Source organism: Vombatus ursinus, unplaced genomic scaffold (genome assembly GCF_900497805.2).
Source record: "Vombatus ursinus unplaced genomic scaffold, bare-nosed wombat genome assembly UNPS02014818.1, whole genome shotgun sequence".
NCBI lineage: Eukaryota > Metazoa > Chordata > Mammalia > Diprotodontia > Vombatidae > Vombatus > Vombatus ursinus.
This window is the reverse complement of record NW_020954596.1, coordinates 61,111,238-61,247,103: the sequence shown is the minus strand read 5'-3', so window position 1 is coordinate 61,247,103 and position 135,866 is coordinate 61,111,238. Positions and strand designations below refer to the sequence as shown.

At 36.0% G+C, this 135,866-nt stretch overlaps 2 protein-coding genes across 4 annotated transcripts; both read right to left on the bottom strand.

The window, feature by feature from the left end:
* Positions 1-19,764: 19,764 nt before the first annotated feature.
* EXOC1 (exocyst complex component 1) lies at positions 19,765-82,124 on the bottom strand. 3 transcript variants are annotated; one of them, XM_027836432.1, is made up of 19 exons: positions 82,014-82,123; positions 76,924-77,057; positions 76,410-76,540; positions 72,782-72,941; positions 67,674-67,861; positions 62,229-62,456; positions 61,916-62,048; positions 61,265-61,374; positions 53,005-53,154; positions 47,608-47,713; positions 43,497-43,541; positions 42,161-42,324; positions 40,470-40,577; positions 38,975-39,051; positions 37,934-38,162; positions 33,090-33,273; positions 24,734-24,933; positions 24,205-24,399; positions 19,765-20,505 (listed from the first exon to the last, which is right to left on the bottom strand). In XM_027836432.1, the coding sequence occupies exons 2-19, from the start codon at positions 77,045-77,047 to the stop codon at positions 20,353-20,355; spliced, it is 2,685 nt and encodes an 894-aa protein (XP_027692233.1). In that variant the 5' UTR covers positions 77,048-77,057; positions 82,014-82,123; the 3' UTR covers positions 19,765-20,352. The 3 variants fall into 3 exon arrangements, with proteins under 3 accessions (XP_027692233.1, XP_027692235.1, XP_027692234.1); XM_027836434.1 differs by lacking the exon at positions 40,470-40,577 and having other exon boundaries at positions 82,014-82,124; XM_027836433.1 differs by lacking the exon at positions 43,497-43,541.
* A 15,034-nt stretch (positions 82,125-97,158) lies between these two features.
* EXOC1L (exocyst complex component 1 like) lies at positions 97,159-115,727 on the bottom strand. Its single transcript, XM_027836185.1, has 3 exons — positions 115,607-115,727; positions 102,532-102,662; positions 97,159-97,425 (listed from the first exon to the last, which is right to left on the bottom strand). Exons 1-3 carry the CDS (start codon positions 115,725-115,727, stop codon positions 97,159-97,161), a joined length of 519 nt encoding a protein of 172 aa, XP_027691986.1.
* Between the last annotated feature and the right edge of the window lie 20,139 nt (positions 115,728-135,866).

The following is a 135,866-nucleotide window of genomic DNA, read 5'->3' as shown; positions in this document are numbered from 1 at the left end:
GAAGGCTTCACACAGATGAGTTTTGAGTGAATTTTGGAAGCTAACAGTTCTTCAAAACACTTCACCCACATTTTTCTCAATGTATTTATCTTAGAATAGTTGTTGGGATTTCAAGCCAGTGAGCTATTGAGTTTAGGCATTGTCTTATTTTCCATCTCTGTCATTTATTTTATTACAATCATAATGCTTCTTTGTTTTTTGTTATTTAACCATTTCAAGTGTATATGTATTCTTTCTCTGACAAGTTTATAGGTACCATAAGGGAAAAGAACAAATGTAGCAATCAATCAATTAGCAAATACTAATTAAACATTTACTATGTGCTGGGTACTGTGCTAGGCAATGTGATATAAGTACAGAGAATAAATTATACTGCATAAGGTGCTAGTTTTGAAGTCAGGAAGGCCTGGATTCAAATTCTGCCTCCAACACTTTCTAAATGTATGACCATGGGCAAGTCACTTAATTTCTCTGAGCCTCAGTGCCCTCATCCATAAAATGGGGATACCTGGTATTACAAGGCTCAAAAGAGAATCAATCTATCTATTGATCGATCTGTCTATCTATCTATTTATCTACTGCTTTGCAAACCTAAAGCCAGTATTTTATTTCTTTTCTATCACCTACAACACACTGCAAACCATGTATTGTCATAGTAATATGCCATGGAAAGATCAATGGGCTAGAGATAGAAGATTGACTCGGTCTTGACTGCCACTCAATAGCTATATGGTGTGGAGTGATAATAAGTGCCCTGTCTAATTCACAGCATTGTTGGGAGCATTTAACTAGGTATGTGAGAGTATCCAGTAAGCTAAAAAACACCAAACAAGCCTAGATAACTGTTAGGACATTGAATACATACATTTGGGGTTAATCAACCTTTCTGTACCACTCCCCTCTTTTACATAAAGCCAGGCTTTCTCAAGTCTATGGGTGGTTAATCAGTTGGTTAAAACAGGCTACTAAAGAAGCCAGATCCCTGGGCTTGGTCTCTAAATGGATTAGGTTTATTGTGTTCCATGGCCATAGGCATCATTACAGCCAGCCATCCAGCAAACAAGTGTCCTTGCCTGCCTAGCGTAGAGTTAGAATATCGAAACTGTGTCACCACTGGTGAAAACCAATTCAAAAACTTACCGCCTCTCATATTAGGTCAGTAGAATTATCTTGGTCTATGAAAGTTAGCCTATTATTAATAAGAACTCCTATCACAACGATTCACATTTATACGACACTTTTAAGATTTACAAAGTACTTTGTTTCACAAAAACCCACTCCTAGCTCTACGTCCTGACTCTGGACTTTTCTACCACCACACTAGCAGACTTCTCATCCTGCAGTGCCTCCAACCTGGGGCCTTCTCTGATTGGTGGGTTGGACTTGGACTGCCGTTTTTTGAAATCCTCAGGCTATGATCATTTTACTCTCTACTCCACTCAACTTCACTGGACTTTTCCAGCTCTGTCTCCAGCAGCCATTTCCTACCCTTTCCCCTACTTTCCAGCTCCATTTTATGTGTTGTCTTCACTCATTACAATATAAGTTCCCTAAGGGTAGAGGTGTCTTTTTTGCTTGTGTTTGTATCCCCTGGGCTTAGCACAGTGCCTGGAACATAGTAAGAACTTAATAAATTATATATATATATATACATATATATATATATACACACACACATATATATATATACATATACACACACACATACATATTTATATGTGTGTGTGTGTACATGTGTATATTCATCTACCTATCCTATAAGATAAGCAGTATAACTATTATTCCCATTTTACAGATGACAGACTGAAGCTCAGAGAGGTAAAACAACTTGCCTATTGTCACATAGCCAGGAAGAATTGGAATTAAATTAGTACTAAACCAGTATTTATGTCACTTTTCAATGACTATCTTATATGTGTAACAGAAATGCCAATACTGATGCTGACTAACTGAGGTCCTTTGGTCCTTATACTTTAGTGGCAGAGACTCAATCTCCCTATTGCCACAGGTGTGTGGCTTGGCTGGCAACCTGTCTTTTACTGGCAGACATGGATAATGGTTATAGCAGTTCCAGTCTGTCTGGAGCCATACTGACTTAGCCACTAAGAAGCTCAAACTGTATAAGTGATTAAATGTTATAAGAGGCTGTTCTTATAACATCTGGCCAGGGACATTGGAAAATTATAGGCAAAATAAAAATCATTAAAGCAAAAATAAAAAAAAAAACCTTTTACAATGTTAATAGATTTTAAAGTTGTAGGAATTCGTTTTGTTTGCCAAAGTCAAAACTGGGAAATTTCTCTTCATAATACCTCAAAGGCTTAAATATTTTGTTTGTCTTTATACAGAATTAATTTTTTTAAAGTTCTATTAATGCCTTTTATTTTTACACTATAGTCATTTCATGATATGCACACCACAGAAATCTTCCTTATAACAAACAAAAGCAGCTAAGTAAAACTAACCAATAAACCAACTATGTGAGAGGATACGTAGTATTCCACACTCATTGTTTCTCACCTGCCAATTGAGATGAGATAAGTATGTTTCATCTTCTGTTCTTCAGGACCCAAACTGGTCATTGTAGTTAATCTGAAGTCAGCTATCTTTTCAGACTATTTTCATTTATATTACTGTAATCATTGTTTATGTTGTTCTTTTGCTTGTCCTCTGTATCAGTTCATAAAAATCTTCCCATGTTATTCCTAATTCCTCATATTAGTTCAGTTGCCTTTTTGCCTTTTAAAATTAATACTATTGTAGTCATTGTATATATTCTCTTGGCTCTGTTTGGAGGCACTTAGCCTCCAAACAGATCTTATAGAAGGTACAAACAAAAATTTTTGGTTTATGTATTTCATCCTTCACTCAAAATAATAAAATCATAGGAAAATCAAGAGGTTATTTGGTGCATCCTCCTACCTCAAAGTGGGCAGAGGATAGGAGATAGGTTTAGTTTTGGCCATGTGAGTTCATCTCATCAGTGGGGTTACTCAAAAGTACTACTGGGGCAGATCACAACTCACCCACATCTTATCTTATGCAATTCAGATTGATCTTGTCAAGTTCTTGGTAGAATGTTGGCTTATCATATTGTCATCTCAGACTTTACATTGATTACTAGACTACGACATCTAAAAGCAGAGAAGATGTCTTAGCCTTGTATTTACACCAGGGCTCGACACAGAGTAGGTGGTTGTTGAATAAATGGGTGATCTTAATTACTATCATATAAAGTAATTAATAATTAAATACCTACGTGTGTGGTGGCATGCTGCCTAACCTATGCTTTAGAATTCATGTTTGATAGAATTTGAGAGGACAATTTAGTTCCAAAACCTTCCTTTTACACTGACATTGGGTATCCTGTATACACAAATGATGTTGCCCTGACTGAGAATACAGGGCTATTTCCTGGATGAGCCTTCAAGTCAACCATGACCCTAGAAAATCTCATGGAGTCCTGCTCTTGTCCATTGCTCCTTTTTTTTTTCCTCTTCAGGTATTCAGGCATTATCACTGTGACTGCAGTCTTCATAAGGCTAAGCTAAAGCCAAATTGCCACAGTTTAAAGCAGACATTAATAAGCACACCCAGAGGAGAAAAGTCAGAATGGTAGAGGGTCTGGAAATCATGTCATTTAAAAATCTAAGCCAATAGAATAGAAGCTTCTTGAGGACAGGGAATATTTTATTTTTGTTTTTATATACTCTGCACCTAAGCACATTGTCAAGAACATAATGGGATTGAATTGGTCAAAGGAACCTGAGATGCTGTCCTGAGTAGAGGAAGCTTACATGGGACATGATAGCTGTCTTTAAGTATATGAAGAGTGGTTATGTGGAAGTAAATTAGGTTTGTTTTTTGTGACCCCAGAAGGCAAATTTAAGAGAAGTGGGTAGATGTTACAGGCAGATTTAGACTCAAGGACAGATTTGACAAAAATCAGTATTGTCCACCAGTTGAATAGGTTGTCTCATGAAATAATGAGTTACTGATACTAAAGGTGGGGAAACAAAGGCTAGACAACCATTTGTGCATTAACAAAAAAATCAGTGCTGACAGATAAAAGCCTTTCACTAATTGTGACTCTTTTAGTGAAATTTCTTACAAGGCAATGCTGGGTTTTTTGTTTTGTTTTTTTAAATGAAATGCCCTACATATAACATAGGATCATAACCTTTTGAGGTTTTTAAATTTTTTTTAATTAATTTATTTTGATTTATCAACAATCACTTCCATATGCTTTTGAGTTTAAAATTTTTCTTCCCTTTCCACACCGCCACCCTCCCCAAGACAGCACACAATTTGATATAGGCTATACACATACATTCCTATTAAACATATTTTCACATTAGTGTTGTTGTAAGTAAGAATTAGAACCAATAGGAGAAACCACCAGAAACAGGAAACAAAACACAACAGAAGAAAAAAATAGCAAATAGTATGCTTCGATTTGCATTCAAACTCCATAATTCTTTCTTTGGATGTGGATAGCATTTTCCATCACAAGGCGTTTTGGAGATATCTTAGATCCTTGCATTGCTGGGAAGGGTCAGATTTATCAATATTAACCATCTCACAATGTGGCTATTGTGTTCTCCTGGTTCTGCTCACTTCACTCAGCATCAGACCATACAAGTCTTTCCAGGTTTTTCTGAAGTCGGCTTATTCATCATTTCTTATAGCACAATAGTATTCCATTACATTCATATACCACAACTTGTTCAGCCATTCCCTAATTGATGGGCATCCTCTCAATTTCCCATTCTTTGCCACCACAAAAAGAGCTGCTATAAATATTTTTGTACATGTGGGTCCTTTTCCCATTTGTATGATCTCTCTGGGATATAGCCCTAGAAGTGCTATTGCTGGGTCAAAGGGTATGCACATTTTTATAGCCCTTTGGACATACTTCCAAATTGTTCTCCAAAATGGTTGGATCATTTCACAACTGCACCAGCAATGCATTAGTGTTCCAGTTTTTCCACATCTTCTCCAACATCTATCATTTCTTGTTTTGTCATCTTGGCCAATCTGATAGGTGTGATGTGGTACCTAGAGTTGTTTTGATTTATATTTCTCTAATCAATAGTGATTTAGAGCATTTTTTCATATAATTATAGATGGCTTTAATTTCTTCATCTGAAAACTGCCTGTTCATATCCTTTGACCATTTATCAATTGGGGAATGACTTGTATTCTTGTAAATTTGACTTAATTCTCCATATGTTTTAGAAATGAGGCCCTTATCAGAGAGACTGGTTGTAAAAATTCTTTCCCAATTTTCTACTTTCCTTCTAATCTTGGTTGCATTGGCTTTGTTTGTGCAAAAGATCATAACCTTTTTGAATGGCTGCCAAGAGAGGGTGTTCCATACTTGTGTCGAATCATGAATGAGCTAATGATAAAATTAAAGATTAATATAAAGAGTTAACTTTCATAGGTTATTTAATTTAATTTATTATTCAATATATAAAATCTTTCTACACCATCTCTGATAGGTGGTCATCCAGCTTTTGCTTTAATCCTTTTCTTCCCAGAAGCCCAATGTAGTATTGGAGAACTGTTAAGTTCTTTTTCATATGTTAAAACATATACTCTATCTTATTGTGTTAAAAACAAGCAATCATTTAGTCTTGGGAACCAATGTGTAAATAAGAGCACTACTTCTCACTTGATAAGTTTCAGCAAACCCTCAATTTGGTATTAAAAAGTGCTTCATGAAGATTAGGGTGATCAATTCCATAAAAAGGTCACTTTAAAAACAGGAGAATCTGTATAGATATAGCTCTTTAATTTGTCAATATGTTTTTTTTTTTGTTTTGTTTTTGTTTTTGTTTTTGTTTTTTTACCAATCCAACAAGTTACTGTTACAAAAACTAAGAGTGACAAAATTGGTCACGAGGAAGTTACTGTATCTAGGCTATAAGACATAAATCTATCTTTGTTCAAGCAGTTATGACTGTCATATCTCAAGAGGGATATAATAGAACTTGAAAATGTCCAGAAAAGCACACCTAATGTAATTGTAGGGTAGAGGTAGTGCCTTTTAGAAACTGATGGAAATGTTTGGGGCTTTTAGTCTGGCAATACAAAGGTTGAAAAAGCTTCTGATGAAAGTCTATTAGATCATGCACATTACAAATAAGGCAGTCAAGTTGTAGCCTCATAATGATGGTGGAGAGTGAAGAAGGCCCCACCATATTGGCTGGATTCCCTATAGTGAACTTCTGGGATGATACAGAGAAGAGTCATATAGGAAGAATGGGCAGGCATGGATGGGAAGTAATATTCGACATGGGACTTAATTCCTAAATCAATGAGCTCACAGTTCCACTTGAGTATTAATTTGCTTAATTATCCACTTGAGTATTAATTTGAACACTAATGTGCTTAACTACTTTTTGATTTGGCTTGGTAGCTTTGGATATAGTTAGAATGAAATGAAGAATAGGAAGTCTATTTGTAAATTTTCTCATTAGTTCTTTAAGAGAAAAATTCCATTGATGTCTTTTGTTTTTATACCATAGACATCTCCTGATAGGTCAAAATTAATCCTATCCTGTAACACTGAAAAACGTGAAGCAAAATTTACCAACAAAACCATTGCATTGGACAACATATGCCATATTTCACACTTATAATCAGTCTCTCATATATTTACATACAAGAGAAAGATTTGTTTTATTATTGGTTCTCTGGAGCCAAGATTGTTTCTTACAATTTATCTGAATTCAGCTGCCTTTTAGAGTTGTTTTCATTTATATTGTACTTGTATATTTTGTTCTAATGGTCTAGCTTATGTGACTTTGTACTAGCTTATACAAGTCTTTCCATCTTTTTCCAAAATTTTCATATTAATAATTTCTTACTGATCAGTATTTTATTACACTTCCATGCCACAATTTGTTCAGCTCTTCCCCAATTGATTTGTACCTACTTTATTTTCAGTTTTTTGCTACCACAAAAAAGCACTGCGAAATGAATTTTTAGTACACATGGAGCCCTTCTCTCTTTGACTGCCTTAGGGCATACTTTTTATTCTTTCTTCTGTGCTCAAATTGTCTTATACTACAAAATAGAAAGCAAAGTAGCTTGGGATGATGACAAGACATTTCATCAAGGCAGTCACAGTTTTATATCCATGTCTGGTATCATGGCAGTAATTGTCCAAAGCTTTCAGCATTTTTGATGAATTGTATAGTATGACAAATATGGCCTTCTGCTGACTGATGAAGTCTAATAAAAATGGGATCCACTGAGGAATGAATGGTTCAATCAATCATCCTTTAAAAAGGCAGTAACTTTTTTTTTTTTTTAACACTAAACAGGACATTATTCTGGCAGTATGATTGAAATAGAAGAGACACATACTAGTCTAACAAACAGATCACTGGCATAGGAATCAGCACATCTGAAATCTGGCCTGGTCTCCAGGTGAAGGAAGTAATATGTTTGCCCAGATCTTTAGAGTTGGAGCAGATTCTAAACTCATACCAGCCAAAGGCACTTGAGATAAAGGTCATAGCCTGTTTCTGCCCCAGAGGAAGGATACACTGTGTGTGCACACAGAAATAAGGGTATATACTGCAAGCGGACAAGTGTGTGACTCAGTAAAAAGCATGTGATAACTGAGATTTCTGTCTCCTCACTTTTTACCAGCTCTCACAGAAGAGAAGGCCACTGCTTCCTATGTAAAGAATGTTTTGTGTGTGTTGAGGGGGAGGGTGGTCAGTTAGGTGGCACAGTAGATAGAGAGGAACTGAGTTCAAGTCTGGCCTCAGACACTCACTAGCTATATGACCCTGGGCAAGTCACTTAACCCTAATTGCCTCAAAAAGAATATTGGGTTCAACTCCTAGCTCTGTCACTGAAAGTATGAACTTGAAAATGACCTTGTAAGGCTAGATTAAATTCTGCTTGAGAATGATCACAATAATACCAAGGATTATGAGAATGGTTTTTAAAAACCAGATTAGACCACTTCTAAATCTCAAGGAATAGAAATATAAGTCTACACTACTTAAAAATAAATACAGAGATTTTTGTTCATATGCAAGTCATTAATGGGACATACAGAAAAGATGCAAGGCTATATGGGCCAATGTGCTCTGCCAGCTTCCCGGCCCGCACTTCAATTCTCAGCATTTTATCTGGTCCCTGAGAGGCAAATCAGCACATGGCCTATGAGGTTCTAGGTAATCCTAGCCCAGCACTAAGGCTAGGCCTAAGCAGGAGTAGTGTCACCGAATAGCCCTAATTTATTCTCAGGAAGGCAAACAGAGCAGAACTTTCTTAAAATGCACTGACGTCCCAGGCACCTTTTGAATACCTCCCTAAGAAGAAGCTATATAAGGACTTAAAGATGTGGTTGGATGTGAGGGATTATTAGGGTTCCTTTGGTATGTGTGAGTGGGGGTGGTGTTGGTGGTGGACAGGGCTGCAGTCACAGATCCATCATTCTAGCTGGTTCTTTCTACTTATTCCCCTCCTCCTGTGGGGGAAGGGGATATAGGCTGTCTAAAGTGCATTATTCATTTATGCTTGCTTGAGGCTTAAAAATACAGTGTGACTTGTAACTGACATTGATTAAACAATGAATTTCTTAGTCTACTCTTGCCTTCTGAGGTAATTGTGGCTAACTTATTTAACTCATCTCTGATTCTGTGTATCTAGTGTTTATGACATGAGAATGGTCGAAGGCTTTATGAAATAACATTAATGAATATCTATTAAAGGCTTTAGAGATCAGCTCACATGCCATCTTCAACACAAGCCCATCCTGATTCTTCCACCCACCTTAGTGCTACTAGTCTTCTCCCCTCACCCACACAAAATTACCTTTTAGATATTTGATATTTACTTATATATGAATCTGTCTCCCTTGATGGAATGTAGGCTCCTTGAGAGCAAGGTCTGTTTCACTTTTGTTTTTGTATCCCCCAAACCTAGCAGTGTCAGGCGTGTAATAGGTGTAGATTGATGTAGTGATTAATGTCTACACACAGAGGAACTGGGTGTGGCCTGAAAGTGAAAATGTGAAGGGGCAGCAAGGAAGGAAGCTCTATCCCATCACTGCCTTAGCCTCAAGATTTTGTTGTTCCAGGGGCTCTGGTTTCATTTTGATGACTAGGATTTTTTGCCTTTGTCAGGAAAGAGCACATGCCTTTTTTTTTTTCTTTTGATGAGCACTCAGGGTTAAACGACTTGACAAGGGTCACACAGCTTGTAAGTGTGTCAAGTGTCTGAGGTCGGAACTCAGGTCCTCCTGACTCCAAGGCCAGAACTCTATCCACTGTACCACCTAGCTGCCCCAAACACATGACTTTCCGAGATTTCCAGGGCCATTGCCACTACAGGGGATGAACAAATAGTGAATGTATAAGGAATGGAGCATCATGAATCCAAGGAATAGGCAATATAGTGGGTAGAGTGCTAGACTTAGAATAAGTGAGATCTCGCACATAACAAGTGCCTAATAAATTTTTATTGAATAGAATTGAATCTGAATTTTAATCCTGTCTTAATCGCTTCCTGCCTATGTGACTGGGGAATTCTCTTTGATATCGTTAGTGTTCAGATCTATACAACAGGAGTAAAAATACCTCCTTCCCACGGTTGTTGTGAGGATAAAATGAGACAATACATGTGTATGTATTAATGGATGGATGTATGTATATATTATACTACTTTACCAATTTCAAAGAGCTGTGTAAGTATTAGCTATTATTATTGCTATCATTACCCATTCTAAAGGACTAGCTCACGTCCCGCCTCCTGTCTGTGTGAAGTCTTCTGTGTCTGCTCCAGCCCGCAGTCATCTCTCTCCCTTCTCTAAACTCCCCTGGAGTTTATTGCTTTGCCTCTCAGTTTGCACTCATTTGCTTACTTTTACAGCGCCTGTTGTGTAGAGGAAAGAGTAATAATCAGATGATAGGCTGCTACTGGCTTCTAGAATGGGAAAGTACTTCAGAGGCCGTCTAATCCACCCTCTTTGTTTTACACTTGAGGAAACTAGGGAGGTTAAATGACTTGCCATATTCTCCAAATCAGCCAGATCATTCCAAGAACATTTATAGACGGATCAGAGTGAAAATAGAGTATTTCAAGAAGAAAGTGGAAGGTGATAAGTACTGAACATTTGACCTAAAAATGAAATTGATTCTATTTTAATAGACAGAAAGTGACTAGTTACCAAGGAGGAAATCATTTAAGAATCAACTGTTAAGAATCAGCCATCTGAGAAAAGTCAGACCAGCATCTGTCTAGAGCACAGGTCAAAAATCAACATTCATTTGAAGATAAAGACTAGAAGATACTGCTTGTAATTACAGCAGCTTCAACTCAACCCATTTAAAATAAGCTACTGACTCTGAAAAATGGGAAATGATTTGAAGTAAAGATTTTGACTCTGATTATCATCCTTTCTGATGGAAGCCCAACCAAAGAAAAAGTCACCGTAGAGCATAAAAGAATGGACAAGTTGCCTCAGCCGTCAGACAGTCCAAGCACAGAGACATGGCAGCAAAGGACAAAACTGATTTATGGCACGTATTTATTTCTAAAATACTGCGGAGGAAGGTGACAGATTATAAGCAAAATTCCTTCATAAAATGTGTTTTTTCTTATTCTCCTTCTCCTCCTTGTTTTTCTGGAAGGGGAAAGAAGCCTTCAGAAGAACTGACTTTAAAGCAGAACAATTTGTAAAGAGTAAACACAGAGCCAAAAAAACTGTGGAAGTTTCAGGCCATTTAGTGCAAAATCTTACCCACCTTAATAGGCTCCAAAGCCATCATTATATTTTTAGCATAGTGAAAAAATGAAAGAGAGGTGGTATGGTGGAATAGATAGAGACTCTATCAACTCTAAAGTCAAGAAGTCTTGGGTTCAAGTCTTGCCTCTGATATAAATGGGGTATGATCCTGGGCCTGTCACTCAACCTCCCAGTGATCAAGGCAACTGACTCTACGTTACAGAGAACAGGGGCCTGTATGTCCTGTGATGGAAAGGAGTTTCCTCACAGGGAGCTCTCTATGTCAGTGAAACTGTAGCTTAGTCCCTCCAGTTATTTGGAGGGATATATTATATATGATATATATTGGAGGGATGTATTATATATGATACATGGGAGGGATATGTTATATATGATGTAATTATATATGAGCAGCAATAATTGGTCACATATAAAATTGCAGTATATTTAGTTGATGGAATATTATTGTACCATAAGAAATAAGAAATATGAAGAATTAAGAGAAACATGAGACTTGTATGAACTGATGCAGATGAAGTGAGCTAGACCAAGAGAACACTACTCACTTGTATACAGTAATGTAAAGAAAAATGCCACAAAACATCAACATTCAGATCAATGCAAGGAATGATCTTGATGCCATAGAACTAATGACAAAACATATTTCTCTTTTGGTAGAGAGGTGGAAGAGTATGGGTGCTGAATAAGGTACATACAGTTTTAGACATGATCAATTTGTCTGTTTGTTTTGCCTTACTGTGTTTCTCTTGTGATAAAGGTTTCTATGGGGGGGGCGGGGAGGGAGTGGTTATTGGGAAATGAAGAGCATAAATAATTTTTTAAAAACTGATGTTCATAATAATGACTTTGAGTCATCATGAAAAAAATCAATTATGTTCAGCAGGCTTTGTTAAGAAGACAAAGAATTGGGGCAGCTAGGTGGCGCAGTGGATAGAGCACCGGCCCTGGATTCAGGAGGACCTGAGTTCAAATTTGACCTCACACACAGAACACTTACTAGCTGTGTGACCCTGGGCAAGTCACTTAACCCCATTGCCTAGCCAAACAAACAAAAAAAAAAAACAACAAAAAAATACCATTCAAAAAAAAAAACAAAAAAAAGAAGACAAAGAATTCATTGCAGAAGTGGCAGTGATTATGAGTATGGAATGTTGTGTACACTGTCAAATGCGTTGTTTTGTCACACTGCTTTTTTTCCTCTTCTTTTTTTACTTCTCTTACAAATCTTTGTTACAAAGAACATTCACTGGATAGGGGAGGGAAAGGAATATATTTGGAAATGGAGGTGTTGTACAAAGAAAAGGCATCAATAAAAAGCAAATAAATGGGAGGAAGAGAAAGAAAAGTATGTAATAGATTTTAGAAAGATTTTCATCCAAAGTGATAAAGTTTTTCCAGTTTAGGTTTTTGAAGGGTATACCCTCACCTGTTTAGAAAACTGTCATCAAGAAGAATGCAGGGTTCCAGAAAGCTAAGGGTTTACTGTACGTTGTTTTTATCAATATGTCTGGTAAACATGATTTTACTTCTCAAAGGAAGTGTAGAGTACCTATTGGTTTTGAATTAAATGAGCTAAGCAATTAGCTAGAAAACTGCATCCCACTGGTACTTTCAGGCTGTGTAGAGATCAGAAGGCATGATCCTTATTTGGGAAGGAAGGATGAGCCAGAAAGGATTTAAAGTTGTCTTGGCAATGCAAGGTTATGTATATTATTTGTCAAACTTGAGAACTTGAGAGCCTTCCTGGTCCTTGCTCTGGTTCCAGCTTTGTGACTTTGGGCAAGGTTTGCATTTGGAAAACAAGTTTACCCTAAAGTTCACTTTTTCTCATCTTCCCATCTGCAAAACGGAGAAAATAAATCATTGTCCCTTGCTGGTCCCCAAAATCATGATAATATAAAATATTAGATGCATACAACAAATATAAAGGCTCTATAGCTCTTTGGAAGGGAAATTCTGTGTTTCCAAGGCTTTATTAATAATAAATATATTAAAAATTTAAACAGTATTGTATCCCTATATGCACTTGAAGAAACTTAAAGTGTTTTATAATAACATAATGTGTATTGTATTTGTTACACTAACAAAACAAAAAAAAGCTCTTCAGTCCTTGAATAATTTTTTGGATTTGATATTCTGATTAGTTTAATGTTCTTTCCCTGGCCCTCCTCTCCTGCAAGCTTCCTCCCCCGCTCAATGTCCATTATTTGCCAATTTATAACCAACAAACATTGATTATAGTCCATCTACTTGGTGGTCAACAGTGAGTAGTCAATATTGTAGGACTTAAGAGACAGTTCTAAACAGATTTCTAAGCAATGAGGTTATATAACATTTAATACAAAACCAGCACACATTCCGAAGAAAGTTTGTAGGCTTTCATACTTTAAAAAAAAAGAATCGAATCAACTTTTGATGTTAAAGTATTTCAGAAGGATTAACTTGCTATGCCTCTTACTTGGTATTTATTCGTATCCAGTAGAATATGAGCTCCTTGAGGGTAGGGGACTACTTCATCTGTATTTCTATCCACCCCCCCTCCCCGCCAGGTGGACTCACTGCGGGGCCGGGATCAAGAAGGTTACTCTTCAAGGCTACTACCAGACTCCTGTTGCTCCTACGAGCACTCTGCTGTGGATTCCAGTTGCTGATCCTCTGTTGGTTCTTTTGATCTTTCAAAACTCACAAAGACAATTACTTGTTCCATCTCTTTCTGATACTCATCCACCTAAGATCAGGATAAGAATAAACCCAACCAAAACAGAAGAAGAGCAGCATCATGCATTCTGGCTTCATGGTAAGTGAGTGAGAGAGGGACAAGATCCCTCCATCATCTTGATGTCTAGAACACTTCTTCCTCTTCACTTAAAAGCCTTCAGAGATGAGATAGTTCTTCGGTACTTTTTGTATATCCACTGGCAGCCAGCTAGAAGGCTTTTTGTTATTCCATAGTAAGCTGAGAGGAAACATTCAGAACACCTTCACCTACTTTAAATCAGGGAAGGAAAGGACCAGGACTTCTATATCAAACATTTCTAGAAGCAGACTTACTAAGCCTCCAAGTGGGTTGATACCAGGCAGAACATACTGTGCGTGCTCTAAGAATTGATCCTTCCTTGGCCAGTCCTCCCTCCATCCCCTGCAATTATATTGTTATTTCTAGGAAAGGCCCTCCTTGGTGGTGATGAATGATTTTTAACGTGTTACTATATTGTACTTGCGGATATTTTGCTTAGTATTTTTTACCTGTATTCATTAATGTAACCACTGAAGTTCTAGTCTGATGCCTCATCATGACATTACAAAATGGCCCTGGAATCTCAAAGGGAAATGCATTACAAAGGGAAAAAGACCCTGGATATCAACAGAAGCACCATTGAGTGATGTCAGTTTTCATGAAAGAATCTAAGAAGAGTGAGAATGTCCTAGTGTCGGGACCTATAGGATCATAGACTTAGAATAAAGACGGGTCATCAAGTTTAGTTCCTTCATTGCAAAGAGAAGAAATCTGTGGGCTAGAGAGGTTAAGTCACTTGCTCCGGGTCACACAAATAAAGTATCTGAGGCAGGGTTTGAACAAAGGTCTTCTGATTTCAAGACCTGCCCTCTGTCTGCCACATCATTTTACCCCTTTTTTAAAAGGTTGTGAAGTAGGACTATAAAGCCAGGGAACCAATCCTAAAACTTTCCCCAACATAGAGGGTAGACACGTAATCATGTAAAGGGAGAACAAAAAAGTATAAGTTTTTTAAAAGTGATAAACTTAAGCAGAGACTAGGGAGGGTCCAATTCTTAGAGCATGTAGCACAGAAAATATCAGTTATTTTGTTGCTAGTAGATATTTATTAATTAACAAGCATTTATTATGCACTTTCTATGTGCCATTTGCTGTGCACCAGTATTCATTGAGAATATCTAGTGGCTAGGGATAAGAGAATGAAACAATCCCTATTTGGAGGGAGCTTATATTTTCATGCATAATAAAAACAGATGCCATATTCTATCCTGGTTATATCTGAGTGTTGTGTTCAATTCTAGGCATCATATTTTAGGAAGAACACTGACAAATTAGAGTTCATCTAGAGGACAGTGGCTGTGACTGACACAAAACTAGGAACTATACCATAAGTCCATTCTTTTGATTTCCCAGGTTGGGCTTGAAGCCCCAAACTTAGTTACAGAAGTCTTTGTTGCTGTTCTCTGATTGTGAGCCTGTGTCTCTGAGCCCACTTGTGAGGCATGATGCCCATCCCCATAAGATCAGTTGAAGAAACTGGGGGATAATTAGCCTGGAAAAGAGGAAACTTTATGATACCAGATATGATGTGACTAAAAATGAGACTATCATTCTAGATACAGTGCTTCTATTAATGTTGGTTTTTTTTTTTTCATTGCAGTATTGCACTGTTTGGTTGTGTTGAGCCTCGGTACACATATTAAAGCCCCTAGTACTCCCACCCCTTTTTTTGTGGTTTGGTCGCACAAAATTATGATTTCATTGATGTAGAGAATTCCCAAGCAAAGGAACTCCCTTTACCAATGGCAGATCAGCAAGTGCTTTGCAACTTTTATTTTTAAAAGGGTTTAAAAGGGTGTGCGGGACAGCGATGACCCTTACCCAAATTAATTCAGAGGCTTCTCCAGGTAGAAAGTAGAAAGGATTTTATTTTGATCTCGAGAAAGGGTGACTCACACCGAAAGGCAGTTGGATGCAAGACCGCAGGTGGTATCAGCCAAACAAACATTTTTATAGGTTCTGACCGCAACTCCTCCCTAGCCCCTACCTTTTATCCCATTGGCTGGACTTCAGAGGGCACAATCTAAACACGAAAAAACTACCCTAGCAACAGCAGAGGAAATTACAGAATTGTTACATAGGTTTCACCTGCCTCCCACTCCTTCAAGTATCCTCTTAGTACATCCTGTTTTTGTTCATTTCAGATCCTGGAATAATTTGTGGTGGTGATTATTTTTGCAACAATTTGAACATATCCATTCAAGCTATTTACAAGTTTCCTGACCTGGGCACACATATACACATATATTATTATTAGGGGTCTTTACCTTATTTTACTTATTTAAGTTTAAATTTTATGAGGGGTCTTCACCAATCTCACTCAAGGGTTGTCTGGGTTTCTAAGAAGTCGATTGACTTTCCCAGGATCACACAAGTCAGATATGCATCAGAAGTGGGACTTGGACCCAGGTAGGCCCTGATTCTGAAGCTAGTTCTCTATTTACTACACTATTCTGCCTCTCTCCTTGCTTTCTTCACATGAACTAATGTCTAGCAACATTTCTCACATCCTGTGTCTGCATATTTGATCTTTGGATCCCTATTGAATTTTATATTATTAACATTTGGCCATTTGTTTGTTTTTTATTTTATCAAGGTTTTTTTGGGGGTGGGGGGAGAAATCCTAATTTTGTTGTTCAATCAATATATTAGCTCTTCCTCCTAATTTTGTGCTGTCTGCAAATTTCATAAGCGTTATTTATATCTTTATCCATTAATAAAAATGTTTCAAAGAACAAGGCTAAATGCATAGCTTTAAAGACACTCTACTAGAGACCCTTTCTCTAGGTTAACATGGATCTATTAATTACCATTCTTTGGGTAAGATTATTTAACTAGTTTTGAATAAACCACATTATACTATCATCTTGTTTCTCCATGTTGTCTACAAGGATATCAAGACAGATATTGTCAAATGCCATGATGAAAGTCACTAGAAATATCTTCATTTTAAGTCCATTTTAAGAAACAAACTCCCTTATGTTGAGCTGAAATCTACTGCCAAATAACATTTGCCAACTGCCTTTTTTTTTCCCCCTCCCCTCTGGAGTTATGGAGAACAATTCTAAACCCTCTTCCCAATGACAATCCACTGAGTATCATAAAAAGAGACCACGGCCCCACAAAAGTCTTCTCTTCTGTTCTTCCACATTTTAAGCTGACATAGTCACTTTCTACCAAGGTTCCCATTGTTTCTAGTTTGTTCTTGTTGGCCCGAGTGGTAGCTGCCTCTGTTGCTTCTTTTAGTTTTGAAGGGATGGAACAGTTAACAGAGCAAGAGTCATACTGTAATCACTTACTTATGGTATAGTTCCTACTCTCATGTCAATCATGACCCCTGTCCTATAGATGAACTCTTAATTTGTCAGTATCCTTCCTAAAATACTGTGCCTGGAATTCAGCACAATACTCAGGTCATAGTATAACCAGGATGTATTATGCACGAGAACATAAGCTCCCTGCAAACAGGGATTGTTTCATTCTCTTATCCCTAGCCATTGGATACTCTGTGACTACTGGTGCACAGCAGATGATGCATAGAAAGTGCATAAGAAGTGCTTGCTAATTAACAGATATCTACTAGCAACTAAATAACTGGTACTTTTTGTGCTACATGTGCTAAGAACTAGACCCTTCTCTGCATAAATTTGTTACCTTTAAAAAACTTTTTCGTTCTCTCTTTACATGACAATGTTTCTACACCCTATGTTGGGGAAAGTTTGAGGGTTGATTCCCTGGCTTTACAGTTCTACTTCACATTCTTTTAAGAAAGGGCAAAATGAGGCGGCAAACAGAGGGCAGGTCTTGAAATCAGAAACTCTGCTTTGATTAGAATATGACTTCTAGGGGCAGCTAGGTGGCACAGTGAATAGAGCACTGGTCCTGGAATCAGGAGAACCTGAGTTCAAATGCGGCCTCAGACACTTGATACTTACTAGCTGTGTGACCCTGGGCAAGTCATTTAACCCCAATTGCCTAGCCAAAACAAACAAACAAACAAAAAAATACGAATATGACTTCTGGCAGTTGGCAATTAGTGTAAGTTATCTGTCATTACTGTATCTTGTCTGTGTGTTGGTATTATGAACTGTATCAAGGAAACAAAAAACCATTCCCCAGCTGTAATCATATATCACAATATCACTTGTTTCTTTTCTCATTTATCCTTAGCCAACTGTGCTGTCATTTATTCATTCTGAGTTTGTTGACTTCCATAAATATATCTTAACATACAATGCTAATCTACCATCCCTGTTACCTGATCATTTTCTTTTGAAGCGGAATGAGAGGGTAGATAAAATACAGACCGGCACAATTCACCAACACTCAACAAATATGAGCAATAGCAATGCTGGCATTCTTTCTTCAACTATAGGTGGATATGGAGGGGGTGGGGTAGAAGCAGAGGTGAGTCAGAACCAGCTCCAACTGGCTGTCAAGAGTCAATTGTTATATTTTTAGCATAAGCATTTATACCTTGGAAATCAATAAGCATCTGGGCATGATTTATTGTTTTATTTATTGTCTCTGTTTAAGAAAGTGGCAGAAAAATTGATAAAGATACTGCTTAAACTTAAGTGTGTCTTGCATATGTTTCTTTTATTTTTTGAAAAGCTGGTTGTTAAATATTTACTGGAGCATCACTGGGGGCAGCAGGGAAGAAATAGCTTTTCTGCTTGTGGCTAGAAGGATACTTAACAAATTACATTTCTATCAAAGCTGTGTTTTGTGGTTTTTTTGCTATTCCACCAGCTGCCTAGTAGACATTTAATCAGATGACTCATGGATATTTTAAACTTAATACATCCACAACACAACTCGTTTTTTACCCCTCCAAACCTTCTAACTTCCCTATTTCTGCTGTCTAATCACCTAAGCTTGCAATGTTGGAATCATTGAGGGTCTTTTCATTCCCCCTTCCCCATCTAATAAGTGGTGAAGTTTTGTGGATTCTACCTTAACAGTACAGGACACCTTCTAGGGCAGTGAGGCTGGGAGACTCACCAAGCAGCACACAGAATGGCTACCAGAAAAAGTCCGTCCATGATGATTCCTGTGACTTGTGTTTGTTTTGTTGTGTAAATGTCCTGTTCTAGTTAAGGAGAATGGGAGGATAGATACCTGTATTCATATGCTAGGCATCAACATAGGAAATGAGTCAGACTGATTCACATCTTCTTTTTGTAGCATTAGCCCTGGAGTTCCCTGAAGACGACCTTGCCTATACTGGGCTTCCTGGACTTCCATGAAATCCCTAAACTTCTAAGTTACCCTAAACAGTGGCTACTATTTTGAACAAGTGAATAATGTCATTATGAAAAGCCCTGTGTTTAAGGGCTTATCCAAAAAAGCCATCCCCTTCTCTCATACTCACATAGCTTCGGCCTTTGTTCAGTCCCCACCCCTGCTTCTTGTCTGAACCTTTGCAATGGTTTCCTTACAGTGATGCCAGCATCCAGTCTCTACTCTTTCCAATCCCTGCTTCACCTAGCCAGACTGATATCCCTAAAGCCAGGTCTGATCATGTCATTCATTCCCTCACTTAAAATGCTCAGTTGGCTGCCAAATCCTTCATGGATAAGACACAAGCTTCTTTGTCTGGGATTTAAAGCCCTTCAAGATCTGGCTCTAGCTTATATTTCTAGGCCGATGGCATATTACTCTCCTTCACAGACTCTACGTTCCAGCCTGACTAGATGAGCCTACTTGTTCTTCTTCCCTGAACATGACCTTGCCTCTCCCTTCTCCATTCGATTTCTGCCTAAGGTTGTGTCCTGTGCTTGAAGTGCACACCTTTTTCACTTCAAGGCATGTATTTTTAAAAAGTTTAGTTGCTAAATTTTTAAAAAGTAATGCAATGGTAATTTCTTTACACTGGTGAACAAAAAAATGTCACTTTTGGGTCTTCGATAATAAAATAAAATAAAATAAAATCCCCTGGATTGATACCCTAATGAAGTCTGCTGCATAGTCTGTGGCTCCCATGTGTGAAATGCACCCCCTTCTCAGCTTGGTCTCATGAAATCCTCAGGTGCCACCTCCTGCATGAAACCTTTCCTGAGCTCTTCAGTAGAACATAAGGTTCTTGACGGCAGGGTTGGTTTGTTGGTTTGTTTGGTTTTTTTGCAGGTGCTTAATAATTTCTAATTGAACTACAAATGAAATAAATACCATCAAAATAAGTACAAAGTTAACTTAAAAAAAATCTCTTTACTTCACTGTCAGTGACACAGTTAATATCACACAGTTGCATAATCCTCAAAACATAAGCTTACAAATATTCAAACGAATGACCTTATCTCTCCTCCCAACACACACACACACACACACACAAACACACAACTGCAAAATAAAACAGTTCTGTACAGTATTTTAAAGGTTACATGATTCTCTCAAGAAAGAGAATGAGTTAAAGTTGGAGTGTCCACTGTATTTCCAATGCACTTCACATACTCCAGATTACAATACTCGCTAGCAAGAAAGGGATCCACAAATGTAAATCTCCTGCACAATGATAGAAAAAAAGTGCAATTTAAATGAACGGAAAATTTTATGTTAAATTAGTACATAGCCTAGTAAGTGAACAATGATGCTGCTACTTAGGGTCTGTAATGTTGCATTTAATATCTGTAGTTGGTTACTATACAGTTGCCTAACATTTAGCAATATTTAATAATACATAAAGTTACAAATTCAGGTTTTTGAAGCATGTAGTTTGATATATCTGGATACTGCCTGGCATTTTTAAAACACACTGTCAGGTTTTTTTCAGTTGAGTCTAATGTGACTGTGCAATGCTAGAACAATAGTCCAGGATGTCCTGAATAGTGAATTCCATTGTAACACCAGATCCAGGATAGCATCGTGCTATCAAACCCTCAAAGTGTTTATATTGGCGTATAAATTCATCTTGCATGGAGTGCCACACCACCTATTATAAAAGATGGAAAGAAAACATCATATTGTGACAATAATGAAGTGAAAATATTGCATGGCCAAGTATAATTACATATGGGCAAAATTCATTCTAATTCTATTAATTTGTCTTTACTGTAGTTTCCTCATCTGTAAAACGAGGATAATAATAAAACCTACCTCTCAGGGTTGTTGTGAGGATCAAATGAGATAATAATTATAAAGTGCTTAACACAGTGTCTGACACAAAGCCAGACAGTAAGCGCTATATAAATGTTAGCTATTACTTTTATCTATCAGCAGTAATTTATTAAGCATCTAGTAAGTGCTAGGTCCTGGGGATATACAATTCATTTTATACTAACTATGTAGCTCTAATTATTAGAAAAATTTAACTCTAAAAATTTTTTAAAATAAGGCCTCTTTCAAAGTGCTGCCAAATGTCTGGCCACAAGACTCAAGATTTTACTAGATAAGGTGGTTTTATAAGCCTATCTCACATACAGTTACTACAACCAATACTGTTTTACAAATAACATCAACACACTACAATTCCTGTTGCCACAGTGCCCTTGGAGATCATTTTCCACTTCCGACTGATGTGTAACAATATCAAATGCCATATGTGTAGGCATTCAGGGAAGGTTCCCAGATTTCCTGGGAACCTTCCCATCAAAAAAGGGTCTCAGCTGAACAGCAGATCCAATTTGTCCATAAGTCTATTGAGAGACTCAGTGTAAGCTAGTATACTTAGAATGTCTTTTCAGGCTGCTCCCATTCATTCAAAATAGCACTGTTGTATGTTAAAGTGAATAACTTGTGTATTTGGGTTTAGGTTATTCTCAGATAACTTTTACTGCTAATGTTTTTATTCTTATAAATTTTAAACAATGTTTTATTGATGTCTTTTGCTTTTTTACATCACAATCATTTCTTGATATATTCTCTTCCATTAAATCCCCCCCCCCCCCTTTTTTTAAGCAAAGAAAAATAGTTAAATAAAACCAAATGAGAAAACATCCAAACCTGATCTTCTTAAATCATGGCATTTCATGATTTACAGTTGTATAGCACCACTGGGAGAATATTGATGTTAAAAAGGTTTGGGGTTTTTTTTTGGGGGGGGGGGGTGAAAGGGGAGTGTAACAGTGAGTAATCTGGGGTCCATGAAAACACATAATTTCCCAAATGCAATATGGCCAGAAATCTTTCTTCTACTAAACTGAGGTCCCAGATCATGGTATACCTGCAGTACCTAACATATACTGAGCTCAATGGGATGCTCATTCAGTTGAATATTATAGCCTAATCAATATGCCTATTTTATCTACTTTGTTTTCCCAGTGTGTATGATCAGGCAGATCTTTTTAGATTACTGAACATTTCACTCAGATGGCTTTGTATTAATTGCATCAATTTGTGTTTTATGATGCATTTGTGAACAGGAGAATTTTGAAAACTTCATCATTGATGGGGGAACCTTCTATTTGCACTATGTACAGAAAATCCAAATTTTTATAACCTGAGTGAACATACTAAATGAGCATGTTTCCCTGTTTTATACTTTAATGCTGATATTAAGTGGACTGATGAACAAAGTTAGCACTCTTGTTGTATATCACTGAAATAATTCTAACTTGAGAGATACCTTTTTTCAAGAAAGATTATCCATAGTATTTTTATCTACTGAGCCTACCCACAGCTCCACCAACATACCCCAACCAGCGCACCTGTTTTCCCTCTTTTGTCATCTTTGCCAGTCTAATAGGTATGAGGTAGGTGAAACCTAAAAATTGCTTTAAATTTGCATTTCTCTAATCATTAGTCATTTATAGCATTTTTTCATATAATTATTGTCAGCTTAGATTTCTTCTTTTGAAAACTATTCATATACTTTGACCATTTGTCTATTGGGAAATGTTTCTCAATTATATATACTGAATCAGTTCCTTATATCCTTTATCAGAGAAATTTGTTGCAAAGATTTTTTCTAGTTACCTGTCTTACAATCTTTTCTACATTATACTTGTTTGTGCAAAAAATTTTTAGATTTTATTTAATCAAAAACGTTTACTTTATCTTGTATGATCTTCTCTATCACTTGTTTTGTTATGAAGTTTTAATCTATAGATCTGAAAGGAAATTTCTTCTTTGATTCTCTAATCTGGCTACATATCTAGGTCATGAATCCATTTGGAGTTTATCTTGGTGTACAGTGAGGGTGCTGGTCTAAATCTAATTTCTGCCAGACTGCTGTCCAGAATTCCCACATTTGCTCCTTTCTATCTATATAAAGTTGGGGTTTTTTTTGTGTTTTTGCTTGTTGGTAAGGCAATCAGGGTTAAGTGACTTGCCCAGGGTCACACAGCTAGTAAGTGTCAAGTGTCTGAGGTCGGATTTGAACTCAGGTCCTCCTGACTCCAAGGCTGGAGCTCTATCCATATATAAAGTTTTTATGAAACTAATCTGCCTAGGCATCAAGGACATCCTCATGAGGCTATCAGAGAATAGACAGGCAAGCAATATTTCATAGAACAAGTTTTTAACTACCACAAAGTTGACTGAAAGGAGTTTAGACTGTGTTTTCTTGTTGACCATTATTTTTTGTCTCTCTTATGTATATACACACACAATACAGAATGCCCACATTGATGCACCATTCAGTCAGTAGTTATTGATGCTTTTTCAGTTGCTTTTTAGTACTAAATTGTGAGTATATGCATACAGACATGTATGGGTACAGACACAGATGTGTGTCTATATATACATACACATCTCTCTCTCTCTCTCATACACACATACCACTCTTTAGATTGTCTCTCCAACTACCTATCATAATCTGAACAAATGGGCATTCTCATCCATTCTGCAGAAGTCTTTAGGGTGATATTTTACTTTACCAATTCAAACACTTTTTTGACAGTTAACAAAAGGTGATGCAAATCCTCTACATCTTCCAGTCAATTTTGTGAAAGGTAAAGATGAGTTATTCTGTGGAATATGGTTTGTCTGCCTGTTCCCTTCTAATACCCTCACTGAGGACGTCCTTGACATATATGTAGATTAGCTGCACAAACATTTTAAATAGATAGTAAAATAGATATATAGATTGGCAGTTACTGATGCTCTCTCGGTTGCCGTGTTTCAGTAACAAGAAGTTACGATACTTTTCATGCCTTTGGTATCTTCTTTTTTTATATATTTATATTATATTTCTAAAACAAAATCAACAAAGTAACTCCGTAACAGTTTTATATCAAATATATTATAGAGCAATTATTATTGTCAAGGTGTAAAAGCAATATACTCCCACTACATCATCACTTAAACAAATGATTAAAAATTTAGAAACAAAATCTTTAAACATTTCAAATAAAAAGTGTTATATACCATACTCATGGTATAGAAGTTAAATAATTCAAATATAATAGTGCTTGTGCCTCAACAGACAGTAATGTGAATCCTTTAGGCATATTATTTTCTTAAGATTACTGCACAAACACTGATTCAGAAATGTCTGACATTAATTCACCCCTCCACTAACTTGGTCTGCAAATCCGGGAGCATTAAGTGTTAGTTAATTAATTAATTAAGCATTAAGATCATTCCTGATCTTTTCCTTCTGTAAGTTGTCTGAGTACGAGGAGGTTTTGAGAGGAAAAAAGACTTTTGTAAGAGTTTGGAATTATTTAGTCAAAGGAACAAAAATCCATACCTGAAGCAAATTCTCTTCTTCACAAAGGTGCTTATCAACTTTCTTGTAGAGATTATCTAGTCCTTTCTTCACTTCTTTTCCAGGATACTCTTTGATAACTTTACGAAGTTCTTGTTTATTAAATGCAAGTTGGTAACTTACTTCTTCTTCTCTTATACCTTGTGCTACTCGAGCTTCAACACCCTCAAAGAAATGCTATAATGAAATTCAATCAGAAAATTAACGATCAGGACTGACATGATCTGGTTTTCTTGTACCATGTATAAAATTTCAACAACTGACAAAAATCTTAATGATTTGTAATATTTCCTGCTGCAAAAGCTTTTCAAGATGAAAAAAATATTGTGACTTTCTAAGCACTGCTGCTAGTTGATTTAAAAACTCAATAATTAATTAAACTGGGCTGTGGATGAAGATAGAAGGATATTTTTATACCTCAAAACATGCATAAGATTTAAAAACTTGTTTATGCATTACACATACATAATATTTATATTCTGGACCTAAAAAACACTAAAAAAGTACTTACATTTAATTTTTCAAGAGGTTGTCCTAAAGAATAGATAACATAAGACTGAAGATGATCTGTGTACTTCTGCTTGGCTTCTTTTTTTTCAGCTTCTAGACATGAGATTTTCAAACGAGAAAGAGTTGCAAAAATATGGTGGAAGTTCTCCATCATCACCACATCCCTGGGAGTCTTCTGGCTTTCATTTGCTACTTTTTCCACTAAAATAAGAATAAGAAGAGTTAAAAAAAAATCAAAGGATCAGAATTCACAAAGAGCTTTTGGATGGTAAAAAGACATCCAAAAAAAAAAAACCCACCCAAAAGTGGAACTCTTTTGAATTCTATCCACAGAGTCTATCAGCAATGCCAACTTTTGATTACTTAGAAATGGTGCCTTTTTCTTTTTCTGCTGCCTATTGGCACTTGTAAAAGAGGAGGATGAAACTCAAATTGGTCATTTGGGCAACTTACCACCTTCAGTAAAAGATGTAAAGAAGATCAGGTTGAAGCTAAAGACTAAGTACAGTGAGATTTAAGCATTTTTTTCCTGGTATAAGCATGCATAATGTGAAAAGGGGCTATTTTTAAGCTGACTCATGCTTAGGAAGAGATTTAACAATCACAATCTGCCCTCACCTACTTTTTCAAGATGCTCTTCTATCATTTCCATATATTTTATCTGGAGATTTATTTCAAATTTTAAAAATTGTATTAACATATTTTGTATCATCTATATTTCCTATTGTGTTGAGCTCCTGTCTCTTCCCTTCACAGAAAGTAATCTTTTATAACAAAGAAAAAGCAGGAAAAAAAAAACCAATTAGTTCAGTAGAACTAAATCAAATATCCAAAAAGTCTGAGACAACATGTATGTTCCACACCCACAGCCCCCATTTCAGCAAAGAAGCAAGGAGAATGCCTTCTTGTATCTTTTGGGTCAAGTGATATTTTAGTCACTTTTCAAAGGTCCAAAATGTTTTCTATAATGGTTAGATCAATTCACAGCTCCACCAACAGTGCTTGAGGATACCTGCCTTTCTACAACTTTGATTATTCCCATTTTTTATCATTTTTGCCAATTCTGGGGGAGTGAGGAGAAAATTCAGTTTTTATTTCTATTTCTCTTAGTGATTTGGAGCATTCTTTTATATGGTTTCTAAAAGTTTAATTCTTAAATTCAAGAAATGTTTGCTATAGGAGAATGGCTTTTGGTTCTGTGTGTGTGTGTGTATCTATATATATATATGTATATTTTTGTGTATGTGTTTGGTTCTGTGTGAATGTGTATATATGTGTATATATATATAAAAACACACACACCAGATATTTCTTTTAAAAAATAACTTTGAGAAATTAAAGTATGTGTATATATATATATATACATGTGTGTGTGTGTATATATGTGTATGTATGTGTGTATATATATATGTGTGTGTGTGTATATATATATGTGTGTATATATATATCTCCTAAAATTAGAAACTAAGGGAGTGTCTTCATTTTGAAAAAAAGCTAAACAAACTGTGGTATTGTAAGTATAATTGAATACTATTACTACATAAATGATAACAAAATAGATTGTTTTAGAGGAAATTGGAAGACCTCTATGAACTAATGTAGAGTAGGGTGAGCAGAACTAGAACAGTTTATGTAATGATAACACTATAGAAAAACACAACTTTGAAAGACTTTAGAACTCTAATCAATATAATGATAAACTAGGAGTCCAAAAAAATAAAAGATGAAAAATACCATTCACCTCTTGCATGAGAAGTGATGAACTTAAAATGCAGAAAGAGACATACATTTTTGGCTCTGTCCAGAGTGGGAATTTGTTTTGCTGGATTATGCATGTAAAAATTGGGACCTTTCTTCTTTTTAAAATTGGTTCAGATTTTGGGGGAGAGGGAGAGGGGAATGGGAAGGGCAGATTAAAAAAAAACTTTAAAAATTTTTTTTCAAAAGGATGAGAATGAAAAGAAGTTCAGAAATAAGCAGATTAGCAAGACAATTTTAAAAGTAACATGGTGAATTATATAACCTTTAAAAAAAAGCAAGCTGTATGTAATGGAGATTTGCAGTTTTAATTTTTTTTTTCCTGTTCTGCTGCATATGGAAATTTCCCCCTCCTCCTTTTAATATTTAACTGCAGAATAAAAAAAACTAAAAACCTAAAAGTAAAAAAGTAACTTTTATTTTATGTTTTTAAAAAATTAACAAGCATTTTTCTTCCCCCCCACCTTTCCTGTCCTCCTAACTGAAATGGTCTTCTATATTTAAATCTGTCTGGATACCAGACCCTTATGAGAGATATTTGCTATAAAGTTTTTTTCTCCAGTCAGTTACTTCCCTTTTTATCCTAGAGGTATTAACTTTTGTGATCACACAAAAGCTTTCCAATTCCATGTAACCAAAATCATTTACCTTATCTTCTGTAATTGCGTCTTACTCTGGTTTGGTTGAAAATTCAATTCCTAAGCCATAACTCTGAAAGATTCCTGATCTCATTCTTGTCTAATACACACACACAGGATTTATTAAATACCATTCCTTGCTATTCAAGTTACATAACTTAATATTATATTTTTTGAGTTTATTGTGGTATGTGTTATAAGATGATAGTCTAATTGGTAGAAGAGGGCTTTCCAGTTTTCCTAGAAATTCTCATAAAATAGGGAGTTCTTATTTTCAGGTTTATCAAACACTGGGTTATAGATCTCTATTATTCCTGATTTTTCTTTATCTAGTCTTTTTGATATACTTTTCTACTTTTAAATCAGTACCCAATGATTTGTTTCACATTAATACCATTTACACCCTCTCCATAGAACCAGCAACCTTGGGTTTCTCAGCTCAGCATTTGATATTGTACCCATGGGCCCTTACTTAGGCTGCTTCTGGAATCTATTTTCTTCATTTCTATCTTGGAAAAGACTTAGCTTCTTCAAGGTTCAACTCAGTTATGATCTCCTATTGAAATCCTTCTAGCTCTTGGTATTCTCTCTCCCTCCTCAAATTACACCATATGTATCTGTCTCTCTAAATTTTAACCCAACTGTGCGATGTACTTCCTGAAGATTTTTTGTTTTGTCTTTGTATCCAGTGCTTGGCATATAGTAGTTGCTTAAAAAAATGCTAATTGAATGAACAGTGGTCAAACCATATACTCATTGATTAAATTAAACACATCATTAAGTACCGACTATGTGCTGGTCTCCCTTGAGGGCCACTGAAACATTTCAAATACCTAATGGAAAGTTTTGAACTGGATGTCCTACAGGCATCACAAACTCAATTTGCTAAAAAAAAAACAAACCAAAAAAAAAAAACAAGCTCATTATCCTTCCTCTCAAACCCATTCTTCATCTGAATTTCCCTATTTCTGATGAGGGTACCACCATCTTTCCAGTCATGTAGGCTTGTACTCTTAGCTGTCATCTTTGACCCTTCACTTTCTCTCAACTCATTCCGTTATCAGTTGCCAAATCTTATCATTTCTTCTTCCAAAATATTTCTCTCATCAGTCCTATGCACTCCCCTCACACAGCCACCACCATAATTTAGACCCTCACTGCCTCACCCCCTAAATGGTATTGTCTCCAATCCATCCTTCATACAGCTGTCAACTGGATTTTCCTAATGCTCAAGGGTGAAGATGTCATTCTTTTATTCAACAAACAATAATGGCTCCTTAGTAACTTCAAGATCAAATATAAACTCCTCTGTTTGGCAAATGCCTCATTTGGCAGAAATCTCTTCAAATGCTGGCTTCAATTTACCTTTCCAGGCTTAGTTACATGTTATTTCCCTCTGTGCACAGCACAGTCAAACCAAAATGGCTGCCTTCTTACTCTTCATACACAAAATTCCATTGCTTGCACTGACTGTCCCCTATGTCATGGGATAAACTCCTTCTGTACTTCAGTCTCTAGTTTTCTACAAGGCTTAGCTCAAACCCTTTTGACATAAGGCATTTTCTGATGCCTCCTAGTGCCTCCTTCCCCCACACCCTCATTACCCTGTACTGACTTTGTAGACATAGATGTGCATGTTGTTCCCACCCCTGCAGAGCTAGACTATAAGATCACTGAAGGCAGGCATTGTTTTCACTTTTTGTATAGCTAGCACTTAGCAAGGTGCCAGCACCTAACAGTTTCTTTAATAAATGCCTGCTAATTGATTGTGAGGTCTCATGTAGGAGGTAGCATCTTATTTACGCCTTGAAGGAAGCTAGAAATTCTATAGGGATTAGGAAAAGAGAAGTATATTCCACACACTGGTGATAATCTTGTACAAAGGCACAGAAGTGGAAAATGGAATGTTGCATATGGGGACAGCAATTTGGAAAGATAGCTTGGAATTGTGAAGGACTTTAAATATTAAACAGAAATATGTGTTTTATTCTAGAGATAAGTAGAAGTCATTGGAGTTTCCTGAGCAGGGAAATGACACAGTCAGACCTGTAATTAGGAAGATCAATTTAGCAACTGTGTAGAGGGTGAGCTGAAAAGAGCCTGTTGTGACAGTACAGGTAAGAGGTAATGAGGGCTCAAATTACTGTGATGGCTGTGTGAGTGAATAGAAGGGGATGGATTTGAGGACAGACAATATTGACAAGATCTGGTCACTGATTGGATTCGTGGAGTGAAGGAAGGAAAGAGTCAAGAATGACTTTAAAGATTGGCAACTTGGGTGACTAAGGATGATGGTACCCTAAACACAAATAAGGAAGCTTGGAAGAAGGGAAAGTTTTGGAGGAAAGAAAATATATTCTGTTTTAGCTATACTAAGTCTAAGACATTGAAATGCCCACTAGGAATTGGTCATGTGGGGCTGGAGCCAGAGTGTGCTAGACGTGATTCATAATGGCTTATGATACCCAACTATAAAATTTTAAGTGTGAGCATGTATGTCTCTGAAATTGGCAAATACTAAAAATCAGGCTTGGTTTGTTGTTTCCTTGAGTGTTTATACTCAAGAAAGTGATAGAGAAAATGTTAATGATGTAGATTAACTTAAAAGCGTGCTGTATACACCTTTTTTTCTCCCTGGAAATGCGGTTGTTAGACATTTACTAGCCTGCCCTGGGCTGAAGCTCAGGAGACAGAATAGAAGTAGATATATAGATCTGGGAATCATCTGCATAGATAAAATAATTAAAACTACAGGGGGTTATGAAGTCAGTTTAGCATGGAAGAGAATATAGAAAGAAGGGGGCCCAGGACAGAGCCTTGGGACAGACTCACAGTTAGAGAACATTATATGGATGATGATCCAGCAAAGGAGCCTGAGAAGGTGATAAGACAGGTAAGAAGAGAACCAAAGGGAACAATGTAATGAAAACTCAGAGAGGACAGAGTTTTTAAGAAGAGGGTATGAGAAAATGAGGACTAAGGTCCTTGGATTTGGCAATGAAAAGATTGATATATATTAGAGTAACCTATTTTAACTCTTAACTTCCCCTTATTTTCTCAAAATCCCCCCACAACACTGCTCCTTTTTATGGTATGTTTTGTAACTAACCAACGAACAATTATTGTAGTAAAATTTTTCTTTTTAAGGCTTAGAGGTCTCATTAACTTATTTTAGGGAGAAATGAAGAAAATGTCATCTTCACTACAACAAATATGGGATTGCTTCCTCATTACAGCTGCTGTTGGTTATACCTTACAGAATCTATAAACTCTAGAACACTAATAATGTTAAGCAAAACTCTCTATCTCATGTCTACTATTTTGATGAATTACCTAAAATTCTTCTAAAGTCATTCCCTAGGGTCTGCAAAAACCTTAATTTTGAATACTGATTGAAAAATTATTCATAGTAAGTTTTTTGTATTAAAATCCTATTATTTGAGAGGCAAACAAAAATTACCACCACTACTTGTACATACATTTTGGAGAAAGAATAAAAGTGACATAGGTTCTTTCCCAGCACCTAGATTTTAAGTTACTCATCTCTTAGCCTAACTTGAAAAAGGCACTGTCTCAAATGTTAAGTGAATAACAACTTCTTCCCTCAGTCATTCTTATAGAAATCACCACTCTCTTTCCCTCCAGGCCTTCATTCTAAAGAAATCTTAATATATACCAGTACCAAAACTGCCTCAGCCCTTGACTTTACATCTTAATTTTTTAAAATTCTATAAGTTACTATATACTCAAAGCACTGGGGAATAAAGGTGAGGCCTGGTCAATGTTAGTGACATATTTTTCAGTGGCCTCACTACTTTCAGCTTTGCTCTTTTCCTTTCCTGAAACTGCCTTAATTCTTTCCATGTACAATCTCTATTTAAATCAATACTCACTCCTTTATGATACCAATTAACCTAGAAAAAATAGCAGCTCTGACAGCATCTTTCTCTTAAAGTAGTGTTGTTTTCTATAGTTAATGCATTTTATAGGCATAGTATTTCAAATTACATTTGTACTTCAGGGAATTTGCTAAGTGCCTAAATTTAAAAATTTGTTCTTTTTTTTAAGATGCTGAACTCAGAGGCAGGGAAAGGAATAAACATTTTCTATTCAAGACAGAATAATAACTTGGGGAAAAAAAGAGGTATAACTAGTAAATTTTGTTACCTGGAGGCAAGAACCAGAGAATGTGATTAATGGTTTCTTCAAAATAATTTTTTAGGACAAATTCACTTGTGTAGGAAGACCATCTCATGACACAAGTTCCTTTCAGGGTAGAGATTCTGGGACACTACCCCGTGGGATACTATTATCACATGAGGAAGGTGCTATGGTGGGCTGAGAGCAAGGCTTGGGCTGGCTATTTTAAAGAGGCTGAATGGGGTAGGGCAAGAAATACTGATAATTTCCTATTCTGACTGATTATTCTCCCTAACTTGGGGCTAAGCTCAATTGTTTCTACCTGTTGAAGGAAAAAAGTGCTGTTAGTGCTCTCTAAATTTTGGTATATGGTGGACATCAGTTCATTTGCTCCATCCTAGTAAACTGTGCTATGAAATTTACTATTATACTGTTCTTCGTGTTCGTTAAAAAAAAAAAATCAGGATTGCTTGGTGGGAAGGAATCAGTAGTTTATAAACATTCACACAAAAACTTCACCTTCAGATTCTCTTACGTAGTCCTTATCATTTATCTCTTCAAATACTCTTGATAAAATGTTACCTAAATGCGCCATCATCACATAGATCTTATCTTTATCAAGTTAATAGGGCCTTTTCTTCAAAGAAAATGCTTCACATAAAAGGGAAATACTGCCAAATGACTATGGTCTTGTGGAAAGGCAGATAAGAAATAAAATACAGGAACAAGCATTGGAAGTAGCAGTTCAGTCAGTCTGATGATACAAGAACTCAAATTTCTTTGTTTTTATTGTTCTATACTAGAATCTGTTTTCCTCTGTTCCTTAAAATTCCTGGTAGGCAAAGTGTTCTATTTTCTTACCCTTTAAATTTTCTAAGGCAATAAAAAAAGAAATACAAAACTCTCAACTAAAAACTAGTAACCCACTGTATGAAAATTTAACTTAAGCCTCCAGCTACAGAGTAGAAGTGAGAAGATATTAGGGATTGACCTAAGATGGTTGTATCAAACTCCACTAAACTGTACATAAGGATTGATGTAGGCCACATACTTAAAACCACATATTAACATTATCTGTGTTCTATTGTATTTTTATTTATTTTGTTAAATATTTCCCAGTTACATTTTAATCTGGTTCAGTCCCACTTCAGAGTGTGGCTAGTTTCCATAGGCCTCCTGTTTGAAAACTTTGATGGAAAACTCCGACAAGTAAGTCCCCTTTCCATTACCTGAGCTCCCTTAATCAACCACAGTTCAGTTGTTTGCAGAAGCCTTCAGGTAGCAAGAACAGCCCAGGGAAATCTCCAGTAGAGCAAGACCCTCTTCTGTGTCTGCAGATTACACTAACACATGTGGAGGCCACACGTTACTCTCTAGGTCCTCATATGGCCTGCTGACTGAATCCAAACTTCACAAATAAATCCTCTTAATAAAAAGATTTGTTCTGTAAAACTTGGACTCAGTCAAAAGGCCATACCCAAGGACCTAGAAGGCCACATGTGGCCTCGAGGCCGTAGGTTCCCCACCACTGTGACTAACCCATTCTGCCTACAGTACTAAAAGTGGTTACTCAATAAATATTTGTTGAATCCTGAACAAATGAATATAGTTATTAAAAATGCTTCTAGATAACTGCATAGAATATACATATGTATACATATACATACACTGTTACTGCTTTTAGAATTTGGGAACATTTTCATTTCAGTATCACTGAAAAAACCAGGATTCAAAACATAAACCAAAAGTTATCTTCAAATTATGACAAAAGTAGACAAAAAGATGGCAAAAAAGACTGAAAAAATTCCTACTAAAACTTACCATTTACAAAGACTCCTCTTATGAGTTTTATGTAAGCTTTATCTAGATCTCCACGACGCTCTGCATTTTTGAAGATTGATTCAGCAAGTCCTGCAAATTCTTCAAATTCAGCAACAAATGGAAGAATCCCCACTTTGCTCTTCTTTGAGATCTTTACTTCTTCCATCTGTCTTATTTGGTTACTCTAAAGACAGGCAGAAAGTAAGGCAAAGGAATACACTAATAATATCAAACACGACTGACAATCAACTATTCTGAGTATAAGCAGAGATGGTAAAACATCTTTGATTCTTAAGTGGATGTGAATAATCACAATAAAAATAATGAAAGAGTTCATTCATAATGTCCTCTAAAATAACCTTCTTTTAAAAGTGAATTAACAAACTTCATCTTAGTAAAAAAAAAAGTATAAACAGACTATCAATGAAACATTTCTATTATTTGTAAATAATTATCTGGTGCAAAGTTGTGGATAAAAGATACTTAATCTCTTGTGCTTGGGGCTGATAAATGACATGTTCTTAGCTTTTCTTCAAGTACTTTGAATTAACAGGTCTAAAGTGATTTCCGAGAAGGAAAGCTTTCCCAGGTGGCCTTGACGTTACATGATTCTAGCCCATTTCTGGCCTACCAGTTTCTAGTGAGAGGAGAGGAAGAGAGAATCTTCATAACACATTTGAGGAATAATTTTACCTGTTTTGTATCCATTACTTATTCCTAAACTAGTATTCAAATCAAAGCACTCAGACATTCTGGTGACAAGATGCCAAGGGAATGTAACACTTATTTTATATAGATAAAACAGAAACATTCCCAGCAGTACAGACAGGCATCACAGATTTTTAGAGTTGGTTGGCAAAGACTTTAGGTATAGTTCTTTTAGCAGCATGGTGAGCTGGTAACACACATTTCTGAATGGGAATCATTTGCTGGCTGTGTGACCACAGGAAAATCATAACCTTTCTCAGCCCCAGTTTCCTCATTTGTAAAATAAGGAAAAGAAAACTGGGCCTTTAAGATGGCCTTTAATATTCCTGTTTAGTCGTCACACTTTATAATTCCACAAATTACTGCATTTTTAATTTTACAGATGAGTTTGTTCAAAATAACAAAAAACCATATTTATATGATAGTATTTGTGTGTCTACTTTGTAAATGCATACATAGTAATCACTTTGAAAAACATTGCTGGAATACAGTTTTCAATTTTTAAAGTAAAAATTTTATGCACATAAGTAGTTTTTATATATCACATACTATACAAAAACTATGCACATACTATTTGAATTAGAGATCACTAAAAAAAAAAATGTATCTGGGGACCTGGGTAGTGGAGTACTAGTGAAAAAGGCACTGTAAGAATTGTTCAGTGTTCATATTATCTCTGGTATAATATTCCCTTCTTATATGTACACATAATCAAGATTTGACATATTATCTGAAATCAAAATTTCTTGAAACCAATTAGGTAGATTCTCTTTGGAGATTTTAGATATAAAGACTGTAGGTTAGAGTCTGAAAATATTCTAACATTAATAGAATTCTATATAACCAATACAAGTCTAAATCTTGGTTATTTTTCCTCTGGTTAATGAAAAGAATAGTGTTTAATAAAAAACAAACCCATCTGTGATAATGAATGTATTTGTCACAAAATCTCTTAGCACCTCCACAAACAAATAGTTCTCATATATCTGTTCTTGACTTAGGGATTAAAGGATATCTCTTCTTTCAATTTTAACATTGGGAACAAAACCCCAACTCTACATACCTGTTTCACACCCTTCCTCCATGCCAAGTCATTCAAATCACAATTTTTACTCATTTCAAGAGTAAAATTTACTTAACACTCTGTGTGTGTGTAATCTTACTAGCTGATATTTTTTAGGCAACTGGGGTTAAGTGACTTGCCCAGGGTCACACAGTAGTGTCAAGTGTTTGGTCTGAAGCCAGATTTGAACTCAGGTCCTCCTGACTTCAGGGCCAGTGCTCTATCCACTGCACCACCTAGCTGCCCCACTAGCTGATATTTTTTATCACACTTTTATGATTTACAAAATGCTTTCTACACAATCTGTGAAGTAGGAAGTAAAAATATTAATGTATTTATAGATTCCTCACACTATAGGATACAGAATCCGGTTTGGCATAACTTAATCCACAGGTCTAGCTTTTCATTTTTGTTCCACCTTACCAAATTAGCTAAGCTATAGTCACTAACCTTGATCCTTAGGGATATTAGGAATTTTTTGGCTAGGCTCTAAGTGCAATTCCTGAATTTGATTCCTAACTGTTCTCTCTGATAATTCTATTCCTTGTCTACCCCCAGATTCTACAACAGTAGCCTCATGAATCTTGTGCCCTAGGCCTCAAAACTTGGGTCCAGTTCTATTAGATTTCTTGCATTAGACCTAATTTTGCCCCTGCCCCTTTTTCACCTTTTTTTTTTGTTAAGTTGGTTTAAACCTCTATCCTGGAATTGTATTTCTTCCTAGCCATTTCAGTTTTCTGAGTCTCTAAGTTAAATATGAATTTACAGTTACAAAGTAGCAGCACCACAAACTCCCTGGAGCAAGGAGTGCTTCTATTTCATCTAGGTATTCTGAGTACAGTAATTTACACCTAGCAGGGACTCAATGTTTTCAAACTGAGTTTAAGATCACTCATCTCAGGCAAACAGGGGTATGCTTAGAACACAAATATAACTGGAGAGGTTATTTACTACTGCATCCTCTTTGAATTACTTTCATTTGTGTTAGCAATAATGTTAAAGAAAAGTTTTCCATAAGTGATATAACACACAGTAATCTTCTACTCTGCAATATTAATACTCCTTTCTAAACAAAATGAAATGCCACTTTCACTATTCCTCAGAAGCTGAAAGACAACAGGAATTTACTTTTGTTTTTTTAGGGCAGGAGAGGGGATTGGAAGAAAAAGTAAGGGACACTTTAGAGTTAGGGAGCACATAAAGGAAGGAAACCAGTCACTTCTTGGAGTCTTATTCCATGTTTTAAAAGGATGCAAGAAAGAGCAACAGTCAGACAGTGTAAGTTATGGAGACAATTATCTTTTTGCTAGGGGGGGCAGGCAGGGCAGGAGAATATTTCTCAAGTGCAGATCCGGTGAATTCAGATAATCAACAAGGAGAGGCATTATGTTTTAGTGGAAAAAGCACTAGTTTTGGAGAAAGCCTAGGTTCAAATCTTGGCTTTTTTGCTCAATGACTACTAGCATTACCTTGGGCAAGTCCCTCAACCTCCAGGAATCTGTTTCCTCATCTGGAAAATGAGGGACTGCAACTACATATGACCTTCTAACTCTAAATCCCATGACACTATAAAAATATTTTGTGTTAATGTAATTAAAAAGGCAGCTAGGTGATATAGTAGTAGATAGAGCACCGAGTCTGGAGTCAGAAAGACTTAAGTTCAAATCCAGCCTCGGATACTTCCTAGCTATGTGACTCTAGGCAAGTCACTTCACCTGTTTGCCTCAGTTTCCTCACCTGTAAAATGGAAATACTAATAGCACCTACCTCCAAGGATGGTTGTGAGAATCTAATGAGATAGTTTTTGTAAAGCATGTAGCACAGTACCTGGCACACAGTAGGTGCCATATAAATGTCTATTCCCTTCCTTTTCCTATAAGGTTGGAAGGAAGTCCTGAATTGACAACATAGATCCATTAGAGTAATATAAGAGAAATAAGTGCAGGGAATGAATATTAATAGGGATCTTCTTGGAAGAGAGGTATGCAATCTAAAGTTCTATTTTGTTGGTAAATGCAACTAACAAGCCATCACATTTTGGAAGCTCATTAAGCAGTGGAATTTTATAAACCAACTCCTTATATATGAAACGATTATCTTGTTTATGAATCTAGGCCTTTTGTTACTTTTGCTTCTCTCACTGCCCATTTGCCTTCTGGCTTTCCACACATTGTTACTGCTTCTGAACAGGCAAAATAAAAGAAGATGAGTTTTTAAAGAGTTAACTTTACTACTTCTTCATAGCATCTAGTAAAATCACTTGATGGTGCCTAGGCTAAAACTGAAGTTGTTAGTTTAAATGAAGTTTACAAAAAAACAGGCATAAATTTCAATCAATTTCATGTTTGTCTAGGCTTCTATTACTAAGGTCAATCAAGATGCTAAATATTTAAGTAACTGAACTTATTCACTTTTAGAAAAATTCATATTACTGAAATCTAAACAAATACAAATACTGATTGTGCAAAAAAAATTTTTTTGGGGGAAAAATATATCTAAAGACCAGGAAAAAAAAGCAATTTCCACAACAACCTTAACATTGACCTGTTGTGTTTTCACTTAAGTATTTTAAAACAATAAATAGCACCCTTGTAGAGATATATGGAGTTCTTCAAGGCATAGGTCAACAGTGTAAGCTTTGGTAGGTCTTATTAATTTGGAAAGTTTTGAGTATAGGACAAGTGAAGGATTATTAACTGAGGACCATCCTAGCCAAGTTCAGAGAAGCCTATCACTACAAAGTTGATTCCCTATATATATATTTTTAAAAATACCCATTAGAACTAGCTTAACAAACTGATGTATGAAATAACTAAAATTGTAATTCCAACCTATGTGTTAATTCTTAAATTTGATAGCTGCTACCACTATGAACCCTTCCTATTCTATATTTTGGAATTTAAATTAGAGGATGGTAAAAGGAAATTGGTCATCCAGTTTCACTGTATATCCCTACCAACAATTTCAAGGCTTTGGAGAAATGAAAAGTAGTTCCTCTTCTTAAAAAGGTTGGCAGTATCTGAATTCATTTGGTCATTTATAATTACCTAAATTTAAGTAATAAAAAACTCACAATGCATTTGTCAAAGTTCCTTTTTACAGTCACCAAAACATTTCCCAAGGTGGTACTTAGAAAAGAAGCAGGATCCACATTTTGTGCAGTCCATACATGATGACTCATTTTGACCAGCATGTAGAGGGAGTTAAAGCTATCAATTTTGTCTCCTAATGCAATTAGATTGTTCAGTTCTGGCTCGATGCAGCGAAATATTTTAATCATCATTTGGCGGATCATATCTTTCCTGTTCAAAGAACACATAAAGCACAGAAAATTTGGTACAAATTTCATATTAATTCCTCCCTAACTCTACTAAATTGTTGTCACATGAAACAGTGAAAATTACTTGAAAAGATAACTTAATCCCCAAATTTGAATAACAAGGTATCTTATTTTCCACTTCATAAATATTTTATTGATTAAGAAAGAATTTAATACCATTTATACACTCAGGCTCTGATAGTTGCTACACAAATATGACTGTGTCAAGAAACCGAATGTCTTTCAAAGGCTATTATTTCACTGATGGTGTGGCAAATCATGTCACAGTCAGTGACATCTTTGTGTTCATGAAACAAAAAGCTTAAAGCTTTATAGGATGTCCAAATTCCATGAAATATTTAAATTTAAATAAAATACAAATTTCAAAATTTAAATCAAATTCATTGTATTTAAAAATGTAAAAACGATTTGTAGCTCACCAGCATACAAAAACAGGCTTGGGCTGGATATGGTCTCCAGTCATCGTTTGCTAACTCCTGCACACAAATGAATTCGCAGTTTCAGTCCCTATCCCCTGTTCCAAGTTAAGAATTCAAGGGACCCAGAAGCTGATGCTACACCATGCACAGAAACTTTCAATTCAACAAGTAATAATCATAATAAGTATTTGAGACCACCATCCTAACTGTAAACCCAAATGTAAACAATGATACCTGATGACTTTGAGCACAATGTTAATTGTGATTTCTTTTCACTACAGGAAAAAATAAAATCTTTTACTTTATGGAAAACTACAATTTTGTTCTCTAAAATAAAAAAAAAAATTGCACATACTCAGATGATATAGACTGTAGTACACCAGAGTTATGCTGCCGTGGTAACATTCCTCCATCCAAATCTTCTGTTTCAGCCTAAAAAATTTAGTTATTTTTCTATTACCATTAGACAATGAAGATGATGTCCATTTAATCTAATTTATATACCAAATAACCTGCTCATTTATGTATCAAATATATCAAGTAACGCGCTCATCTTTAACATGTCTTTAAAACATTAGCGCCTAAAAGAGAATACATTACAAAACAGTAAGTCTTAAAAAAGTATTAGTTATTAATTAGCTGCACATTTATAATTTATGTTTTATGTTTCAACTTGCTGCCTAGCACTTAAGATTTAAATTTTAACTAAGAATCATTTAAGAAAAAAAACCATAATTTACAACAATCAGAAACCTGGACAATGTTAAATAATAACTTTAGTTTTTTGGGTTGGGTTTTTTGTTTTGTTTTGTTTTACTGTCCTGCCACAGCATTAACATCAGATTTTAATGCCATTTAAAACTCCAAAAGAGAATTACTACTAAACATATTTACTTCAAAAAAGTTTGTATTATCACAGAAAGATATCAGCATATAGGAAAAAGAATACCAAACCTGATTCCAGGAGACCTGGATCCAAGTCTCCTCACCAGCTGTGTTATTTTAGACAAGTCACTGACCTCTCTGTTTCAATTTCCTCATCTGCAAAATGGGGTTAAAATATTTATATTGTCTAGTTTGCCACTTATTGTGATGATCAATTGAGGTAAAATTATTTTCTAACCCTTTAAAAGCTATAATGTATCATTATTATTAATTTTTTTCATTTAAGTAACAGTAGTAGAAAGACTTTTGCTAAAAGAGACACCCATTTATGAGAGAGATCCTAAGCTGCTGGGTGCCAAAGGTACTAGGGAATTTATATTTCTGGTAACTCAAAGATTGGAAGCTCAGTGCTTGTTTCACCATGATTCTTCGGGGTCTATTTTTATTTCCTCCTGTCCTCACAACAATCAATATGCTAGGTGAGTAGGGTTGTTATGATCATCCACATTTTACAGATGAGAAAACTGAGATGGTTAAATGACTTAGCGAGGGTCAGAGTCCGTTAGCAACACAGCCAGAACTAGGATTTAGATCACCTGATTTTTCATTCTGTCCCAGCAATGAACCCTGTGCCATCCGTTAATACATCTTGACAGTCATAATTTTTATTTCAAGGATAGATGAATTTAAATAGCTATTTTATAAAAATGTTCTGTAAAGAAAAGTGAAAGCATTTTTCTTGCTAATATGAAAAATTTGGGGTGTGACACATTTCAGAAAAATTTATTCTGGTCTTCCGATTTCTATTTATTTCATTTTTATCATCTTGTAAAACCACATACATTGGACAAAATTATACATATCGTCTGAAATCTGGTTCTGCTTTTCTTTTGCAGTTATACATAAATTCTGATAAAATATTTAACAACATTACATAACATAACCAAACTAAATATGAGCCATACCATAGTTCCAGGAATGTTTTGATGTTGCTGCAGTTTGAAAAATTTACTTATGAAATCCTGCTCTGCGAGACATAGGGGTTCTAATTCACTTAGAACCTGTTCAAAGATCTAAAGAAAACCAAAATAATCAGTAAAATCATGGTGCCAACATAACGATATTTTTCCTTTTAGTTTGCTTCTTTCTAAAGGGGGAAAATGTTTTCTCCATCTCTTCAAATGAATCCCAAGACAAAGCTCTTCTTACAGCGAGTAACAACAAAAAAACTGGGAATTTTCAAAACTTATAACAGGGCTGAAGATTATAGGTGAAGGCCCACCCAATAAAACTGCTACTTATTTCAAATCTAGAAGGAAGGGGAAGAAGATAAATTAGAACTTTTCGCTGATGTTTATGAGTATAAGATATATTATGGTATTTATCATGGCAGTCATTCCTTTTCATATCAGGCAACTAATTGGTAAAGTGGACAGTACACCGGACTTAGAGCCAGACCCAAGTTCAAATCTAGCCTCAGATAAATATTAGCTGTGTGACCCTAGAGAAGTCACTTAGACCTCTCTTACTCTCAGTTTCCTCATCTGTAAAATAGGGATAATAACAGCACCTACCTCCCAGGATTGTTGTAAGGATCAAATGAGATACGTGTAAAGCACTTTTACAAACCTGAAAGTGCTTCAAAACTGCTAGCTATTAAGAACCTGTGATTGCATTGGTGTAGGATCTCTTTCCACCAATATATATTACCTTTAGTCTCCGGTAAGAGTTACCTGAAGCTCAGAAGTTAAATGACTTGTTCATGGCCCATAGCTATTGTATTAAAGGTATTCCAAATTCAGAATTTTATTCATGGGGTTACTCACTTTTTACTCATTGTCACCCACTCCTTTATTTATCAAAATCTTGACAGGATTTAATTAGCTATCTAAACTGAATACACTGTTATGCTTTGTGGTTTCTTAACCGGACTGAGACATGAGATGCCAGAGCGATCCTACATTAAATGCTGATAAAATTTTGACTGAATAGGCAGCTTTCAGTTTGTCACTCAAATGGTGACCCATATTTTGGGTATCTTTAAAAGAAATACTTATCTTTAAGAATATAAAAAAGAAACAAATTTTTAAGTAGTGAATCAGTCAGTAAGATTACATATTCTTGAATGTAATGTTAGCTAAAAAAAACAAGGAAAGTTATTTTTTAGATTACAATATGAAAATACTCTATGTATGTATATATACACGTACTACATGTATATAATAGATATTTTGGTCTGGACCTGTAATTTCATTGGTGAGGAAACCCCCTCTACCAGTTCAGATCAACAATTCTGCAAATGAGAGTCTGTTACAGAGAACTGACTACTGAGAGGTGAAGTTCTTTGTCCAAGATCACAAAGCTAGGGAGTAGATTCCAAAGATGGGACTCGATCTCAGGTCCTCCTGAATTTGAAACCAGCTCCCAATCTGCTATACCAGGCTGCCTCTCTCCTGCCCTCCTTCTCTACCTCTTCTCTCTTCCTTTCCCACTCTCTCTCAATACACACATACACACACACACACACATATGTACCCCCCATATGCTTACTTTTTTAAATATATGTACCCATGAAAAATAATATTTCAAGGTAAACTTATACCATGGGGCAAAATTTCATGTCAAATTTTTTTTAAAAATCAATTATTTATTTTACCTTATCAAACTTGGTTCTGTCAGCTACATCAAGATCAGAGGCAGACATGTTTCCCATATCCAACAAAGAGGATGACTGAGATCTACGACTTCCAGAACTCTGAACGCTGAGTTTATTTAGGCTAGATGTAGATCCAGTCAATTTCCCAGAACTTCCATGAAGACCTATGAAATAATGAAACTATGAAAGAGAATGGCCTAGATGGGGAAAAAAAGTGCAGCATAAACCAAGGTTACTACTCTGAGGTCCTGGTTCTACAAAGGCTACATGCCATGCCTAGCAATGCATGGTCTCTTTCCTTTTTATGAGCAAGGGCCAAGGTAAAATTTGTTTTGTTTTTGTTGTCTTTTAAAACCCCCACTTCTAACCCTTATTCCCAATCATTTCAGAAACTGAGGAGGGTTCTACTTCAAATAGAAGAATCTGGTGTTACATTGTGTAGTGGTACACCAGGCTGGCTCTGTACAAGGTACCTCAAAGCTTTAAAAATACAAAACTAAGAGTGAACAGACCTTATTGGTCTACTTAATGTGGTGTTAGCTGACACAACCTTTATTTACTTTTGGAGAATACAAGCAATCTTACTATCACTCCCTTCTACATTATATTCAGATGCCTTATCCTAAAAATAGAATTCTGCTTTCAACATAAAGGACAATGCTTAAATGAAACTCTTCAAAGGCTGAGAATATACTTATAAACATTTACTTTTATTTATACTATAATACTTATAAATATTATTAACTATAATATGGAAGACTCCAGTTTTTAGATGTTAAGCATACCTATATAAAGATATGCAGCAAACACCCAAGGTGAAAATGGCAACTAGGCAGCCAGAAGATAAGTCCATCTTCTGGTGACAAAAAATCGATTAAACAAGACTATGAAAGAAGAAAGTGGGGGAAAAATAGGCCATGGAAAAACCATTTTTCTATTCTTCTTGGATAGTTTTCATTTAGTTGGTTTAGGTCAGGAGGAAAAATAGTGAAATACAGGAGGAAATTTAATAAAAATCATATCTTGATTATGAAATATTTGGCCCCAACCATGAGACTTAAATTAAGTCCTACTAGGTCAAACCTGAAAACAGAAATGTCAGTTAGTCTTTTCGCATACATCTGACATAATGGTCTATCACCTGACAAATAAGCTTAACCACCTTGTATATTTCTTAGTCTCATCACTGTTCTAATTTTAGATTTCTTTAACATATACCATACAACTTAGAACAATCAATAGCTCTGGTGTTAACTTTTTTTGTGACATATAACTAATTTCTACACATAAACAAACATGCATTGAGAATACCTGCTGATGCACTAATCATACTCACTCTCTGTTTCTTGTTTGACAGCACTTTCTTTTCGAGGCAGTGTAGCTGGGATGGATTAGGTTGCAAGCATCAAAGACAAAGACAAGTTAATAAACTGCATTTCACACAAAACATGCACAAGAGGAAGTTAAGCTCTAGTTTGAAAGACACATGCAAAGAACTATGAGAATCAGATAACTACAGTTGCAAACACAGGTTTAGTTGTCAGCTATTGTTCTAGAAATTATATGTGAGAAAGTTCTACAAATATGATGCATTTTAAAAAATATTTTATTCAAATATAGGTTACAAAATATTTGTTGAAACTTTTAAAAACTTTTATGATGAAATATATATGGATACTTATCCACATATATATTTAACATATAAATATTTAATCAAAGTAGTGGCCTTACATTTAGATATTGGGACAAATATCATTTATGAAGAAATGTTCATTACATCATTTAGTGCAGTGGAAATCTATTATAAAGTAGTTCATTACACCACAGACAGAAACATATCATCTATTTGACAGAAAAGCTCAACTTACAAGGCAAGTGCTCTATGAGACGGAATTCAATATTCATTGTTAATGATGGCTCCTGAAACCTGTTTCCACTGTGCTAAATGGTTTTTTTATTTTGCCAAAAATATAACCACATGAAGAGGGCTTCAAACTGAATCTCTTAGTACCCAGCTTCATGAAATTTAATGAAGGCTTTATAAAATTATCAGGGGAAAAAATTATTTCCAGTCTGCAATTCCTCAGTCCTAAACAGAAGCTGCTCATTGACTATTTGCAAGTAAAGGTATTAAATTGAGTTTCTTTGTATCATTTGGCATTTCTTTTATCTTTCCTTTTTGTTTAATTTCATTTTAATTAGAGATCATCTTGTGAAATATTTTGACCTGGGAAAATAATTTAAAGAGACCAAGTAAGAGAGCAAGGAAAGAACCACAAAATGAAACAGAAAATAAAAACATAACTAATTTGGATCTAAACTAAATAAAACTAAAACCTTATAAAAAATCTGAGGGAAGAGAAAATGTTGGGCTAATGCACACCTAAATTATGCACCTTGTTGTAAGGAGTCAACTACTTGTTTGCAGAGTACTTTCTAGTATACTGGAGTGGTGTTACTGTGCTATATTTGTAGTTCAAGATCAAAGCACAAAATTCCAAGTGGTTCTCTATTCTAGGAGTCAAAGCCAATTACTCAAAGCCAAATACCCAATTACCAATGATTGACCTGACAATCAGAAATCTGAAAAATCTGGGGGCTCACAAAATTTTTTTGTTATCTATAGGTCTTACTAATAAGCTGAATTTGTGTATATCACAAAGAAAGGTTTTAAATTAAATAACTCATCTTTTTCCCCCCTCCCTACCCACCTCCAAAAAATTACAAAAATCTTTGGCTAGTATGAGATATTTTTGATTCTTTTGTCCTTTTGTAGAATTTTTTGAATCTTTTGTCCTTTTGTAGAACTACCTTTTGAAATCAATAGGAGCTCTCAGTATGAGGAAGATATATAAGATTAAAAAAAAATGACCCATTATTAGGAATATTAAAGAGTTCCATAGATTTTATATATATATATGTTTAAAATTTGGTGCCTTATATAATTAAATGAAATAAAAATGATAAATTTACCCTAATTAAGATTTAGAAAGAAAAACAATAAGTAACTGCTTTCACGGTTCTTAATCCTTGCTCCTAAATCAGAGTTATTAAATACAAATTTAATAAAAAAAACCCCAAAGTATCACTTCCGAAAAACAATCCTAAGAATTTCTAAACAGTTACCGTTCAAAGAAGGACAATAGGAAATGGTATATATGAATACCATGTGCAAGAACAACACTTTTGTGCCAGTTATCTTTCATTTATTTTGAATTTAAACTAAGCAGATGATATTTACTTCAAGAATGACTAAAAACAGATTTCCTGGCACAAAAAGCAGAAATTCTGTCTATAAAACTCTTTTGGAATAGACATACAAAATACTATTCTCTTTTCCATCAGTATGTGGCACCCCAAAAATGCCCTAAGCAAGTTTAATTGCATTTGAAACTTAAATAAAATGGCAAATACAGATCACTTAAAATATATAAAAAGCAATAATTATACTTATTATTACCAAATCCAAATTAATTCAGCAATTATTTGCCAAATAATTATTTTGCTTTTAGCTATAGTATACACTTTTATCTTCAAAAGTTCAAGTCCAATTTTAGCTAAAACTTAGTAAATCATTTGGATGTAATTTGAAAATTAGCTTTAAAATGCTACAAAACTAAGGTGGACCAAATTGCTTTTTATAATCCAAATTTTATGTAGAGAATTTTTTTCTTTTAATAACTTATGCCTTCATCACATTAGGTAGAAGAAGGGAAAGATATAATTTAATACTCTTTTTAAATGAAAGACTATGCTCGAAATTACACTATGTTAATTTTCTTTTATCTTTTTAACAAACTCATTTAAGAAAAGTTTAGTAAAGTAAAAATGAGGTCTTTTAAAAAGTTTATCGCCACCTTATTTTAAACTTAACAATTAAAAAATATTACTGTAACCCCTGAATTAAACAGCATTTTTATTCCAAGAAGCTCATAGTGTTTTGCTTTTATTATTTCCTTTACTTTGACATAAATTTTATACTTGGCAACCCAAAAGAAAATAAATTATTATACCATTGGGATTAACCCATAAGGATTGTTTGAAAGATATAAATACTTTGTATTATATCATTTTTATGCATCAAAGAAGAGTTCTTTTCCCCCAAATAAAATTATTCACTAACAAGAGGTGACAAATATACTTGATGACAACAATCAGACAAATAACTGTTCAAATCATAATTTCTTCACTCAGAAAAAAGCATCACAAGTCAACGGTGAAAACATTAACTGGGAAATAAACACATTGCTATTTTGAAACAGTTAACCTTTAGGATGAGTTAGCATTTGTGTTTTCCAAAGCCAATTGTCCCCAAGCTGTCCTGAAGACAACACATTCATACTGTATTCTTATTAGAGCACCATATATTCATATGATAAATGTGCTGGAATAAATTGGATATGCTATAGCAAACAAAATCATGTTTGCACCAGTATATCCAATTCTTAGAAATACATATTTGATTCATTTTTTTCTTTGAATAGCAAATGACAAAACTGCTTTTTTTTTAAAGGTAGGTTTTTCCACTGTAAATAACACTTTCAAATGATGTACTGTAAGATCAAGTCATTTTCAAGTTTTTTTCATTTTTAGAAAAAGGTTCCTAATTATCAAAGCTGCTTAGGGTACAGGCTCCTTTCAACAAACAAATGTTAAACTCATTAATCTAAAGGGGAGCTATGCAGACACACTGAGAACAATCTTGTAGCCATTTAAGGCTAAATCTTGACTTGAATAGGCACATAACTCCTTCCAAGGGGAGCTCCAGGGATGGGTACATGCAAGAGCAGAATGTGGCCTTAGCAGATAAATAACTAACTTCACAACCTGATACTTTTACTAGCTATCTTTTCAAGTAATTTTGCAACCACAGTTCCCATTTAAACATATTTTGAAGTCATAAAAACTAATATGGGGATTTTTACTTTCCCAAAGGAAGGAAAGACATAAGCTGTACTGTTAGAAGAGACACATTGTAGCATTTTAGTTTCTTGAAAGAAAAAAAAATCCCTTTACCAAATTTTAATGCATTCTCAGAATGCCAGGAAAATAGACAGACAGTAGGAATATTCTCCATTTCCCAAATGATAGCAATAGGTTAAGAAACTTGGTAGAAGTGATGCAAAGAAAGGCAGTATGGAATTCATGAATCAATACTGGGACTCCTTGTTTCTCAGTACTTTTTTTCAGGATATCTAATTTCAAATTACATTATTTGTGTATAGCTACATATTCTAGCATTCATAATATCCTTTCTGCACAATCAATACCAATAAGTGACTCTTTTTTTATAGTATAGATGACAATTTAATAATCTACCCTTTCATTCCTACTTACTGTTTGTACCTTTCTTACTTCAGATGCCTTAAAAAAAAATTCAGTAATTATTGTCACAGTTAAAAGTACAAAGTTGAAAAAGTCCATTGAACTCAGACAGCATTGCTTACCAAACTTCTTGCTTTCTTTAGTGGTGCCTGTCATCTTGATCTTTGCAACTTCAAAGAAATCTTTTATTTCTCTTTCATATAGCCTTGATAAATAATCCATGTAATTCTTAAATAAAAAAACAGTAAGCATATTTTAACATAAACAAATTCAACAATACAAATTTTTTAAATTAACAAAAAAAAACTATTAAAATACACTCAAAATTTTGACTTAAAAGTATAATTGTCTGAAGTTTTATTTGATCTATTTCCACAAATTAGTGTTTCCCAAAGTATGCTCCACAGGAGAATTTTTAAGCTAGTGATCTGTCCAGGAGGAATTATCTCTTCTCCCAACACAGAAGTTCTGTCTCAGAGTGGGAGATGCTGTACAAGACTTAGGAGATCCCTACTTACCTGCCACCCGCCCTGGCTTTGCAGAAGGCAGTGTCCATGAGGAAAAGGCAGAGCCGAGAGAAAAGCACCGCCCTCCCCCACTCCTCATCATTCCTACTGTGGTTTACTTTTCCCAAACACAGGTCCTCAGATGAAGTGGTAACTCTGGTTCTGACTGACACACTTGTTCCCTCTTAAAGTCCACTCCCAACAGTGTCTTTTATTGTGCAGCTTTGCATTAAGTGGGTTCTATTCAATCTCCAAGGCCAAATTAGTTTGGGACAAGCTGTTACATGACATAAAATAAATTATTTTAAATGTAATACTAATGAATTATCTCCTAATAGTGGTCATCACTAAATGAGAACTTCAGTTAAATGTCTCTAACATTTTTTCACATAACATGCTTTTATTTTTCACTTACTCAAAGTCACACAAAAATATTTTATACTCTTAGGGCATTCCTTTAACCATGAGTAGGAGGCTACAAATTCTTCCATTAAGGGCTAAACCAATTGCCAAAGATTGTGTTTAACAAATTCATACTGGGAGAAGTGTGGTGGGCAGATTTTTAAAATTATTATTATGGAGATTCTTTGTCAGCCTCAACTTATTTTACATGAAATTATACATTTTTGATTAGGTAAATATAAAGCAAATATTTGCATAAGTTTTGTTGACTGTCATAATTTTAGAGATGTGTTCTTACAGAAAACATTACTCAAAAATGTGATTAAAATTTTAATGCAATTTTAAGAAGGATGATGTCTTTCTCAGTGTACATTTTATATTAATAATCATTATAATTTCTATAGAATTTCTCAGTCCCTACAAGAAATGAGTGAAATAAACAATCTTTCCACATGATCTTTACATATGTTGAAAGTATACCTATACAGTGTTAAATGAAAAATGTAACACTAGTCCCCATTTCATTGGGAAGTCTCATGTACCCATTGGGACTTAATAGCTTTAGTAATCATAGTGGTTATCGTTTCTTCAGGTTTTTAAGACAACTCCCTGACTTTAATAGACAATAAATATGAGCATTTGTCAGATGCTCAAGTGTTACTTTGTATTTTTAAGGGATTTAGACCTACTACCGCCTAGTACTGGGCGTAAATGCTGACTCGCTTTACCAACGTAAGTATTCACCCATTAATTTTTTAAAGTATATTTTGCTCTAGTCCTGAAGACAGCCATTTGTGGCTTACCTGAAAGTGACTGAGACATCAACTTAATTTAAACCAATGTCACCCCTTATTAAATGAATAATAATGGCAGTTCACACTTACATATTAACATTTATAAAGCACTTTCTTCATAATAATACTGTGAGATAAGCATTACAAGTTATTATTAACTCCTCCTCTCTACAGATGAGGAAACTGAGGCACACAAAGATTAAATGACTTGCCTAACATCACACAGCTGGTAAATGTCAAAGCCAAGACTCCAACTTAGATCCACTGACTCAAGGACAACTACTCTTCCCACTAAACCAAATGCTCAAGAACAACATAAACAATGAATCTGACTATTTGACTTCTTAAAAAAAATAACAGTGTAGCAAAAGTTGCATACAAGAATTATAGCTGGGGGAAGCCGTTTTGAGCTAATGTAATTTCATGGTGATCATCAAATTAAAAAGTTTGAAGATGATGGTTATTTTCCAACCAGGCAAAAATGAAACGTCTCAATGTGATGTATAGTCAGAGCCACATAATCTTAATGGGGGTTGTGGACCTGGGAACAAATAGATCCATTCAAATAATAGCAGTGCTTATTATTAATTTCCATAAGTTCTAATTATGAACAATAAACATCAGGTCCTTGCCCAGATGAAGATGTATGTACAACTGTGACAGCAGTCAAATGGGCTCACTAGTCACTATCATATCTTCCGAAGGAACACTAGCTCCTTTATTTTTTCCTGTTACTTGGTAACAATTTAGTAACCAAAATTAGATTACACTCCAAAATATTTAGTTTGTCAAGAATTCAAACCACAAGATGAAATTACATTCCTGGGAAATATGTCAATTTCATTGTAAAGAGTATGAATATTGTCAACAAAAACACACTCTGAGCATGAAATGAGACAAAAGCATCTATAGATTGGCTAAATACTTGCCTCTTCACTTAAAATTACATTCATAAATATTATATTACATATGATGAAAGAACAATAATACTGAAAACATGGTAAGATCTGGGTTCAAAACGAACCTCTGACACTTATTAGCTGTATGACTCTAAGACATAACTACCAGGTCAATGGACAGATAAACTGATATAAGAAGCACTTTCACCTACAGATCTCCCCAAGTGCCCAGCAGAAATATCCGCACAATGCTGCTACTTAATGCTGCTGAATTTAAATAAGCTTCTTCCCAAACTTCCTCATGCATGTGCTCAAAGTCTACAAGAATATTTTCTATATAAACATTGCTTGAAAAGGGACGGTACGACAATTTCCCCCCACACATATTTAAACTGTGAACAACATTAATTCAATGGAAGCTAATATTTTGCATTTAGAAAATGTCACAGCAACTCTTTAGTTGCTCTAAGCCTCATTCAGGATTTTTTTTCTTTTCCATTCATTCCCATTTACTTTTCCTCTTATAAAGTTGTGATTAACAAATACTATTCTTTTGGTTTTGCTTTGTTCCCTTTGCATTATTTCATAAAAGTCTTTTAATATTTCTCACAGTTGTTGATCTTAGTTGCTTTATAGCATTCTATAATAATAGCACCACAATTTATTTAGCCAGTCACCTAATGGACAAATAGGATGCTTCCATCTTTTGCAATTACCAGTAATGTAGCTAAGAAAATCTTTGAACAGATAACATAATCAAAAACAGATCAAAAAAGAAGCTATCAAGGTATATTCTCAACAAAGGTATTAATAGGTCAAATGTATTATAATATCTGTACCTTCTACTGCATACTGTTAGACTACTTTCCCCCAAAAGTCTACTGGTTTGAAATTCCATCAGCAATGAAGTAATGTACCTATTTCTCCACAATCCCACCAGCACTGAATCTCATTGCTTTTATTTCTGTCAGTTCAATATGTGTAGAATGATAGCTGAAGGTTGGCGCTAATCAGCAAAGGTGAGCAGTTTTTCAAATGATAACTTCTTGTTGTTCAGTTGTTTTTTAGTCGTGTCCAACTCTTCGTGATCCCATCTGGGGTTTTCTTGGAAAAGATACTGGAGTCATTTGCTATTTCCTTCTCCAGTTCACTTTACAGATAAGGAAACTGATGCAAACAAGGTTAAATGACTTGCCCAGGGTCATACAGCTAGTAAGTGCCTGAGGCTGAATTTGAACTCAGGTCTTTCAGACTCCAGACTCAGCAATCTTTCCACTAAGCCATTTGGATGCCCATCAAATAATTAATAGTTAAAATTTTCTCTTTTGAAAACAGTATCTTTTGATCATTTTCCCATTGTGTTATCCATGTTTTCTTCCAATCATTGAGTATCTTCTCCTCTTTCAGATATCCTGATGTTATATCTCTTAAAGCTCTCAAAACTGTTATCCCTGGCACAGATTTCCTCTATGTATACTTGACTTGGTCCTCTCATCTTTGTCTTCTTTACTGCCACTTCCGAGCAGAAGGTTGAAAGGAGCCTCATCCTATTATCTTACTTCCTACAACTATTATCCACAGGTGTTCCCACCTGCTTCCCTTGGGAATAGCTGCCCCATACCTGCTTTCTGCAGCCTTATTGCCACAATGTCTTGTTTACCCACCAGCAGTAATCACATACAACAGAGCACCCAATGAAACCCTGCATGTCAGCCTCACCATGCTCCTTCCTAGAGGAAAAGTGTCTATGAATTAAAAAAAAAAATTATCACGTGAAATCTTTTAAAAGGTTGTCAGTATATTCTGGAATTTCAGAATATAAGAAGTAGTCAATAAGAGGCTGTGTGGTGTAGGGAATAGAAGGCTAGCCTCAGAGACAGTTAGTTCAAATTCTACTGCTGACTCTGGGCAAATCACTTAAATGTTCAATGATCCATACAATTCTATAAGACTATAACATGCAGAGCAGGTGATTACACATTAGCTCACTTGGAGTTCCCTACACCAATAAAATCATAGTGGTAGTAAACTAAGTTGTTCCTTCATCCAGAAAAGCCAAACTGTTTTATAAGTATTACTCCCTTTAATGTAGATAAATCCTAATTGTATCGTCTATATCCTACATGTCTAGACCTAATATTGTTCCCAAAATTTGCCTGCTAGAAACCTGCTAAATGTTTTATCAGAATCTCAGGCAAATTAAGGGAACAATATTAGGTCTGGATATATAAAATTGGAAATTATCTATTAAGTGCAGGATTTGATGAGCTCACCAGGGGAAAAAACAAAGATAGAGAAGGTCCAATAAAAGCGAGCAGAGGTGGAGAACCTGCAGTCTCCAGGCCACATGTGGCCCTCGAGGTCCTCAAGAGTGGCCCTTTGACTGAATCCAAACTTCACCGAACAAATCCCCTTAATAAAAGGATTTGTTCTGTAAAACTTGGACTCAGTCAAAAAGCCATACCAGAGGACATAGAAGGGCACATGTGGCCCCAAGGTTCCCCCACTCCTGTCTCAGAGGGACATACACTTAGAAGGGTGGAAGATGGAAGATGTTCCAACAAAGTAGACCAAGAAGTAGCAGCGTGACTAGCAGGAAGACAACAGTGTCAAAGGAGCCAAGACAGAAGTGTGTCCAGGAAGAAGGGATGATAAACAGTGTAAAAAGTTGTAGAGATCAAGGTGGATGAGGGATAGGACTGAGCCACTGGATTTTAGCTGTTAAAAGGATGCATAGGAGATCTGAAAGATCAATTTCAGAAACTGGAGGTTGAAAGTAAGTTCTTTTTCATCTTTAGATAAGAATTCCAAAGAAATAGTTTTAAAAAATATAATTTTGGGAATACATATCCTTTTAGTTCTAGTAGATAACATTGCGTAACTTGGTGAAATACTTTATCTGAATGTTAAATCCATACCTTTGTTAGTCCCTCATATTTTCCATAATCTGTACTCTTTAGCCACTCCATCAACTTGGCATATCGGAGCAAGTCTCTGTGGAAGGGATGGTGATTAGGCAATGTCAATTCAATGGAGTGCTGCGCAAGAGTGGAACTCTGGTCATGTCCCTAAAGAAAATAGAACTGAATTAATTATTCACATACATACAGAAACATCATGACTACTAATGAATAACTGAAGTGATGACAGAATTTTGCAAGGCAAAAACGAAAAACTGAAAAGTTAGTACTTTTTTTTTTTTTAAATATAGGCTATACACTGCCAATTAAGATCACCTCTACAAAATAATGATTTACTAGCACGAATGGCATTCTGATAATGCACTAAGTTATTTTTAAAATGTAACCATTAGAAAATTAAATGATTAGTTGATTTAATTAAAGCTCATCTCTCACATTTAATTTTATGATTTCCTAGATCAACTTTTAAAGATATACACACACATTTATATATATACATGTATACAACGTACATACACATACACAGAACATTAATAAACACATCAAACAGGGAGCTGATTTACAATAGAATGTGTTTACATTTATGGCATCCCTTTCCCCACCCCAGCCATAGTGTACTTGGGACATAGAAAAATCTGTTTCATAGAATCATGGGACTTTAGAATATGAAAAGAATCTTAGGACTCATCTAGTCCCTTCATTTGAAAAATGAAAAAAATGATGTGCAAGGAGTCAAGAGCTCCTGACTCATTTCTTCTCTTTTTACAAAAAAAATTCTGTGATGCAAAAAAATTCTTCCAGATTTTCTTCTTAAATATCTAGCTTTTAGTCACTGGCAATTTCTCTCACTGTTTGGGAGCCAAAATCAAAGCCTTATCTAAGGCAGCTGGCCTACTCCTCTCTTTAATGCCTTTTTACATCAACATGGAAAAATTTAATAGCATAAATCTGACTTTAGGGGAAAGGTTAGTTAAGTAAATAGTCAAAGAAACTCGTAAGACCTTTGGAGCCAAATGTCTGTTGTGCTGGCATACTATCTGATTTGTTCTCATCAAATAAGATTATCCTTACGTGAAAAACATACTGAATCAACTTGGACAGTTAGAAAAGCAAGACGGAGAGCTAAACTAAGTCACTTGAAAATCAGTTAACATAGCTTAATCTTTAATTTAATGTTAACCATCATTTTAAAATATCTGCTGTCATAAAGATCAAATTTTTAATAGTATGTAGAAACAGGATTTAATTCTTTTGAATTGTTAAGAAAAAAGTTTACAAAGAAATTTGCTGAAAACGGGTATGAACATAACTCAATATTTAAAGAATCTTACTGAATATTCAAGTTGTACTTCCTGTGAGTTTCATTCTGTTTGCATTTTAGGTTAAAATGGAAACACTTTTTAAAGGATATGCCTAAAGCTAAATCAGCAATTTAAATACAATAATCTACCTTCCTACATTATTTACAAATTAAATTCAAGCAAAAGATTATAAAATTTCCCCAAAGTTAAATAATTCTAACTTTCCATTTACTGCATGCAGCAGGCTTACTGGCTTGAAAAGGAATCATATGTTTATGCTTATGTAGAATAGTCTCAATTTTTTTTTGTTTGTTTATTTTTTTTTGGCTAGGCAATGGGGTTAAGTGACTTGCTCAAGGTCACACAGCTAGTAAGTGTTGCGTCTGAGACCGGATTTGAACTCAGGTCCTCCTGACTCCAGGGCCAGTGCTCCATTCACCATGCCACCTAGCTGCCCCCTAGTCTCAATATTTTTGACCTAATGATTTTTTTGCTTCTATTCTCTGATATATACATATCTTTATTTTTTGTTCCATCACTAAAAAAAGAATATCTAGATAAAATCTGAACAAAAAATATCAAGTAATTTTAGATAAAACTTGTATCCCCAATGCCTGGCATAGAGTAGATCCTTCAAAAAATCCCCACTTATTAAGTGAACTATGTATATCCAATGCAATCACAGGACTGGACGAGGCATTTTGCTAAATGTGAAGGAGACAAAGACAAAAGAGTACTTTGCACTCAAGATGATCACATTCTTTTTTTTTTTTTTTCCGGGCTAGGCAATGGGGTTAAGTGACTTGCCCAGGGTCATACAGTTAGTAAATGTTATGTGTCTGAGGCCGGATTTGAACTCAGGTCCTCCTGAATCCAGGGCTGGTGCTCTATCCACTGTGCCACCTAGCTGCCCCCCTAGATGATCACATTCTAACAGGGGATATGTACACACATTTCCTGTAGGAGGTAGCACGATTTATGAGATTGTACAAGATATATCAAGAATCTAAAAGGGAGTACATTCCAGGTTATGAGCAATAACCTACACAAAGCCACCAGGCAAGAGATGCAAGGTTAATTAGGCCAACAGATTGGCCAGATTGGCTGGAATGTCAAGGCAACATTACAGTGAAAAGAGCATTGAATTTGGAATCTCTGGAACTCAAATCCTGCCTCTGTCATTTTCTCCTGTTTCCTCCTCTCTAAAATGATAAGGTTGGATTAGAGTGCTTTTAAGGTCCCTTCCAACCTTCTATGACCTTAGACTATATAAATAGGAGTAACATAAAATAAGTCTGGAAAGGCAGGCTGAAGGCAGGTTAATGACTTTAAATCCTAAGCTGAGGAGTTTATATTTTATCTTAGAAGCAATATGGAGTCACTGATGATTTTTGAGAAGGGAAATGATACAGATAAGCCTATCTTTAGGAAGACTGTTTTGGCAACTATAAGGAGGATGGATTGGAAAGATGTAAAACCAATAGCAGGTAGGCCAATTAGGAGGCAATAGCCCAGGTGAGAGGTAATGTGATTGAACTATGACCAAAATATTAAACATACATAAAAAAGATGTGTCTAATAGGTAAATATTGCAAAACTTGCTTCAGGAAATTGACATCATCCTGATCCACTGAAGTACTCTTCTTTCTGACAGCTGGGCACTGAAAATAGGTGGTCTTCTACAGATTTCATTTTACCATATAATGAAATAAAGATCCTTTGACATTTATGTAAACTGATGGCAAAAGAAGGGTTTTCATGCTTCATTATGTATCAAAATGTAATTTCATTTTTCTGCTTATCCTTTCTATGTATTAAATGAAAACTCAAGGGTTTTTTTCCAGTTTCTTTTCCCCTTAATTTTCATAGTATCATTATAGCACTAAAAGTATAATCATTTCTGTCATGTTGACAGTGGCATAATCTCAGAATTATGACTTTTCTGCAGAAATAAAGTAAAATAAGCAGCTATAAAAGAAATAGCCAAAGGAATATAAAAAATGGCACATGCATTTTTCTTTATTTCTCACTTAATTATTCCTATTATTAATGTTCTTGAATATTAGAATTGTAATTAGTTGAGGAAGCCAGATTCTCATAGCTAGAAATCTTCTGAAGTACACAAAACTGTAATAAAAATAGAAATTACTGATGGTAGACAATAGTTTCTGGGGGAGATGAATGCTAAGTGAATATCAGAGAAAAATCAATTACATAATTATGTACCACTTACACCCATAGTATTTTTCAACTTAAATCCTTTTTTTTTTTTTTCCATAATCCAAACTCACAATACCTTTGCTCTCAATACAGGTTAAAGAAAGCTTTCTTGACGATTTTTTTTAATGAAACAGAAGACATAATGGCAGGCAAAAAGAGAAAGGGATTCTTACAAACTATCATAAGAATCGACTTTTTTTTTTTTTTTTTTTTTTGCAGTTGGGGTTAAGTGTCTTGCCCAGGGTCACACAGCTAGTAACTGTTTGGTCTGAGGCCGGATTTGAACTCAGGTCCTCCTGACTTCAGGGCTGGTGCTGTATCCACTGCGCCACCTAGCTGCCCCTAAGAGTCAACTTCTCAAAGACAATGATGGATTATATATTCTATGTTAACAACCATGACACTGGATTAAACCAAAATTTAATCATTCATCAGTGACATAAGGGTTCCCAAATGCCTCTCCCATGCTCTAATGATCTATATGAACATAGAAAGTGGAAGAATCTAAAGCACTGAAGATAAATATTTTTCAAAGTCTGGTCAAATATATACCATACAAAATTTGAAAGAATCCAATTAGTCTAAGTGGCCAGCTTTTTCCTAATGCAAATGGTGATGGCAAAGGAAGGCCTTATTTGTTTCCACTAATTTAACCATCATATTGACTGAAACAATTTAAAATTCTAGTCCTCCAGTGGAGAATCCTATATCATAGTATGATTTATGATTTAACATTTTCTATAAGTATTCCATCTCTTTCAGTTTAAATATTTTATCCATTAGAATGGGAATGTTCAAATGGAACTAATAAAGCAATTAGGTTTACTTTTTATGGAGGATAATTCACTGACTTTTTGGACAGAACATGCCAACTTCTGTGAATATATTGCTTGGCTCTTACAAGCTAACTTAGTAACCTTTTAGGTCTGACATGGGACCTACCTTTTAAATTTTTCTTTCTTGGGGTGACTTTTGAATGTTTCAAAGATGAAGGTTTCTTTTTTTTTTTCTTACTTGTTTCCATGAACTTTCATCTCTTATTCTTTCAACCAGTTCTACAGAGAATTGTCAGACTAATCTTCATTAATCTGACTCTCGCTATATCATTCCTCCATACAAAAACCTTCAATGACTCCCTATTTCTTACACACTATTTTAAACTCCTCTGCCAGGCTTTCAATGTCTTCTGTTACCTGGTCCCAACCTACCTTCCCCTCCTTATCCTTTTCACTGTTCCACAAACATAGCACACCTATTTCCGCCTTTCTTCATGTTATTACCACCATACGGAATATTCTTTCCTCCTAACTTTTATTTATCTAAATCTAGTTTACCTCAAGGTAGCTTGATCTGATCTTTCTAATTCTGATAGATTTGTTTTCTTAATCATATACTGTTCTAAATTGTTGGGTACTAAGAAGCAGCATGGTAGATATAAAGCTAGCCATGGAGTAAGGAATGAACAAATGAAAAATCATTTATTTAGCATTTACTATGTGTAGGCACTGTACTAACTGTTGGGGATACCAACAAAAGCAAGAAAGACAGTTCTTGCCTCAAGGAGCTCATATTTTAATGGGGAAAGGCAACACAGTAGGGAAACTAGAGGTGTGTTTGGAGGTGAGGGGCAATAGGCATGGCTCAGCATGACTTGGAAATGGCCAAAAACTGATGTGGAAGCCTGGTTCTTAGCAAATAAGATGAAAGCTCATTTATTACAGCCCAGGCAGAATCCAGGTACAAGTGGAAGGAGGATGAGGAAGATAGCTAGAGTACAGACAGTATCATTGGAAATGGCCAGGAAGACTGGAATTCCAGTCCAGCCATTGGACTTGCCGTGGACAAGTCACTTAACCTCTCAGTGCCTCAAGTAACTCTCTAGGACTATAAGTTGCAGAATAGTTGCAAAACTGAACTGGTAGAGGATGTTTTCATACACTGAGTTCCTGACATAGGTGACACTGGTCCATACCTCACACTATCCCCCAAATTGTCTGTTACTACTTTATATGTGTTGATCTCCTTTTGCCAGTAAAACAGTAAGCACCATACAGAAAAACAAATATCTCTATAAGGAAAACAGACATTCTACACACGTGAAATATCAGATTAGACCAACTTTTCAATCCATAAAAAATAAACACTTGAAATTCAAAACATTTCTGCTAGGGGGGGTGGGAGTGAAAAGGGGAGAGATAAAGAGAAAATGAGTTCCACATTTGTCCACTGGACCTGAAAGAGCTCAATTAACAAGGCACAAATCAAAAACAAACAAGCCACGGTTATTTTGAAACTTTTACTGCAATATAACATTTAAGTAAGCAATAATTAGTTTCTACCATTTTTTCTCCAATTGAAATATTTTACTTGAGCTTGACATATCTCCTAAAAGTACTTGTTGCAACACTCATTTTTAGGGTTCTAAGCCTATTATTACATGCAACAACATGTATTAGCTTGTCAGCAATGAGAAGGCTCACTTTAAGCAAAGATGTCAGCTTTTAAGATAGAGGCAGAATCCAAGTCATTTGTAGCTACGAAAGAAATCTTCACAGAGACTTGTAGTGTGGAAAGGACTACATTGGTTACAGTTGTATCCATTTATGTAAGACAGTAGCACTGTCAACAGTATATCCCCCTTTAGACTCTATAAAGAATCAAATCAAATTAAGAATATGAATTAATACTTTCTGTGACTCCCAAGTCTGTGGCTTTCCTAAAACAATTATTTAATTATATAGGAATAAATTAATTTATAGTTTTAAGTCACTAAGTCAAAACAAATTAAAAATTAGTGCATTTCTCACAACAATCAGACCCACCTTTCCTCCTATCACAGTTTTCAGGCCCAAAGAATACCATCTGCTAAAGCACACAATGGCAGCTATAAATGCAGTTATTTGGCAGCTTTATATGAGTACTGTCAAGTTACAAATTTACAAAGCCAAGTCTGCAGCTTTCAGTTAGATTTAGCAAGCTTGACAAATAAAAATATCAAAATAGATTAGAGAAGTTTGAGTCAAACCCCATGTACTCACGGGAACTGAAAGAAAGTTGGACCTGCTATAGAGCTGAAGAAGGGCCTGAGTAAACTAAGTGGAGATAAAACACAGGATCATAAGTATTTTAGAAAGCTGAAAAGTTGAAAAAAAAGAAAGAACCCAACAACTGAAATAGTATATCCTGAAAGGCAACAAGTACAAATTCCCTAAAAAGTTAAAAAAATTGCTGAATATATTTTTACAAATTGCAAAATTACACAACGAACTTTACATTATCAGAAATTATGTACAGTTTTATTCAGCTTCTTCCTTTAGCATTTAATTAAGCAATTAAGGGGTTCTTAACTGAGGGGCCTATGAAGTTTTTAAAAAGTATTTTGATAACCAAACTTTAATATAATTGGTTTCTCCCTTGTAATTTTATGTATTTTATTATATATTTAAAAATATTATTCAAAGAAAAGCTCCAAAGGTTTCAACAGATTGCCAAAGAGATCCATGACACACACAAAAACTTAAGAACCCTAGCTTTGACAGAATCAGTTATAGTTTTCTGCCCATCTAAAAAAGTGGACAATTTTATTTACCTAAAAATATCAATTAGAATCATAGAGAAAAAAGGCTGTATAAGCAAGGAGAGCTGGGGTGTGTGTGTGTGTGTGTATTCTAGTGGTCAACATTATTAAGGATATATATAACTGCAACAGAATTCGTGGTCATGTACCATGAATGAGAGAAAACAGATGATCATTTTTAGTGGTATGCATTATTTCCAAGACATTAAAAAAAAAAAGGATCATCTTCTGTTTGTTGGGTAGATCCTTGATGTAGGGTTACAGAAATACACAGGCAATGCCATATAAGATGAGAAGGTTTGGAGGATTTTTGATTTGTATGAGTGAAGAGAATGCCCACAATGATGAGCATGGATCCTCTTTCAAGTACACAGTATCTATCTATCTGTCTATCTACCTATCTATCTAGTGATATGCACATGGTAGTTTTCTCTGAAAATTTCAGAGTACTATGTAAGATCATTCATATCACCTCTCAGAATACGTCAAAGGTGAAGCTGTGTGTAAAACAACTCAGGAATAATTTTTTTTATACTGGATCTGTGATTCAATTGTTGTACAAAGTTCCAGGTGAGGAACTTCTATCAAAGATCAGCACCTTCTCTGCAACTTAAAGCCTTAGAGTAGCTGGGGCATAGAGAAGTTAAAGAACTTGCCCAATGTTATAAAAGCAAATAGTTGTCAATGGTGGAATTTGAACCCAGGTCATTTTGGCTCCAAGGCCAGGTGTCTCTCTATTTATTATGCCCAGTTCCCTCTCCTGGAATAAATAAGCTTATTTAATTCTTTTTTAGATTTCTACAGGACCAAAGAAGTTACAGTTAGAAGAGACCTTAGAGATTATCTAGTCCAACCAATTCTTTCATTTTACAAATGAGAAAACTGAGGCCAAGAAAGGGAGAATTAACTTTCTAGGAATCAGAATTCTCTCTCAGAGAAATAAATATGTGTGTATGCATGGTGCAAATGAATGCAGAATTAAAGGGACAAAAATCTAAGAATGTGTAAACTGCACTACAGAATGTGTTGCTAAGGTGGTTTTAAAGGGGTATACAAATGATAATTTAAATGCATGATAATCTTTTCAGAAACTCAAGGTTTAAAGTAAAATATCGATAAGCTTAGCAAAGTTTCAGCTTAACTAGAAAAGTAAAATTACCTGTTGAACAAAAACATTGTTAAGATGACTGGCAAGCCTTCGGGCAAACTGTTCTCGCAAATCACCAAAACGTTGTTGCTGTTGTTTGACTGCGTGAAGCATATCATGTCCTGAAAAGAAAGCAAGAATCCCATGGAAAAAGTCAGTTGTATAAAACACTTAATGTGAGACTTAAATATTCAAGATGACAAACTTTAAAGCAGTAATACAATTTCAAGATTTGAAAAGAGCCAAAAGTTAAGTTTATCTACTCGTTTGTTCAGACAATGTTAACAAGGAGATTTTTTCAAAGTCCTCCAAAACTTTAAAAATTAAGTAATTCATTTAGGCTGGAAACAAAAGGCTCTAAATGTTTTTCCCCTTCTAATCAATCAATCAACCAATCAATCAAATTAAATTAATAACGAAAAGCACTGTGCTAGACTGGCTAACAATGTCAGCGTAAAGTGGATTAGGGACTGGTGTGAAAAAAAAAGTTCCTTCAAGACAGCAGAAACATGTGAATAGAACAGTGAAACCTATTAGGTGTTATCCCCAGGACCACAACATATGTATCATTTCATTTTCTTTCAAGTCAGTGAGTTAAGATTTAAAAAAAATAATTGATGTAATTATAATATCTGTACAAATTTGATTTAAGAAGTATGCTACCTGGATGAAGAGCTACATTCATACACTGTAGCAGGGCATCAGCTGCATTGGTACAGGCTTCAATGCCTCTCGAAGAAGCAAGATCTCCCTCCTGAAGAGCTTTTATGTGACCTTTTGCCAAGTCCATGTGGTTCTGGAATACATGTAAAATATAAAGGTTATATACATATAACTTTAGGCAACATACTGATACTAGATTTAAAATATTATTAAAACTAACCACGACTGAGCAAAAATTCTCTTCCACAGTGGAACTAGGCAAATGTTTATTAATGGCTCACAGCTGTAGGGTGTAATGTATTAGCCTACTCACCACAAGGAATTCTATCTCTGATAGGAGCTTTACATTATTAGTGTTACTAAGATGAATTAAGTGGTTGCTTTCTGAGATTTGATCCATCTGTTCTTTTACACTTTGCAGCATTTCTTCATAGCTGCTCAGCTTCAGTTCAATCTGATCCACCTCCTTAAGAGCTTCATCCAGCAACTTCATGAGGATATTCACCTGTTTCTCAGAGGCCATGATTGACTGGATGTTTGCCTACAAAGTAAAGGAGCATATCTGAAGGGCCCACTAAATCAGTGGTGTCAAAGTCAAAAAGAGGCTACAAAATGACTTAGGAATACATAAATTAACATTATCTATGTCTACTGTAATTCTTATTTTGTTAAACATTGACCAATTACATTTTAATCTGAAACACTTTCGCATTAATAACTGTTTTCATGTCATTTCAGATCTGTTTTTTTTTTGTCTCTCCAAATAAAATGTAAAATCCTTTCATTTCTTAAGTTTCCTGACACAGCCTAGCAGAGTTCTCTGCACGAGGCTAAAATGCAGAAATAAAGTTTATTACTGACATGCAGAAATGTTTATTACTGAGCTCCTTCTTTCCTTCTTCTATTCTGATTAGTACAGCCTGGGTTCTCTTCAGTTCTCCTTCCACTGAAACTTAGGCTAATGTCATTGATGCAAAATTTAGGTAAAAATGATTCAATAGACATGTAATTCAAATGTAGCCATTCACTAGCTAACAGACCTCTCTGGGCCTTCTAATTCCTTCATTTTTAAAATGGGGCTTGGACTAGATGATTTGTAAGATTCCATCTGGTTCTAAACTTTTACTATTCATTATAATTTTAAACTGTTCTTCATTCTGAATTTTCCATCAATTGTTTCCTTCTGTTTTCCCCTTCCATTATGTATGGCATTTAAAAATGTATTTCAAATTTAACATGGCAGTTTCAACAGCGTCCTGTTTTATTTGTCCCTTTCTGAACTTCCTTCTGCTCTCTTGTTTATTTTGTTAAATGATTCATAGATGCTGTTCTTTCTTTTCTTTTTAAAAAAAAGTATTTCTATCACATTTTCTCACTCCCAGTTCCTTCCTTTTTTTTTTGCTTAGGCAGTTGGGGTTAAGTGACTTGCCCAGGGTCACACAGCTAGTAAGTGTCAAGTGTTTGGTCTGAGGTCAGATTTGAACTCAGGTCCTCCTGACTTCAGGGCCGGTGCTCTATCCGCTGTGCCACCTAGCTGCCCCTCCTTCCATTTTTAAAAGGGTAATATCTACCTCTTAGGCAATTCTAGTAATAACAAAGAAATCTTTAAATATACTGAGAACAAATATAAAAAATTAATAATGTATTGAATCACAAATGAGGTATAGGTAAATATGGAAATTAGGTATAGGTAAATATGGAAAAGCAGAACTTTATAAACCAAAATTATAGATAAGTAATGAAATAAGGTTAAGAGTGAATAAAAATATAAAGAGTTAAATGATAGGCCCATAAGAGAATTAAAGTAATTTATTAAATAGAACCTTGGTGAAAAAGAAGCCTTTTTTTTTTAAATGAAGACAACATAGATACTACATATTAGATTCTATGGAATGTATCTATATCATTGTTCAAAGGCAAATTTACAGTGTTGAATAGCTATGTCAGGAAAGCAAAGTGAAACTTAGTGAATTGGGTGTATACTTTATAAACTTAGGATAAAGAACAAAACAATAAACCAAAATAAAAAATTAAAAGAGAAATAATCAAGATATTAATTGAAATTAATATGGCCAAAAAATTATAAATAAAACCAAAAGTTATTCTGAAACCCCTAAACTGATCAACAATTAGCAAGTCTAATCTTTTTAAAAAAGAAAGTCATAATTACCAAAATTAGAAATGTAAAAGAGGAGATCACGATGACTCTGATAGGATCACTACCTACCAGGGTTCCCCTTTACCACATAGGTTAACCTAGTTTTTTTCCCTTAAAGGTGACAAAGCTTTTCTTGGGACTTGATTGGCACAGGTGGCTAAGGTTCAGGCTGCCCTTGAGACAGTTTCCTAGTCACCTAAGGACATAAAAAGGCCCATCCACATGTAGTCAACACCCTTCAGACTTGATGGATGTCCCCAAACCTTGGAAGTCATCTCACCCTACCCTGCTGACCATACATGTTTCCATATAGAAATGAGAGGGGCCACGTCTATCTACCCAACCTAATTGTTGGAGTATCCTTAACTTCCTTTTGTTAACTATTGAACGACCTATGAATGCCCCATTTCATTCCAATATTGAACCTGAACATGGTATTGGCCTGAGACAGGCTTGCCTCTTACAAACGAGACAAACAAAAATATCAGAGAAAACCACATATAGTTCCTAGATTAATGAATTTAAGAATCTAAAACAAATGACCACCATATTATGTCAATAATGGCAAAAATAAAGACTTCATCATTGTGTCATCAGTTGTAGAAATGGCCTTAAAAATGCAACACTGACTTATGCTAAAAAAAAAAAAAAGTAAAATACAGGATAGAAAAATCTTTCCTTAATGTGATTAAAAGTATAAATTAAAAGACTATCAGTTAATATTTTATAGTATTCCCACAAAAAGCAGGTGAGAAATAGATTATAGTGTTTTATGATGTGCTATAGCATTATCAGAGGAACACTGTTCAATAGGGTGATCTGTGTGACAGGGAGCATCTTTGAGTCAGTAAATATAGGGTACAGTTTCTTTCTTGCTTTCTTTCATGGCTGGAAAGCCAAGGCTGGATTTGAACTCAGGTCCTCCTGACTCCAGGGCTGGTGCTCTATCCATTGCCCCTAGGGTATAATTTCCTAAAGGCAACTCAGGTCTCTCACTGCCTCTGCCTTCATTCAGGGCCAGCCAGCTGTATGTGGACAGGACTTCCCTTCCCTCCCCTCCACCAAGACAGGCACTGATGGACTTAACTCAATGAACTGTACATCTAGCTGTACTCTTCGTCATGGCAATTATACATTTTTCATCCATTTGCTTTTCCTACATGGAGAAGCCTTCTTAAGTGGTCATGGAACAGGCTGAAGAAACTGTGTAATACTCTGGAGCTTAATGAAATTATTACATTATCCCCTAAAAACAGGAGCCTCATTATCCATAGCAGGGGTTCTTAATTAGCCTGGGGTCCGTGAACTTGTTTTTTTTTTTAACATTTGGATAACTATTATATAGTCATATTAGAGATAACTAATATAACTGGTTTCTTTTGTAATCCCATGTATTTTATGTAAAATTCAAAAACAAATGTTCTGAGAAGGGGTCCAGATTTCACAATCCTGTCAAAGGGGTCCATGACACAAAAACGGTTCAGAACCCCTAATCTGGAGGAGGTCTCTCTTTAACCAGGACTCCGAGCGCTATTAATCCATTGTCCACAACACAGACAATGTCTCCCTGATTTATGCCTTGTTTGGTACTGACAAAAACGTTAAATAAAGTTGACTATGATTCCATCTGTCAAGGAACTTTGTGTAATCTGAAGAGACATAAAAATATACATTTTTGAAAGAGATCTTCCCTTGTTAAAATATATAGCATATATTTATGGTTTCATATGTAACTTTACTACTTCTTTTGTATGTTTACTTATTTTTTGATGATGCTTATTCACCTCTTACTTTAACCATTTGCTTTATAAAGGATCTGCTCTGCATTGGTCAGATCAAACTCAAAGCATTCTGTTAGGAGGTGAACATAACACAGGGGATCTCATGAAGGAACTGGGGATGTTCAGTATGGAGGAGGCAGGACATGACTGCTGCCTCCAATCCCTGAAAGGCTGCCAAGTGGAAGAAGAACTGGATTTTTCTAGGATTGACCCCAGAAGGTAGAACTCAGACCAATATAAAAAAGTTAAGAGTAAATCAGATTTTTGATTATCATATGGGAAAACTTCTTAACAAACTGAGCTACTCAAAAATGCAAGGGCTGCTGCTTTGGGAAGGAGTAAATTCAAGGTATTTCAGCAATTAATGGATGAGCACTTACAGATACAATAGAAAGAATTCATTCTTTATGTAAGTATTGAACTATTTTTCCTCTAAAGTCTCTTCTAAGATTTCATGATACTATGGATATTTCTGTAGTTTATATTTAGATGTATCTTTTTTTTTTTTAAATAAGACTCAGCTCAAAAAAAGATAGGGGAAATCATTAATATGACCCTATTGTGTCTGCTCACATTTATACAGCTTTTTGTGATTTGCAAGCTGTTTTATGTACTTCATCACACTTTATCCTCACAGAATCATGGTTTTGAAAGTGACTTCAGATATTATCTATCTAAACTAAACTTGAACAAGAATTTCCTCTGCAATGTAGCCAACAACTGGTGATCTACCTGAAGATCTCCAGTTAAAAGGAACCCAGTAACTCACAAAGCAGCCCATTACTGGTTTTTCCTTACATCAACTATTCAGAATTTGTCTACTGATTGATTCAATGTTATCAGCTTTGTTACATCTGTAAATTTAATAAGCAAGTCATACAGACCTTTATCTACTTGGCACTGATAAAACCAAGAGCAGCATAGCATTAGTGCAAGTGTCAGAGATCAGGAATTGGAGAACCTGGGTTCAAACCCAACTCTGCCACATAACTCATGTGATCTTGGGTAAATCACTTAACCTCTATGGCCTTCATTTTCCTCATGTGTAAGGGGGGTTGGATTTCTCTAAGATCTTTTAATCTCTAAATCTGTGATCTTTCATCAAAAGAACACAGGGAGCTAAACACAAACCCCTAGAGCACTCCTCCACAGAGGATACCTTCCAAGCTGAGAGGGAGTCATGTATGATTTCTCTTTCTGTTGATTAAGTTTTATAATCATCCTCATTTTATATACACAGAAACTGAGGTCCAGAAAGATTATGTTACTTACTACAGAAAAAGTAGGTAGCAAACCCTTGACTCTAAATTTTGTGCCTTTCTCACTATTCTGCACAACTCTCCTGCTCCCTCAAAGCTTGCTCTTTTCACAAAAGCCCTTCTTACTACAGGTCCTTCATCTTTTTTTTTCCTCCAACCCAAAAGATACTCCTTTGCACAAACCTGTTCTGATAGCTCTGATTGAAAAGCCCCGGGCTATTTATCTCTGCCTTTCCTCCTTCTCCCTACTCCTCTCACGCCATTTAGAGTGTCTATTCATAAAATAGAGACCTGGGCAACTGCTTCTCATTGGCCTTATTCCCTGTAAATATTTTGCCTTTTAACAACAACAATAATAATAGACAAATGGCACCAACGAAATATTTTGCCTGCCTACTCTGAAATAGCTGGGTAAGTTCATGAAAAAGATAATGCACTTACAGATAAAGTAATAATTATACCATAAAGCCTTAAATACTCAAAGGCAATGATCTATGTATATAACCAGGCTTCTCAATCCATTGAATATTAGTAATTCATATTTTACAAGAAATTCTTACCCCATCTAGCACCTGCAGCTCTCTTGATAATTTTTCTGCAAATGCTTCAGCATTAGAAATAGCATATTCACAGCCTTCCATCATTATCTCAATATCCTGCTCTTCTCTTGCATTTAACTCTTGGTACTCATCTACAGCTTCTTCATCTCCTCCTGTCACACTCTGATTCTCTCCACTTGGAACAGATTCTTAAAGAGTAGTGAAGGAAAAACTGAAATTATGGAAGCCAAAAATATGAAGTACAAGTAATAGTAATTTATAGTAATTTACTTGAGGCTAGATAGGATCAGCTATAAACACAGGTCATATTTAGTAGTTAAAAAAAAAAAAGGAAAGAAAAGAATAAATCAGAGTCCATAGAAGCAAACCAAAACATTATTTTTGTAAAACACTTTATATCCTATGGAGATGAAGTACTATGTAAAAAGACACAAATTAAAAAAAAAAACCATAAAACCAAAGCTATTAACTTAGAAATATTACAACATGTTTTAATCATGACATTCAAAGTCATAGCTGAAATCTGAACCCCATTTTCTTACCTCTGATAGTTACTACTCCTTAACGAAAAACACAGATTATAAATTCTGAACATATGAAAAGTATCTTAGCCTACTTTTTGAAATAATATTAAATAAGAACTGAGAGATTTACTATAGTACCAATCTCTTACAGTGTATCTTAGGCTTTGAATATGTTAAATTAACTTTTTTACATATTTAAATGGCATTTTACATACACTTTTAAAATGTCTATGGATCTGCTGAAGAAATTTCCACAATTACTATCTAGACAAGAAGAGTAACAATAACATGAATTTGAGAAATTTAAAAAATGTAGGTAGATGTCCTTGGTGTTTTGTAATATAAAAGTTTGGGATACTTTCTGAATAATGATATCAGTTAAAATATTTGAGGGAACCAAGATACTTGGAAATCATTGTTTCTAGTTAATTTTATAAGCATATTAAGATCATGGTAAGAAAGCAACATGATGGGGGATTTTTAAAGGTTAAAAACCAGAGTATTTCATTTCTATGTATTTGATGGGTAGCTTCCAATTTAAATAAAAAGCTCTGAGTGACCCTAATATTATTCAGATATAAATTGCTAATTTGTATGAGAAGTACATCTGGATAAATAAGACCTCTGATACATGGTATGAGCTTATCATTGACCACCAAGACAGACCAAAACAAACAAACAAACAAAAACCCAACAAACCCCAAAACAAAAACAGACATAAAACAACACAAGATGTAAGTGCTCAAAATGAGGACAAATTAAGCGAATTCTACATAAAGGCTAAAGCTTCTGCCATAAATCATTATAGAAAACACTAGGTAAATGTGATTTGATACATTCTGAACAGGGAGTTATTTTACTGAGATCATCTTAAGTTTATAATGGAAAATTAAACTGTTATGTGACTGATAAGTACCTAGGGATGAGGATTGCCTAAATCATTCTAGACAGTGCTTTATACAAACAGGCATTTTAACAAATTCTTAAGATGATGAGGTTAACTATTGTTAGAGTAGTCTTTTCTTTCCTAAGAAACAATCCTTTAGAAGCCAATGATGAAAATACTGTCATTAATTATGTTGCACTATGGATTTTGTAGCAATGACCTTGTCCCAACACACAATTTCATAAAATATGTAACCAACAGTACATAACATCAAATGGTAAATAGTTAAAATTATACAGAAGAATAAGAAAAGGTGTTACGCACCTTCTGTAACTTTAGGCAGTTCTGGAGAACAAAAAGGTATGAAAGAAGCAGAGGAAAGTAAGCAAAGAATATTAGCTGGGTGGCAAAGTATACAGGTTTAATGTGTATTTTTTTTTAAAAATACTGCACTCATTTGAACTTCATGGTAACAATGTTTCAAAGACAATTTAAAATTCAAACATAAGGGGAGATTACTAAAGGAATGGAAAGGTCAAAAACTCTTCTTAGTGTTCTGGCCAATTCAAATTATTTTTGGAAATAATATAAGTCCTACATAAAAACATAAATATATCCGGAAATTGACCATAGACTTATTTTCCTTTTACTTCTCTGATTGTTGTTTCTTGATAGATTTATAAAAATATGAGATTTCTTGTTCTTAGGAGGAAAAATCTAAGAAATGAATAACTTATGTTATTTTGGAGTCTTGCCCAGCTATTTTCACACAAAGAACAAATGCTTTACATACAACTACTTGACAACGTAAAGGTTAGTCACAAAAGATTCCAGTTGTATTAGAAAGAATAAGGTTGAGGCAATTAAATGAACAAAATCAGTATTGAATAAGGCTAGATTTTAAGGACTCATGTAAAAATATTTTATTTAATAGAATAAAGAATAAATGCATAGTTTAAAGAACAACAGGTAAACTTCAATAACTTCCTCTCTTCACAAATCCCTATTTCAAAATCTTATATTCCTGGGAAGCCACAATTCCTCAGCATGAATCTTTTGTATAATTTCTCCAAAGAAAAACAATTTATGTAATTTCATTTAGTGTTGATACATTAAGTGCATTAAGACTCACCTATCTTAATGACAAGTTAGCTCTAAAATAATTATGGAAAAAAGTAGTGACAATTTTTAAAAGCAGGCTAACTCATGTTAATTGCAATGAACAATTCTGGACCCAGAGAACAGATGATGAAACACTTAACCTTCTTCTCATAGACAGCTAGGAAACTATGTGGGTTAACATACACTGTCAGACACAATCTGTTGGTCCATTTTGCTAAACTGTTCTTCCTTGTCAAAATGGACGGTTCAGTGAGGGGAAGTACAGTTTGGGAAATTACCACAGTGTAAAAAACAAAACACCAATAAAAATAATAATTTTTTATAAATCAATTAGAAAGACCATCTAGTTATCACAATGTTGCAAAGAGTGGAAAGTTTTCTTAAAGAAGACTTACCAAAATAAAAAATGAAGTGTAGTTCTTGTTTTATGTAAGTGGACCATTCAACAGACCTCTAGGTAAAGTGATTTTTACATAACGCAAATTTGCCCACATGGGGAAAGAGAAAGGGAAGGAGGATGGAAGTAGAGTACTGTGGAGTAAGGGGGCTGGCACGTGGTTCAAAGACACATGGGGACAGGGACAAAGAAGCAAGAGCAGGAGGAGGAACCTGTAGGGTTGAAGGCAGGGTCGGGAATATGTTGGGGCCTGACACGGACAGGGACAAGAGAGGATGGGCAACATGCAGGGGATAGGGATAGACATGAGGTACCCAACTACTGATGGAAGACAAGTGGGTACAGGACACATGGGTGGGTGGGCTGATCAATGTACCCCGCCACGCAGTGGCAGCAGTCTCTTCAGTCTCTCAGTGCGTTGGTTCTGCTTTCCCTTGAACAAGTTTTTTTGGGGGGGGGGGGGGGAAGGAGAGTGGGAAGTCAAGGAACGCCAAGCCAGGCAGATTCCAGGCAGGAATGGAGACAGAGCACAGTACTGTATGGTAAAGTTATCAAAGGTGGGTTTTTTTGGAAAGAGGATTTCTTTCAGAATTCTTTATATAAAGTTGAATTTGTGTAATGTGAATTTATGTAAATTGTCTATATTACCCAGGTATTAATTAAAGGAAATGAAACATCGTAAGATTTGTAATCAATCATATCAAGCACGTAGACATTTAGGGAGTTGAAAGCTACACCTAGAACTCAACTAAAACAGAAATTTCTATATAAGGCTGATGAATGAATGATTCTCAAAATATGTCCCTAGAGTCCTCTAGGTATTCTTTAGGTTTGTCTCTTGTGGTGTTAATATTTATGATGTCTTCACTTTTGTTTCTGGCATGATTTGGTTATGATTTCAATAAGAATTAGAGCCATTACAATGTCCTATTAAAATCAATATCACTCTTCCCAACTGTTCTGTTAAGACTGTAAGGCAGGTGTTACAAGAATTGAAAACGTGTGAGAATCACTGTTCTATGGAGTATATCATCTATATACCTATTGAATTTAAGGAACAAACAAGAAACATATACTGTAATAAGACATTAAGTCCACGTTGAAAAGTGAAATGTTAATTTTAAGTTTCTTTAAATGATATATTAGGAGACAACTTTTCCATTCCTATAGTATAAAGAGCTCCATTTAATGTTCAATGTGAGAAAAAACTTGAAAGATTTCATGCCCTAGTTTAAACCACTTTTTTATAACCAGTAAACCACATCCAAGAGAGCTGCTAGCTTCTACAATGAAGAAGAGATATATGGGACAGTGGAAGGAGCTCTGGACTTGAAACCAGAAGAGATGGAGAAATTTTAATCTGATATTAATTCACTTTGTGGCCTCAGGCAAATTACATAACTTTCCTGGGCCTGCTTCTTCACCTGTAAAATGAGGGTTGGACCAAAGCTCATTTTAGGTATTCAAGATTTAAGATTAACTTTTCAGTCCATATTGGACTCCTAGGAAAGATGATTCCAACTCATTTTCTCCCACTTCCTCGTGTAGCACCCCTTAAATTTTCCCTCAAAACTAAGGCATCATGTACCATAAATCCATAGCCTGTTTCTACCTCACTAACTAAAAAGTAGCCAATAAATGGCTGAGCGAAAGTTTACTACAGATAAAGGAAAATTCATAGAGATTACAGAGAAGAAACGGTGAAAAAGTAGAATTCAAAAGAAAGGGACAGAGTCCAGTGAATATGAATGCAGTATGAAGTTACCAATTTCCACTTTTAATGCAATTTATGGGGAGGGGGGAGGGGGGAACAATAGACTATTATCAAACGTTAGCTCTTTGTTCATCTTTATGGTAATTTATTTCAACTACTTTCTTCAATTAAGATAAAGAACATAATTCAAACTTATATCCTTAAAGCTTAGGCTATTTTCTCCCACTATTTCTTAATATAAAAGATTTTTAGAAGTAAAATTTCCTTTAGTATATCTTTAAATTTTACTTACATTAAGACTTTTATGCTACCTAATTAAACAACTTGAATACTTTATCAACATGAGTTACTATTCTGGAAACACATGCTGAACATAGGAAATCTACCTAACTTAAATCGGTTTCTTAATTAATTTAAATAATTACAGCAAAAATACATATGCATAAATGTTAATTGGACTTTTACCTTCTAAAAGTTGTGAACTAACATTGACGAAATCAATTTTCTTTCGAAGATATCTCTGATTCAATTTCCAAATACAGGAAATAAATGCATTCTTTTCTGCAGTGCTGCTGGCAACCCACTTGTATATTTTTTCAAAATGTAAATCAAATTCAGGATTCTCCTGTAAATAAATACAAATGGAAAAAAGCATCTGTGATCATTAACTTTTTCATTATTGCTATACGGATAATAGAGAAGATGTGCTCTAACACAAAGAAAAACAATATTTTAAGCAGGAAGTGCTCTTATTAATTGCATTTTAAAACTAAAGAAGTGATTTATTGATGGTAATAGCTCAGAAAAGATACTGAATTAAAACAATGAAAAAGTTGTCATTTAGAACATATGGGAAATGAAGAGTTCAATTTTTAATTCAAAGTTGTGGGTTAACTATTGGATAACTCATGCTACTCCAAATAGTTTACCTTTTATACACCTTAAACCCACAAATTAATATAAAAGGTGGACACTGGGAAAAGAGAAACCACTTCTTCAATCCCTATAATCAGGACATCTCTTTTCTCCAAAGTGTAAGATTATTGCTCCTCTGGTTATATAAAAACTAATTTGGATCACTAAAACTTGTTTGTTGAGTTTCTTTTCAGGGACAAGGAAGATAATACTTATTTCTGGAGTTTTCCAGTTGGTAAGGTGCTATGGACATAAAAATACATATATGTGTTTATCTATTTGTCTGGATCTGGGCATTCAAGGAATCACAGATCTGGAGTTGAGAAAGACCTTGGAGGTCAGTACACTGAATACCAAACCTTAGACTTCTGGTGGCTGCATTAAAGTACAGACACTCCATGAGGTACAACTAGAACAGCTAGCCAGTCATCTCTGTCTTTAATATTTCTTCCACCGATAATGTGCTTGTTGAGAATTAGATGAAACAAGAAGATATGAACACATATAGTGTTTTACATTTTTAAAAGTTCAAAGATTTTTGAAAACGTTTTTCTTTAAGTTCTTGTGATGCAGAAAGATACCAAATACAGAGGAAACCCTTTTTAATACTTAACATTGGATAAAAAGGATTGAATGTGCCTTTTCAAGACAAACATATATCATATAATAAACATAATTATGATGTATCAGAGATAGGGTATGATTTCATACAATAACACTCACATAATAGCTATCTGTAGATTAATAAAGAGATAAAGCTTAATAGATAGTCACAAAAATTAAAAATCTGTACTACCAATGAAAAGATACTCACATTAGGACTAGCAAAATATAAGAATATTTGGCAACTGAAACAAAACTTTATGGGAAATGATAGCTTTACTGGGAATATTTCCCATAATGCCATAAAAAAGCTGAGTGTTTCAGCTGCAATACTCAACAGATCAATTGTGATACCAAATGGTTAATGTTAGTGTATATATAAACATTTTATATTTTATATACATACACACAGAATGCACAGGGTGTCTCCATAAAAAGAAAAAAAATCTCTTAAGTATGGTAGAGGTGAGGTGTCAGCTATGAGGAAGCATTTAAATAGGCATTCAACAATGTGAGTGAATTGTACAAGTCAATGAGGTTACAAAGTATACAACTACTGAAGAGAAAATAGTTTAGGAATTAATATGACTTTTTAATAAAGGTGGGTTGTGTGTTTCTGAGAAGGACCTAAACAGAAAACCATAAAAACTGAAGCCTACTCCTGGCACTTGCCTCATATTCTTTTGAGATTTTTATATATAAAATAACAAAAAAAAAATCCCATTTCTATTCTCTTCCTAAACTCTCCTGAAAAGATCTTTGTGTTTTTCTGGGAAACATGTAGATGAATGGCATTTTCCCAAGTTAAGAAACATGCAAAACACATCCTTCTGAAACATATGTGTTTCACTCTCTTCTTGTACCTTACTTGTCAGCTTGTAACCTTTTCTCAGTGCTCAGTTCCCCACAGGCATTTGCCAGGATAAAAAAGGTCCATCTCTATTTGCATTATATTTCATCTGTTTTATAAATTGTTTATTTTTCTGTGATTTTTTTCAACATATATTTGTAGCAAGGAGTAAATTTATCTAAACCTTGATGTCACCCCATAAAAACATTAGGGATTTATATTAAGAGGCATATGATTTTTAAAAAAAAAATCTGAACCCATAAGGAACTCCTAGTGTGGTAATTCCCTCCACTGATGCAAACTGCCAAACTGTCTGTAACTCAGTCTCAGTGAGTTGCCTAGGATTCAGGGAGATGTTAAGTAACCTGCTTACAGTCACACAGCTAGTATGTTTCAGTGGTAGCACTTGATTCCTGCTGGTAGAATGGCCCTATTTCTACACCACGCTTTCTCCCTTTATTAGATTTGAGATAAGGAACATATGAATTATAGGTTGCTACTGTCTTGAGTCTAAGTATTCAATTAAAATGCTACCACAATGAAATTTTTATTTTTGCGTGTTTTGGTTTTCAAAAATTTGAATCTAGGGCAGTTAGGTGGTGCAGTGGATAGAGCACCATGGACAAATCCAGCCTGAGACACTTACTAACTGTGTGACCGTGGGCAAGTCACTTAACCCCAATTGCGTCCCCCCCAAAAAGTGAATCCGTCATTTCTTAACACTAGTAAAGGTAATAATATAAAAAGATTAATTTCTCTTCCTTCCCTTTACAGAAAAAAAAATCAATGACTTTAATTAAATCAGCCTATCTAGCAGACAGGATTGTAAACTACAAGTAGACAGAAACCATGTTTTAGTTAATATATTTTGCCTGACAGAAGTTGCACAGTAGGAATTTAATAAATATTTGTCAAATTGAACTGAATTCAAATAACTGAACACTATTTTCTCATTAATTGCCATTTAGACATCCTGGTGAATCACACATGACTCCGAGTGCAAATATTATATGTTACATAGTTGTGAAGTCCCACATTATACCAAAACCACTGAGGAAAAAAAAAAACATTCACACATTACATTAACAACATGACATTCTCTCTTATAGTAACAATGTTAATATAACATCATTACCAGAAATTAATGTAAAATTTTAAACACAACATGGTTAATAAAAATATATGAATGAATTAGTCAACAAGCATTTACTATGTGCTAATTATTTCCCAGGAACTGTGTGAAGCCCTGGAAATACAAACAGTCCATTTGTTTTAGTTTATATGAATTTTGCTGGATATCAGGATTATAGCCAGAGTAGCCTTAGGAAATGGGAAAAAGCCGAATCTTTTGGAATAATGGATAACACAACATACACTGTAAAATGAAAAGAAGATAGGGGGACAAGGGGAAGGAAAGAAAAATATCAAATAGAAAAGATCTACTAACAAATTAGATTAGAAACTAATTTGGGGAAAAATTAAATTATTAAAGCAAATTATTTTTAAAAATATTTAAAAAGTCCAACTATAGCATAAATCAAACAGCAGTTAATATTTGTTAGTAGCAGTGGTGAGGCGAAAGACAAGGAAGGATGAATGTTCCCATGGGCCTGTAGCCACAGAAAAGACAAGCCTAGATAAACCTTGAAGACATAAAATTTTCTTATAAAGTAGATGGCATTTCATAAGCAAGCCCAGGTCAAAGTGCTAAGAATAAAGACATACTTTAATGGCATCTTTGGCATCCACCACAGCAAGATCTCGAAGGGCCCATGCAATTTGTCTTTTGTAGAAGTCTCCCTTATCAGATTTCTTCACTTTCACCACATTCACCTGTACTGGGCGTTCAGTTGTCACTGTTGAGCAAAATACATAAGTACTTTAATTAGAAATATTTTTTGACCTGATATCTTTCTAACATATGTATTGCCCAAGTAATCTCTTTATGTCAAGGAGATAGTACACGTTTTTAAATGGAAGGGTAAGATGTACTTTCTGAAATTTTTACTTTGTAATCAAGAATTTAAACTTATACCATTGCCTTCTGAATACTTCTATATCTATGTATTTAAACCTGTGAAAAGAACATTTTCTTTTATGCAAACTAATGGGAAATTAATTGGTTGCAGCTGCAACTTTAAAAATTCAAGTGAAAATGAGGTTTAATATGAAGAATAAATTTCCCTCACAGAAAAGATATGACATCAAAGGAGTATTTTCTGTAAAATGAAATACACACCCGTGGCACACAAAAAACAGTTTTTCTTCTTTTTCCCTGCTTTGCAAACATTCACAATGCTCAGTAAACGTTCATCATTCGGTGTGAAAATATCTCTTTGTAATGCATGCTTGATTGCAGTCATTTTTTCTCAGCTGAAAAATTCAGAATATGAATACTGTACAGCATACCAATGAATCACTTTAAACTAAACTTTATCATTTAGTTTTCTCATTGAAGAAAAAAATACTATGAATGCCCAATGGAAAATTTAGAAAAGTGTTTTTATATAGATAAACAGCAGTTAAAAGTCAAAACAGAGAAAGTATTTTATAATAATATTTCATAATATCAACAGCTACTCTAAAATACTATCTTTATTCAAACTTATTCTTATTTTTTCAAGGTTGCCATTTTGTATGATAATTTTTTTTAAAAAACAAATTTTTCTAGCTATGTAAGTACATGACTAAAGTGTTAAAAAAAAATCTTTGAATGACACGAAGTAGGGTTAGATCACTGCTTTTCAAAATAGGGTCTAAAGAATCCTACCAAACCTTTATAATTCCCTTTGGGCTTCACTGTCCTAGTTACAAGATAATAGCACCTCTTGCCTTGGAAACTGCTGGCTCCATTTCTTCCCGAGCCAGAATTTATTGGCTTTCCCATTGACTCAGGGTCCTCTGCCCATCCATATTTCAGTTTCCTGAGAGCTGATATTACCCATCTCACTGAGCAGCTCCAATCACTTGGAAGTCGTCACTTAATTGGGGGCTTCAAAGCCTTAAAACATGTTAGAGTTGAAGAGATCTCCGAAGTCCCTATCTCTGTGGATGGTACCACTATCTTCAAAATCTTGAAGTTCTCTTTGATTAAGTCTTCCATATTCAGCCAATTGCCAAGCCCTGGTGATTTTATCTCAGAAATTCGTCTCAAATTCCTCTACTTATTTGCACTTCCGCTATCCTAATCCTGGCCATCACTGCCTTTTGTCAACACTATTCTAATATCTTCCCAATTGGTATTCCTGTCTCAAGTCTATCCTTCATATAGCTTCCAAAGGAATCTTAATACACAAGTCTGTTCCTGTCACTCCCTTAGTCGTAAGTGACTCCCTATTGCCTACAGAATAAAATTGGTGGTGGTGGTGTTGTAGCATCCAAGTCTTTAAAAAACAAACAACAAGAACAAAACCCTACCCTGATCTAGTCTTCCAGTCTAATTTCATACTATTTCAACTCCAGGCAAACTGGATTATCAGTTATTATTCCAATCTTGACCTGCCCTTTCCATTCTTACTGCAATACTAATATATGCTTTCTTAAGACACAACTTTCATCACATCACTCCTTTGCTCAACCTTCAATGGTTTCCCATTCATTACAGGAGCAAATGTGAACTCTTATCTAAACATTTAAAACCACCTATAATCTGATATGCCTAATGTATTTAAATATATCTCTCATTTCATGATGGGAACTCTACTCTAGCTAGCCCTCAACATCCTCATCCTTATTCCCACTTTCATTCCTTTGCATATTTGTTCTTACAAAACACTGTGAAGAAGGGGGACTACATTCCCCACAACCACTAGCAACAGCTGCTGACCAAAAGAGGAGCACAGGATCCCTGAAAAGTAGAAAAGCCCCCAGGCCACCAGCCCTGCTTCCCTCCCAGATATTGTGGTTGTATCATCCAAGGGAAGCAACTCTTGTGGAGAAAGGGCCATCCCCACCAACTGTCACTCAGACAGAAGGCATGCCACACAGCAATGAGACACCCTGAAGGAGAGAGAAGAGGCATGTGCCAGGCAAGCTAAACTACCACCACTCCATTGACTACCACCTCCCCTCAGACCCTGTGGGAGACACCCAGGACCCTGGACCTAAAAGCTTGGAAAGAGCAATACTTCCTGCCGCCTAACGACCACAACCTTCATTCCGGAAAGTCACCCTTGTGGAGATGCAGTTTGACAACTGTTCCTGTAGGTGCACTAGGCCACATTTTTTAAAGGCCCAGAAAAGAAAAGTTCTTGCCACCAAAGTCCTTGGCATTGTCAAATAGCTCAACATCAGAAAATGACATGATTTTATCAATGGAAATACCATTAAAAAGGCATTACCATCTGCCTTGCCACTTCATTCTAAGGATCATGGGATCTTTTCATCTGACACTGCCAAAATCTTCTACATATGATGTCTCTACCACCAAATACGAGTTCCTTGAAAGCAGCAGCTGTTTTACTTTTCTATTTGTATCCCCAGTGCTTCAGCACAATGCTTAAAAAAAGCACAGCGCTGTTCACATATTAAATAATTATTCATTCATTCATTCCCTACTCCAACCATCTATTCAAACTCTAACCACTTTTTTTTTTGTGGGGGCAACTGGGGTTAAGTGACTTGCCCAGGGTCACACAGCTAGTAAGTGTCAAGTGTTTGGTCTGAGGCTGGATTTGAACTCAGGTTCTCCTGATTCCAGGGCCGGTGCTCTATCCACTGTGCCATCTAGCTGCCCCAAATTCTAACCATTCTTCAAAATCCAACTAGAGTCAAAGTTCTTCCCCGAAACCAAGTCCAAATGGATCATAAATCAAAGATTTAATGTGAGAAGGTCCTTAGATTTCACCCAGTCCAACTCTTTTTACAGATAAGGAAACTAAGGCCCAGAGATGCTTCCTGGCCTGCCCAACATGTTAGTACTATTCCAGCCCATACAGAATTTTCCCTTAGAGCTCTCTAGTATTTAATGTACTACACAAACACTTAATCATATTGCTCTTTCAACTAAAATCTTAATTTGATACCTCATCACAGCACAGAGGTGACTCTAGGCTCTCTATCATGGTAGAGTGCAAACTCTGGCAGGCCCTAATCTGGAAAGGCATCAAGTGTAAGCCTGGTTATACTTATACTTCTGTATTTCTGTCATCTGAAGACTAGCTTAGCTAAGTATGGAGACCTTGAATTAGACAGGTTAGCCACCACATACAGTTTTTATCTACAGTACTTCAAACACCACTGCTATGACAGAGAAGTTGTCTGTCCTGGAAGAACTAACACCTGCCACTACTGAAACTAAGTATCCTTTAAGTATTTTTCTCTATTTATTTAATTTGTATTTATCTTAACTCCTCAATTATACTCTAAGATTCTCTGAAGGCAGAAGGTCTAGTATTTAGGACCATAGATTTATAGCGAGAACGGATCTTGGAAATAGTTTAGTCCAACTTTTTCATTTATAGATGAAGAAACAGGCCCAGAGAAACGAAGGGACTTGCCCACAGTCACAAAGGTACTTATATGTAGCCTCATACAGTGCTGGGCATATAAAAGACTATCAAAAAATACTTGTTAACTTGAATAATAAAGTGAATAATGGCAAGAAGGCTAATGGGTTTCCCCATAGCCAACATGGCATATTAGCAGGAATATTATAAGGAGACCTCTATTCTAGATCTGAGTGCCCACTACTTCAACATAAGATGTTAGGCAACTTACAAACTCTGAGTTATAGTTTTTCTCTTTTGTAAAAAAAGTGGTTTGTACTAGATCAACTCTCAGGTGCCTTCTACCTCTAATAATTAATGATTCTAATTAGTAATGAAACAAATGAGAAAACATAATAGACCTCACAGAGGATATGCAATTGAAACAAGAAATAAAATGTTTTCCTACTCTTCTCTACCCAGCTGGAAAAACGGGAAAAGTACAAATTACCCCATAGGTAAAAATAACCAGTTGGCCTCTGGAATAGTTCAACTCTGGCAATATAACAAAAGCTCCTAGCTAGAGCCATAAAGAATCTAACTCCCCCATTTCAAACATGAGGAAACTGGGGTCTCTGAGAGGCCAAGTCCATTCAAGATCAATTATACCTGCTGTGAGACAGCATTAGTGCCAGGTTAGAACTCACAGTTCTTGAACTCCTAGCCAGTGTGCTACACCACACACCACTTTGCCAGGGCATGTTTAGGGGAATCTTGCATGATTCCTTATTTGCTTATGGCCATTTCCGGAAGAAGGGAGAAGTGAATGCTCAAAGGACTTCTGTGCAGGGTGCATTCACATAAGAGAAAACCCAGACATGCTCTACAGCAGGAATTCTTAACCCCTTTTTGCATACACATCTTTGGCAATCTGGTGACTCCTCTGTACCCCTTCCCATAATTTATTTGAAAAATACATAATCGAAGGAAATGCTAATTTTCAGTTCGAAATTGGTGAAAATAAAGGTACAAGCTTTTGTTTCCTTTTGTTCTTCCCCACATCCAAGTCCAAGGTCCCCCCAAAACTGATTCACAGATCCTGTTGGGGGAGGGTGTCCACTGATCCCAGATAAAGAACTACCTGGCTCAGTGGAAAAGGACTCCGGAGGTATGAGAAAAGGCTACGTGAGGCAATGGATATAGCGCTGGAGTCAGGAAGACCTGAGTTCAAATACGGCCTTCAACACCTACTAGTTATACATGCGCTTCACCTCTGCCTCAGTTTCCTCATCGGTAAAATGGGGATAATAACGTCCCTTACCTTCCAGGGCTGTTATGAGGATCAAATCAGGTAATAATTGGAAACCACTTAGCACAGTGCCTGGCACACAGCAAGGGTTATATAAAAGTGATTGTTGTTGGGGTAGATAGGTGGCAGTGGGCAGAGTGCCCGGATGGGCCTGGAGTCAGGAAGACTCATCTTCCTGAGTTCAACTCTGGCCTCTGACACTTACTAATTCTGTGACCCTGACTACTGTCACTTAACCCCGTTGGCCTCAGTTTCCTCATCCGTAAAATGAGCTGGAAAAGGAAATGGCAAACCACTCCAATATCTTTACCAAGAAAACCCTGAACGAGGTCACTAAGAGCCTGAAGAATAAAAATTATTATCATCCTGGGCCTGAAGAGTAGGAGGACGCTAAACCGTGGTGCAGGCCCAAGCGGGGCAGGCGAAGAGAAGGCGCGGCCTGAACGCTCCCCTCGGGGCCTGCGCGAGTGACAGGGCTGGGGCGACGCTGGGAGGGGACGGCCGCGTCTCCCGGAGAGAGAAGCGGCACCGAGGGGCGACCGCAGCCCTTCCCGGAGCCACCGTGCACGGCTGCAGCCGCAGCCTCCCCCTTACCCGAGGCGCGCCGGGCAGGCTCCTCCGTGAGGGGACCGGGCGAGGGCCGAGGACGCGGCAGTTACCGGTAGCGGTCCCTCTCCCTCAGTCTCCGTCTCCCAAGGAAGCTCTGCCGGAGCTCCGGCCCCTCCCACTTCCTACATCCGGTCACGTGATCGGGAGTCGAGCCGGAAGAAGGAACCAGAGAGAGGGAAAGAGAGGGACGGACGGACACACACACACACACACACACACACACACACACACACACACACACACACACACACACACACACACACACACACACACACACACACACACACACACACACACACACACACACACACACACACACACACACACACACACACACACACGACCCGGGAGGGGGCGGGTCTGGGAGTGGAAACCCCAGCTGGAAGGCACCGACCTTGACCGTTGGTGAAACCTATAGTCACCTTCTCAGAATGATATTTTTAAATAATTGAAGGGAAGGCTAAATTTGCTAGTGAAAATCTAAACAAACAACTAAAAAAACCCTCTGCCTTAGAATGAAAGCTTGAAGGTTGGGACTGTTTCCTTTTTGTCTTTGATTCCCCATCGCCTGGCACCTAGATATTTAATAATGCTTGTTGATTGATTGATTGATTGATTGATTTGAGGTCTTCCAGTTGAGTGAATTGAATGAACGTTCAATGAACCCCCTTTTCGGGAAGCTTGCTCTGATGAACAGATTTGCACCACTTGAAAGATTTAATTATTCCAGATGTCTACAGTGTTTCATTCAATGAGGACTTCAGAATATTAATTTACTGACTCGTTTAAAATGTGCCCAGTTTTACCTTCGTACAGGAAACATTAAGTATTGTACCTACCTTGTGCAAAACACTGCGTGAGATGCTTGAGCCAGCAAAGATTAAAAAAAAAAAAAAGACGCCCATGACCTCAGAATTTACAGTATAGTAATATAGTAACTGAAGCCTAGAGATGTCCTTTGCCTAAGGTTTGAACTTTAAACGGAGATACTTATTTTGCCAGTTTCTTTATGCTTCTGTTGAGTAGTTTGTTCTTTTCAGGGCACGAAAGATAGGGCGTAAAATGCTGGATTTAGAAGCAGGAGAACCTGGGTTCAATTCTGCCTCTGATCTTGGTTGGCTGTCATGATGAGCTACTCAGCCTTTATTCACCTCAAGCGACTCCCTATGTCTTACCTATCAAATGTTCAAAGAAGTTAGTTACTCACACAGCAGAAATCACCTTTTTGCCTTCTTAGCTGAATTCTTGCTATGGTCGGTCACATAAGGATTACTTTTCTCTGGGACTGAAGACCCTCCTTTGCACTGAGAGGACCTCAATCCAACTTCATTGCTTATACATTTCTTTTTTTTTAATTTTTTTTATTAATTTATTTTGATTTATCAATAATCACTTCCATATGCTTTTGAGTTTAAAATTTTTCTCCCTCTTCCTCCCCACCACCCTCCCTAAGATGGCGCATAATCTGATATAGGCTATACATTTACATTCATATTAAACATATTTTCACATTAGTGATGTTGTAAGTAGAAATTAAAACCAATAGGAGGAACCATCAGAAAGAGGAAACCAAACTCAACAGAAGAGAAAAAATTAGCAATATGGCTTCCATAGTTCTTTCTTTGGGTGTGGATAGCATTTTCCATCACAAGGCCTCTAGAGATGTTTTAGATACTTGTATTGCCAGGAAGGGTTAAATTTATCAATATTAGTCATCATGCAACGTAGCTGTTATTGTGTACAACGTTCTCCTGGTTCTGCTCACTTCACTCAGCATCAGACCATACAAGTCTTTCCAGGTTTTTCTGAAGTCAGCCTGTTCATCATTTCTTATAGCACAATAGTATTCCTTCACATTCATATACCACAACTAGCTCAGCCATTCCCCAATTGATGGGCATCCTCTCAATTTCCAATTCTTTGCCACCACAAAAAGAGCTGCTATGAATATTTTTGTACATGTAGGTCCTTTTCTCATTTGTATGATCTCTTTGGGATATAGCCCTACAAGTGTTATTGCTGGATCAAAGGGTATGCACATTTTTATAGCCCTTTGGTCCTACTTCCAAATTGCTCTCCAAAATGGTTGGATCATTTCACAACTCCATCAACAATGTATTAGTGTTCCAATTTTCCCACATTTTCTCCAACATTTATCATTTTCCTGTTTTGTCATGTTGGCCATTCTGATAGGTATGATGTGGTACCTCAGAGTTGTTTTGATTTGCATTTCTCTAATCAATAGTGATTTAGAGCATTTTTTCATATGACTATAGATGGCTTTAATTTCTTCATCTGAGAACTGTCTGTTCATATCCTTTGACCATTTATCAATTGGGGAATGGCTTATATTCTTATAAATTTGACTTAATTCTCTATATATTTTAGAAATGAGGCCCTTATCAGAGAGACTGGTTGTAAAAATTCTTTCCCAATTTTCTACCTTCCTTCTAATCTTAGTTGCATTGGCTTTGTTTGTGTAAAACTTTTCAATTTAATGTAATCAAAATTATCTATTTTGCTTTTCGTAATGTTCTCTATCTCCTGTTTGGTCATGAATTCTTCTGTTCTCCATAGATCTGACAGGTAAACTATTCCTTGCTCTCCCAGTTTGCTTATAGTATCAGCCTTTATATCTAAATCATGAACCCATTTTGACTTTATTTTGGTATATGGTGTGAGATTTTGGTTTATACCTAGTTTCTGCCATACACTTTTCCAGTTTTCCCAGCAGTTTTTTTTCAAAGAGTGGGTTTCTTATCCCAGAAGCTGGGGTCTTCGGGTTTATCAAATAATAGATTACTGTAGTCATTGACTACTGTGTCTTGCATATTTAACCTATTCCATTGATCCACCACTCTATTTCTTAGCCAGTACCAAGCAGTTTTGATGATTGCTGCTTTATAATACAATTTAAGATCTGGAATGGCTAGGCCACCTTCCCCTGCATTTCTTTTCATTAGTTCCCTTGATATTCTGGACCTTTTGTTCTTCCAAATGAATCTTGTTATTATTTTTTCTAACTCTATAAAATAGTTTTTTGGTAGTTTGATTGATATGGCACTGAATAAGTAAATTAGCTTAGGTAGAATTGTCATTTTTATTATTTTAGCTCGGCCTCCCCATGAGCAACTGATGTTTTACCAATCATTTAGATCTGATTTTATTTGTGTGAAAAGTGTTTTGTAATTGTGTTCATAGACTTCCTGGGTTTGTTTTGGGAGATAGACTCCTAAATATTTTATAATGACTACAGTAAGTTTAAATGGAATTTCTCTTTCTATCTCTTGCTGTTGGGCTTTGTTGGTAATATATAGAAATACTGATGATTTATGTGGGTTTATTTTATAGCCTGCAACTTTGCTAAAGTTGTTTATTATTTCAAGTAGTTTTTTACTTGATTCTCTGGGGTTCTTTAAGTGTAACATCATGTCATCTGCAAAGAGTGATAGCTTTGTTTCTTCTTTGCCTATTCTAATGCCTTCAATGTCTTTTTCTTCTCTTATTGCTAAGGCTAACGTTTCCAGTACAATATTGAACAACAGTGGTGATAATGGACATCCTTGTTTCACCCCCGATCTTATTGGAAATGCTTCTAGCTTGTCCCCATTACATGTTATGCTTGCTGAAGGTTTTAGATAGATGCTATTTATTATTTTAAGGAAGAGTTCATTTATACCTATGCTCTCTAGTGTTTTTAATAGGAATGGGTGTTGTATTTTGTCAAATACATTTCTTGATATTACCACTGATCTTTTGGAATGGGACAGGCTGTAGTTGGAAGTTCACTGCCAATGCCTCAATCTGGGCTCTCTCTCTCTCTCTCTTTATTTTTTATGTAAATGATCTTATTTCTATAAATGGAAAGAAATCTAAAGGGCAGAAACTATAATAGTTGGCATTTATATACACTTTCGGGTTTGCAAAGCACTTTGTATAGATTATTTTGGATTCAAATTCAGATTTTTCCTGACTGAAATTCCAATCTTCTTTCACAATACCAGACTGCCTCTCTATATCTTATACCTCTTTTGTATCCCTAGTACTCTATATAAAAAGGGGTCATTGGATATAGTTAGCTGGCTGATTTAAAATGTACCCAGTTTTGCATTCCTTCATGCAGCAAACATTAAGTTCTGTACCTAACTTGTGGAAGCCCCTGGAAGGGGCTTTAGATGTAACTTAATCTAACAGCTTCCTTTTATAGATGAGAAGACTGAGACCTAGGTTACAATTTGAACCCAGATAGTCTTACTCCAAATTCAGTATTCTTTATTATACCAAGCTAGGTGCTCGATATTTGTTTGCTTGTTAATGATGAAGGAGGAAGGGAGGGTTAAGAGAAGAAGCAGGAATAGGCAGGAATACTGTGGAAAGACCTCCTCTACCTCTATACAGATGAAGAACATAAATTTGTATAAATTATACCACAGATAAAATAGACTTTTAGAACTGGAAGGGATTTTAGAAATCTGCTTCCAATCCCCTCAATTGCACTTTTGTACTTGAGATTAATTAAATAATTTTGCTGTCAGTAATATTCAGTGGAATAGAGAGCCTGTCTCCAAAATGCTCAAGAAGTTTAAATACAGTAAAGATTCTTGAAATCAATAATGTCCTTTTCTACCATTTCTGAGAGTAAGTTCCTCTACAAACAATCTACAATCTACAAAAATTCACACAATGGGACAGAGGTGTGAGGGTCCTGGCAAGCAGTTGAGTGAGCAGATCATATTAGTTTAGAGGACAGTCAGGCATTTGACCTATGGGACATCAGCATTTTTTCGATTTTCTGGTGGTCTGCTGTCTGCCAGAATGCTGCCATCATGGAGATTTGCTTGATCCCTTGGTGACTTCAGGATTCACAAGAGTGAATGTATGGATATATATAGCTATTGTGCCAAGCCCTATGGGTTTATGGAATGTCCTTTCAGAATGAAGAAAAGGGGTTTATTTTATCTCTTTCCCTGCAGAAATAGAAGCCCAACTCTACAAATCTGTTCACGTCCCCTTTGAGTCCCTTATTCAAGCTCCATTTGATTGTTAGTTGGAAAAAGTGGCTGAAAGCTCTTAAGGAGTTTAAAAATTATGAGTTTATCATTTTTCCTGGATGTTGTTTTCTTTACATTTCTTCTTTACACTTAAAATTCTTAGCATTGTTTCCTTTTCTGAAAGCTTGAAAAACTACACCAAGACCTTTGAGAGACCCTGTATTTCCTAGTATTCTTCATTTATCTATGTATTTGTTTAAGGAAGGAAGATTTTCACAGATGTCAGAGTACTGATGTCACTGGCAACAGCACATGACTTCCTTGAAACAATAAAACACTCAGTGCTGTTTCCAGAATTATTTATTTGTAAATGTCATGAGATGGGTGTGACGCGTGGGGAAGGACCAAAACTTTTATGTATTTTATGGTAATTTTTTTAGACTTTATTGCAAATGTAAATAGAATATCACTACATGGGCTGAACCAGACCTCTGATTTCATTCATTTAGTCAACAATCAACAAGCGTTTATTAATGGCCTACTATGTTCCAGGGACTGTGATAAGTGCTGGGGATACAAGGAAAGGCAAAAGCAAACAACAAAGTTGGGAAATCAAGCTGAGGTAACACCCTTTCTCAATGCAAATCAGCCACTTTTCTTCAATACACAGTCTTATACAGTTGCCCAGGCCACTAAGAGTTTAAATGACTTGTTTAGGGCCAGCCGACCTACATGTGTCAGAGTCAGGGACTCTAGGACTGCCTCCGAGGCTGGCTTTCTACCCACTTTACCAGACTGCCTCTCTGTGTATCATTGCATAATCCTTTTTTTTTTTTTTTTACTGTATTGTAACTGTTATGTAAGAGCATACTCCCATGGAGGATCAGCTTCTCTATCCATTAAATGTGGATAACAAACTTGGTCATCAATGTGATTTTTGTGAATACTTTGTGAATACATCTATGAAGTATTTTAAACAGCAAGATAAAAACCATTCATAAAAAGCCAGACATATCTATAAATAAGAGGACTCCAGAAGCTGGATTAGCATTCCCATCACTAGGAGTCTTCCAGTAGAGGCTGGATAGGTACTGGTGGGGCATATTGTAGAGGACATTCATATGACTTGAGCTCGAGTATCCCAAAAGTGGGCAGCTAGATGGCACCATAGTGCTTACAGTGCCTGGAGTCAGAAAGACTCATCTTCCTGAGTTCAAACACACACCTCGGGCCTCAGACACTCACTACCTGTGTGACCCTGAGCAAGTCACTTAACCCTATTTGCCTCAGTTCCATCATCTGTAGAATGATGTGGAGAAGGAAATGGCGAACCACTCCAGTATCTTTGCCAAGAAAATCCCAGATGAGGTCCTGACATAACTGAAAAACGACTAAACAGCAACAATCCCTAAGGTACCCACTCTGAAATGCTATGATTTTGTGAGCCTTGTAAGTCATGATCTATCTTTATGACACTATCTAGGCATATTAAAGAACATGAGTGATAGTGGTATCATAACGGTAACGTGATTTTTTAAAATTACCTATTATTTCTGAGTAGAACAGTCCATGGTTCTGAATCAAGAGCCTTCTACAATAGTGGTTCTTAAAATGAAGGGCCTGCTGACTGGATGCTTAAGTATCAATGTTTGAGCTATGACATTGTCAATACTTTTGTTCCTGGCAATAATTTATTTTATAATACATTATTTATAACATATTATTATTATTATTACAAAATTATTTACAACACAGCAGGCTTTTATTGATATCTTCTGTTTCTTACATCATAATGTTTATTTCTAGTGTCCTTCCCCCTCCTCCTAGAGAGCTATCTGATATAACTAATAGTATTTTTTTTAAGGAGGAAAAAATTCAGCACAACTGATAGACACATTGAAAAAAATCTCAAAACGTGGGCAATGTGTAATACCTGTGGACCTCCCATGTCCACGAAGTGGTGTTTTCTCATATTTCTTTATTCAAGTCCCACTTGATCTATATAATTTTGTTATATTCACTTTTTATTTATTTTTTTACTGTATGTTCTTTCAATTTACATTGTTTAGTTACTGTGTATGTTGTTTTCTTGGCTTACTTAATTTACTCTGCATTAGTTCATATAGATCTTTCCATGCTTCTCTGTATTTATTACACATATTTCTTTTTTGTTGTTGATTTATTTATTATTTATTTTTGAATAATATTTTATCTTTTCCAATTACATACAAAATCAATTTTCAACATTCACTTTTTAAAAATTTTGGGTTCCAGATTTTTCTCCCCAAGATGGCAAGCAACTTATATAGGCTATACATGTGCACTCATGCAAAACACATACCCATATTGTGAAAGAAAACACAGACCAAACAAACAAATAAACCATGAAAAAAAAATAAAGTGAAAAACAGTATGCTTTGATCTGGATCCAGACTCCATCAGTTCTTTCTCTGGAGGTGGATAGCATTTTTTATCCTGAGTACTTTGAAATTGTCTTGGCTTATCATATTGCTGAGAATAGCTAAATTATTCACAGCTGATCACTGTACAGTTGCTATTACTATGTACAATGTTCTCCTGGTTCTGCTCATTTCACTCTTCATCAGTTCATATAACTTTTTCTAGGTTTTTCTGAAAGCATCCTGTTTGTCATTTCCAATAGCACAATAGTGTCCTATCGCAGTCATATACCACAACTGTTCAACCATTCCCCAATTCTTTGTTACCACAAAAAAGAGCTGCTATACTTTTTGTATGAATAGGTCCTTTTCCTTTTTTTTTTTTTTTTTGTTAAGGCAATTGAGGTTAAGTGTCTTGCCCAGGGTCACACAGCTGGTAAGTGTCAAGTGTTTGGTCTGAGGCCAGATTTGAACTCAGGTCTTCTTGACTTCAGGGCCGGTGCTCTATCCACTGTGCCACCTAGCTGCCCCTTCCTTTTCCTTTTTTTTTAAAATTTCTTTGGGATACAGACCTAGTAGTGGTATTGCTGGGTCAAAGGTCGTGCATAGATTATAGCCCTTTGGGCATAGTTCTACACTGAGCTCCAGAATGGCTGGAACAATTCTACCAACAGTGCATTTTTGTCCCAATTTTCCCATATTCTCTACAACATTTATCATTTTCTTTCCTATCATATTAGCCAATCTGATATCTATATCAATACTGAGAGGTAAAAGTTGTTTTATTTTTCATTTCTCTAATTAATGGTGATTTTTTTCAATGTAAATATCAACATCAATTTTCAATACCAATGATATTGATCAATAGAGCATTTTTTTATATGAATATAGATAACTTTGATTTCTTCATCTGAAAACTGCCTGTTCATATCCTTTGGCCATTTATCAGTTGGGGAATGACTTGTATTCTTATAAATTTGACTCGGTTCTTTATATATTTGAGAAATGAGCCCTTTATCAGAGACACTTGCTGTAAATTTTTTTCACTAGCTTTCTGCTTTCTTTTCTAATCTTGGCTGCGTTGGTTTTGTTTGTACAAAACCTTTTTAATTTAATATAATCAAAATCATCCATTTTATATTTCATAATGCTCTCTATCTCTTGCTTGGTCATAAACTCTTCCTTTATCCATAAATCTGACAGGTAAACACATATTATTTCTTACAGTGCAATAATATTTCATTATATTGAAATTGGCAAAATATTATTCAAAAGATATTCTATTAAAATAATGTACTACAATTTATTAGCCATTCAACAATCTATGGGCATCTGCTTTGTTTCCAATTCTTTGCTAAATACAAAATATAAAGTACAAAGGTACTGCTATAAATGTTTTGGTGTATACAGGGACTTTCTTCTTATTGAAAACAGGCATTGATTAAAAAAAAAAAACTATCACAGACTAGGCTCTAGGATACAATACCAAAATGAAAAGCACTTGTTGCCTTCATGGAGCTAACATTCTTATTAATAATATTCATAATTAAAAGTTGCCATTGGTAAATTGCATAAACCTATAGAGGGAATACAGTGGAGATACTAGAAGACATAAGAGAATGAGATGGATATATAGCATCATGGAAACAACAAACATGAACTTGGATAGACTTTGGGAGATAGTGGAAGACAGAAGAGCCTGGTGACATGACTGTGCAACTGAACAACAGAATAGTTAACACTGAATTTAAGTTTGTAGGCAGACTTCTGGCAACTTCACCTATCTAAGACACAGTCACAATCTTTTTTTAAATTTTATTTTATTTTATTTTATTTTTTTTAGGCAATTGGGGTTAAGTGACTTGCCCAGGGTCACACAGCTAGTAAGTGTCAAGTGTTTGGTCTGAGGCCAGATTTGAACTTAGGTCTTCCTGACTTCCGGGCCACTGCTCTATCCACTGTGCCACCTAGCTGCCCCCACAATCTTGGGAATGATCAAAAAAGACCTGTGTATAAGAGGAAAATAGCTGTCAAAAAGTCTAAGCACTTTACATTTAGGAGATCTGCACAATTACCCTAAGGGTTTATTGGTTTAGAGCTGTGGGTAAAGTTCAGTTGCAAGTTTGGCTATCTGACTGGAGAGGAGATAAGAGAATCACTAACTAGAATAGCAAAGTATTTTGGGGGAGTACTGTGAAAATGCAAGTTAAGCCCTACCTACCTACCTCAGTAGTTGATGAAGAGAGCAACATATTTTAGCACCATGCTATAAATTCTATTTATACTGATCATAAGATTAGATTTAGAAGGGATCTTAGAAATCATCTGGTCCAATCCTTTTATTATGCAGATGAAGAAACTGCCCCTCAGAGGGGCTATGATTTGTCCAAATTTACACAACTAGTAAGCAGCAGAGCTAGAATTTGAACCTTATCTAATTTATTTAAGGTTTCTTTGCCTTCATTTCTTCATCTGTAAAGTGGGGATAATAATTTTTCCAGAGGTGGTATGGAAGACAGAATACTGGGTCTGGAGTTAGGAAGAACTGAGTTCAAATCCAGCCTTAGACACTTACTAGCTCTGTGACCCTGGGAAAGTCTTAACCCTGTTTGCTTGAGTTTCCTCATCTGTAGAATGAGCTGGAGAAGGAAATGGCAAATCATTCCAGTATCTTTGCCGAGAAAACCCCAAATAGGGTTACAAAGAGTCAGACATGATTAAAACAACTGAACAACAACAAACTTTTCCAGAGGGTTGTTGTGAGGAAAAGTAGTTTGGAATAGAGTGCTATGAAAATGATTGAGTCAGAGTTATTGTTAATAATAATATTAGTAAATAGTTCATTTAACAAGTTCTCATCTTTAATTAAATACTCTGAAAAGCTATCGAAGCAAGTATCTGACACTCTCACCATTTTCAGTTCCTTGCCCTGACATGCTTCCTCTCAAAGTGACTTGTCCAGGGTCACAAGCGACCTCTAGCAACTCAGAGAGGCTAGCATCCTTTGCTATAAATTCCTTGTTGCTGTGCTTTCCCATGCTCTTGACTCTAGGTGTTTTATTCCAGGCTGTGACTTTCCTGTTGACTAGGTTAGAATAACCTCATCATTCAATTGAAACTGCTCTCTCCAAAGTGACTAGTGATCTCTTAATTGCTATAACTAATTTCTTTCACTCCTTATCTTTCTTAACCTCTCAGAGGCATGTGACACTATTGTTCACTCTCTCCTCCTAGAGGAGAGACTCTGCTCTCTACATTTTTTTGTGAGACTGTTATTTCTTGGTTGTCTTCCTACCTGCTCTATCACTCCTTTTCAGTCTCCTTTGCTGGATTTCCATCTAGGTCATGTCCACTAACCACTGGTGTCTGTGAGGCTCTGTCTTGAGTCTTCTTTTCTTTTTCCTCTATACTATTTCACTTGGTGATTTCATTAACTCCCATGGGATTCCCAGATCTATACATTCAGTCCTAGCCTCTCTCCTAACCTCCAGTCTTGCATCACTTAACTGTTTTGAATATCTTGAAATGAATGTCTCACAGGCATCTCAAACTTCATGTGTCCAAAATAGAACTTATTATCTTTTTACCAAACCCTCCTTTGTCCTGGAAGAAAAGAAAGAAACAAGCATTTATTAAGCAACTACTATGTGTCTGGTACTGTCCTAGGACCTTTACAAATATCATCCTATTGGATCCTTACAACAACCCTGGGAGGTAGGTGCTTTTATTATCCCCATTTTACAGTTGAGAAAAATGAGATAGATAGGGGTTAAGTGACTTGTTCAGAGTCATACAGCTAGAAAGGGTCTAGATTTGCAGCCAGGTCCTCCTGACTCCAGGCCCAGTACTCTATCTACTATGCCACTTTCCTGTTACTGTTGAGAGTATATACCACTACCATCTTTCCAGTCACATAGGCTCACAACCGACTCATCACTCTCACTCACCCCACATATCCAATCTCATGTCTACCTTCTCATTTCTATCTTCTCAACGTCTCCTGTAAGGATCTTCTCTCCACTTATGTGATCACCACCCCAGTTGATGGCATTATCAACTCTCTCTTGGACTATTACAATAGCCTTCTCATTGGTCTCTCTGCATAATGTCTCTCCCCACCCCACTATCCATTCAGGTGCCAAAGCGATTTTCCTAAAGTTCAGGCTTGACCATGTCATCCCTTCTATTCCATAAACTAGTGTCTTCCTATTACCCCCAGGAATGAACAGAAAATGCTTTGTTTAACCTTTAAAGCCTTTCATTACTTAGCCCCTTTCTACTTTTTCAGTGGTCTTACATTGATTCCTCTCTACACAATCTACAAACCAGCTATACTTGCTTACCTATTGTTCCTCACACATGACACTTTATTTCCCAACTCCATGTTTTTTCCTGGAAAAAATCCTCTATTCCTGGAATGCTTTTTTTCCTAGCTTCCTTGGCTTCCTTCAAGACTCAGCTCAAATCCCACTTTCTTCGGGAGGCTTTTCCTAGTTCTCTCCACCTCCGCCACCAGTGCCAGTGCCTTCCAATTTAGATTATCTTCCATTTATATGGTATGTATCTTGTACGAGTCTAGTTATTTGCATATTGATTCCCTTGTTAGAATGTGAGCTTCTTGAGGGCAGAGATTTTTTTTTTTTTGGTATGCTCAATGCTTATCAAAGTGCCTGGCACATAGTAAGCACTTAATAAATACATGGTAGCTTACAGGCTGACAGAGAAACAGAGGAGAAAATAGCACCAATATGGATCAGCATTTTCCCAGCTTGTATTTCTTCTGATGGGACAATAGATCACATAAATGAGCATCTTTATAAAGCAATCACATATGTATAGGAAGTGGTTAGCTTTATCGCTCATGATCTGAACTTCCTTACCAAGTGGCAAATCCATAATTTAAAAAGGATAAAATAGTCACAAAACCGAGTTCTATTTCTTGGAGATGGCCAAGTAAGACATTGCACAGGAGTCAGGTGATTTTTCTAGCTCTTGCAGAGGTTCTTATTATTTTCTTTGGAAGAAATATTTTTACTTGTTGCCCTTGAAAACATTTAATAATAGGCATAGTTTGTAGTAAAATTCCCTTTATATTATTGCTGCCTGGTTTAAATTCTGACTTTATTTCCTCTCCTCCCCTTTCCACTTCTCTCCCAATGGAGGAATTCTATAGTATTTTCTCTTCATAAAGTCATTATGTAGTATGTACATGGGCAGCTAGGTGGCACAGTGGATAGAGTGCTGGGTCTGAAATCAGGAAGACTCAACTGGTTGAGTTTAAATTTGACCTCAGACATTTACTAGCTGTGTGACCATGGGCAAGTCATTTAATAATATTTGCCTCAGTAAAATGAACTGGAAAAGGAAAGGGCAAACCACCTTAGTATCTTTGCCAAGAAAACCTCAAATAGGGTCACAGAGTTGGGTACCTGAAACAGCTTAACAACAACAAATAGTATATGCATGCCTATAAATTGCAGCATGCAAAGCAATGCAGTTCTACCATTAAGCTCTGACTAGATCTGGGGACTAGATACCACCTATTTCCTTGCCAGGAGAGGACAGAAGAGGAGATACTGTCCAAACCATATGTGTCTTTAGCAATCTTGACAACTGTGATTCCTTTCTAGTTCCAGCTAAAATCAGTTAATATGTGTACACATATATGTGTTTTAAGGAGGGGTGTGTGTGTGTGTGTGTGTGTGTGTGTGTGTGTGTGTGTGTATTTCTCCCAGGTTTTGGCTGAAGATATACCCTTTCAAGGGTTGTAAATGTCCCCTCTGTCTAGAGCCTAGTGGTAGGGAGGTCAAGGACTGTGCCCTCCATATGGATCCATATGTTTTTGACATTCAGTTCTACCAACTTCTTTCCCTTTCCATGCCTCCCCCTACCTGCCTTCCACCATAAAAACAAACAGAACTAATCTATCAGTGGAGGGACAATCCGCAGTGTTAGGTTCTAAGAAAAGCACTAATGGTAGTATTATCACAACTATCTTCTATGTCCTTTAAAAATATTATTGGAACTGACAAAACAAATCTAGATTTCAGAACAAGTGGCTGTTATTTTAGATTATTTATCCATAGTAGTTGATTATTTTGTGGGTTTTGCTTCTTTGGGAAATTAATAGGCAATTTTAGTTTTAATTAATCTTTGTTTTGTTTGGTATAGCATAAAACATGATTAAATCTGAACTAAATTTCACTTAGTACAAACAAGATAGCTCTAGAACCTCCATATTTATGTATATACAAGTGTCTATATAAATATATGTATAGATATGTGTTTGCACATACATCTATACATATGTATAGATGTAACCAATGTTTGGAGTGTTTGAACTGACCTCTGATGAAAAAAGGTCTGAAACCTAACTGTGAACTCTGAGAATTATAGGTCTCCCTCCCAGAGAGACTTAAAATGTAGTGCTTTCTGAACAGGGTGGGAGTAAAGAGTGGGCAAAATTTCTTTCAGTTATTGAATGAGACTGATGCTGGGAAAAGGAGATGCACAGAAGCAAATTCTGAAGGAGGAAAAAGCAAGTCAGATGGGCAGAACATGTGCATTTTGAATGAATGCACAAGAATACATTATTGAAATAGCTAACTCTTCTCTGCCTAATTAAAACTCTTGTAAAGAAATGTGACTGAATTGTTTCTCTCTGAAGGACTAATTAAACTGAAGTGCTTTAGTTACTACCACCTCCCACTTTCAGAAAATGGCAGACATTTGCTCACAAGTTTCTCTCTTCTTAGCCTGTTTATAAAACCTGATTTAACTCATATCTTTGACAGTGCCTTACCCTTAACATAAAATTATGATCAATCTAAATTTCTCTATAATGCATGCCTATATATTAATTGAGGGCAGTGGAGAGAACAGTAGAAAATACCAGTGATAATATTGCTATAGTTGGGACAAAAATAGGTTAGAAAATTAGACATCTCTCTAGAATGCTAGACTTTTCTAGTTGGGTTGAGTCAATTGTGATAGAATTTTATGGTTCTGGTATTTATTAATAGCTTTTAATAAACTCATAAATAGCAGAGACATGATCCACATGAATCAGGATCATTCCCTTAGGCTAAACTTTGTTGAATCAGATTTAGGTATAGCATAGAACTAGGCACATTGGGGAAGCCTATGTCTCAGAAGTGAGGGACTTGGGGGTAGATATGTAGACCAAGAGAAGGTTATTCTTTGGTTCTATCTAGTGGGAAGAGAAAGGCATAGTCTGGAAAGACTCTTCGCTTCTATATTACTATGGTGGGAATGAAAGCCTTCATACAGCCAAACCTTCACAGGTTGTATGTATTTTCAAGAACTACGTAAATTTCATTTAAATATTTTTAAATTACATAAGATCTACCCATTTGAAAACTTTTATCAGCCTCCATTTGTCAGCACACCAAACTGCAGATTGAACTGAAGGCATATCTTGATATCCTCAATACTCTTTACTAATTAGATAATTCATTCTTCATTCAGTAAACAGTTTTATTTATCATTATTAGTTGACTCCTTCAAAAGTTACTGAGGAGCAAATAGGTAGGCAGACAGAGAAACATAAAATGCTGAGTAGTTAAGAGTAAATAGCGATCTCACTTCATTCAATCAATTCATTTTCTTTTCATAAAAATATGAATACTAACAAAGGGAGAGGAGTCAAGTCTTAAATAACAATATTTAACATGAAGATTTTAAAAATAGGAGGCTGGTAAATGAAAGCAACATATAGTATCAAAGTGGCAGAGGACAGAGAGAGAGACATAAAAGATTGAAAGCATAGAAGCATATTCTCATAAGGACTAGACAGTCCTTGTTGTTGGAAGACCAAATTGAATCATCATTTATGTAGGTAACATCAAAGTTCACAATTTGTAGGTCCTTTTTAAGATAAGCATGATTCAACTTGTTTACGGTTCGAGCAAAGGCATATTTAGAAGCACAACTATAAGCTTCCAAACGGTAGACTTTCTTGAAATGTAGATCAAAAAATGGGTTATCCTAAAAGAGAGAGAGAGGAAAAGTCATTACTTTTGTCATAATCACTGAGACAGATGCCACAGTTTCATTGATTCCCATTGCAAGGTCTGTCATGTTTAGTAGTCATTTAAAATATCAACATTAGGGATACTTTTAAAAGCCAGAAATAATCCTTCTAAACATGTTCACTCCAAAATTAATGTTTCTATATGATACTTCTTCCCCCCCCTTACCAAAATTCTGGTGGTACACATTTTTCTCCCCACATATTTTCCCCCCTCCCCTTCCACAATGCAAATAAAACTCTATCTGGGACTATGGAATTACCAAACTCAGTCGTCCTTCCTTCTCAGTGTATGTGGATTTATTTGAAAATAGAAAGGCATGTAATATGAACCTCCCTAAAGAATGCAGGGAGGATCAAAAGCAGTGTTTTCTCTTCAGCCTCTGAATGGCGCAATGCTTTCCCCATCCCAAGCTCAGAAATGGAACACCAAGCTTTCTATATTGTATGCCACCAATCTACTGACTTTGAAGGATATAAGACTAATCCTGGCATGAAAGGCAAGTCAATTCATTTGTCATTTGACATTATTGTTGGATCTAATCAAACCATTATTAATTTTGTATTGACAATCTTATGAATAAGTATTTATTTTAGAAGACAAATTAGTCCCTTTTATCCCCGTTGAAAAAATAATTTTTTCTTCAATGAATTTGCATTCCCATGACATTTTAAACTAATGTCCCTTCTAATTTGTCAGCACCACTTTTTCATGTCTTAGCTATATCCAAATGGCTAAATAGTTATGAAATCAACTTCTGTGCACTTTATTCAGGTAAAACAATCCATCTACCTAATCCCAAATTATGTTTCATTTTGTAGTTTTCATTCTAAATTCTTTAGATCAGGATGAAAACTTTTGCTAGTAATGAATAAATTACATTATCTCTACATTGGATCTGTAGTTGCAACACAATGCTTTTTTTCCCAAGTTAACATAAAACTCCTTTGACTGAATCCAATGGATTTCTTAAAGGCCTTAAAGACACACTGAGCATATTTTAAGAAATATCCACATTTGGTTAAGAATTATATGCATGTGGTCTGGTCTAGACCTCATGGTGTTTTTCCTTATATCATAATAATCCTATGAGAAGGTGTAATAATGTCTCTACCACAAACTCCCCCCTCCAAAAAAAAAGTCTTAAAAGACAACCAATGGAAGGAACAAAAGTCAAATGAGAGCTGAAGTGTGTTGTAAAGGATGTTATCAAAGAAATAAATGATGAGGAATATATATGAAGCAATCATGAAGCATGAGCAAAAGACAACCAATGGACAAATTGTATTCTCCACTGGTATCTACACAGTCAAAAGAATGTTAGGATGGCTGCTAGTACATTGGGTGGACTCTTTGTGCTGATTTTAGGGAAGGACATGGACAAGTGTTGTATGGAATGGGCAAGAATGGATTAGTTTTGATCTGAATCATTGAATAGAATATCAATGAGGTCATGGATCCATGGGAATATAAGAGTATAAATATGACAATAAGAATTTATCCAATTTTAAATTTAGGCATAATTTAATTAGTTGAGCAATAGATGATTGAAGATGTGTATTTGTAACTTCTTTCTCATGTATAAAAACAAAATCTAGGCTACATTATGGCAGGTAAGAGACAAATCAGTGAAGGTTGCTGAGGCTGCTAATATTGTTTTATTAATTACTGCTCTATTATGTCTTTCATCACCATAATGCTTAAAACAACATATGGGTGGAGGAAGCTAAAATATATCCATTTCTTAAGTAGGCATAACTGCATTTTAAAAGACAGTAAATTTCATTACAAAGAAATGCTTCCTTTCACCACGCCATCAATATTTTTCCTACTTATATGTATATACTAAATATTATCTCCCATCAACATAAAGGAAAATATTCCTCATGCTTCTTGGATGCCTACACATAATCTTTTAGTCCATCTGTTGAATCTTGGACATTTTAATTTCATAGAAGTTTAAAGATGAAAAGGAATGTAGAGATGATTTCATTGAATTATCTTATAAAACAGAAGAGGCAGCAGATATCCAAAGGAGCAAAGTAGCCGGATTGATATGATACAGCTGGTCAGTGACAGATCCAGGAATAGAACTATGATCTCCTAATTTTCAGACCAGTGTCCTCTACTACACCATGATGTTTCATGTTCGTGACAATTCACTTTTTAAGGGCCAGGCATTGTAGTTGCCCTTCCATAATTTTAGCTTTAATTCTTTTCCATTTCAGTTTTACCCTCTTTCTAGTTCTAAACTATTTATTATTTAGAACTACATGATTCTTGTTGAAAACAGTAATAAGTGTACTGATTTCTGAGGACTGAATTATCAGAGCTGGGAGAAGACAAAGCTCCTAGAACACCAGGTATCATAAGGAAAGATCTGAGAGAAATGATTATAAATAACCAATGATTTGGGGAGATCCAGAGTTCCCCCTTTTTCTATAGTCTTCATTTCAAAGTTCAGTCTCTTGAAGGACATTACTGAAAATGAGATTGGATTAACTTTCTTAATAATCTTGTTCAGACCTTACCCAGGTGGGGAAGCCATTGTGCTCTCTTCAGGTTTGGGTAGGGATAAATTCTTTGAATAGATTGCCCAAGACAGGGGGTAACTTAGAAGCAGATGACATAAAGTTCATTTGAATTGTAATATTCATTCTCCCATTACTTGTTAACCTATCAGAGTTGATTGCTACCCACTAGAACATTCACCTTTCTAAGGGTATATAAGGTGTGAGCCTTCCTCCATGATGATCTTTGGCATTAGAGAGTATCACTGATCTTTTATTAAAAATGCTAGCATTATTAATACAATGACTACTTACCTAAAAATTATGTTTCTTGAACTTTTAAAATACATATAATAATACTGAGAATAGGAATGCTAGATATAGCCCGTTTATCCTATACTTCAGAAAAATATATTCCAAAAATTTTCAGAGAAAATATAAGTATAAACATTTGACTGGAGACTCTTAAATAGGATGTAGTTTATGAAAGAAGGGAGACTATAAAAATGAAATTTTGATAATAGAAGAAAAGTGACCTTCCTAAAGAAAATAATGTGGCTATACAGGAAGCTATCTGATGATCTCATATTTTTAAAGGACAGAAGAAATGGAAAGATGGATATCCAACATAGATTGAGTGTAAAGAATGACACGAACATCAAAGAATAGTGTCAGGATGTCTAAGATTCAGAATGGCTTGAGTTTGTGGCTCATGCTAAGAATGTCAGAGAATTTTTTAAAAATAACCCCACATTTGGGCAAGAAGATGAAGAAGGAAGGGATTGCCTGACAGATTAGAAGCAAATAATGTTCACAGATGATGGAAAGAAAATAAATTTTGAACTTTTTATTTTTTTTTTTTAGCAAGGATAAATGATCTTTAAACTGGTAAAGATGGAGCAAATATAGTTAAAAGGATTGACACCCTTGATAAATGGATGGGGAAGTTGCTTTAAATGAGTCTATCTAAGCAAAAACTGTTTACATTTTGGATTATTGAAAGAAGTTGAGGAAGTGATTATACAATGATTGTCAGTAATGTCTGAGGAATTCTGGAGAAAGAGAGATAAAGACTGTCGTTGAAGAAATTTATCCCAAATTTTAAAGGAAAGAAGCATAGGTTCTGTAAATTACAAAACAGAAACTTTGTCATCAATCTCCTCCTACAAACTCTAAATTGAATTACCTAGCATTTAGAAAGAGAAATAGTGTTACTTGGAGTCAGGATAGATTCATTATGGACTATTAATGCCAAGTTATCCAAATTTCTCCTTCTTTCTTTAAAAAATAGGATTATTAGACTGGTAGAGTAAAAGAATACTGTTAAGTGTATCTTCATTTCAGTAAAGCATAAGATCACTTATTTCATGATATCTTTGGGATCAAAAATAGAGAGTTCTGGGTTGGTCCCTAGGAGAAGGTAGAGGCCAATTAGAAAGAGGAGAGAAATTCTTGACTGGTTCTGGGGACTTTGTATTCTTAATAGTGTAAATAAAACTTGTTCTGTGTCTAATGCCTTATGAAATCTCATGCTTAAATAGAGAGCTTATAGACTCCCTCGCAGGGGGGAGGGGGGTCGGGGTACATAGCTGATATTCCCAGGCATCCTTATGTAGAAGCATATCAGCCAGATTGGTACAATGAGTGAGATGTTGGATGCCTTTTGGAAAGTGTCAGATACTAACATTCCCAGATTCCATTTGTGTGGGAGCAGCCAAGCCAGGGAAGAGAGAAATCCTCAAAGTTTAGAACCAGGCCCTTTCTATCAGGAAAGAGCCTCTGATACAAGCATTATATAATCAAGTCTTGGCACTATATTCTACATTGACAAACTGGGGCAAGTTTGAGGAGGGCCACCAGGGTGTTTAAGAATCTAGAAACCATGTCTTGTGAGATTTACTGAAGAAACTGGAAATAGATAGCCTGGGGGGAAAATGACTTAAAGGAAACATGATAGGCATTGGATTTATTCTGTGTAGAGGGGAAGCACTGATGGCTGGAAGGTATAGGGAAGCATTTTTAAACTCAGACTGAGGAAGAACTTTCCGACAATAAGGATTTTTTTAAAGGAAGTGATTAGAAGTGTTCAAATAGAGGTTATATAATAACAAGAATGGAACAGATTCCTATATTGAATGGCAAGTTAGATTGCATGACCTCTAAGGTTCCTTCCAGTTCTATGATTCTATTAATTTAGTTGTGATCCCTGCTGGAGGTCAATGGAGGTACTGAGAGTTCATGTGGTTGTGAGGGGTGGGAATGAGGAGAGGAAGCCCTATGAGCTTAGAGCACGGGTAGTATACTCAGCTAATTTAAAAGTTAACCAGATAAGACTTTGAGATTGACAGGGAGATTGATTGGGGAGATTGCTTAATAGAAAAGGTTTAAATGTTAATGCACAAAAAAATGGAACAAAAATACTGACAAACTCTTTTCATCAAAAGACCACCCACAAAATATAATATCTTAACAATTATTGAGTACCAGAAATATGTGTGGATACAGAAGTTTAGCAGGCTATTTCAATATTTATATTATAAAACGGCACTTACAGTATCTGCTTCTTTTCCATCAATCATCTCCAGATCATTCAAAGACCATTTTTTGGTTACTTCATATTTTTCATCTAGACCTATTCTGTAGTGTTTCACGATAATTATTTTTACTTCTTTTCTTTTAGTCACTGCAAGATAAAAACTACTTAGTTTTCATAGGCTTTCACATGACAATGGAATAATTCAATATAATACTTTTCATCGATTGCACTCAAAGTGTTTTACTTTCTGTACTTTAATGTTTTTGCTGCAACTTTATGAATTATAGCAACATAATCATTTATTACAAGTAGGGAAATTGAAGAATCATCAAGCTGGAAAGGACCTTAGAGATTATCTAGCCCAATCCCTTCATTTTCAGATGAGGAAACTGAGGCCTAAAAAAGAGAATTGATTTGTTCAAGTATTTGGCAGCAGCTGTCAGAGTCAGTTTTTGAATCTGACTCTTAATTCAGTGAACTTTTTGGCGTACCTGACTCCCTCTGAATTATAATTTTTTTTTAGTCCAACCTGATTTCATTGATGTATTGAGGTATTGGTAAGAAACTTTTTCTGCCAATACAGATAGATAATCACTTTCTATGCAGCTTACATAAGATCACTTATTTCATGATATCTTTGGGGTCAAAAATAGAGAGTTCTGCATTGGTCCCTAGGAGAAGGTAGAGGCCAGTTAGAAAGAGGAGAGAAATTCTTGACTAAATTTCCAATCTCTATTGAGATTTGCTTTATGGCTCCTGAAAGTTAGATGACTTATATAGGTCTGCACCAGCTAGTATGTGAGTTGGGACACAGATCTAGATCTTCTTAACTCTGAGGCCAGCTCTGTCTCTCCACCACTCATCTTAAATGCACTATATTATTTTTCAAATCTGGGGAGATATAACATTAAAAAATAAGAGAAACTTCAATTTCTAAGCCAACATCACCCCAGATGAAGAAAGCTCACTAGGGGGGTGAAAACTAAGAAAAAGTCTTTGGATTTTCCCAGGAGGAAATCACTGCTCACTTACATGAAAGCCATTTTGGTATAGTATTGAAGACAGAAGCTAGATTATAAGAGAAATGGAGGAGAGGAAATGAAGGTAGTAGTACAGATTTCATGTTGTAGAAGGCACTCCAAAAGGTGAGAGTTAATGGAGTTAAAAGGATCAGATATAGGGCTTTGGATTCCTCTTTTTGTTTGGGATGAATTGTGAATGTATGAAGGTGGAAGGGAAGGACTTTTTTTTCCCCCTAGACCTATAGTCTATTAACCAGTCAGAAGAATGGAATAAAAATAGAAATAAAAGCCATGCAACCAACTGAAATACAAAATTATAAACTGAGCTAGCTAAAATAAGTGCCTTGAAAGCAGGGACTGATTTTCACTTTGCATCTAAAGACCTAGGATGTTACTCACACACAAAAGTGCTTAATAAACACTTTTTGGGTTGGAAAACATTCTTTTTCCACCAAGTCCTCACAAAATGTTTATCAAAAAACTCTGGTAAAAACAGAGAAACCATTATTTGGATTTTGCTGAGCATAATTCCAAAGTCAGTCAATTCATCCCAACTCCAGGGAAATCAGACAACATTAGAACAAGCTTGAACAGTGGGGACTGTTTTACAAGTTCCCAACAAGAGGCAGTGGCTCTCAATTTACTCCTCTGATCGGGCTCTGTTGACTGGCTATTGGGTAGCACACACTTACTTTGTCTGTGGCAACTTCTGCTCCTTTTTACCAAAAGGATATTGTTATATCAAAAGGATATTAATCAAAAGATTATTGTTCATTAGGACTCCCACATGCCATGTTCATCCTGCTTGTCCAGTACATGTGCTGATGCTGCTGGTAAGCCTGCCTCACTATCAGTCTCCATTCTTGGTAGAGGTTGAGTTCTTCTACCCACTCTTGTTGTCCTCTGCTCCAGGAAGGCATAATAAGTCCTTTTGAAACCATCTCTGTCTAAATTTCAGTTTCACTGATCTCTAATATTTGGTTTTCCTCTATTAGATGGTGCTAGCTTTTAAAAAGCTGGGCCTTACATGGGGAACATTGGAACTTCACCAATTTAGGTCTTTCTTTCTTGAACAGTATTGAATGCTGTCAGTCTTCTAAGTTGTCTTTGGTATTTATGGGTTGAGAAGTCTGGAAACCACCACAGCTCCCCTTGATTCAGTCCCCTGAGGCCTGCTCCAGGTTTGCTGAGGCCTCGTCTTTGCCTGTGCGCCCACGCTGAACTGTGCTCCTCTCCCAGCCTGGTGCAATAGACCTTTCCAATTAACCATCCAGGTTGTCTTGGGCTGGAAATTTGTTTCACTCTGTGTTTTGTGGGTCCTGCTGCTCTAGAATTTGTTTAGAGCCATTTTTATAGGCATTTGGAGGGGTTTGGGAGAGAGCTCAAGCAAGTCATTGCTTTTGCTCTGCCATCTTGGCTCTGCCCCCCCCAAGGGAAGGCGTTTATGGAGAAAAAAAACTAAAGACCTGAAGGACCAAGAGGATAAAGGAGATGAGAAGGGATTGGGTTCAAAGTACAGATAGCAGTGTTAGTTTTTGAAAAAAGATAAAATTGCTTTCTCTGAGATTAGCAATGCCCAGCTCACAGGCACTTAACAGATGCCTGTTGATTTGGGTTAAAAAAAAAGTGATCAGAAGGCATAGCCAGTGATATTCTGAGATGAAAGTATTGGTTAACCAATTAATTTAAGCGTGCTTGCCACTGACAAAAAGATTTTGGATTTGCTCCCAATGTGAACCGGGTAGTATTGTATTTACAAAAACTATATCACATGTAGAGCTAGGCATCTCATAAATATTTTCCCATTGGTCAAAATGGAGATAAAGCAGAAGGGTATGGATGGAATTGTTCAGAAGCACTGAAAAATGTACATGTTTAAAGCACATATGCAATTAACTTTGGGTAACTGTATACTCAAAGAATAGGATGTTATTATAAATAATTATCTAGCGACTTTTTTATTCAAAACAGTATGGTGCTTTAAGATTTGCAAGATTTAAGATTTATGTATGCTATTTCATTAGTTTTACACTATAAAGAACAAAACCAAAATAAGGTTTAAATTAGTTTTTTTCAATAAGTAGAAAACTTCTTTTCTGAAATCTTAACATTTCTAAGGCATCTGTTTTACTTTCCATTTTGATCCCTCAGATCTCTTTGGATAACCTCATGTTCAGAAAACTAGTTTGCTAGTACTTAGCACAGTGTTCTTAAGCACAAAAATTACAGCTAACATATATCTACTGTTTTAAGGTTTACAAATATTCCATATATATTATCCCACTTGGTACCATAAATATCGTTGTCCACATTTTACATATGAGGAAACTGAGATTTGATGATTTAATGACACCAATAATCACATAGCAGCTAGTAAGTGTTAGAGGCAGACTTTGAACCTGGGTCTCTTCTAATTCCATTCACTATACTGTACTACATCTATAAGTGCTTAATAAATGTTTGGTTAATTGAAATTGATCTTACATTAGTGCTTAACAGTACCCCTGATGTCAAACTAAGAAGAAACTGTTAAGAGTTAGACACTTTGGGAAAATTCTGTGGCATAAAGGAAGCATAAATGCTTTAATTTGGCAAAATAGCCTCTTTGGTGCCTATGAGACTATAAGAATATTCCTAAGCCAAGAACCAAAGAGTCCACTTTGGCTGGAGCAGGCCCAATCTGTAATCTCCATGCATGCATTCTGCTGCCAACAAAATTAAATTGCAATAAGTGTATTAATGCAAGAGCAAAATGGAAATTTATCACATTGTCTTAAAACAGAAATGTGTTTAGATAGATGAAACATCATAGGATTGGTTTTAGTAGCATCAGAAGTAGAATTGCATAATAACTATCAGTGAGTAAAAGGATATTCTCCCAGGAAATTATAGGATCAAGCTAATCTAGGTGCAATGTTTCACTTGGCTTTTCTTTCTTTCTTTCTTTTTCTTTCTTTCTTTCTTCCTTTCTTATTTTTTTTAGCATTATAACCTTCATTTTATGCTCATAATTTATCTTAATTTTTAATTGTAGTACAGTTTCTACTTTAGAAATGCCTATACTTTAGCATACTGAATTGATAGGAGTTAAGTCAATTGAACAAAAAGGAATTGATCAATTGGAGGGGAAGGTATTTCAATTTGTGGCAAACTTTATAGAAATGCTCCTATCAAAATGAATGCCTGATATTTAACATTTAGTGGTTAGTGTGACATTGGACAGGAGTCCTTTGTGTGAATCTGACTTAGAATAGAGGAATTTATATTTCCTGTTTAGACTACTAATATTGTAGTGGTTGCTGTGGTTACTTTGGTCACCAACAAATTAACCAAACCATCTGACACTAAAGTATGAGGCATTGGGGAAATTGATAAAAGTGTTGGGGTTTATTGAAAATGTGATCACTGGGATTCTGCCAAGCAAAGTATTTTTTTTAAAAAAAAATCTTTTCTAGAAGGAAGAACCAACCTTACATCTATGCTCGATTGGATCATCAAGTTGGGCTTATGTAGATTATACATAGGATGAAAGAGAAGGGTGACTTTGTTGGGAACAGTAGCCCTAGGGGATTCAACTTGAACCTCCTGATGAGGCTTCTGAAAAGTGTATTTTTTATATGCAGGGATCCAAAAGTGATCTTGTACTGTACTTGTTATTGTTATAATTCACTCTAGTTTAGTCCTTTATATCCACCAAAGTTAGGATAAAATTGGGCATGGTGAAATGGGAAAAAAAATGTTGGATTTAGAATCAAGGGACATGGATTCAAATCTGCTTTGCTAGTTATTATCTATATGACCTTGGGCAAATCAATTAATTCTCTGGGTCTCAGTTTTGTTATCTATAAAATGGGGGTGGAGGGAACTTGATGACCTCTGTGCTCCCTTCCAGCCCTAAAACTATGATCTTACTGACTTGGCTTGGATTTTAGAATTGGTAGTTCATCATTACCAGCAGTTACTCAAGTACACCACATGTGCTCAAGGACCAAGTAAGGGTGTTAGACTTTGGGAGAAGTTGGCTTATTTGTAAATAATTCATTGATAATTGAGACAATGTAATCTATCAATTCTAAGATCTAAAATTATAAAAGTTAAGAGGAGAAAGTAGTGTATTAAAATGGAAACTTAGCCAAAATTTATGTTAATACCTATAATTTTATGTGCTAAATATGTGTGTGTATTTTATAAGTATATGGACTGGATCTGTGATTTGATTCTAGAGGGAACATCTAGGTAAGGAAACTCCTTCTACTGATGGAGCCAGTCACTTTCTCTGAAACTTATATTATTAGAGAGTTAGCTAGAACATTGAGAGGTTAAACAATTTGTCCAGGATCATGAGGCCAATATGGGTCAGACAGAGGTTTGAACCCAAGTCTTCCTTGTTTGGAGACTGACTATCTGGTATGCTGTGGAGAAATGCTAACATGAGGTACCCACCATTTTAAACTAAGATCCTTGCTTGCCTCAGATCTGCAAGTACAAAACATTTCATTTAAACTCTCCCACAGAGACTTTTAACAATATCCCACAAGTGCAATTTGGTCTTGTAAGTGTGCATGTGTGAGTGAGTGAATCCACGCAAATACCTTTTGGAAGGAAAATGGGTTGTGATGTGCAAAATCTAGTTAAATATTAAAAATGTTTTATATATTTAATTATTTCAAACTTTCTCTTATGAAAATGAAAGCTCTTCACAAACAGAAAGTATTGTACTAAAGCTCAAGATATCCGCCTCCTGTGGTTAATGGTATTTTATTGCTATTTCATCTTTAATCTTCCCATTCTCCTAAACTTAATCTTGCTAAAAGGAGCATGACTGCTGTTGTCAAGACACACTCTGTTCTTATGTGTTTTCTTTTTGTCTGTGGAATTTCTGTGGGTTGTCAAAACTAGTCCCAATATAAAAATTGACCTTGGGCTAATGTTTCCAAATTTACCTAGATTCTTTTCAAATGTATTTAATGGTCTCCTCTTATTTCTTGTTATTTGACACACAGAGACCACAGTATTAGATGATTTCACAAAATCATTCGTCACTGTACTTCATGGCATTTTTGTTTGCTATCTGTGTTGTGTAGTCATCGCACAGAGAGGGAGAGATAGTAAATATGCACATAACTGGCCTGTATTGTCTTCAGAATCTTAGTGTGTGTCACTAATTTTCAATTTAGAATCTTTGGAAGTATGAAATGTTTTTTAAAATGTTAATGTATTTCTAAAATAAAATAATCTATTTAAGTGGTTTAAAAAGTTGCTCCAACATATTATTAAAAAAATCAAAAGTATTTTCCTCACTTTTTTTGGACCTTGGCTTCCTCATCAATTAAAAAAGGGGGATTGAACTACAGTATGGTTTGTAAGGTCCCTTCCAGTCCAACAAGCTATATAATTTTATGTGTCAGATATGTGTGTGTTTTATAAGGATATGGACTAGATCTGTGATTTGATTGATAGAGGGAACTTCCTAAGTAAGGAGTTATTCTATACTAAGCTATGCTGTACAGTGTTATACTATATATTACCACTATAATCCTTCTCACTGTCTATTTCCTATCCCACTTTGGATCATATTTTGTTAAGCTTTATTTCTTTTCTGTTTTTTGTTGGCAAGGCAGTTGGGGTTAAGCAACTTGCCCAGAGTCACACAGCTAGCAAGTGTTCCATGTCTGGGGTCAGATTTGAACTCAGGTCCTCCTGACTCCAGGGTCGGTGCTCTATCCAGTGCACCACCTAGCTGCCCTTTCTTTTTTGTATGTTAAATTTTTTTTTTAACAGCAAAAATAGAAACTCTTTGAGGATCACAACTATTTCATTTTTTTACCTTTGTATTTCCAGCACAGAACCTATTATGATGTCGTACATATAGCAGGGAGAACAGACCTGTGATTTCATTGGCATGAGGAACAAGAGTTCATGAGGAAACTCCCTTTTTCAATGAGGTGGCACCTTCTCTGCATATAAAGTTGCCTAGAGTATAGGCAGGTTAAGTGACTTGCTGAGAGTCATAAGATCAGTGGGACTTGAACCCGGGTCTCCTCTCTCATTTCAAAGCTATTGGGCCATGCTGCACCTCAAATGCTGAACTGTGTTGAATGTGACTCCATTTCATGTCTTCAGAGATTATTTTTAACTTTTCTTTTGTATTTAATATCACTGTTTTAGCGATTATCCTTAGTATAGTGTTCTGTACATAAGAGATTTGAGGCACCTGGCCTTTCCACAAAAGAAGAAATTTTTCATTGTCAGAGATAGCAAAGTACTTAGGAGAAGGTAATCTCAGGGATACAGGGAGTGAATTCTGAGAAGAAACCACAAGCTGAGAGAATAGTCTGCATGTAGTTAGAAAGAGGTTGCTGCTTCCTATTGTATTTCCTTTCTCCTGGCAATCCTAATAAGTTGCAGAAAGGGAGGATAAAAAATAGGTGGAAGAAGTATAGGAAGTGTGGGGAATGTCAGGGCATATCTGACTTAGACACTTATCAGGTAAAATTTCAATATTGCTGTTCAGTCATGTCTGACTCTGTGAACCCATATGGGATTTTCTTGGCAAAGATACTGGAATGGTTGGCCATTTCTTTTTCCAACAAATTAAGGCAAATGGAGGTTAAGTGACTTGCCCAAGGTCACATAGCTAGTAAGTGTCAGAGATTGGATTTGAACTCAGGTCTTCCTGACTCCAGGCCCAGGTCGCTGTCCACTGAACCACCTAGCTGCCTTCAAAGTTTCAATATTTGTAATTAAATTAAATTTTTATCTACTGGGCGGGGACACAAGATATATTGTTGACTAATATCATACAGCTAAGCAAGTTTATACATACATATATATGTATATGTATATCTATTTATATATCTGTTTATCTACCTATCTTACAAGTACATGTGCTTTTTAGTGTATCACAGAAAAAAACTGATTACAAAAAATAAGCAAATTTCAGAGAAGGCAAAGATAGCAGCTTGCTAAGGGAAAGTGTACATTCCTTTTGAGGTCCCTGAAACTGAAACAAAGAAATTAGCTGATTTATTCTCATGGGTTTTGACAATCACAAGAGTTTTAGAGGTGCAAAGATTGGAAGCCGTATTAAGCAAGGGAGTATCATATGGAAACATGTAATGACATTTGATTTGAAGTTAACTTCCCTTCAAAGCATAAATGAATCTCTTTTGTTACTTTTGAAATTATATAGGTTTCTAATATACAGTTTACTAAATGAGAGCTGCCCTGGTACAGCAGATACAGAGCTTGGCTTCAAGTCATACGTCAGACATATAGTGGCTGTTTGACCTCGGATGACTTATTAAATTTCTCATGGCCCACAGGCAGTTCCCTAAGAGGCAGATCAGATACCTAACTTCATTGGTAGAGGGAGTTTCTTCACTAAGAACTCCCTATGCCAATGAAATTACAGATCTAGTCCAAAATATAAACCACACTAAATGTAATCATTTCAATCATACCAACATATTCCCCTTATTCTAATTACCGTATTGTTGAACTTTAGTTGCAGTTATGCTATGTTATAGGATATTAAAACTGGAAAGAAATTGTTTCATTTTCTAGATGAGGAAAACTGAGGCCTAAAGAGGTGAGGTGAGTTTCACAAGCTAATACAGCTAGTTGGGGCTGGATACAGTATTGGATCTGGAGTTAGACCTAAGTTCAAATCCTGCTTAGAAAGGTACTAGCTACTGGCCATAGGGAAATCCTTAACCTCTTTCTGCTCAGTTTCCTCATCTGTGAAATGGGGATGATAATAATAGCACAGGGTTGCTGTGAGGATTAAATGAGATAACATATGTAAATGCTATGTAAACCTTAAAGTACTATATAAATGCTTGCCATATGAGTACCGACCTCCTCACTCCTATCTCACTACCCCCACCCACCTTCTTACATTTCTGAAAAAAATGTTCTCAAATTGAGGGTTGTGTTAGAGTTTGAAGAGAATTCAGCAGGAATAGGGAAGTGGGCTTAGATCCCTTCTGTATCTAAAATCAGTATCACTTTCCTCTCCCTCTAGGCACCTGTTTCCCACTGAAAATTCCATTATCATTATCTCTCTATCCCATCCCTACCTGTTATGGTTTGGCTCTCTACCTTGTCTGTTCCTTTGTATCCTTAACTCCCGTCCCCTCTTCCTCACATCTTAAATAGATGGACCAAGGTGTGAACCAGTCATTTCTGAAGGGAGCCCAATACCAGCTCGTGCTGATTTATCTCCTACAATAATCTGTACCATATCACTTAGCACATATTTAGTTGTAGCATTTCCCCTTCACTACAGTTCATTTGGGTGTGGAGGTGAAATACAGTATTATTTCACAACTGCCATTGTAGTATTTATTAGCTTCATGACCTTGGACAAGTTGCTTTCACACCCTCATCTGTAAAATGGGAAAAATAATATATCCATTACCTATGATCAAGGATCAAGTCAAATCAACAAGCATTTATTAAGTACCCACTATGTACCAGACACTCTGCTAAGCATTGAAGATATATAAAAAGAGGCAAAAATAATCCCTGAGTTCACAATCTAATGGGGGAGACCACATGCAAACAACTATGTATAAACAGACTACATACACAATAAATTGGAGATAATCAACAGAGGAAAGGCACTAGCACAACAAAGGAGCCAGAAAAGCTTCCATAGGATTCTATTCTGTCTTGGGTTTTTATAGAATTATTTCATGTGTGTTAGTTTTGTTTCTCCAACTGTTTCTTAAATTCCTTGAGTGTAGAGACTATGTCTTGCTCTTTTTAAATCTCTTCTCATAGTGCCTAACACAGTTGTGAACATACCATGGGAGCCTATAAATACAAACTTTCACCATGGTTTGAATCAATTCAACCAAATGTTGAGTTGAATTGAATAGCTTGATGACTTTTAAATCAAGAAAATAAGTTTTTTCTTACATTTTAAGTGAGATTTGGGAGTAGAAAGAAGGGAAAAGGAGTCCTTTTGAGTTACTGGAGACATCAAGGGACTCATGGGATGAAAAAGAATTTGAGAATTAGCTCTAAATGTTCTAGACAGGGAACAGGGACTGGGGTCTGCAATTTCAGTGATACAGAGAACTCTCAGATGAGTGTAGATCGATACCTTATCTGGAACTTACAGTTTTAGAGATTTGTCCAGAGCACAGAGAAGTATGGGCCCTGGGTCCCATAGCTAGTATCAGAGGTAGAGCCTGAACTCACCTCTTTTTCAGGCTCTAGACCAGTTCTCTCTCTACTATGCCATGCTGCCTGTCATGTGACCTAAGAATAGGTAAACCCATTCTAGGAAATAAAAGAATGTTAACTCCATCAGCTAGCATTTCATTACAAAACATATTTGGCTAATTGGATATACAAGTTCTTATGATTCTTCCCGTACATTGTGAAAGTATATTAGTGTGCAGTGCTAGATAATGGGAGGGCCATTGCCATTGTACAATCCCCTCTGTTTACCCCTCTGGGCTTCAGTTTTATTCTCCATAAAATGGGGAGTAATAATACACTATCTACCGCAGTCATGGATACAATGAACCATTTAAAACACTTTGTATGAAGCTCTATAGAAATGGTTATTATTGCTATTATGACTCACTTTCAATAATGGAGTACTAAGTATCTGTTTTAAGATTTGGGGGGTAGTGGTTTGTGCATGACAGTTGCACTAAGGTTTAGTGCAACTAATTATTTTATTAGGTTCCCACAATTTGCACTCATATCTCAAAAATCATTAGTAAATGTTCTTTTATTGTTTGCTGTAAAACTAATAAAGAGTACTTAGTACCTTCTTTAGAAATACATGATTCTTTTTCAGTTATTCTGAAGGGTTATCATTGCTGTCCAAGGATAATGGCTTCCCTGGTAGCAATGAATAGTTGTCCAGAGATACACGTACCCCTGTTTAAATACCTTCCTGGGGTGGACAGTTTATTTATTAGGACAAATTGTAGGGAACACTTTGCTCTGACCTTTTTCCTTATTCTAAATTGCGCCTCGATTTTGTTGTCTTTCACTTAGTCTAAAGTTTTGATTCTGTCTACTTGTTGGATCCCTTTGACTCATTATTGCTAACATCATTTCAGGACACAGACATTCCTCTTGCCTTTGATCCCTTTCCTGTACCCTATATTGGATAACCTTGATAATCAATTTCTTTCTACTTCCAAGACCCACTTTTGTCTCTAACTAACTCAGTTTACTTGGTTCTGGACCCTATAAAAGCATGGCCCAGGAGGCCTCAGCTAGTGCCACAGACATTTTCCAGCTACATCATGCTGGTAGTTGGGAGTAGAAGAAGCAGAGTTACAGAGTAGGAGAGTCCACTGTAAGAGTATTTGAAAACTCTTAACACCTGTAGATGTTCTTCTGTTCATGCACAAACTATGATAAGCTAGCCTTTGAGATTGTTGTTGACTTAAGGAAGGGCCAGAGGAAAATCAGTTTCCTACATTATTTTCTTTCCTCCCACTCCCCTGAGGAGTTAAATAGAGAAAATTTGCTGTACACATAATTCAGTAATGATTAGTATTCATATCTATATTCAAAAGACATGTTGCAGGTTAAGCAGATCATAATTAAGTAGGTAGAAATCTTGTTGCCAGACTAGTTAATGTAGACCTTTAGAATTTTAATTGCTGCTCCTATTTGCACAACAATATCATAAATATGCAGTTTGGGATATAACATCCATATACAATACTGTTTATCAATTTATTTTTTCTGTCAATGGGTTTTGAACTTAGGTGCCTGGTGTATTACTTATATGTATGTATGCATATTCGTATATATAAATTGTATTAACAGATGTACTACTGTTAAGTAGGGGTCTACTCTTCCCACACGCAGTTTTCTACATTTTCAAGTTCCTGTCCTGTCCATGCCATTAGATTGTAAGCTATCCATTACCCTGTGAGCTCCTTGAGAGTAGGGACTGTCTTTTGTCTTTGTACCCCAGTGCTTAGCACAGTGCTTGGCACATAGTAGGTGTTTAATAAATACTTATGGACTGAATATTCATAAAGTATAAATATTAGAGAAACAAAGCCCATTATGAACTAAGTAACTCTAGGCTGGAGGGCATTTTGCCTTCTTTTTATTATTTGCTTATTTTTTGACTTTTCTATAATCATATTTGTCTTCTTATTGTTAAAATCCCTAAAGCAGTTAATATACAATTATAAATCATCCTATACTGAAGAGAAAGTTTAATTGTCACTACTTCTCCATCTTCACAGCCTCCTTACCATCAATAAAGTATCACAACAGAGAGCTCTAAGATAAGAAAGTTTTTTTTAAACAGTGTTGTGTTTAGAAAAAAAAAAACGAGAGGTAACATTTCATAGTGGATAAAGAGTGAGTCAGTCTTGAGGTCCTGCAGATCTGGGTTCTGCCTCTAACACATACTAGTTCTGTGACTCTGGGCAAGTCACTTAAGCTCAATGCTCCAGGAACCTCTCTACTAACACTCTTAAGTATAGAGAAATTGAGGTCTTACTCAGGTAAAAAGTTTCCACACCTGGGAGTTCTACCAATGAAATCACAGGTTCAGTCCCTATTCCTTGAAAAAAATAATACAAAAATTAGTTCCCATCTGAAAATTAAGGTCCTATTTATCTTGTTCCATATGAGAAAGGAGTAATCCATTTCCCTAAAGGGGTAGTAATTGAATGGAATAGCCCATCCCCTCCATTACTTAAAGCTATAAGGACAATTCTTTGCTTATATAAAAAAAAAATCTTATGCTAGTACAATGACCTGCAAGGAAAATGCACAGGATAGCCCCTTGGATATTAAGTAATCCAGTACATTTTCAGATCCATTTCTGAACAATTAGCTAAAAGATTTTTTCATAGCACAAGGTTACAGTGAGTTTTTTGGATTTTGTCATTTAGTAGAGCCTTAGTTCTCAGCACTAGCATGATTGAACTTTTGCTCATCAGCAAACCCAAGCACAGTAACTCTGTCAAGTACTAAGTACATTTCCCTCTGACACCCATTGTCTCATTGAATGCTCTTTGGAATGGGGCTTTCTTAACACAAAGAAGAACACAATCAGTAAGTTACCTGATACACAGAGGTAGTACCTATCCTGGGCTGGGAACTCAATTTCAATAAATTCATAGAGATGCTGTGAGAGTGGTTTGAACAGTTTCTTCTCCAAGTCCTCTTTTACCAGAGATGACATTTCCTTCAGTTCAACTAAGATTGATGTCTTGGCTCAACCTTGTTTTCTGTCAGTCTTTCTTTAACTCTCTGGATCCCTTGTTCTGGACCGCAGCTGGTCTGTCAGTATCACCTACTTTTTGCCCCTCAAATTCCCACAGATCCAGTCTCTCCTGGTATTTCAGCCAGAGCTAGGTTCCAGGATTCAGAGCAATTTCCAACTTCTCAGACCCCTCACTGCAGCATCAGCCGCAACAGTAGTGACTGTACCATCACACTTCAACATTCAGTAGGCTTCCCTTGGCTGTTCATCTGTAGTTTGTTGATGGGGAAATATAGTGATAAACATCAGCAGGTATAAATGTGGAGCTCCTTGGCTTTTCCAGTCCTGAAGCTTCCCTCTCCCCTTTCATATCAATATTCAGAGGAAGACCACTTCTTCAGTTTGATTCCATTACACCGAGCAGCTGTCTGGCTGTATTGATTGAAATCATCTTCCATTAAGAACTTTGCTATCACTGGCAAGAGAAAAAGCAGCATTGCTTGCTCCCAACACTCCCCACAAGTAAGGCTTTCTCTTTCCTTTTCCTCTCCTGGAGTGCTGTCAAACACTTTCCTTTCCCCACAGGTTTGCACATAGATTATCTCAGAGGAGAGAAACAGCCAATTCCTGGTTCAAAATCACTTCTGAAATTAAAGAGACTTCAATATTAGTCTTCATGGCACTGTTTGAAAATCCACTGCAGTTCTTAAGTGGGTGAAATGATACTGTACAGGTGGTGTTTGCAAACAATGATTCCTCATTTCCATGGCAGACAGAATGAGTATTCTAGGTGTTTAAAGTGTATTAAGAAGGATTTAGGTTAAATAAATGAATATATGACAGGTATCTGATTTCATCTGTGTGGGGACTCCCTCTTCTAATACAGTTCACAATCTATCTGTGATTTAGTAGATAAGACCTAGGGAGGTGGTTAACCTAGATACCAGAAAATATTTCCTGACTATAATGTTCAGTCTTCCTATCTATGCCACCACCAGAAAAAAGAACAATTTCTTAGCGAAAGTAGTATTGTGGTATAAAAAGAGCCCTTTATTTGGAATCAGAGGAATTGGGTCATAGTCTGTGTGACTATGGGCAAGTTATTGAACTTCTCTGGGCCTCAGTTTCCTCATCTATAAAAATAGGGGGAGAATTAATCCCTAAAATCCTTTCCAACTCTGAGTCTCTGAATTCCTAAAGTCATGTTAGGCACACATATTCATCATTAGCTGATATTGGTCAATATAATTGTTTCATACCCTGTAGCATACCCAAATAAAGTGGACTTAGTTATAGCCAAACACATCAATCAGTTCTTCTAGGTCCATTTAGGTCCACAGATATGGCATTTGAAGTAGAAGGAAGTAAAGAAACACACATTTATTAAGTGTCTATTATGTGCCAGGGACTGAGCACTTTACAAATATTCCATTTGATCCTCACAGCAATCCTGGGAAGAAGGTATTATTATTATCGTCATTTTACAAATGAAAAAAACTTTAGGCAGGCAAAGGATGTGACTTCACATAGTTAGTAAGGTAGGAAGATTTTGAATCTGACTCTGGGCCCAGCACTCTATACTATGGTATAAAATGATACTAGTATGCATTGTTGTAGTAAAGAACAGAGAGGCCCCATCTAGCATGATTAGATAGTCAAATCTAGAGGCAGAGAAATTGAGCTAATGACCTCTCAGACTTCTAGCCTCTTGGTTGCATTTTTTCATATTTTTACTGCCAATCAAGAAAGTTGCTACTGGGAGCCCTCTGCCAGTATGCCAACTTGATCAGGACAGGAAACTTTGTAGTAGTGTTCTAAATTTGTGAGGTGATAAGAGGCAAAAGTGGGTTGTACAGGGCATAAAATCAATTACTAGGGCATCTAGCATTAAATTTCATGCAAATGACAGTAGTGGTGGCAGGGAAGGGATAGAGACAGAAGGGACAAGATGAGTAGCTTGTCAATGTATGGGCAACAGAACCTAAAAGGCAAATAGGAAAATGAAGATGAAAATCAGACTGGATGGCCAAGAAACCAGGTAGGAAAATAGATTTGAAGATAAGCAAAGAATTTGTGCACAATTTATGCTCAATGGGATGCCTTGGTGGGTAGCAGCTTAACCCTGTAGTCTTGATTCTCTAAGTTAACTTCAGAAGTAGACAGTTCTTGGTCACTGCCAGCATTTCCCATCTGGGAAAATATTTGTGTCCACTCTACTCTTGGAGAAAATTTTATGCTAAAATGCTATTAAACATCTTTTTTTTTTAGTTGTTGATTTTGTTATAAGCATAGTTTACTTAAAATAAGAATATCAATCTGAGAATAACCTCTCCTAAAAATATTGCTATCTTTAAGAATATAACAGACTCCAGTTTAGCTAAGCAAAAGTTTTTATTTGACGTAGGATATGTTTAGGTGACTTCTGAGCATCCTTCAAAATCCAGCACAAATGCTACCTCCTCTTTGAAGCCTTCTGTGTAAGCAATATCTCTTTCAAATTCCTATAACATTTTGTTCATATTCTTGTGCATTTATCAGATTCTATTCTGTATTATTGGCTATTTATGTTAACTATCTATTCTGTATTATAACTATTTATGTCAACTATCAACTCCCCAACTTAATTATAAACTTCTTGTGTCTAACTTTTCTTCCTTTCTCCCCCAGTGCTAAGCATAGTGCCTTATACATTGTAAGAGTTCAATAAATGATGAAAATTGAATGAACACATTTAACTTGTATCGAAAGCAATTCATGTCTAATCAAGTAAAATGATTGCTGTACTAGTGACTTAGTTTGAAATAGATTTTTAAAATCAATACCTTACTTTGCATAGACATTGGAGTTTCTTTAAGGAAATATTTCCCCCTAAATCAGGCAATTTTCTAGTTCCCTTTTCCAAGATTTCTTATGCCCTGAATTGAAATCTTGGGCTACAAATATTTTGGAATTAGGTTTTTAAATAAAATTTTATTGATGGCTTTTGCTTTTACATAATAATTTCCAGGTATAACTTGCTCCTCCTTGCTACCCAGTGAACTTTCCTTTGTAACAAACAAAAACAAAATCAGTTAAGTAAAATCAACCAATTCAATAATCATATTAAAATAAGGCTTTAATCATTTGTACAGAAATATGGCCTATCGTAAAATATGAGATTCTGTGATTAAAAATCTAAAAAAGGACATAATAGGATGATATATCTTCTGAAGCAATGCATCCATTAATAGTTATAGTATATCAAGAAAATTATAATATAGATATTTCATAAGTTAATGAACATATTTAATCATAGTATATATAATTAAATTTTTCAGAAAAGAATTTATCTTTTTTTAAAAAAAGTAAAATATAGAACTGAAAAGGACTTTAAGGACCATCAAATCATAGAATCATAGACTAACAACTTTATTTTTCAAATAAGGAAACTAAAGCTGAGAGAGGTTAAATGATTTTTTTTAAGGCCATAGAGGTCTTAAGTAATAGAGCCAGGATTTAAACCCTCCAAATCCAATGTCCCTCTCACCTTACTAGGCTGGCTCCAGGAATATCTTCCTAGATGTTTCTTTCTTTCAAACAGACCTTTTATTTGGTGGGCTTGTTAAACATTATGGATCTCATTATTCATCCCCCCTCCTTCCCTTCCATTCAGTGTTTACTGTAAGAAGATTAAATATAGGTGGAAAGGGGCAGCAAGAATGTTTTAGTTATTCAGATACTGGAAAGTCTGGTTATAGGGCATCACCATGGACAAGAATCTGAGTATATGAGTATATGAGAATATGAATATATGAGTATATATGAGGAGGCTCCATTATACGCTATATTAACACGAACAAGAAAAGTAAGATTTTAACTTTGTTTTCATTTTTACACACCACTTTCCTCACAAGTTTATTTGTCTTGTTTAACAATAAAGAAAAGGGTATATTTCAAAGACTTTGAAAAAAGAGGGGTTTTGCGTCATTTTCTTGTTTAAAATTTAAAAAAGGATAGAGTAGCCTTTGTGTGTAAATTGGCCTTGGGGGAGGTTTTGGAAAAATAAATAATAGCAACATAAAGGAGAGGAAAAACAGTTCTAACCACCTTGGGGTCAGGGAAAATGGGGAAAGGGAGAGGAAGTACACTCTGAGCTGAGCCAGGCAGACAGGAAGGTGTAGCTTACAATGTATTCCTCTGTTGCCTCTATTATTATTGCTGCCTCCAATAATGAAATGTGTTACTAGAGTGAACCTCCCTGTTAATAATGGTGATACAGCACTGGGTTCTGCCAAACTTGGCACTTTTTTCTTGGTATGTGCCAGGTTGAACAGTGCCAGTCTGATGTCATATTTTTTAACTTTATTGTGAAGAGCAGGGCTGGGACTGTTAGCAAAACTCACTTAATCATTTGTTACACAAAGTTCTATGATTGGCTCCTGTAACTCCCTATTTACTTATCCCAGGCAGTGTCTGTTCCCATTTAGTACTATACTTACTTCCTTAGTGATTCTACTTTAGTGGTGTTATTTTTATTTTCTGTACTCATTCCAAATGCCAAATGAATTTACTTGTGGGTCATTCCTTGTGCTGTTTTTAAATCTGACATCAGTGTGCTTATTCCTGTTCTGCTTGCACCTTTTGGGCTTCTGTCCCGGGATTCAGAGGTGTTAGAATATTCAGATGCCAAAAGGAAATGAAGTGTGCCTCCTTTCATTGTGGGCCCCTTTACCTCAGTGCCAGCCTGAGAGTCCCTGCTGAGAACTTGCTGAGAGGCCTGCCCGCTGTCTCACTCAGACTTTGGGCTATCACCAATACTGACAGCAGAGAGTGCCATGATGAGGAGGTTTCAGTGGTTCATAGCCAGTGCCAGCATCCTCATTAAGAAACTCTTCCTCTGACTCAGCCATATGGGGAACATTACATCTCCTGCCCGGAATATTCTAATGTTGTTTTAAAAACAGTGGATTTATAGAGACAGAACAGATTAAAAATAAATAAATAAACACTCGCTTAAAGGATTTTTTGAAGGAAAAAAACTTGCTCATGAAAAACTGAGTAAAGTAGACACTTAAAAAAAACTATATCCAATATGAGGAATCTAGAATGATGTTTCTTTTCCATAATATCTTTCCTTTTCTGATAATAAGAAAAAAATTTGGAATAGTTAACTTTTTAATTCTATTGAAAAATATATTTGGCATTAAATATCTGGTTTCCTAAAGTACATAATTTAACTTCCTAGAGGGGCTTCTTTTTCATGTTAAAAAGTAATGAAATTTGAGAAACAACATGGCATAGTCCTATTATCCTGGGAAGCTAAAGAACTGGTCTTGAGTCAGGAACACGGGTTCAAATCCTGTATCTGACACATATTAATCATGTGATTCTGGCCAAGTGACTTCTTAGCGCTCTACACAACTCTCTAAGATGATAAGTTACAGAATACGACATAGTAATTATAAAGACCATTCTTGATCCCAGAGAACAAGTGATGAAACTCAGCTTCCTCCTTTTGGTGGAGAGGTGGGGGATAATGGATGTGGAATGATATTTACAATGTTAGATGTGCTTTGTAGATCTTTGTTGTTTAGTCATTTCAGTCACGTCTGACTCTTCGTGACCCCATTTGGGGTTTTCTTGGCAAAGATACTGGAGAGATTTGCCATTTTCTTCTCCAGTTCATTTTATAGATGAGGAACCTGAGGCAAACAGGGTTAAATGACTTACCAAGGGTCACACAGCTAGCAAGTGTCTGAGGTCAGATTTGAACTCAGGTACTCCTGACTCCACACTATGCCACCTAACTGCTGTGCAGGTTGGTTTCACTTAACTTTTTTCTTTGTTACAACAGAGCGCTCAATGAGGGAGGGAGTATATTTGGAAATGATGGTTATATAAAAACAAAAGGCACTGATGATAAAATGTTTTCAAAAAAAATAAAAATATTCTTATAAAATGTTTCTTTTTGAGATTCCTAAATAGCACATAGCAATAATGCAATATTTAAATGTATTCAAACAAGATTTATTTTATTTTTTAATTTAAACATATTTGATTGAAAGTAAATTATATTTCTTGACCTTTAACTAATGATCATCACTAACCTCTGCTTGTGTCTTTATTTAGTTGTTTAAAGGCCTTATCACAAAATTGTAGACTGGCATTCTCTTGAGCTCCTCCTCCCCCTATCCTGCCCTCACATAAAGATGCTCGAAAACTCCAAAACTCCACTTGTGTAAGAGTTGAAGAGGGCCTAACTTTCCACTTTTTGATGCTGATGGTCCCACTTCAGAGACAACAGTTTTTTTTTAATTCAAGTGGTTTTTGTCATGATGAAAATACAGCTTTGGGGAAAACCACCCCTCTGATCCTAAAGTAGTTTTACATCAGAACTTCTAATTATCCAAGTGCTGAAATGAAATTCATTCACTTAGTCATTCACGTATTCATTCAATAGCTATTTACTGAATGCTGACTATAAATTATCAAACAAAATTAATTTTAATTTCATGTAGAAAATGAATATGTATCATGCCACACTTTTTAGGAGGAAGGAAATACTGTAAAAAAGCAATTGAGTTTTATGATCTAAGGAGGCTGACTTTCATTGAGCCAAAGTTCTATATAGGAGCTCAGAGAAAGCACAACAAGAACTGACATCTGTTTAGTAATTTCAGGTTTGCAGTACTTCCCATATTTTATCTCATTTGAGCCTCAGAGCCATTTTCAAGTGGGTACCTCAAGGATTATTAGAGGCAGTGTGGTGCTGTCAGAAGGATTTAGGATTAGGATACAGGATTCAGAGTAAAGGGACCTAGCCTCAAATTCCAGCTTCGCCATTTACATGGGACCTTAAGCACATCACCTAACATCTCTGGGCTTCAGTTTCCTCATTTGTAAAATGAAGATGTTGGAATGGATGACTTCTGAGGTCCTTCTAGGGCTAAATCTATGATCCTCATTTCACAGATAAAGAATTTAAGGCTCAGAGAATTTAAGCTTTTTGCTTGTATCCATACAGCTAGTAGTTATCATAAAGAGGTTTTGAACATAGGTCTTCCTGACTCCAAATCCCTCACCTAACTTACATGTTACACTGCCGCTAAGGAATTAGAATTAAATCTGGCAAAAATAATAATGTCATTCCTGAAATCTTAGGAAGCTACACAAGTGATGGCCTTTTGGCCACTTAATCAACTGCCCCACCCTTCATATCCCATTTTAATCGAAGGTCATTTCCAGTTCTAAATCTATGATGTTATGAATCTTAAAACGCTTTCCTAATTTTCACCTCTTTCCCTTTGATGTTTTGATCAGAAAGTTTAATCCAATTTTTAATGAATGGTGCTTATTTATGCAATAATTGGGCAGCAAGGTGGCACAGTAGATAGAATGCTAGGCCTAGAATCAGGAAAACTCATCTTCCTGAGTTTGAATCCAGCCTCAGACACTTACTAGTTATATGTCCCTGGGCAAGTCACTTAACCCTGTTTGCCTCAGTTTTCTTATCTGTAAAATGAGTTGGAGAGTGAAACGGCAAAGCACTCTAGTATCTTTGGCAAGGAAATCCCAAATAGGGTTACAAAAAGTTGGACCCAACTGAACAACAAGAACAATACAATACTAATTGCCTTTGAGGGAAGTTCATTTTTTTTTTCTGCAAGTGGTCCTTATGTTTTCCAATATTCCATTTACCCTCCTTCAGAGTCAGTCTCCTACCTAGGTGCCCAGTACCTAACTAGCATTTTCTTCAAACAAAATAATGTTTATCACTTCCTTGTAAGTTTGGTTCAATTATTGCTTTTTCTAGAAAGCCTTATCTAAATTCAAGCCTATTTTTAGCTGTAACCAACTCAGATCATGCCTTGATTTTTTGTCACTCTCAGAACTCCTGAAGTCAGTTTACAATGCATTCATTTGCATTAACTTGCCTGTTTCTTAGTAAATATTAAGTTATACTGCAGGCTTATATACCCTGTTTTCCATTTTTTTTATAGGTGCCTCTTTTCCATGTCCTATCCAAGCCTAGAATAAGACTATACACATTGTGGGTAATCACACAAAGGCTTGCTATCTTTAGGACATGGGAAAATGAAAAATTTGTTCTTGGCTCTGTATTTTCAATTATATGCCTGGCACATAATTGGCATTCAATAAATGCTTATTGATTATTAAATAATAGATTTTTCTCATGACAGTATGCCATTTTAGAATATTATTTTTGTCCTTTGAAAGTTTTCCCTCTTTCTTTTTGCAAAGTTTTCATCTGGCAGGTTAGAGTTTACTGATAGGGTTTGTAAGAACAAAAGAATTTGAAAACACCTTGAGATAAAGGTAGTTATGCAGGGAGAAAGCTTAAAAGTACTTTCTTCCACCTATAATTTGAGCTACAGCCAGTGATTTAGGATTATAAGGAAAAGACAGATCACTCCCAAAGACTGAGAATTCTAGCAGCTCCTTAGAGTAATATCTGATAGAGCAAGTATTATTATCCCTATTTTATAGATGAAGGAGCTGAGGCTCAGAAAAGTTCAAGTGGCTTGCCCAGGGTTACACGAGCAAGAATTAGAGCTGGGCTTTGATTCCTGGACCACTCTTGAAGTCCTGTACAGTTTGCATTATATAGCAGTGCTTCTCTACATATAATGTCCAATACATTGCCCCCACTCTCAAGGTTCTGACAGTTTAGTTGAGAGGTAACACATGGATATAGATATAAATCTAGATATAGATAGATTGATAAAGATATAGCTAACTAGCTAGCTGGAAATGGAGATAAAGAGGTTGGTATAGGTAGGTAAATATAGATAGATATGAGTAAATTAAAAGTTAACAATATAAGGCAGTATATAAATGCTAAATGAGTGGCATCTTAATAGTAGAATATATTTTATTTAGAATTCTAAGTTTTACAAATCTTAGATACATTCTGGGAAAAGGCAATTCATCAGTGTTAAGAAGACATACTAATGACAGACTCCCTTGATTCCTTTTTTTTAAACACATGCCATTAGTGTTGATGTTCAACTGATAACTAATGGAGCAGCATTAGATTGACTTCATCTATAAATGCCTTATTCCGTATTCTGGAGCACTGTGAGTTATTCGGTATTGACGACAACAGCTCCTCATGTATACATCACATTCCCAACAGCAGGCAATAAGATTAAAATTAATGCCGTGATAAAGTGATAGAACTGGAGTGAAATTCTTACCATTGTCGTGGGACATGGACATGGTAAAGATTTTATAGCCCAAATCCCCAAACTATTGCAAATCCAGTGTACTCAATCTATTCAGAAAGGCAGAAAGGGAAGGAATATTTTTACAGTTTTTAACAGCAGACTTCCAGGGTTTAGGGAGCAATACTGAAAGAATGACTCAAAAATTCTCTTTAACTGGAAATTCTTAAAGAAACATAACAAAAGTATGTCTCCCGTGAGATAGAAATTATTATTAGAAGTAATGATAATAGCTCACATTTATATAGCACTTTGCAATTTACAAAGTTTTTTCCTTGCAATAATCCTGTGAAGTAGGTAACTCAGATTATCTCCATTTTATAGATCAGGAAACTGAGGCTCACTGCAGGTCACTAAGAATTTATTAAGTGCTTACTAAGTGTCAGGGACTGTGCTTACCCCAGGGGCACACAGCTAGTAAATGTCAGAGGGAGGATCCACACTCAGTTCTCTCTGCCAACCTAGTGCTCTTTCCACAACACTTTGATGGAAAAAAAATAAGAAACAAAAATAACATCTGTAGCAATTTTATAAACTCAGCAAAAGGTCTGTGTGTATGGAGGGGGATATAGGATCATTACATAGTAGGTAGTCAGGTAGAAGAAATCTCAGAAGTCATCTAGTCCCATCCTCTCATCTTCTAGATAAAGACTATATCTCAGAGAGGTAAAGTAATTAGCCAAAGGTCCCACAAGTAGTATATGAAAGAGTACTTTGAACCCAGGTTCTTTGGTTCAAAATCCAGAACTGATGACTTCATAAATATATAGCAGAACTTTGTGAACGTGTAAGGCAAATTCTCAAAGATTCCAACATTTTATTATGTGTTTTAGAAGGATGTTCAGAAAAGGAAAATGAAAAAAGACAGAGTTCTTGTCCTATATAATTTTTTCCCCTTGGCTCCCTGGTCCCCTTCATTCTCTCTATAGCTAATAATGGTAGCTAACATTTATATAGTACCTACTATATGCCAGGTGGTTCACAAATGTAATCTTTTTTGACCCTCACAACAATCCTGGGAGGTATTATTGTCCCCATTTTACACATGAGAAACCTGAGGCAAACATAGGATAAGTGACTTGCTCAGGGTAGTGTCAGTGTAGTGGCTCAGGTAAGTGTCTTAGGTCAGATCTGAACCTAGGACTTCCTGACTCCAGGCCTGGTACTCTATCCATTGCACATTCCAGCTGCCCAGCACCTAACTGTAGTTGTTTGCTTTGTATTTCTATCAAAGTGTCTTGAGCAGAGAGAAGTGGTTGGTAAATTTTGATGGTTTCTGGCAGAATTCTCAATGAAGGAAAAAGTTGTGACTTTGTGACCCAAACTAAAAGTTTGTAAGGGTTAACTGTAAAGTAAACGACCAGGGTTTTAGTTATCTCTCACTACCACATTACAGTGTGACATAGCTTAAATTCTAACCTTTTAATATCTAGTCATTAAAACATTGTTTTATTTTTGAATGTTTTAAGGAAGTCTCTTATTTTTGTAAACATTCGCCTCCCAATACCATGTATTCTCCCATAGAACTGTCCTATATAATAAATGTAATGTTCCCTTTGGGATCACTTTCCAAACTTATGCTGGTACTAGTAAAGTGGGTGGCTGCTACTAATTTCAGGGTTCTAGGAGTATTTCTGTGGGTGGCTATCCTCCTAACACTTACTTACGAGTACTTACTGATATGTTTCCCTTAACAATCAGTCAGGAGACTCAATTCTTTAGCAAAGACATTTTGCTCAAATAACATCATGAGAGTAGTAGTTATAGAGCATTTTCTCCCCAAACCTGAGGTACACTTTCCCCTTAATCACACACAGTATCTGTGGGATAGGGGGGAGGGTTAAGAATAAATTTAAGGTTCATTGTAGGCAAGTACAAAGGCACATGTATAAGGGGACAGATGTGCCCAAGGTACCTTACAACTGTGGAATGTCAGGGCCTCAATGTCTTTTCTTTCTCTGGAGTTCATTGTCTTTCTCATTAAGTTCACTGTAGGGCATGTTATCATACTGGAAGCATGGTGGCAACTTTGACAGAAGTGAGAAGTTTGGAAGAGGGGTGGGAGGAGCGAAATTAATTCTGTATTGGACATGTTGTTTGAAATGTCTGAGATAACCAATCTGAGAAGTCTACTAGGCAGCTAAGCTTATGATAAGGGACTGAAGTTATATTGGTCTATAAGTGATATGCCTAAGGATGATAATTAAATTCATGGAAGCTGATGAGATCACCTAGAAAGAGAAAATAGAGAGAAAACACAGGATAGAGCCCATCACCACACTTCTATTTCTTTTTTAACTGACCTCTTTGTTTTTCCTCCTTACCAGAACAGATACTTGGGTTCTATCTGATTCTATCATTTTCTAACCTTAAAGTCACCAATAATTTTCCCCCTAGAGACTAACACTATTTATTAACTATTTTGAAAATTTGAAACTAATTTGAAAAGGAGGAAAATAAAACATATATATGTACATGCATAAATACATATATACATACAATATTAATGGTTTTATTATTCACCATGGCAAAAAAATTCTATTGCAGTATATTTGAATACAAATTAATTCTTTCAATATTTAATTTATTAAAAATGTTGTTGAATATACCTTCCATTTGAAAAGAAAGCCATATTTTCACCTAAGTATTAAGACAACTTTGCATTTTTGCCTCTCAAAGAAAAGTCTGCTTTCATCATTACCTTCTTACAAAACAGCTATAGAGCTAAAGGAAGTTACAAATTTGAAAGCTCATATCATGCCTGAAAGCATCTGAAAGCATTCTGAGTGTCTTGAAATTTAATATTAGACCAAATGAAATTATTTGTTAGCAAATGCTTTGGGAATACTTTTGGGAAATGACAATAGAGTAAGTTTCTTCAGATGTAAAATGAGGATGTTGGACTCTAACGTCCTGTCCAGTTCTAACATGGTCTGAATCTGTGAACCTAGAGATAGATTTTCTTACAGTGAGCTCCAAAGGAAAAACAAACCAGAAAATACTGCACCTAAATTTGTTTTTTTAGAATGCTAGAAATGGATTAATAAAAACCATATGTACCATAAAATAAATGTACAATTTCTAAGCACTTATTAAATATTGGATGTTTTTAAAATATTTATAATGATTACCGACATCTACATATCTCTTAAGTTTACAAAGCATTTTACATATAAATCTCATTTGAGCCTCACAACAATCCTTTGAAGTAGGTAGTATAGGAATATTGTGCCCATTTCACAGATGAGGAAACTGAGCTTCAGAGTGCTTAAGTGACTAGTCAGACAACTAGTGAGTGTCAGCATGAGGATTTGAACTCAGGGCTCTTGATTCCAAGTTCAGTGCCCTATCTAGGCTAACTCTTCTTCCATGCTAGCTCTTCTCATAAAGCATCATCTGTGTACTTTGAGTGGTGATGGTAGTAATTTATGCTTGTGTCAATAAATAAAATGTAAAGCACCCGTAGAACATAAAAATACGTGTGTGTATTCATGTGTATATTTGTGGGTGGGTGTGTACTGCACATGTTCTACATAATATAGTAATGTTTTAGCAGAATAGAAAGGAAATGTCTACTTTTTTAAAAGGAAAAGTAAAGCCAGTGAAAAATTTGATTGAAATAAATTTAATTGATTTTAAAGGCATTAGGGACAAGGAGTTTTGCTGTGAGACTTCCTACAAAAGCAGTTATTAGGTAGCTAGGTGGCTCCATGCTTAGAGTGCTAGACCTGGAATCAAGAAGATCTGTGTTCAGATCCAACCTCAGACATTTACTAGCTGTGAGACCCTGGGCAAGTCACTTAACCTCTGTTTGCCTCAGTTTCCTCAGTTGTAAAATGGGGATTCTAATAATAGCACCTACTTACTCAGAGCTGTTATGAGGATAAAATAATTATTTGTAAAGTGCTTAGCACAGTGCCTGGTGCTATAAAAAATGATAGTTATCATTATGAGTACTTCCCAATGTCCTTATTCCCCCTCCAGGGTTTATAACATCTTTTTGAGGCTTATCAAAATTTCAAAGCAATTTTCATGATCTTGACATTAGCTGAAGGGAGCATGACGAGCAATGAAAGAATAAATGAAAAGTGGGTGGTGTATAGCCTCAGAAAGACACAGGTGAAGGTCTGAATGGACTGGGTATGGCACGGGGGACATGGTGTGCCCCATGACAGCCTGTAATCTGGGACAGGAAAAAGGTGAATGCAATTCACTCATTTTGACCCAGGCTGGAGTTATGGCTAGCATTTTAAATTGAGGAGAGCAAGTTAGCAATGTCTTTCTTTTCAAGTTTTACAACTACTTAAACTAATCTTTGGCATGAGAGGCTGGCTGTGTGTTAGGCCTAAAAAGCTAAAGATGTGATGGCTGATCTGAAGCATCCCATCTTTTTTTTTTTAAATTAATTTATTTTGAATTATCAACAATCACTTCCATAAGCTTTTGAGTTTTAAATTTTCCTCCCCCTCCTTCTCCACCTCCCTCCCTAAGATGGCACACAATCTGATATAGGCTATACATATATATTACTATCAAATATATTTTCACATTAGTGATGTTGTAAGGAAGAATTAGAACCAATAGGAGGAACTACCAGAAAGAGGAAACAAAACACAACAGAAGAAAAAAAATAGCAAATAGTATGCTTTGATCTGCATTCAAACTCCATAGTTCTTTCTTCTTTGTGGATAGCATTTTCCATCATGAGGCCTTTGGAGATATCTTAGATCCTTGTATTGTTGAGAAGGGTTAAGTCTATCAATATTAGTTATCGCACAACGTGGCTGTTACTCTGTATAACGTTCTCCTGGTTCTGCTCACTTCACTCAGCATCAGATCATATAAGTCAGCCTGTTCATTTCTTATAGATGGGCATCCTCTCAATTTCCAATTCTTTTGAAGCACCCCATCTTAAGCTAAAAGATAAATTAACATTTCCCAAAGGGAGAAGAGTAGTGACTGGGGAAGATGCAGAGAAGGGAGCTTCAGCAGATGACACAACTCCCCTTAGAGAAGGCTGCTTCTCTGCAGATGCATAATGGGGTCAAAAAAGCAAAAAAATCTTTGCTTATGAAGAAGCTTTGGTAGAATCAGTAAAAAAAAAAAAATTCTAGCCTTTAAACAAGAAAATAGCTTCCCCAATCCTTTTTTCAACTCAAAATGTGGGTTTTCTGGAGATTTGTACCTTTTCCCAATGGGGATGTGTTTAGAGGAGATTGTACCCATTTAGTATTGGCAGAAGTTCTTAAAAATGATGTCACTTCTTGGTTGCCCACTGTTATTTACAGCGTTAGCCAAAAGGAAAGATTTTACCATTGGACTTACAGTTTGTGCCTAGTCTGTGGATAGAGAATTCTTTGGATTGAGAAACAGGCTGAGTATTTATTAGCTTCCACAATGAGTAAAGTTGGATAATCCACTGGTAGATGTACATACACAGGTTTATTTAAAAAGAATAGATAGAAGATCATTTTCAGAGAGCGGGCACAAGCAGCTAGAGGAGGTTGGGAAAGGTTCCTTGTAGATGGTGCCACTTGAACTAAGTCTTGAAGGAAACTAAGGCTTTCAAGAATCAAAACTGGGGAGGAAGCAGTTTAAGGTAGGAAGACAATTCATGTGAAGGCCCAGATCAGGGGTGGGATGTAGGGATATGGAGTGACCTCTGCCAGGAACAGAAAACAAAACACTTTGACTAGACTACAGATTGCATTAAAGGAGCCTAAATGTATATTTAGTCAAATGTATATTCACTCAAGGGCTGGAAAAAAATGATTGGACTGAGTTTACCAAAGGCTTTAGATATCAAACAGGGGAGTTTGTGTTTGATTCCAGAGTAAGAGGGAGGCCTTGGAGTTTGAGTAGGGGAGTGAAATGGTCAGACCCTTGATTTAAAAGAAAATCCTTTTGGCAGATGTTTGGAGAAGAGAGTGATTTGAGGCAGGGACAAATTAGGAGGCTGTTGCAAGTTCACAGGGGCCATGTGAGCTGAGAAAAAGGCAAATGTGGAAGAAGAAAAGAAATTACTTTAAAATTGGGTACACACATATACATGTAATGAAAGAGAACAAGAAGTTCAGAATGATTCTAAGGTTGTGAACCTAGGTAACTGGTAGTATCGTGGCGCTCTCAACAGATAGTCCTCATTCAGAGGACGCATGGATGGGGTTGGGGGCCGGGGAGGGAAGATAAATTGCTTTCGACATTCTGAGTTTGAGGTGTCTACCAGCCAGTTCAAATGTCCAATAGGCAGTTGGTGGCAGGAGCTCAGGAGGAGTGGTGCGAGAGGCAAACGCAGTACATCTGCGAGTCGTTTGCATGGAGATAGTAATTGAATTTATGGGAACGGTCGAGGTCATCAAATGAAAGTGTGTAAGGGAAGAGGGTCTAGTCTGGAATTCCGAGAAAGACATAGGTGGCAGGATATGGAAGATGATTCAGCCAAGGAAATGGAGGTTGAGAAGCAGAGACTTTCCATCCTTAGGACTCCAGGTCCTGAGACCTCCCATACCTTAAGTTCCTAACATTTCTCTTTATCAGGTTTTTCCAGAGTTTCGGGTGCGTTCATATTTTTCCAAATATTATTTGTTGACAATTAGGAAATCCATAAAGCACGCCCCCAAGATTCCCAAGCCAAGCTGGTTTGACCCAAGGTCGGGGATTCCCCGGTGCACCAGCAGGGACCCGAAGCTTGCCCTAGGGCTTTCTACTGACTGTGCAGAGGCCGCTGCGCGCTCAGCCACCAGCCCCGGGCACTGGTCGCCGCTTTGCTGGGCTAGCGCTGGGGTCTCACAGGGTGGGCTGCTGAAGACTGGCTTCCTGCAGTTTCCTTCTTGAGCCCCTCCTGCTCGAGCTAGGAGCGGCGGTTACCTCAGAAACGCGCGCTCGGCGGGCTCCTGGCGTTCTCCCTGGCAGCTGGTGCCTGGGCTCTGCTGCTCCCTGGTTCGCAGGCGGGAACTTGACCATGTCGTCCTTTTCGCCCCCCTTCCCGTCTCTGGAGCCTGCGTGGTCCCTGCCATCTGACCTCTGGCTCCTCAGAGAGCTTTCTTCAGACCCCAAGCCCAGTACTTTAATTCCCTCGTCCTCTCCCTCTGAGGTCCTAGTGCAGGGTCGAGGGGCTGCTGACCGGTTCCGTAAGATGGCCAAGATCCTAGCACACATCTGCGGGCTGACCCTGAGCTTGAAAAGGTAACATCTGCGCACCCCTGTGTTATCAGCTCCAGGGCCTGGAGAAGAGCTTCGACTTCCACGGAACTACTGAGGTACAGGAGAGGCTGCACCTTTCCTCACCTCTCGACTGTTTCGGAACTGAGCCCCAAGGGCACTAGCGTAATAGCGTCACTGCCGCCCAGTGTCGCCAGGGCTGTTCTTCCACGGCTCTTGTCCCGAGACCAGACTAGGAAAGCGAAAGGGACTCTTGGATAGAACTAAGGGTTGATGAGCCAGTGCTTGGCTTGCAATTAACCAGTTGGGTTTCGGTACTCTCCCCCCAAATTGTCAATTCTCTTTGGACCGAAAGCATACGCCTCTGGCCAATTCATCACCGTCACTGGCCACTGATCCTTCTCACTCTCGCCAGCTGTGGAGCCTGGGCAAACATCCGGAGAAAAAGCCCGCTCTTTTTACTCCTCCTTCCCTTATCCTCCTTAAAACTGTACTGGCTGTTTTTTGTTCTTTTAGCATGTCCGGAAATCTCTAGAATCAGACTGAAGAGTGATGCACAGTCCAAAATACATAAGATTCTAACGACTGTTTCTTGTATCTATTGTAACTGGTAGAGGTTTACCAGATTGCCTCAGCAAAGAATCCATTGCCATAAAAGGAAATTCTTATTCCATAGTGGTCAAGATAGAAAAATATCCAAGGTCACTAATCTACAGGGGAAAGAAGAATCAAGTGAGGTCAAAAGAAATAAAAAACATCATCATTATTATTTCATCTAGACTTGTGACTTTATCGGTGAGGAAACTACTTGAAGTGCCTGTAATCTATGAAGAGTTGTCTGAAATTATTGAGAAATTAAGCAACTGTCCCTCTTTACACAGCTAGTATGTGCAATATTGGAAATAGATCTTGTCACCAGGTATTTTCATCTCAAAGGCCATCCCTTTTTTTCAGACTAGGCCACACTACTTTTCTAACTTAGTTTTCCTTTTTCTTGCCAAGCAAAATTTATATGATTTATAAAAACAATAATAGCTAGTATTTATGTAGCACTTTAGTTGTTTGCAAAGCACTTTACAAATACTATCTCCAGTTTACAGATGAGAAAACTGACACACAGAGTAGTTAAGTGACTTCCCCAGGGTCACATCGCTAGAAGTGTCTGAAGACAGATTTGAACTCAGAAAGACCATTCTACCACTTAGCTACCTCATAATAAGAATAATAATGTAAATTGAAATTTCTATGGCACTTTAAGTTTTACAAAGCACTTGGCATATATTACCATCTTTCACAACCCTGTGAGGTAGGTACTGCAGGTATTATTGACCCTGTTTTACAGATGAGAAAACTGGGACTGAGGAGAGAGATTACGTGACTTGCCCTAGTAAGAGTCAGATGAAGACTTTATGCCTAGATTTCAGTTGACTCCAAGTCCAGGATTCTTTTTCACTGTATCACAAAGGTGGGGGGTGGGAGGGAAGGAAGGAGAGGAAAGAAGTATCCAACCAAGCTGAACCCACATCTTCTTCACTCCAAGGCTATCCTATCCACTACTCCCTAGATGCCTGTCTTTGGCCTTCAGAAAGCTTAAATAGGAACATTTTTCTCTTGGTCTTGCGAAATAATTCACACCTCTCTAAGGAGAAATAATTCATCACGTACCCTCAACCTTCTGGTGATAAGTCTTCCAGTAGAATTGAGCTAGATTGTCTCCAGCACAATGCTTGCAACTTTTCCAGCTTGATAGAACTTGTCTCTCAAGTTTGTGTCATGTTTTGATAGCCTTGGAGAACCCAGGGTCACTTCAATACCACAATGAAGACTTACAGTGAAACCTGAAAGAAAAAAATGAAGGATGTTGAGTCCTTAATGGATTTATATTAAAGACATGTTCATTAAAGAGACTGTCCTGTGAGGGAAAATGAAACATTAGTACTATACAGAATATAAAGAAATGTACTTACTTGGGAGCCACAGTCAAAGGAAAGTAGAAACTTTGAATGATCACCCAGGAATTCAGGATGGAAAATTTAGGCAAATTTTTTTTCCCTTTTATTTGAATTTCTTAGGTAATTGCTTCTGTGTAGACCTCCTCAAGGACAATAAAATCAGTCTGCTGTACTATGTTTGAATAAGGCTAAAATTATACAAACAGGAGTTGAATGTGGAGTTTAGAAAGATTACAAAATACTGACCATGTGGGGTTGGCATAAAGGGAAAATTCTGGCGAGTTATATTATTGAGAAATTCTGAGATGGTTGGGCCAACAACTTATCTTGATTCTGTAAAATGGGGGTAATAATCCACTACCTACCTCACAGGGTTGTTGTGAGGAAAGCTCTTTATAAATATTAAGACATTATGTAAATAAGAGCTATTATTGTTACTAGTTCTATTATTATGCCAATCAATCTGAGATGAGGAGTTTTGTACATAGTAGGTTCTTAAGTAAGTATTTGTTGATTGTTGTCTGATCTGAAAACCAGGACCACTAACACTACATTTATTTGTTATTCTAAACCTAGAATCCACCAAAAATTTCAATAAAAATAAAAGAAGCATAAAGCATCAAACTTTCATTATTTGCAGATATTATTATTATTATTTTTTAGGCAATTGGGGTTAAGTGACTTGCCCATGGTAAGTGTCAAGTGTTTGGTCTGAGGCCAGATTTGAATTCAGGTCCTCCTGACTTCAGGGCCTATGCTCTATCCACCGCACCACCTAGCTGCCCCTATTTGCAGATTTTTAAAAATGTGTGTATTAACTTTAACAAGAGTAATAAATATCCTGTTTACTTTTATGTCTCCACCTGAACTTCTTTGTATTTTTCTCTATCTTGTAGATACTGGTATTGTTATTATTTCAGTAGTTGTAGTCATAATGTGTGTATATTGTTGTTCTGATTTTGATTTAATCACTTTGCATCACTTCATTTAAGTTTTCCTATAATTCTTGGTATTCTTCATGTTTGCCATTTTTCTTATGGCACAATATTCTTATATTATGTTTCTATGCTACAAATTGGCCATTTCCCAAGTGATAAATCCATTTAGTTGTTTAAACTTTTTCGCTATTACAAATAATGCTGCTAGAAAATTTTCTTGCACTTAGGATTTCCCCCCCTGTTGTTAGTGTATAGTCCTACTTGTGAACTCATTGGGTGGAAGGATTTGAGCAGTTTTGTAGCTCTTATTTTCATAATTGCTTTTTAGAATTATTTGACATAATGCTAGTAGGTGACACCCAAGTTTGAATATAGGCTGCTACCTTTGTTATTTTGTAGACAATTATGGTCTTGCTTTCAGAAGCCACAAATTACCACAGAAAGGATTAGCTATTTCGTTTTCTTGTCTCCTCCAAGAATAGACCCTCTTGGGAGTGTAGACTTCTGAACAGAAAGAGTGACTAAGATGGCTAGTTGTTAATATCCCACAAGGAAAGAAAATATAAAGAATTATTACTCTCTTGAGAAGAAGACTTCTCTTTCATGCTACTTATATAAATTTGCAGATAAGATATTGCTGCCTTTTTTATATACATTAGATATTACACATTGAATCAGTTTACTCTCATCCTGCCATCATTAATGTGCAAATACCATCTAACTTGTGATGGAAGCTTTTAGTTGGGTGCTAGCTATATTATTAAACATTCATTCCTCTATTCATGTGAATGTGTGGAGAGAGAGAGAGAGAGAGAGAGAGAGAGAGAGAGAGAGAGAGAGAGA

Bases quoted from the DNA above. Each gene is read 5' to 3' on its own strand.
- EXOC1 (XM_027836432.1), bottom strand. From the start codon at position 77,047: ATGACTGCAATCAAGCATGCATTACAAAGAGATATTTTCACACCGAAT. The intron at 62,049-62,228 runs GTGAGTAGGCTA...CATGTATTCCAG, and splicing joins CAGAGATAGAATTCCTTGTG to AACCACATGGACTTGGCAAA. The intron at 40,578-42,160 runs GTAAAATAAATA...GGTTTTCTTTAG, and splicing joins ACAGAACCAAGTTTGATAAG to ATCTTTGAACAGGTTCTAAG.
- EXOC1L (XM_027836185.1), bottom strand. From the start codon at position 115,727: ATGTCATCTCTGGTAAAAGAGGACTTGGAGAAGAAACTGTTCAAACCA. The intron at 102,663-115,606 runs GTAACTTACTGA...TTTATCTTGCAG, and splicing joins GTACTACCTCTGTGTATCAG to TGACTAAAAGAAAAGAAGTA. The intron at 97,426-102,531 runs GTAAGTGCCGTT...TCTCTCTTTTAG, and splicing joins ATGGAAAAGAAGCAGATACT to GATAACCCATTTTTTGATCT.